This window comes from Juglans regia, chromosome 12 (genome assembly GCF_001411555.2).
Source record: "Juglans regia cultivar Chandler chromosome 12, Walnut 2.0, whole genome shotgun sequence".
Classification (NCBI taxonomy): Eukaryota; Viridiplantae; Streptophyta; class Magnoliopsida; order Fagales; family Juglandaceae; genus Juglans; species Juglans regia.
The window spans coordinates 1136571-1252919 of record NC_049912.1 but is presented as its reverse complement, the minus strand read 5'-3'; the positions used below and the strand labels follow the sequence as shown (position 1 = coordinate 1252919).

The 116349-nt window shown below is 35.3% G+C and overlaps 7 protein-coding genes and 1 pseudogene across 9 annotated transcripts; 4 read left to right on the top strand and 4 right to left on the bottom strand.

The window, feature by feature from the left end:
- Positions 1-15456: 15456 nt before the first annotated feature.
- LOC108985743 lies at positions 15457-17409 on the bottom strand. Of its 2 annotated transcripts, none has more exons than XM_018958165.2 (2): positions 16847-17409; positions 15457-15922 (listed from the first exon to the last, which is right to left on the bottom strand). In XM_018958165.2, exons 1-2 carry the CDS (start codon positions 17304-17306, stop codon positions 15840-15842), a joined length of 543 nt encoding a protein of 180 aa, XP_018813710.1. In that variant the 5' UTR covers positions 17307-17409; the 3' UTR covers positions 15457-15839. The 2 variants fall into 2 exon arrangements, with proteins under 2 accessions (XP_018813710.1, XP_018813711.1); XM_018958166.2 differs by lacking the exon at positions 15457-15922 and adding an exon at positions 16166-16243 and having other exon boundaries at positions 16847-17374.
- Positions 17410-24333: 6924 nt separating this feature from the next.
- Positions 24334-25963, top strand: LOC108985740. Its single transcript, XM_018958161.2, has one exon. It carries the CDS (start codon positions 24596-24598, stop codon positions 25796-25798), a length of 1203 nt encoding a protein of 400 aa, XP_018813706.2. The 5' UTR covers positions 24334-24595; the 3' UTR covers positions 25799-25963.
- A 13371-nt stretch (positions 25964-39334) lies between these two features.
- Positions 39335-41924, top strand: LOC108985748. The gene is made up of 4 exons (XM_018958171.2): positions 39335-39911; positions 40727-41072; positions 41412-41493; positions 41715-41924. The coding sequence occupies exons 1-4, from the start codon at positions 39335-39337 to the stop codon at positions 41922-41924; spliced, it is 1215 nt and encodes a 404-aa protein (XP_018813716.1).
- A 12088-nt stretch (positions 41925-54012) lies between these two features.
- Positions 54013-55131, bottom strand: LOC108985771 (transcription factor HEC2-like). The gene has a single exon (XM_018958193.2). The coding sequence runs from the start codon at positions 54931-54933 to the stop codon at positions 54133-54135; it is 801 nt and encodes a 266-aa protein (XP_018813738.1). The 5' UTR covers positions 54934-55131; the 3' UTR covers positions 54013-54132.
- Positions 55132-74771: 19640 nt separating this feature from the next.
- On the top strand, positions 74772-76198 carry LOC108985758 (mitogen-activated protein kinase kinase kinase 18-like). Its single transcript, XM_018958179.2, has one exon. The coding sequence runs from the start codon at positions 74803-74805 to the stop codon at positions 75970-75972; it is 1170 nt and encodes a 389-aa protein (XP_018813724.1). The 5' UTR covers positions 74772-74802; the 3' UTR covers positions 75973-76198.
- Positions 76199-78059: 1861 nt separating this feature from the next.
- On the bottom strand, positions 78060-99131 carry LOC108985757 (annotated as a pseudogene).
- A 2226-nt stretch (positions 99132-101357) lies between these two features.
- Positions 101358-110775, bottom strand: LOC108985741 (E3 ubiquitin-protein ligase MBR2-like). Its single transcript, XM_035683328.1, has 7 exons — positions 110350-110775; positions 104551-106240; positions 102765-102815; positions 102385-102486; positions 102049-102192; positions 101641-101779; positions 101358-101515 (listed from the first exon to the last, which is right to left on the bottom strand). Exons 2-7 carry the CDS (start codon positions 106210-106212, stop codon positions 101448-101450), a joined length of 2166 nt encoding a protein of 721 aa, XP_035539221.1. The 5' UTR covers positions 106213-106240; positions 110350-110775; the 3' UTR covers positions 101358-101447.
- A 2287-nt stretch (positions 110776-113062) lies between these two features.
- LOC108985742 (F-box protein At5g67140-like) lies at positions 113063-115043 on the top strand. Of its 2 annotated transcripts, none has more exons than XM_018958163.2 (5): positions 113063-113245; positions 113342-113488; positions 113681-113816; positions 114316-114414; positions 114638-115043. In XM_018958163.2, the coding sequence occupies exons 1-5, from the start codon at positions 113154-113156 to the stop codon at positions 114800-114802; spliced, it is 639 nt and encodes a 212-aa protein (XP_018813708.1). In that variant the 5' UTR covers positions 113063-113153; the 3' UTR covers positions 114803-115043. The 2 variants fall into 2 exon arrangements, with proteins under 2 accessions (XP_018813708.1, XP_018813709.1); XM_018958164.2 differs by having other exon boundaries at positions 113109-113245; positions 114610-114723.
- Positions 115044-116349: the final 1306 nt, after the last annotated feature.

Sequence of the window (116349 nt, the reverse complement as noted above, 5' to 3'; positions counted from 1 at the left end):
CCTATTTTCATTGACCATATGCATATAATTACGGATCGAGAGATCTAGTTATTTAATGTTGAGTTGTTCGATTAATTGCTATATACGCCGAGATATTTGTACTGTAATACTTTTTTTAGCTTTTCTTTGTGTTTTTTTTTTTTTTCAAGATATCCATCTAGTTTTAACAAATCTAAAGGAATTCTCCTTAATCGGTTAGTAACATATCAACTAATTTAAAATAAAAAGAGGGGATGAGATATTGTGAGATATATGCTTCTTAAGAGATCGGATGAAAATTAAAAGTTGAATAAAATAATATTATAATATAATTTTTATTTTAAAATTTAAAAAATTGAATTTTTTATTTTATTTTATAATAAATTAAAAAAAATTATAATAATTAAATTAAATTAAATTAAATGAGATAATTTATGAAAATAAAAGACGCCATAATCACCCCATGCGTGAGGCATATGTCATATCATAAACTAAAAAAATAAAAATAAAAATCCCAACTAGGTTTAATAAATCTAAAAGAATCCTCCTTGACTTGAAAACACTTTTAACAGGATTAAAATAAAAGAGAGAACGAGATCATGAGACATTATAATTGCCACGTAGATGAAGCATATGTCCCATCATAAGTTTGAAAAACATGCAACTAGGTTTAACCATGCTTGATTGGTTGGTAACTCAACAATTTGTGGGATATGATAAGTAGATAGGCTAAGGGGGAGATTAGAATGAAATGATATAAAATAATTTTAGATGAATTTAATAAAATATTATTATATTATTATTATTATTTATTATATTTTGTGTGAAGATTTGAGAAAGTTATAATGATCCAAACAAACCTTAATTTAAATGTGATTTCCCACTTTGTGTTAGGCAAATGTTTCCATCAACTATATTAATATACACGTAAAACTATATACAAGTTCCCAAATATTTATTGTTTTGAACGATATTTGTTCTTGGACAATTTTCCAAAATCGATAAGCAGAAAATAAATAATTAGGGGAAAAAAGATTATGGACATATTTAACATTTTAATTAATAACTCCCTCTAACATCCAATATTAAAATGGGAACTATGGAGTACTGTTGTATAAAAATAAAAAATAAAAAATAAAAAACATGGAATTAGTGTTTTTTTTTTAAAAATAAAAACTTGGTAATTATATATACGTGCATGACATAATGCACTTATATGCAATCGAGTCTTTATTTTTCTTTTTAAGTTAATCTAATAATTGGTAGACGAGTAGTGTTATTTGAAAGCTTTTACACTATTATGTACACATTATCTTAAAATTTATCTTAAAAATCAAATTATGTCACGTGAATAGTGTATAGTGTAAAGATTTTCAAATAAAATTATTCTTAATATACATAGTGCATGAGCATCAACATAGTGATATGGCCATTGAAACTTGGGTTGAGCTACAGTAACGTGAGATATATATTTTCGTGTTTGCCACATTTCTCGATTAAAGGTGATATGTAGGACTGTAAGTGCCAATGCCGATGAAAAGTCTTACTTAAATAGAGTTGTAGAACTTGGTAGCAGTTATTTTAGTGATACTAGAGTTCTCAAATCTGTTATAACAATGATGTTTATCTATTATTTAATTAGTAGCTCAGTTTGTACTTGATATGAGTATAATGCACCACCCCAATGTATAAATACATATGAATTTGGATGAATTGACGCTTGAAGAAATTATTGAATTGGTTTTAATGGTCTCAGCCATATTTGTTGATAGATTAGTTGATCATGTGAGTCAGTGTTCAATTTGAATAAATGAAGGAAAAGTTGTTAATATGTTGACTTTAGGAACAACAAAAAACGAGGTCTAGTAAGAACATTGGGTTAACAATCTTAATTAATTAGCTTTTTTCAGCAATTTAATTCACTACCGGTGAAAAATGAGTGACAGGAAAGCGCTTTAAAAATCTGAATTAGTAGTTGCAGCGATTTTTAAATCGCTAGTAATGGATCAAAAGCAGCGACTTTCAGGTTGCGTTTGGATGTTGAAATGAGTTGAGTTGAGTTGAGTTGAGATAATAAAATATTATTAGAATATTATTTATTATTATTATTATTATTTTGGAATTTGAAAAAGTTGAATTGTTTATTATATTTTATGTTGGAATTTAAAAAAATTGTAATGATGAGTTGAGATGAGTTGAGAGGAGTTTTAGTTCCAAACGCACCCTAATCGCCGCAATTGGATATTCAAAACCGAAAATTCAATTACGGAGATTATAAAATTGCTGGCAATGTATATTTCCCAGCGATTTAAGAATAACTGCAACTGAGTTCACAAAACTAAAAATAATTTTGCGGCGATTCTTAAATCACTGGGAATGGATCAAAAGTAGCGATTTTCCATTCGTTGCATCTGCATATTCAAAATCGAAAACCCAATTGCAGTGATTCTAGAATCGCTGGGAAATATACATTTACGGTGATTTTATAATCACCGCAATTGAGTTTTCAAGAAGATTAGTTAGTTGCACCGATGTTTTGAAAATGCTGGAAAGGTGGCTTTGAGGCAATTTTAGTCTTTTTGGTGACTGAAAAAAATTGCTGGAATTAGTATTTCTCAACGATTATGAACTGAATCATAGATCATAACTGCGACGATATTTTGTACTATTTACAACAAATAAAATTTCCGGTAAAGATACCTTTTTAGCAGCAATTTTTTATTTCTATTGGGATAGATCAAAAGTGGAGAAATAATATCGACAAACATGCAATGAGGTGTAAATCGTTGGAAAAATATATGAAGGATGATTTAGGCTTCGTTTGGAATTAAAATTACTCTCGACTCATCTCAACTCATCACTATAACTTTTTTAAATTTCAATACAAAATATAATAAATAATTCAACTTTTTCAAATCTCAAAATAATAATAATAATAATAATAAATAATATTCTAATAATATTTTATTATCTCAATTCAACTCAACTCAACTCAACTCAACTTAACTCACTTCAATATCCAAACGTACCCTTATAAGACATTTTCCAGCAAAAATAATCATCAGGAAAAGTCACTTCTATTGTAACGGGAGAAACAAAAAATAATTACAACTACGACCAATTTAGAAAGGAATGATATATATGGATTACCACATGATGATCTTATGCATGCACTGTTTGTTTCGTTGCCACATGAGCTAAATTATTGTGTTTGCTAAAAATATAGTCTGAATACGAATCGGATATTTGCAACATCACAATCAACCGCTTTTGTTTTCTTGGACTAGAAGAGAGAATATATATATAAATATATATATTTAGGTGGCGGCCTGAAATGAAGGAAACGTACTAGTCCCTGCTGCATGCATTTATCGTGCCATCACAAACGATGGAATTCCTTACTCTTTCTTTCTTTATCATCCATCTGTATCATATTGACTTTTGCATATCCATGCATCATCTCTATCTGCCTAAATTCGTTATCCTAATTTTTAAGAGCTTTGCTACACAATCTCCACCACACTCCACACTTTTTAAAATTTTTTAAATTTTTAATATTTTTTTAAAATTTTTTTTTGAGTTTATTCTTTTTAAATTATTTTAAATTTTTTATTCATTATTTATATAATAAATATTTAATAAAAGAAAAAAATAATAAAAATTAAAAATAATATAGAGTGTGGAGGTTGTATGAATAGTAAGAGGTTGAGTAAATTTTTTGAATTTTCAAACTCTGGCTAGCTGCGACCTCAAGCTATCGCCCTTCTGGTCTACATTGGTATATATGGGGGAACGAGGACCCAGCTATATATAGCCAGAAACTTCCAATATCACTGCAGGAAAATAAATTTTTACGACGAGTTATTTATAATAAAAATTATTATTTATAATAAAAATATATTTATTTTAATAAAAAATAATCATTTTAACAAAAAATAACTTGCCATAAATAATTAACAGTTTTTTTATAATATATAGATCAACATATATCTATCCCTTCTGTACTTGAGATCGGATCAAGTTCAATATCAATATCTAAATCCATATTCGCAAATTTAAGATTTTTATTAATATAGACAGATAAATAAAATTAATTCAACAAAAAATTAAATATTTATTAAATATTTAATGCTATTTAAAAAACTCACACAAACGTACAATTAGATAAATATTGTACGAGTTATCTCATCTTAGCCTTAGGTGTCATTTCTCTCACTTAAATCCGTCAAATTGTAAGTAAAAACATAAAAGATAATCTTTTTAATTCGTGCATGGTCGCATGAAGAACCTTCCAAAGGCTTAAAAGGCATTTTAATGGCGCCGGCCGAAGCCGCATGGCTAGCTAGCTAGCTAGTACCATTATATTACGTAATTACGTTGTTGTTCTTATTTGACCATTCCAAAAAGTTGAAAATTCAAGTGTATGCATGCATGCGTGCGTGCTATAATATTAATATATATTAAGGTAAAAAACTTAAGAGCGAACAAAAACAAGTGCGAATTCTGGTTGATTTTATGTATAGCTAGCAAGGACCTCTATTTAACATTTATAAGCTAGACAGAACGATGCAAGCACTCGTGTACGAATAAAATACAATATTACCACGTATAGACAGATTTAGGATTCTTTTGAATTTAAAGAGTGTTTTATCTTATCTTATTATTATATTTTTTTAAAATTCTTATATAAAATATAATAAATAATTCTATTTTTCAAATCTCAATTCAAAATTTTTAAATCTCAAAACAATAATAATATTAAAAAATAACATTATAACAATATTTTATTCAACTTTCAACTTTTATCGGACCTCGTCTGTTTTCTCAGATGAGATGAAAGTTAAAATTAGAATAAAATATTATTAAAATATATATTTTTAATATTATTTTTATTTTAAAATTTGAAAAAGTTGAATTGTTTATTTTATTTTGTATGAAAATTTGAGAAAACTGTAATGATTAGATGAGATGAGTTGAGTTGAGAATGATTATGAAAACAAACGAGACCTAAAATCATTTCATCTCATCTCATCTCATCTCACTATCCAAACCAGTTAAATATCTAATTCTGATTAGAACAATTTTGTATTAATTCTTTAATTGTGAATGCAACAAGTAGTGTACATATTATATATTATTGCTATAGCCCTTTCTTTTTTTCGGTGCATGGGTTAATCCTAACAAGCTTTCAACTTATGAATACGTACATCTTTAACGTGTTAATGAGGATAGTTGGGCGCTAAGAACTTACCATATATCTTCAAAAATTAGGTTCCGGTTGGTTTTGATTGAAAGTTGATCTCAACTCATATCTTCTCATCTAATCTAATTATTATAATTTTTTTAAATTTCTATATAATATATAATAAACAATTCAATTTTTTCAAATCTCAAAATAATAATAATATTAAAAAATAATATTATAATAATATTTTATTCAACTTTCAACTTTCATTTCAACTTTCTATCCAAATTTCACCTAAAATTAAAATGGTTATTCCCAACATAATCTATACAAGTATTGCTGATATTCATTGCCCGATCGAGAACTTAGGCCAAGAGATCATATATATGGTCGCATCATTGTAGTTGGATCATATATAAATATATATATATATATATATATTTATATTATAATTTTGTAAAACCACGAGTATCGATCCCTCGAAGTGCTCAAACACACATGGGTACGTTATACAAATACGTTCGAATTCAAAATTAAGACTACGAAATTACTATTTAATTTCAACTATGCGGTCATTGAAAGTGTATGATAGGGTTATCGGTGGTTGGCCGTAAAACACATGGGACTTGCACGCGAAACACAGCACATGACAATATCACAGGACATTCTCTTCATTTTTATTTTTTATTTTTCTCTAAGCACGGCAGATAATATTAGAGTATCACATGGTTATATTACTAACTAGTGGAACCATGCCAAAATGTAAAAGTTACATATAGATATAGTTAGAGGATGTACAAGTTTTGTGTATTTTTTTTTTTTAAATAGTGGAGTAGATCATGGAAAATATATTTTTTTATATGAGTCTCATATTTTTCTTATTTTTTTCAAAAAGAGTGCGTGAGATTTACATATTCTAAAACTGTATAAATTATTTTTCCTTACCAAATATTGAGAAGAAAAGACTGAACTTAACAAGGGTTTGTTATTAACTTAGAGAAAAAAATGTATTGATTTCGTATAGCTGCTGATTGCATAACATAGTGCACCAATTGATTTTAAAATTTGCTAGGAACTAAATTGACTGGGTCAAACCCTTTAGAAACCTATCACTCAGCCAAGAGATAAGACAGGAAATAGATAAAACGAAAAAGTTGATTCAAACTCCTAAAAGGAAAATGTTTCACAAGATTTAGACTCCTAAAAGAAAAAGGCTTCACAAGGTAAATCGAGTACTATCACTCTAAGGAAATAACCTTTATATAAGGAGCAACTCCTCCACAAATCTAACAGGCTCACTCCATGCACTCTCCATCAATTTTCTAGAGGGACTCTCCTGAGACTAAATTCTCATTGTATTGAATAATATGTGAGGTTACGCGACATTGTAAAATCATAACCTGATATAGTGGATTTTGCCCCCAACAACTCGTGGACGTAGGCTTTTATGCTGAACGATATAAATTTATGTGTCTCCCTTTATTTATTTATATTTGTTTATTTATTATTTATTTGATAGATGAACACAAAGAACATCGTATCAAAACCGGAATCACCAACGTGGGTAGGGGATGATACTTTCTTCCTTTTCGGTCTGTTGGGCAATTTTTGACATTAACAGTTGGCACCATCTGTGGGATCAACTTTTTCTCTATACCGAAATTGGGAGAAGGATATTCTCCGACTCACAGGATCATCTACAAAAGTTTAGATTCCTTGGTTAGTGAGATCATCTCCAAAAAATAAACAAATATATATTTATTATATGCTGCCCGCCACACCCTTTCATGATGTGAATTCTACACTCACAAGATCGTCATCGAAACATCAGATAAGATTTCTTCAATTTTGTTATTTTTCTTGTTGTTTACATCCTAACACTGCAAAATATATATATATCAGATATATAATATATATCTATATATCTATATCTCTGTGGGATTCTTTGCAGACTTCAACATGATTTTCATACATCAACTATTACACAAATACATGCAAATCACAATATTTACAAAAGTCCAGGTTCTTTAACTCATGAGATCATCTCCATAAAATAATAATAATAACATATAAGAATTTTATGTACTAATCTATTATTTTTCTTTTATTTTGTTAATTTTGGTGTATGTATATATTCTGAAGGATGCTTTTCATGTGGACGTAACACGATTTTCTCAACTTTTAAAACTCTCCTTTGTAAATTAATTAATCATCTCGTTCCTGTTCTATAGAAAAGGAAAACTTTCTCTCTCTCTCTCTCTCTCTCTCTCTCTTAACATAGAGAGAAAGAGAGAGGAGAGAACTAGTAGTTTGGAGGCTCTCTTATCAATTATGTTTACTGTTTGGTCTGGTCTGATATTTCCTTCTAATTTGTGTGAAATTATAGACGAGAATACTGGAGCCAGTACCTCTCTGGGTTGCTGGATTTTTTGTTTGTTCCAGGTACACAATGCTGGGTTCTCGGCCCCAACTCTGATTCAGGCACAATCATGGCCGATTAGCCTCATATTTAGAAGGTAAAACGGTCGAGGTAATATCCCGTTAACTCCTTCTTGCCAAATGTGACGTGGTCGAGGTGATCTCCAACTAATCTCATACTTTCAAGGGAAAACGGTCAAGATGATCTCCCGTTAACTCCTTTTCACCAAAGGTGACATGGTCGAGATAATCTCCCACTAGCCTCATACTTATAAGGTAAAACGATCGAGATGATCTCCCGTTAACTCCTTCTCGCCAAATGTTACGTGGTCGAGGTGATCTCCCACTAACCTCATATTTACAAGGTAAAACGGTCGAGATAATCTTCCATTAACTCCTTCTCGCCAAAGGTGACATAGTCAAGGTGATCTCCCACTAGCCTCATACTTATAAGGTAAAACAGTCGATGTAATCTTTCGTTAACTCCTTCTCTCCAAAGGCGACGTGGTCGGGAGATTTCCCACTAACCTCAAATTTAAAAGTAAAATGGTCGAGGTGATCTCCCGTTAACACCTACATCCGAGTGTTTCCACTTGCCACAACCGTCGCCAGCGGGTTACCTTCGGGAACGAGCGGCTCAACAGCCGCATAAGATGGATCTAAGGGGATCGACGAGCGCCCAAACAACTTAAGCGCATGTTACTACAAACAAACTCTTACATCCACATCAAAACGGAAAAATACCAACAAAAAATATAACACGGGGCAAAATCCACTGAGGCCACCAAAAACGATCATCGAGCACGGAAATATACGCACTTTACTAATGATAAACATTCACATACAATTACTACGCAAACATTTTTACAAACAAACTTCACAAATGTCCATCCTCAAAGGCCTTTACTACAAAATTTACAATTTTTTCTTAAGGACCACTCATGGAGATCTCCATTGTATAACATTGAAAAACTATGAACCATCTATCAAAATTTCTTTTTCTGCAGGTTACATTCATCACGACTGACTTGATGATTCTCAAGGCCTTTTTGATAAACAAGTTGATCTTAAGAATCAAGGGCATCTATTAGGGACTAAATTGACTGGGTCAAACCCTTTGGAAACCTATCACTAAGCCAAGAGATAAAACCAATAGATAAGACAGGAAAAAGATAAGGCAGGAAAGAGAAAAGACAAAAAAGTTAGCTCAGACTCCTAAGAGGAAAATGTTTCACAAGATTTAGACTCCTAAAAGAAAAAAGTTTCACAAGGTAAATTGAGCTCTATCACTCCAAAGAAATAACTTCTATATAAGGAGTAGCTCCTCCACAAATCTAATAGGCTCACTCTATGCACTCTCCACCAATTCTCTAGAGAGACTCTCCTGAGACTAAATTCTCTTATTGTATTGAACGATATGTGATGCTACGAGACATTGTAAAATCATCACCTGATATAGCGGATTTTGCACCCAACAATCCGTGGACGTAGGCTTTTATGTTGAACCACGTAAATTTCTGTATCTCCCTTTATTTATTTTTATTTGCTTATTTATTATTTATTTCATGGATGAACGTGAAGAGTATCGTATCGAAACCCGAATCACCAATATGGGTCGGGGATGACTCTTTCTTCCTTTCTGGTTTGTTGTGTAATTTTTGGCATTAACAAAATTGATTAATATTTTGGACTTGCTAAGTACCATTAATAGTCTCTATGAAGGTAGATGTGTCGTTGATGATTGTCCAGTCCTCTGATATTTTTGGACTTTGGATAGAAACAGTAGCCCGGGCGACCGTTGAGTCGCCAGCTTGTATGACAATTTTGGCCAAATTTACGATCGTCGCTTCTTGAATGGCTAGAAACGCTGCATATATATATATATATATATTTATATATACACACACATATACATATAGGCTTCTCCTGGATTTTGATTTTACTAAAAAATTCTAATAAAATCCAAGCCTGAGGTACGATAACAAAATATTAATAATTAATTCTAAATATAATATTGATTAATGTTTATAAAAAAATATATAAAAAGAAGAACTTTTCTCTCTTCGATAATATAAGATTCCATTCACCATTTTATTATATGTATAAAGTATTTTCAATGAATTTTATAACTTGTTCATGAGTGGCATTGACACTGTTATTAGGTCTCTCCTCCACATGAGTAATTATACATACAACCCTCCACATTGATGTAAGAATCTGAAAGAAAAAAAAAATGTAGTCAACGGCCAAGAAGGAAATAAAAAATAATGGCCGAAGTCATGTAATTAGTCTTATTTTTAAGATTATTAAAGAACATTGTTCAAAGAAGAGGTATTCTAGAAGTTTAAAATATAAACAGGTGTAATTATATTTCATGCAGAAAATAAAGAATTATAAGAGAGACCGAGTCTTTCACATTAGTTATGATATGCATACACTTGACGTTTCTTAAACCCCAAATATTTTTCTTTTCATTTGGTGCTTTTTAAATGAAGGAAAAATATTTGGCCTAAAAAAGCCTTATTTCTTGTAGTGAGTACTTGCTGACGTTGAAAATTATAAAGCAATATATAAGTTGGTTGAGGAGGGTAAATTCAGTAAGTCTGTTTACATCATATGAAATCTCTATAATGGAGTATCTCATGCCAATCTAATATTAATATTGAGTAATGCTACAAACTATACTCATAATTTACTTGTTAATATCGTATTTCACACATCTTTGGATTAAGTTCCGACAATTCAGGTCTTCGAAAACGAGCCCTGCACAAGGTAGAAAATACTGTGACTTTGCGAGGGCAGTCTCGGAGCCGAGTAACCTCCGATGCCTAAGTTAGTGCATATTCTTGGAGTGTTATAAATAAGTAAGAGAGTTTAGGAATAAGAGAGAGTATCCCTGTACCTAGGATCAGTTATTTATACTAAAGGTCTGAAGTGTAGATCACGCCTACTTTCATGAAGTCCGGGTTCCCTGTATTGATCCTCTTGTCAGAGGCTTTAAATGAGGCGTGGCTCTGCGACGACATTATTAATGTAGCGTGGCTCTATGACTGCGTCATTAATGTGGCGTGTTTGTCCGGGTGGAGGAGCCATTAATACGGTGTGGTTTTCCAATCTTCTCCTCTTAGTCTGCCTTCCCTTTAGTCCGTTCATGTCTTCTTTGTCAGAAGATCAATGGTTCTCCGTATATCACGCCTGCTGTGCGGGCAGACACTCGAGAACTAGACACTACTCGAGAGGTTCCAAATTGACGAGTCTCATCCCCTATAACACCATCCCTCCTACAAGTCATGCACAGAGAATTCTTCTAGTGGGCCGGGTTCGTGGCTTAAGGGGAAAATCCCCTCACACTACTTTTATTTTATTTTTTGAAACAAACCAAACTAAGCATTTTATTATTAGAATCAATCGTTATAGAGTTTCTCTAGTGCCACTATATTACAAATTTCTCTTGGATTGTCTTCCATCCATATATGTTCCTCATTGTAATCAATGGCTAATTTTGGTAATTGATGTGCTGCACAATTTTCATCTCCATATATGTGTTGAATCGTCCATGCAGGTTTTTCTTTTAAAAATAGTCTTGGCATCTTCTACTAGCTGTCCAAAACGCCAACTCTCTTCTTTACTTCTGATGGCTTGTATAACATTCTTTGCATCTCCTTCTAAAATCACCCTAGAAAAGTTCAAAATTATGCTATAACTGCGTGATTTACAAAGTGTATGCGCTTCCACAATGAAACCAAAACCTCCCATTCCCAAGCTCGAATGATTATACCTTCCCCATCCTTTTGTTCTTAGAGTCAAAGCTAGCATCCTAATTTACTTCACCACATTCCATTACGGAGTTATCTGTCGAACTTTCTGCTCTCATATTACTTTCATCCCTATACTGTAAAGTAACAAATCTTTCTAAACTTGCTTATAGAATTCTAGATTCTTTACTGCTTGTTGCATAACTGTATTGGTGCTTGTAAATTTTTATTCTAAAAAATATAACTGTTTCTTTTCAACCATATTTTTCTCATAGTCAATGCCACCAACTCTAAATCACTCAGTTGTAGCTTTGTAAACATACTTCCCCATAGTACACCATTAATTAGGATTGAGTAATTGGCGACTTTAATGAGTATAATGGATCAAGAGTAATGCTAGATATAATCATAAAGTATGAGAGCGCTGCGCACTACATTTTAAAAAAAAAGTGGAGTCCAACTGAGTCTCATATTTATCCATTTTTTTTCAATAAGAGTCCGCAACGATTGCACATTTTATGATCGTATCTAATATTTATCTTTCAACCTATATACTAGATAGTTATTGGATATTATATATATATATGTAGAAAAATGTTATTTGCAAATCAGGGTATAGAGCATGTATAATAAAATACTTACATGACATAATTTGATTTAAAAGATAGATTTTACAAATCAAATTTTATCATTTAAGTAATATGGATGATATATTCTACACACCGACTTAATAATAGAATAACTCGTATTACTATGACGATATTCAGATATATTTGAAATTACAATGATATATTTTGCACTCCAACTGTCCGAGCTTTTTATTGTTTTTTTTCAAAGTATACCCTCAGTATAAAAAGTTACCTCCGATGCATCCTAAATTATCAATTCTTTTAGAATTACGAAATTAGAGAATTCTGTACTAAATTATCATAAATAGCTAATTTTTTTTTTTCTGTTCTTGCCAGTAAATTTGTATAAAGAAAACAGAGATTTTCTCATAGATTTTTTACATTTCAGTAGTAGTAGGGCCCTGCAAAAGAGAAAAAAAAAAGGGAGTAAAATATTGTTTGCCTAATCTTTAATCGGTGCAAAAAAATTGGACCACACGGTTCGTTTATTTATCGGGCTATATGATTACGGGCTGTGGCTTTTAATGGACTAAGACCAGATGCAAATCTTTCTTGTAAAATGATACTATATACCTTATGGAAAATGCTAGAGCCATCGTTTGGAGTTTTAGTTGGTTTTAACATGTGTTTTTTTTTTATATATTTTTTAAGTTATTTTTTATATAAATTTTTTTAATACGTTTAAATATTTTAAAAAAATAAAATAAAAGTAAAAAAAATATTAAAAAATATTTCATTAATCACAAAATAAAATAACTTTTTTAATATTTTTTATTTTACTTTATGATTAAGAAAGTATTTTTAATGATGTTGTGATTTTTTTATTTAAAAATATTTAAAATTGTTAAAAGAATTTATATAAAAAAGAATTAAAAAAACACATGCTAGAGCCCAGCAGGAGCCCCCAATGGTGGCTCTAGCATTATTCATCCCTTATTTTGTGTTTTTATTTTGACAACTCATATATTAAGGAAGTAACTATTAGTATATTGATATTTTTTTATTTTTTAAAAATTCCTAAAGATGTTTAAAAATGTGAAAAAAATAATAAAATAAAAAAGTGAGATTTAGCCTAGGGATACACTTAGCACTCACTACTGGGCAGCACTTTAGCAGTAACCTTCTAAGATTTACAGTAGAAACAAATATAAAATAGGTTCTATTTGGACATTTAATACTATCTTAAAAACTCATTTGGATAATTATAAATGTTGTAAAACTTATTTCATGTGTATATTCTTTCTCCCTCTTAATTTTAAAATTTGAATAGAAGCAAAATATGCTTAATAGAAAAGAGCGGTGCTACTTTGTCGCTTAGAGTAGCCTGCTGCAACTTACCGCTAGGCCAAAATCCATTTTTAATTTTTTTTTAAAAATTTCTTTCACATTTTTTTATCATTTTAAAACATCTTCAAAAAATTTTAAAAAAATATTAATAACTTAATAATCACTTTTTTAACTATTAAGTAAAGGAAGTGACTATTAAGTAAAGCCATGCAAAAAAAAAATATTAAGTAAAGAAAAAAATTAATATATATAAAATGTCAAAATGAGAAGACAAGTTGAATGAGCAAAATAATACTTTTCTAAGAGAAAAAAAGAAGAAGTGCTATATCTATGTAGATCCTACAAAAACAAACTTAGAGTACTCACAATTGATTTTTGTAAAACTTATTTTTATGTAAAATTTAAAGAAAAGTAGCTTAAAATTATCTCCAACAGATCCTTTATTTTCAAATGTATTTTACATTTTATTATAGTGTTCAGTTAAATATAGAGTGAATTGTTCACAAATATAAAAATATTTTATTTATTTATTATCTTTTCATATACTTTATCTCTCATAATAGTTTCTCTCTCTTTATATTTTTTTTCAACAAACTATTAAATAATATAATATAAAGAAAAAATAGATAAATTGATGTATGATATATTGTAAAAATTAATATGTAAAATAAAAAAAATGAATTTTAATGATATTTTTTAAAAAATAAGATACATAAACTATTAAGAATGCTCTTACATAATTATATGATTTAAAGTGAGACGTTAGATCTGATTTAACATAAAATGTATTTTAAAATCAAGAGAGGTTAGTTGGTAAGTTTATATTTTAAAAATTGGAATAAATAATAATAATAACAATAATAAATAATAATAATAATAATATCCTGTCACCGGCCAAGATAAAGTAAAAGTCTCTCCGAGTCCGACCCAAGGTATTAGGCAGACACTTGGCAGCAACTCTTTGGTTTTGGGCTGTTATGATTACACTCATTCATTATATTATGAACAGCAAGTGATATATTTAATGAGTGGATTTATCTTTCCGACCCATTAAAATAAAAGTAGCAGGTCTTGTCATGATCAAGCTCCAGTACTGCTGTAACAGTAGCATCTGTCATGGCACTTGTTTGTAGTGCTCTGAGCAATCATATTAATCACTTAAACCTATATGTTTTGGTGTAAACATGTGCATTAAAGTAGGCACCAATGGTAATATCAAGAGCATTTGGTTTTAAAACTCAATCCAGCATTAACCATACCATTTTTCAATCCCTTCAACCATAAACTATTAAAATTAATTTCTAAGTTTATCTCTTAGCTTTAACTATGAATTATTGTTATATTTAAATCTTAATATAAACTTTTAAGACAACAGATGAAGAGATATTAAAAATATTTTGCTTGACTTCCACCATAAAGGACAAAAGGATGAAAATATACATTAGCCGTCCTTGAAGTAATTGTTTATAAACCTCAAATTCATTAGCATATATATATATATATATATATATATATATTCTTATATATATTCTAATTCGTAATTTCCAACTTCCAATTATTAATTGAACTTGGAGTTTTACGTTGATGGAAAATCGCACCACTCTGTTTTTTTTTTTTGGTGTAAAATCTGGTACACCAAACATTTTCCTTATTCATATAAAGTAAATTCTATAATATTTATTAAGAAGTTAATACTGAAAAAAATAACACATGGCAAACCCACTTAACATGATACCCATTTCTCTCTCACTTAAAAGTTGAAACTATTAAGTTAGAAAAAAAGTTTGAAAGAAAACTTTGTACACTTTTAAGTTAGTTTTAGATAGTGAATTGAGATGAAAATTAAAAATTGAATAAAATATTATTTTTTAATATTATATATTATTTTATAATTTAAAAAAATTAAATTATTTATTATATTTTATTTAAAAATTTGTAAAAATTATAATAATGTGATCAAATAGATTGAAAATATTTCTCAATCCAATCCTAACCTGCTCTTTTGAGTGAACTTTTCCTTTCCATGAAAGAAAACAAATAATCGAGGCCATCAAAGAAAACAAGTTGGAGGGTAATAATATTAGATATAAGTCTCGAATAAATAAAAAATGCATAAATTTTTTATAAAATAGTAAATTCTACTTATATTTTTTAATATAAAATCTCTTCTTTTATAAAAATTTATGCAAAACTTATCTTCAGATTCGTACAAATCATTTATATTTTTTATATATCTTAAGACTTGGTTTTCAATCTAACAATCGACCTAACCAAAGTGAGAAGACAGGCCGCTAACAACACCACCAAATATAACCAAATCGAAGTACGTAAACATATTAAAAAGGGAAAAACAAAAAGTCAATCCCAGAACAAGTTGGTCTGCTTTTGTTTAATTAATGGGCTTTGTTTTTACTTAATTTCATTTCACCAAATTAAAAAATAATCAAAGCCAATCAAGAGCTGGTGGGGGGAAATCATATCGAGCAAGCTGACGTTGATGTTTGGTTACTTTGGCAACTCTGGTTTGGTTTCTCTTAACCCTGAATCCTGATAAACAAATTAACAAAACCATATCTGAATAATTAATTAGGTTGAACATTGCCGCACCGAACAACCAACCACCTGAGCCCACTGCTTCAACCTTGTCTTCACATTCTGCGGATCATCACCTTCACCAGTTTCCGATCGATTTTCCCAAGGAAACGAAAATAGAAAAAAGACAGAAGATTCAGCTTCGTAAAAATATATGTTTATGAGGATATCCAATATATATATATATATATATATGCAAGCTGCAAATATATAGCTAAATGTCTGAGCCTTCATGCACACGGGTCAGACCGGCCAGAATGATGTTGGACTTTAACGTACGTGTAATAACTAATAAACAACTTTGATGAGAAGATAGACGATAAGAAAAACCTAACTTTCAGGTTTAAAATATTATGCTGATAGGCATTTAGAGCACTGGCATATATCTTCTTATCAACCTAATAAACAACGTTGATGAGAAAAGATACACAATAAGAAAACAATAAACAACGTTGATCATGAGAAGATACACAATAAGAAAAATCTAACTTTAAAATTTGAAAGAAATATATATCGAATAATCTGTATTAGAGTAATCAAATAATAAAGACTGAACTATGAACTACAGTATTTATAAGTGTTTCTTTATATTTAAAGATATAAAGAAATATTTTATTCTAAAAAATAAGACTCAATTATTTTGATATTTTATTTTAAAAATAAGCCCAACTAATAGTTGAGAAATAGATTAAAAAAAATTAAAGAAAAATTAAATTATTAATTAACGTATAATTAATATAGTTACAAAATATAAAAAGATAAATAAAAAGTTTTAATAATAAAATAATATTATATTATTATTTTTACTAATACGATTTTGATTTTATGAAAGATATATATTTTAAATTTTTAATTAAATTTTAAAGATGACTTTGAATCGATGAAGCCAATGTTCTTGCCTCTTGTGTGCAGAAATAGAAGCTGAAAATATGGATATATATATATATATATATATATATATATATATATATATATATATATATATATATATACACACTTACCAGCGGCGCCAAAGAGGGTGTTGCTACCGAGGGGAGACGGAGTAGATTCGCGCTCGGACGCCGTGGAAGAAGACGGCACTGTGGTGGTTGACTTAGAGACGGTGTCGTTGTAGTGCTTGTTGACGGCGTGGTAAAGGCCAAGAGCAGGCAAAGTGTCGGATAAGCGTTGATCCATCTCGGGCGAAGACGAGTCGTCGAAGCCGAAACCCAATTCGATGCAGGCCTTGAGTTCGTCGAGATCCTCATCGGTCACGCTCTTGCTCCGGCGATTCTTGCTGCTTCCTTTGCGCCGAAGCCACGCCTGTTCGCGGAAGGCGTCCGGGGACCATGAATGCTGCTTGTACAGCGGAGATATCATCGTCCGAGGCTGCGGTGGTTGCGATTGTTCAAGTGGTGGCGGTGGCGCGGGGGGCAGAGACATGGGGGCGCAGACCTCGAGCACAGCCCCGGGGGTGGGCATGCGCGGAGGTCGGAGGACGTACCACACGGAGAGAGCTAAGACTATTTCCTTATAATTAAGGTGAAATTCGGCATTGGGGATATTATCATTTATGGTGGAGTGGTAGTGTGGTTGGTCCCAGTCGTCATGACTTTTTCTTTAGCCTTTTTTTTTTTTTTTTTCAAGTTTTCTTGTCTTACCTTCTTTTTATTTTCTTCATGTCTTTAACTTGTGTTTGGCAAGAAAATTTGGGAAACATTTAAATTCATTTATCTGTCGGGAAAATTGGTTGTACATATATCTACAATGAGTCACAACAATGCGTAGCTAAAATTCAGAAAATGATAAACACCAAGAAAAAATAAAGAGTGACTTGCATCATAACGATTGTAGAAATTCTTAATTAATTTAATATTGCTAGAAGGTTCCAAGTTGTTAGTTTCTCAAGTTGATTTAGATATCTTTTTTTTTTTATATAGTAACGGATCTCATTCTATTCATCGAAGGAGGACACACAAAATTGACTTAAAATAATAAGTCAATTACAAACGTTAGTAATTTTTCAGTACACTTTCTTGATTGACATAGTCTAATCCAGACAGCTAATCACTAAAGATCGAAGTCTAAGAGATTGCACATCTCTGTCCATGACAAAGTTTACAATAACTAAATAACAAAACTCCATATCCGACTAGACGGAATATGGAAAAACCAACCCCAACATCACCGCCTAAGTGGAGGGGGGACAACACTTTTCGGACCTAAGTCCGACGGGACAATTTCAAACCCAAAAGCCAAAACCAGTTCAGAAAATTTACTTTAAAAAAAATCTAATTTAGAATTATGGCGTGCAAATTTTCTCTTAAATAAAAATTAGCAGAGAAAACTATAAAATTCAAACCCAAAGGCCAAAACCAGTTCAGAGTATGGGCCATGAAATTAAGTCCATCACATTCAGGCTGCCAACCAAAATTCAAAGATGGATGATCCATATATCCCAAAGTAGACCCACCCACCCAAGAATGAGGCGAGGGTGTCCATCTTTATCCAACCCAATTACATTGAAATTGGAGGGCAGAAAAGCGCAAAGAAATGTTATGGTACTAATGATCATGCATCCATATTCTATTGGGATGAGCTTTTGTCCCTTTAATTTGCTTAGATTAGATGCTCTGTCTATAATTGATAATGACTCACCTATTCATCAAAGAAATATAGCATCCATTGCAAGGTATTTTCCGCAGAAAAGAGAATGATAAGCGAAAAATACAAGGAAACGTACAAGCAAAACAAAAAAAGAAGGTAGAAAAGTGACGTTGCAAACCACCTGAACAGTGCTTGATACCTGTAGGTGGGTGCACTTGAGAGGAGGGGACCTAAGAGCAACTGTTTCATGATGTGATGAAAGCAAGGCCATGGGGCTTTTCCATTTTGTCCTACACTATATTATCATTTGATCCATCTCAACCCACATAACCTCCAAAAACTCGTGATATATAAGAAAGAGGAATGATATCTATGGTAATAGAGTGAACAAGCATTAATTGTGCACTCTTTAAAAAAAAAAGGAGTAAATATAGAATATACATAAAAAAATTAATTTTTTTAATAATAGATTTTTTTTTTTTTAAAAGAATGCACAGAAATTACATAATCCATAACTGTATTTAGTATTACTTAAATTGAAACTTTGAGCTACAATTTACAATATATACGAATATTTGGCAGCCACTGACCATGGAGGGTAGGGGGCCTCTGAAGCGAACTATAATGGTTTAACGAGACAGAGCACCATAACTAGAGACTGAAAGAGATGGAAATCCTAACAAAATCTGCAAACCTAGCTAGCTGCGGGGTACGTACTCCTAATCTTGTGTGAGAATTTGAGAAAATTATAATAATTAGATGAGAGGAATTGATATAAGTTGTGAAAACAAACTATGCCTAATCTTTTGCCGCTCTTTGGCATTGCTTGAAGCGCAAGGGATCGGATCTATGTAGGCTTCTAGCTTCTTTTAAAGCTAAAGTGCAAAACCCATCATCAAACTCAGCATCTAAAACCTGATCACTTTATTCCCAATCCTTATTGCACGCACGCAGTACCTTATGTCTCCACGAAAAGCGATGCGATACTCCCCCCCACTCGAACCTTTACTTATACCTGCGGCCTACCTATTTCATATTGGGAGATGAAGTATCCTATAAATTATTGTGTACACCACACGAGGGGCCGCTCATCGACTTTATAGCTCACTTTAAGTACTGCTCAACAAGTGGGACGTTAAATTTTAATAGAATCCATTTTTAATCGGGAAAATGTTGGGGGAGATCGATGAAGTACACCACCTTTTTAATTATCTCACTGAATTGAATTGACTAATTTAAAAAAAAATGACATAAACCTTATAGTATTTAATGTTTTCTGTCCAAGATTGTCAGATGGTGTGGACTTTACATGAGTATTTAATGTCCCATATATAATCTTTATAATAATCTGTATTTGACCATCCAATTCAATAAGGTAATTGGAGAGGATTGCAATCGACTAAGTTCGATATGATCAAGATTTGTTCAAGTTCTTGCCCACCGGTATTTACGTGGGTCATGACTTGCTAGCTTCATAATGGCTGTGGCTAGGCATGATATAAGGCAGTACTGTACCTTCTCTCTAATTTAAATCACTTAGCCGAGAGATTCCACCATCTTTTGCCCTATTAATTTGATTATTAGTCTAAAGCTAGCACATTTTTTTTTTATAGTACAAGTCTTTTAGCAAAAGAACCTGCAACAACGATTGCTTGGCTAGCTCTTCTAGCCCTTTTGATTTTTCAAGGAGTAAATGATGAGGCCTAATTTATCTCTAATTTGAGAATATTATACAATGAATACATCAATATATATATATATATATATGTTCTTTATGTACAATTATATATGCAGATCATGTTAAGCTTTACCAACCCAATATTCCTAGAAACCTAGCTAGCTAAAAAACCCACATATATATTTTTAAGAAAGCATTAAATATGATAGAAGGTAAGTGATCAATCACATGGGTGGTCATGTATCCTTCATGATTAATGATATTCAATCCAAGAGTCACGATGTTATATATATATATATATATATATATATATATATATATATATATATAAGATTATAAGTAGGTTAGATCCTTACCCTACAAAATGATTTTATTCTTCTAAGCATGCATGCATGCGTTTTATCTTTATAATCGCTTCTATATATATATGTTATATATATTATATGATCATTATAATCATCCCGCCCGGCCGATCAATACAAAATTCTCTTCACTTCTTTCTTTGTTTTGATCTCTCGGCCTTCTGAACTAGTGCAGCCGTAAAAACGTAAGTTTTATTTGTCTTTGATCTTTTGAGTTTCCTATATATATGAGACCAAATCATGATAAATTCTACAAAGAACGTCTAGCTAGGATGAACTTTATAGCCCACAACATGATCAATTCCCTTTTTCTTTCATCGAAATAAGATCATATCTAGGCATGATCTATATAGAGAATACTGCGCGCATGGTAAAGTTGTTTCTTTGGACAGGTCATATTCATTATTCGTTCATTTAATTTTAAGCAATAATATTTCCAAACTCCCTCCTCCCATTATTAATAAAGCTGGGTAGGTATAACGTACTTGTGTGTGTGTGTTTGTGTGCTTCTTTTAATAGGGCACCTAACCCAATTTATGATGAAAGCATACATATCGATCACATCCTGCCATTTTCCTAGATGTCCCTAGCTAGCTAGTCTGCCAAGGGAAAGAGGACTCATGAAAGTTGGACTAATCAGAGTTTAAGGGAACATAAGTGTTGGATTGGGGAAGACAAGATCGAAAGCATTAATGTTGCGCGCCCACTACGTACGTCCACTGAGAGATTATAAATACATTCATGATGATCGGCTGGCAATTTTTGATGTTATAAAATATTGGACCCCCACTTTGCCTACCAGTTCCAAACACAAGACAATGGCATATCTACGAATAGGTATATGGAGTGTGCCCAACTGGTTCCTCGTTGACACAACCGTATGTGACTTTTCCTAGAATTTTGTTGCTTCTGATTTGGATTGCTGAGACCATGCTGTTTCGTTCATGCATTCACCCAACAAATCCCAATCCCATTTTCTTTGCTCGTGTTTTGAGTTAATGCATCATGCTACTTGTTCCATCCAAGATCCCACCAATCTAACCCATGCAACCCCCCCACCCACACACACACGCATCACATATAGATCATGGGCAGCTATGATTAGATTACTAGGATAAGAGTCATGCTTGAGACTTAGATATGTAGAGCTTAGTAATGCTACTTTTCATTCTAAATTTTATTATTGCCAAACAGATCGATTGATTTGATATTTTAAATCGATTCGTAATTTAAATTGAAAACTATTTAAAATCTGGAGTATCTTTCGATATCATGTCAATTGGCATATCAATACCTAAAACTAAATGCAATTTAAAATTTTGGTTTGTATGTCATGTGTGGCCATGTGTAAGCCTCATCAGAAGTTCTAACAAGTCATTCGTTTGCAATAGGATTGGTGTCCAAGTTCCTTCCAAACTAATCAGACATTGCAAGTAGACAATTTGTTTAATGAGATCAATTGCGTTACTCAACCAACTATTACTAATTTGCTATTACATAAGTTTCATTGTCATTCTTATCAAAATATGCATGACAACGAAATCGATGATGAGGGGTATCTTACACCCCGACCTAATTATTATAATCATTAAATAAATAAAAAAAATTATATTTTAATGTATCATATGAAATTATATTAATTTATAAATTTATTTTTATAAAATACTTTTATAGTTAGAACACTTTCTCACTCAAAAATCACACTTTCTCCAACCAAAGATATAATATCTAAGATATATTTCAAGGCGACTGATTTCACATGCATGTTACCTTCTTTTTATAGTACTTTCTAAGTCAATAACTCAAATGGGAGGGGAAAAAAAAGAAAAAACCAGGTCAACCCGACATCTAAAAGCATTAAAAATTGTAAACTTATTTTAATAATTTTGGTGAATATCAAATTCAAAATCACGTGGTCAGCTCAGAAGTGGCCCTTAATTACTTTCGATTGATGTTTGATTACAATTATTAATCAGTGTACGAAACTATATAACAACTTCGATCTTTTTTCAGTGCATATATGGATTATCATCAGTAAATTCTAAGCTCTCTATAAGAAGTTCTAATCCCTCTTTTATATATATATATATATTTGTAAACAGAAATGTATAAATTTTCAAAATTATTATTGATCTATCTATTTTTTTATATATATATTTTTTAATTAGATCACATTATTTTGGTGATGATGATAAATACAAGTATTGTGATATGTGATTGATGTGACATGTGTCAACATCTCTACCGTATATTTTTTTTTGAAAGACATGATATGTCCACCATATTAACAATGTTACGCAAATATTAATTTCGAAATGATATTGAATACGATAACCTTGATGATTAACCTTGAAGAGAAATCATCTAACTTATTCGATTGATGTTTGAAGCCAAAACAAAACAAATTCCTCGAGATTCAAACAATAGCCAACAAATAGGGTGTCAACATGCATATACAAATGATCTTAACATCTTATATTTAAATCTGTTTACTACATTGTTAATTGAAATTATAACTGTGATATTCCATTTTGATAACTGATAATAAAAGCTAGTATATATATATATGAGATCTCGCTTTATTGAAAAATGAAAAAGTTTTACCATTATAAGACTTTAATTATATCATTGATTAGTTATTTTAAAATACAGATTATTTGACTTATTTAAAATCAAAATAAGATATATTTTGATACTTGAGTGCCCCTTGTTATGCTTTCAATTCTTGAAAAACATTAATAAGAAGGTGATGTGTGTAGATTGTAGTTCCAACCTCTCAACCATCAAATATGAGAGCAAGCAATACGCATGGACGCTCGGGCAGCCCGTGATTGTCATTTTATTTAATTATTTATTTTGCATCACAAAGTAGAAAATGGGTTTTCCTTTCCTAAATGAAATGTAAAAAATAAAGATAAAGAAAAAGAAAAGTAGAAGTAGAAGTAGAAGAAAAGTAGTAATTAATTAACGTTAAGAGTACAACAATGGGGGCATGATGATTGCTGGCACTTTGCCTTTTATCTCTGCTGTCTACCAAATACATTATAATTACTTATGGGGCCATATATTTACCCCCATACCAGACAGACACTTACTTAACCTCATTAAGTTCTGATTGATTGGATTAAGGAGCTCAAGACAAAAATGTTAGTCTGGCCACCTTAATTTTCGCAACACGTTTAGAAAGTAAAACAAATTACCAACATTTTAAACCATATTTACCTTGTCACTCAGTTGCTGTCATGATGTAAATAATGTTGTAATATATATATATCAAGAGCGCTGTTAATATATTTTATTTTTATTCTTTACTTTTAAAAAATATTTTAATAATATTTAAATAAAGATTTTAAAAAAATGAAAATAAATTAACGGTTACGTCCAACCAAAAGACTCGGACGACCATCTAATAGAGCTGGACAACGAACTAGCAGGATCTGTATTAATAATACTTACATCTTCACGAATATTGCAAAAAGTTTTATTATATATTATTTTTTCATATAATTTTTATTATACTCTATTTATGTATAATTTTTTTTATTAATAATTAATTAATCTTTATTTTTTAAATGATATGATTTTTTATAAGTAAATTAAATAATAAAGTATAATGTATATAGGAGGCTGACATACGGACAATAAAATCAGATCTAAATCACAAAAACCTTTTTGTCACCGTAAAAGAGCCGTTGTTCAACGACTGAATTGTGAGCATTTACTTTACTAGTACTTTACTTCAGGGTTCTATTAGTCATTATGTTAAAACTCCAAGGGTAATTTAGAGAGTCTACTTGAACGTTTCTTTCCGAAGCTCAAGATAATTCTTGAAGTGTATGTGGGCTCCACTCTTACCACAACAGCTATAAATATCGCAAAGCTTCCTTTCTTCATTCACGCCGAATTTTCTCAGAAAATCAGTCCTCAGTTCCCACACTTTTTCCTCGTTTCAACTTCAACCCGCACCACACGTTACAATTCATTCACATACATTACCATCCTGTCAAGAAGACTGACCCCCTTCCCCATTAAGCTCTGAGTTTCCCGGTACCGAATCTTTGGGCATTAACGGAAGCTGGTACGGTAGAAGAGCAAACTCTTTCTATCTTCTCTTTTCAACGACAATGGTCGACGTTGACCGGAGAATGACCGGTCTGAATCCGGCCCATTTAGCCGGTCTCCGCCGTCTCTCTGCTCGAGCCGCTGCGCCTTCTCCAGCCACGTCCCTTCCTGTTCGCAACGGTCTCATTTCGTTCTCTTCTCTAGCCGACAAGGTCATAACCCATCTTCAGAATTCGGGGATCCAGGTACAGCACGGGCTCTCCGACGCTGAGTTTGCCCGTGCAGAAGCAGAGTTCGGCTTCGCATTCCCCCCTGACCTCCGAGCCGTACTCTCTGCCGGTTTCCCCGTAGGCCCCGGATTTCCTGACTGGCGCGCCGCGGGAGCTCGGTTCCATCTTCGCTTTTCGCTCGACCTTCCCATCGCCGCTATTTCCTTCCAGATTGCTAGGAACACTCTTTGGTCCAAGTCCTGGGGCCTCAGACCGTCCGACCCGGAAAAGGCTTTACGGGTTGCCCGGAATGCCCTCAAGAGAGCTCCCCTCTTGATTCCGATCTTCAACCATTGCTACATTCCTTGCAACCCGTGTTTAGCTGGAAACCCGATTTTCTTCGTGGACGAGAACCGTATCTTCTGTTGCGGTTTGGATCTTTCGGATTTCTTCGAGCGTGAATCTCTCTTCCGCAGCTCCCAGTCGGATCCTCAGATTCTCAAAAGGCAAAGATCCGTGAGCGAGAAATCGGCCGGGTCGTCCTCGTATTTCCCACGCAGAAGCCTGGACACGGGTCTGGGGTCCACAGGAGCGAGGACGCCAAGATGGGTAGAATTCTGGAGCGACGCCGCGTTCGATCGTCGCAGGAGAAACTCATCTTCGTCGTCGAGTTCATCCCCGGAGCGGTTCTTCGACATGCCCAGGTCCGAAATTCCGGAATGGGTGGAGGGGTATATGGAGCAAATAGGATCCGTTTTGAGAGCCGGGGGATGGAGCGAGACGGATATATCGGAAATCGTCCAAGTCTCGTCTTCCGGATTCTTCGAGGGAGGAGAAATGGTTTTACTAGATAACCAAGCGGTTCTCGATGCCCTGCTTTTGAAAGCGGATCGGTTCTCCGATTCCCTCCGAAAAGCCGGATGGAGCGCAGAAGAGGTCTCGGATGCGTTGGGTTTCGATTTTCGACCGGAGAAGGAGAGGAAACCGGTTAAGAAGCTGTCTCCGGAGCTCGCGGAAAGAATAGGGAAACTGGCTGAATCGGTTTACCGGTCATGAGGCATCGAGAATGGAGAATTTTATTTTTTGAGAGAAAAAAAATCAAAACCTCGGGGAAAGGCAATGTTGTACTATGAAACATAGCGTCTAAAACTATCAAACTGTTCAAATTGCATCGTTAGTCATATATAAATAAAATAAAATAAAAAATAAAATATTTTTAAATTTTATATTCCTTTTGAGTTGGTGTCTACAGCTCATTCTTTACAAAAAAAATTTATAGTTAATTTGTTGTTTGGTATGGAATATTGTGGAGCTGAATTGGGGGGGCTCTTGTTTCTATAATTGCACGTGTGTATTTGTAGAATAAACCGAAGCTTTATCAGGTCCTCCCCCATTGTCGGAATTTGAACTCAGATTAAAAGAAAAGAAAAATACTTGGCGATGGTGGTGCTTTCTTCTCGGCTATAGTGGTGAGTTTGTGTTGTAGATAGAGAGAGCACAAGGGTTGGGGTGAGAAACTGGGTTTTTCTCCCCCCTTTGCTTTTTAATTTGGATTCTCGTGTTGGCAATGGCAAATTAAAAGGAAATAATAATAATAATAGTTCTAAGAAAGTAATTGAAGGCACGGATATATAATTAGTTTTAGGTAGTGTTTGGATGTTGAAGTGAATTGAGTTGAGTTGAGTTGAGATGATAAAATATTGTTAGAATATTATTTTTTAATATTATTATTATTTTGAGATTTGAAAAAGTTGAATTATTTATTATATTTTGTATTAAAATTTGAAAAAGTTGTAATGATGAGTTGAGATGAGTTGAGATGATTTTGAAAACCAAACAAAGCCTTAAAGGCTTGTTTGGAGATTAAGATAGTTTGTGAATAGTAATGTAGTTTGAGTTTAGAGTCGGTTTAGATTGAGAGATGATAATTTTTACTATTATTCATAAACTATTTCAATTCATCTCATTTTTAAATTTAAACAGAATAAAATATTATAAAATTTAAATATTTTTGTTTGGAGATTTGAAAAAATTAAATTATTTTTTATTTTAAAATTTAAAAAAATTGTAATAATATTTAAAAAAATTGTAATAATTAATTTTAAAATATTTATATTTAAATTATATTTAGAAATTAAATAAGATGAAAATTTTGAAAGGAGTGCTTATTCATTGGAAGTGGAGAAAAGAAGATATGGGAGGGAGGCTATGCAGGAGAGAGAGAGAGATGACACAGAAACTTCTCCCCGGTTTAGCTTTAGAGAGACAGAACAACGAGGTGGTGTTTGCTTTATTTTCGGTTGTTTGGGGGGTGAGAAAGTGGATTTGGATGGATGTCTAGGGTGTAGTTTAAGCCTAAGGTGGTGGTTGTGGATTGGAATCATGTCAGGTGGGGTCCAAAGATGAGAGATCCGTACCTGAGTGAGTTTTGGGAGAGAGGCTACAAAAGTGTTGGGGCCTTTCACAGCTTTTGGAACACTAGTTTTTTCATTTGTAACCTGATTCGTTGTTTTGGAGTGGATTTGAGTTTGGAGTGGTACTTTGGTGACTTTCTAGTTGTTTTGATTTGGTTTGTTTTTATTTTTGAACACGTTTGGGGAGACATCTTGTGCAGGACCACATGTGATGGAGCGTGGGGGAGCTGTACACATAGAGAGAGCGAGAGAGAGAGTTGCTATTAATATAAACTTTAATTATAATATATAAAGAGAAAAGCTAATCCTACGATTCATCCCGATAATTTTTTTTTTAAACTTTTTTATTTGGTGAATAAAAAAATATTTTTTAATGATATTTTAATTTTTTATTCAAAAATATTTAAAAATATAAAAAGATAAAGTGTGTGCAACTATCGCCTATTTTGTATTCTTTTTTAAATAATAGTTATTATTATTAATATTATTTTAGATAGATTTTAAATTTATTTGCTTTTTAATTTTTATAAAATATATACGCTTGGTATAATAAGACATCCTGGTGCAAAATAATTGAGCCTGACAAAACGACCTTACAAAAGAAGCCCAAAATAAATAAACGAATAAAAGTCTACATTAAGAGCATTTTTATTGGATTAGCTAAAAGTTAAATTCAATGAGAATTTAGTTATTAGGTCAGTAAATTACTCACATTGAATTAGCTATATTCCAAATATTTAGAATATAGCTACAGTAATATCCAAACTAATTTCTAAATTTAGAACACACTATTCATTCATCAAATCCCTTTTATATTATTTCTTTCTCTCTCATTTTAATATCAATTATTTCTCTCTCCATTTTAAATGACAATTGAAAAAATATAATTAGAATATAATTACTAATTAATATATAATATTATGAATAGTAAAATATGATAAAATAAAATAAATTTATAATTAAAAAATTTTCAAAATTATTAATTACTCATTACTATATAATGAATAAATGGATAATCCAATTTAGAGATTTGATGTGAATAGTCAAAATTAAATTCATCTTATATTATTTTATTGTCATATAATGAAAAAATAGCTATTCCAATATAAAAATTTATGTGAATGTAATAGTTAAATGCTAAATTCATCTTGTATTCATAAAAAATATAATTTAACTTTAACTAATCTAATAAAAGTGCTCTAACAATAAATATACCTCAACGGTCCAGACTCCAGAGCCACCACCAGAACCTGAACTCACCGTTACTCATGTCACGTGCGTATCCACCGCCTGCATTCATCTCCTCTCCTTCAAGTGTGTATACACTATACACCCGTCACCTCTGGCACATGCAAGGCGGCATATGATATCTCGTCTCGTTTCATTTCTGACAGATTTAAATATGGGTATGGGCTTAGTTCTGAGAAATGTTTTGGATTTTGAATTTAGAATTTAAAAAATATGTCGAATAAAATTTGTTTTTACTGAATGATTAAAAATAATATTAAATTTTTTTTATTTTTTTAAAAAAATATTTATAATAATTAAAAAAATACATAAAAAACAAAATAAAAAAATAAAAAAAACATATACTGTTTAAAATATTTTTTAAATCTCAAATTCGAAACGTAGCAGTACTCTTAGCTTTTATAAAGCCTGCAATCCTCTTTGACTTTAACCAAATATCACCCCGTAAGCAGTTTGAGTAGTAATAATGTTACTTATATTACGCATGCACGGCGCAATTTTTTTTTTTAAATATATATATATATTATAACTTTTCTATTTCTAGTCCCATATTGTAATTTGTAACAGCTTTTTACAACATCAACCTCTTCGGTCCCTCAAATCGACCATGAAAAGGAACAAATACATACATAATATTACATATACAACTCCAGAAGCTCAAACATCTCAGTCACATGGCTGAGACTGAGCGAGGATGTACGTAGAACAACTGCAGAACACCGAAACGCATAGTGAAGCACCGGATAAGATGCCTCGCGGTGGGGACTGGTGAGGATTAATCAAGGGTTTGTCTTTTGTGTGGGGAGGTTACCAATGAGGAGCAAGGGTGGTGGTGGGGAAGTTTGTCTGAGAAAGAGTCAGCGTTCTGATATCACCCCCATGAATGCATGAAATCTAATCGGCAAGAGGGGCCGGGTGTCTAGTGGGGGGATGCTACTTTTGTCATGCAAAGGAAGACAGGAGCAGCTGGTTTGGAAGTTAATGTGATAGATACGGGTGGAAATTCAAAGCTTTTAACGACATTTTAAGATCAGGACTTGGGATCGATGGCGACCATTCACGTCACGTACGTTGATATTAGGGGGAGGAGGAGTACTCATGTCTTGGACTCTTGTGCCGTTGCTGCTGCAATCTCTGCTTTGTTTTTTTTTTTTTACATTCTAATTGGGCTAAGTGCTGCATTGTCAATGGAGTCATATGGTTTGGTATCAAGTCTTTATCACTTGGTGATAATCCAAAATATTCACGCATGTTGAAAGAAAGAAAGAAAGAGAAACAATAAACCAAATTAATATTCGTACCTCAATAGGTGATGCCTCGTTTGTGAAATGACGAACATTAATGCTTATAATTGTGTTGTATGCACAATAATGTATACAAATCTGGGTAGGTGATGAGGTGGGAGTCCACATGATGAGTGCATTTTGGAAATTTAATATTTTCCCATAAAATTAGAAGATGATCGTCTTAATTATAAGCTTGTTACTTCTTAGATAAAAAAGAAAATTCAGTAGATGTTGATCTTTATCAGAAATAGAACTAAAAAGTTTCAGTAGTACTAATTATTAATATATATAGAAACTATAAGACCTTTAATTAATAGCTAGATTTTTCAACATGAGCTACCAAAAACTTTATGCGAAATCACTACTTGTCCAAAAATTCTGTAAAATTACTAATTATCCCAAAAACTTAACTGATAGAAAGAGATATATTTAATTATTTGTATTATATTATTTACACTTTCATCTCATTATTACCATGAAGCTGCAAGGTGCTTTAAATAGCAGAATCGTGTTTAATTAACACTGCATTGGAAAGTTTTATTATGATCCCCCACAATTTGGGTCGGGGACAAAGCTAGTCCCAAGTCCTGTACAATTTTTGTTTTTGGTTTCTGAGGTTCGTCCATTGATCAAGCCTATGAGATAGACACAACTGGGGCTGCATGCCTTGATCTCCATTTCCCTCAAGTGGACTTTAGTTCTTGTCTCAATAAATTTAGCTGTCCACATCTGGCTCCACTCCTAGATATCTAATGGCACTGAGCCAGATCTCAATGTCATAGAGGTTGAGATAAATCTTTTGAAGGCTAAAAACAAAAACATTAATAAGAACTGTGAGACCAGTGAACCTTTTTTTGGCTATATGTAACTGATCCTCTTGCACTTTCTTTAAGGGAAATGAAGTTGACATAACATGTCTCTATCATAAGAAAAAAAGGGGATGCATATATATGTGTATATATATATATATATATATATATATATATATATTTCATGTACAATTCTCCAAAATGCAGCAGATCATTGAAATTCCAGTTCCACTCTGAATAAACGCTGCACAATTTCTTGTGCAAACTAAAAAAGGAACTAGATTTTTCTTATTGTGTGGAGTATTACACTCTCCGCAATCTTTGGAGAAGATCTCATCACCTTAACCCGAAATGTTGCCTGCATATTTTAGACAATGCCAAGAACCGGAGCATATCATTCCAATAAAAATAAAAAAAACATGGTCACATTGGTGGAATCTAAACATCAGAATTATGTAATTAAAATGTCACACAGATTTGTTGAAGGGTTGTGTATTGGGCCGGAGTGGGCCAAGGCAGCAGTATGGGTTTCAAAGAGTAGGGGAACTGGACACCAAAAGGAGTAAAAGGGCTGGACTCTCTCATTTATGTTTTCGGCTTTAGTTGTTTTGTTATTTGCTTTATTTTAGCTATAGTGTATCTGTATGAACTGAAGGCCTATAATGGCCCACGAGGTAGTTTATGTTTCTGTTAGTTGCTTATTTTCTGATTGATTGGCACACTCGGAGGTCCGTAGCATGTGACCCTTGATGGTTATTAGTGGGAACGCTATGCTATTGTCAATTGCTGAATGATATTACAGAAATCTTTCACTCTCTTTTCTCTCTCTAATTCCACTCACCCTCAAAGTAAGAACTTTATTTTCTTCCTATTTCCATATACAATTATGTGTGTTACAATTCTGGTATCAGAGATTTAGATCTAAAAGTAGCTACTTTTTCAGAATGGCAGAAGGGACGAGGATGAACCAACTCCAGGAAGGCTTGGGGGCGTTAAAAGAATCCACTGAGGTGCAATTCAAGAGTGTAGAAACTGAGATCCTTGGGTTGTAGAGTCAAGTACAGGATGGTTTGGCTACCCTTACAAGGGCTATAGAATCTCAATTCAAGACTGTGGAAACTGAGATCCTTGGGATGAAGAGACAGTTTGACTCAGTAGTTCATCAGCTTGTTGCATTGACAATGGAGATGCAGAGAAGGAACTAGGATGCTTCCTGTGGGGAGACTTCTTTGATTTCTCACCACCTGCAGAAAGAACAGCACCAAGAGTCAGGAAATGAGTCTTTCCCAGGTCATTACGTATAGACTTTCCTAATTTTTGTGGGGAGGACCCAGGTGGATGGCTATATAAGGCTAACCACTTCTTAATTACTTACTACAACACACTGTCTTAGCAGAAATTGAGGCTAGCCTCATTTTATATGGAAGACCAAGCCCTGATAGGTTTCAGGACTTGGAGGAAACAGGAAATCTGGGCAAGTGGGAAGAATTTTCAAAGGCAATCCTGACTAGGTTTGGCCCCAACTCCTATAATGACCTTATGGAGGCCCTCACTAGACTCAAACGGAATGGTACAATAGAAGAATACAAATCTAAGTTTGAGGCACTGTCTAATAAGCTTCGAGGTTTGTCTGAATCCTATAAACTCAATTGCGTCTTGAGTGGGTTGAAAGATGACATTTGACTCCCAATAAGAATGTTCACCCAAATAATTTACTCTACTTATAACCACTGGGATTTAAGGTGCAAGACACTCATTTTTCTATTGATGTGCATGTTCTAGTACTTGCACGTTGTGACGTGGTGCTAGGGGTGCAGTGGTTGAGAGGCTTAGGCTCTATTCTCTAAAATTCCAGCATGAAAGGAAAATTGTACAACTAAGGGGGTTGAGCCCTTCTCAGGGAATTGAAGAAGGGGGCATTAACAAGCACAACAAGTTCGAAAAGGGAAGGTTATAGTTGCAATTGGTTGAAGAGGAATCGAGTGAACAGAATGGATCAATACCTAAACCTGTCCGGCCAAGAGTTGCTCAGCCAATATTCAGATGTGTTTGGAGTGCCAAAAGGGTTGCCACCCCACATAACACATGACCACCCTATTAACCTCTAAAGTTACAAGTGTATGTTACATAATTTTCAAATCATGGAAGTTTTTTCTTATAAAGCCACATCGTCCACTCTCCAATTGTATTATCATTAAATTAATGGTTAATTGCAAAATCAAAACTTGGATTGCTCACGTTTTTACAAATCAAAGCCATAGTTTTCAACTTTCATAACAATACAAAATATGTAAAAAATAAATTTTAAAGTAAAAAATATTTGAAAAAAATCTAAATAAAATCATAAAAGTATATGATAAAATCTAAATAAAATCATAAAAGTATATGATAAAATCTAAAAATTCTAAAATGAATTCTAAAAAAAAATCTAAACTTTAATATAAACACACACACATATCTAAAAGGTTAAGAATATCTGAAGAATATATGCCACGAGGACTATCAACACCACCAGGTGGCTCTTTGTGAAACCCATACCACTCCATCTTTCCTGCACCCACATCCGTGGAAACGAAGTATATGTTTGTCCCAGAAATACTCTGTACCTGCAGCAAGAAAATGAAGAGCAAACATGTGACTCAAATAAAAGAAACATACCCTAGGCAAGGGATCATTCATGAGGAAGTCATACAATTGACAATATTGTACATTCTAGATTTTATCTAAACATGATGATGAGTGTACGTACGTGCTTCATTCACTACAAGAAAATTGCTTATTTGTAACTATTTAATTCTAGCGAAATGACTATTTACAGTCAAAATAAGACTGTTTTGATCACAAATAACGTTTTCGCTGCAATTAAATGGCCATAAAAGCCCATTTTTCTTGTAGTGATTGTCGGCTAAGAGCCATGCAGTAGTAGTCATGCTATTGCTAGCTAATTAATTATATTTTATAAATTCAAAATTATGGAATTTCCATGACAATTGATCATGTTCTATACAAACATCATCTCCTTTTCTTGTGAAGGTCGACAATCTTTTGCAAGCAACAATGTACGTAGAAAAAGCTGGCAAGAGAAAAAATAGCATCATCGATCATGTATTAATCATGTTGGGTTGGCACTTTATTCTTCTAATATCGACGTTGTATTCCAGTTTTATTAAAAAAACAACAATTTGTCCGTTTCCAGTGAGGATTTATATGATATAGCAATCATATAATTGGTTTTTTTTTTAATCATATAATTGGTTTGAAATGCGATTGAATGGACTTTTGTTGCTTTTTACTCATTATTTACAATCCGTCTTATCTCATATCTACTTAAAAAATAATTACATTCTACTAAATTTAAAATTATTCTTAATTTTAAAAGTGATTAAAAATATATTTTTAGATTTAAATTATAAATTTAAATTTAATAAATATGATTATAATTTACTAATGGTGTATACTATATAAATAAGTTTAACAAATTATAATATATATTTATATATATAATTTATAAAATATAAATTATCTAATATATATATAAACATGAAAGCGGGGCAGGGCGGGACGGGATGGGACGGAGTGGGGCACTCCCGTCCCCGCTAGGGGCGCTCGGGGGCGGGGTGCCGTTTCTCCGTCCCTCTCCTATTGTCGGGCATGTTGATGACGTTAGTACGTAGGGACCAGGTGTTCCTTATGAGGCTCTCTTCCTGTTAAATCCCACGTGGCTTTTTCGTTTTGTTTTTTCCTCCGGGCATCAGAAACATTGCATGTTGTTGTTCAGACGAGCTGGTACTTATATGAGCGGTACTGAACTTGTCTGGATTACAGTTTCATGATGGGAAAAAATTGTAAAAGAGTAATGATATTTTATTATTATTTTACTATTTATTTAAAAAAAATCAATGTGATCGCATCCCTTTATTTAAAATTCAAATTTTATGTAATTATCCTTCATTTAAATTAGAATTATAAAAAGAATTGAAAGTGAGTAAGAACAACCATGTTAGAGAAAAACGTGATTAAACTCACGGGAGTGAATGAGACTTGTATTTCTAAATGAATGGTTATTATGTACAATAAGAGGACCTATTAATAAGGAAAAATTAGGCCAAGTATACAAGATCTTCTAATTAAAGAAGTATTCTAATCAAATATACATCATAATTCCCCTCAAACTCTAGATGATGGAGCCGACTAATTGAGTTTGAAAACAAGATTATTAAGGCGATCAGGTAGATGAGATTTCGTGAAAATGCCAACAAGCTGGTCTTTAGAGGAGATGGAGCAAAGAAGCAAGGTGCCTTGATGAAAATGACACATAATGAAGTGACAATTAATCTCGATATGTTACGCACATGGAAAACATCATTATGAACAATCTGTATGGCACTTTGATTATCACAATAAATGGGAGAACAAGTTGTTTGAAGGGCACCCATATTTATCAAAAGCCAACGTAACCATAAAAGCTCAGATGTAGTGTCAGCAAAAGCAATATACTCTGGTTCTGTACTAAGTTGAACAACAAAAGGTTACTTCTTACTACGTCAAGAAATTAGAGAAGTCTCTAGTAAGAAGCTATAGCTGATAGTAGATCGACGATCAGTGGAATCTCCAGCCCAGTCAGCATTAGAATAAGCTGAAACTCAAGAGACAAGTGTGAGGAAAAATGAAGTCCATGGAACAAACTTCCCTTGATACAATTCAAGATATGAAGAACGGTAGCATAATAGGTAGATTGGAGAGCACTTAGAAGTTGGCCAACCAAATGTACTGCATAGGAAATATCTGGTCGAGTAATAATAAGATAAATAAAAGTACCGATTAGCTCCCTATAGAGAGTAGCATCGAAAATAGGCTTACCATATGTGGCAAAGAGGTTAACATTGATCTCAAGAGGGTTGTTGACAATTTTGTTGTCAATCAAACCAGTCTGAGAAAGCAAATTAGAAGTATATTTAGATTGAGTAAGGTAATGAACATCTTTACCAAAAGTAACCTTAAGTCCAAGAAAGTAGTTGAGTCTACCCAAATCCTTCATCTCAAACTTCTGACTCAAAAAGGTTTGAAAACTTTGTATTCTAGAAATATCATTCCCATGATAATCATGTCATCAACACATAAAATGATGATGATAATACCCACATCAGTGGCCATAGAAACAATGCAGAGTCATAGGTGCCAAGCAACCACATAATCAAATTTGGCAAACCAGGCACGAGGGGTGCTTGCTTGAGATCATAAAGAGCATAACGAAGACAGTAAACTTTGCGAGGAGGATGCCCAAAGCTAGGTGGAGGTTGCGTATATATTTCTTTAAAACAAATCACCATTCAAAAATGTATTCTTGACATTTATCTGAAATAATTACCATCTACGAACTATAGTAACTGTAAGCAAAGATTTAATAAGTAAATAGTGTAACAGATGCATAAATTTCCTCATAGTCAATACTGTATTCTTGGGCAAAACCCTTGGCAATAAGGTGAGGCTTGTATCGCTCCACTAATTCATTTGCACGAATTTTAATTTTGTATACCCAATTGCATCCAACTGCAAATTTTTCTTGAGGCAAATCCACTAGGTCCCAAGTATGAGTTCTGGTGAATACATTTAATTCATCAAACATAATTTTTTACCTAAAAAGGTCAAAACTAGCTTCGCGATAAGTTCAAGGTTCATGGAAAGCAACAAGGGTATAAAAACAATGATAATCTTGGAGGTGTATGGGAGGTGCTCTTACCCAACTACACTGATAAGGTTCAAATACCTAGAGAACTCTGGGACATATGATGCAATTGGAGGATCAACAGACTCATCAGGCGTATCGGGAATGGTCGTAGAAAGAAGTCATATGAGGAGATGGATGGCTTTACAATGAAGATAGAGACTGAATCGATGGAGATATAAGTGAAAATAGGGGAATATTGCAAAGGTGAAGAAGAGAAACGGGAAAGACTAGTAAACATTCTTTGTTCCAAGAATGTCATATGAAGAGAAACACAAATACGTATAGTGATGGGATCATAACAATGATAGTCTTTTACTAAAATGTTATAACCAAGAAAACAATATAACTGAGAATGTGATTCAAATTTGGTGCATTCATGTGGAGAAGTAACAAAACAAATGCACCCAAGAACATGAAGTAATGAGTAATTAGGGATTTTCCTATAGAGAAGCTCAAAAGGAGTTTTGTTGTGAATCGTTTGTAAGGAAATCCGATTGGTAGTGCATAAAGAAGTGACAACAACTTCACCCAAAAATATTTCAAGAACAGAGGCAAAGACAAGAAGAGTGCTTTCAGTATCTAAGATATGAATGTATTTTCTTTTAGCCCGTCCATTCTACTGAAAAATATAGAAACAAGAGTGTTCGAAAATTATACCATGTTGGGATAAATGGTCTAGAAAAGATTTTTCATTATACTTTAAGGCATTATCTGAACAGAATATTTTGATGAAAGAATAAAATTGAGTTTGAATCATTTTGTGATGGTCTTTTTTATAAATATTTGCAAATTTAGATCGATGTTGTAAAAAATATATCAAAGTATAACGAGAAGAATTATCTACAAAAATAATTTGGCGAGGGCTGAATCTTGTGGTGGGCCGTGGTGGCATGTGTGAAGGCGGATGGATTGAGTCTTTCATAGATCAAACGATCTGTACGTGCAAATTTGATTTTGAAATTTGATTTCAAAACAAGTAGCGATGAAGGTTGGAAAGCATCAAGTAGCAAGAGGCTCATAAAAAAAATGTTGAAAGAATTGTGCAAACGAGAAATTCTATTTATCATCCATACTAAATGAGCAAATAGTTTTCATTTCGTTTCGTTATGGTAGTGTCGTTGGAAGTCTTCAGTACCTTGCTTTTACTCATCCTGATATTTCTTTTGCTGTCAACAAAGTTTGCCAGTTTATGCATTGTCCACGCACGTCTCATTGGCAAGCAATTAAAAGAATACTTCGGTATCTTCGTTCAACTACTACCTTCGCCCTTTGTTTTTCTCTTGTTTCCTCTCCTAAGCTATTAGCCTTCTCTGATGCTGATTGGGCTGGTTGGCTTGATGACCGGAAGTCTACCGGTAGTTTTTGTATCTTTTTTGGTTCACATTTAATTGCATGGGATTTTAAAAAGCAACCCACGATTGCTCGTTCTTCAACTGAAGCTGAATACAAGTCTGTCACCAACACTGTTTGTGAATTATTATGGTTACAATCTCTTTTTCGAGAATTAGAAATTTGTCTTGCTGATCCTCCTACTCTACTATGTGATAATATAGGTGCTACTTATCTTTCTGTAAATCCTAATTTGTAGATAAAACACTAATTTTAATTGAATGGACTGAAATAGTTGCGTTCTAGTCCAATTTGTTGGGAGTTTCCTGTCAACCTCATCGGCATTACATCAAGCACCAAACGTTTTTACGGTCGTCACTACAACGCTTCCATGACGCCAAAAGAACGTCTGGAAGGACTGTACTACATCGATGTCGGTCGGGTTGTATATTCACTTCATATTAATCTCTCTAACTTCTACGACATCTACCATGAATCAGAGTCTGCTATATCATTTATTATTGCCTAGCTTGTCCTTCCTTGGGAAAATATGGAACTTTTAATTTCACACGTTATGATAACCAAAGCAACCACAACAGATTCCCAGAAAGAGGGTGAAAATTTATTTGTGCATGGATTTACAAACATATAATCAACAGTACTATTATATATGGGTTAATTGTAAAATCAAAACTAAATTATGTTTTTTTTTATTAGGGGTAAGTCTTTTACAAACGTTTAAAAAAATAAAATTTATTATGAAAAATTAATTTTTTTCATATAAATTATATATATATATTTTAACTTTTTAAATAAAATTACGCGAAAATTGAAGGTGTATAAATCAGGCAGCCGCACAACTACTACCCATGTGTCTTTAATCTTTATCCTTCTGACTGAAGTGCTTACACGCGCTTTTCCAAACAAACCAAGCGGTTCATTAATCAGGTGCAGGAGTGCTCTAGCAATAAGAATCTACAAAAATATTTTATATTCTATTTTATAATAAAAATAATTTTATAAATTAATAAATCATATTAAAATATATTAATATATGAAATTACTTTTATATATTTGATCCAATGCATTGTAATCCTCGAAAATATGTATCACTTGTATTAGCAGTTTTTTGGGTTACTGTAAGCGATTTTGTATATTAATACGTGTATTCATTCAACGTGATTGGTTAAAAAATAAATTTTATTAAAAATAGTACTAATTTGAATTTAAAATATAAAGACAACGATATTAATATGCAGATTGATACGTAAATTTGTAAACTTGTTTGTACATAATAAAACTCTAATACAAATAACATAGTACAAGCAAACAATAACTTTGTCCATCTGTTGGAAAAGGATTGAAAACCATAATTAGCAGTAGATTAGCTATTAAAGCTTATGACTATGCTGTCCAAACCCGTTCGTTTTTTATTTTATATTTATATGAACTTCGTCGACTTCGGTTTCTGAGATGATTCTTTGGTTTGATCCAAAATCTGGCGTTATACGGCCAAGGCCTCTTCAAACGGATTGGAGTGGTCCAAATTCAATCAAGGCTAAGAACAGTAATAGGATTGCTACCCCAACACAACTATGTGAAAAACTACAGCTGTTTTTTAGAAGTCGCATATGAAATCATGCCCAACTTAAATTTGTTCTCTTTTCAACAACATTTGTTTTTTAAATGTTCTTTTGTTTTTTTACAGTGAGCTGAGCTTACAGGACAGGACCTGCTTCACTGTTAAGCCTAGAAACCAGAGCTGAAATCAGAAAACCATGAAGAAAGCCTCTGTTTCTTCCCACAATTTGGGTGTATTGCAAACCCCGAGAGCTCCTAGTAGGCGTGATGAAAATGCTGGGGGCCATAAGGGTTGGAGCTCTGAACGACTATTATTGCCAGGTAAAAGCAGCCAGAGGCATCTAAGTGCTGCATCTCTGATGCCATTCAATACCCGAAGGGCATTGCCTTCAAAGTGGGAGGATGCCGAGAGGTGGATTTATAGCCCAGTTTCAGGACAGGGAATCGGTCAAATTTCACATTCCCAGACTCAAAAGCGGCCTAAATCCAAGAGTGATCCAATAATGCCTGCGGGGGTTGTGTGCTATGCGAATTATTCGCCTGCAATGGAGGGGCTTGAAGATGCCAGTACTATGAGGAGTTTCCTGGTGGGCTCTCCTTTGTCAGCTGGAGTATTGGATGCAGATGATGGTCTCTTTGTTCGATATGGTAAAGGTGATATAGGACAGTCTCATCTTGCGGATGCTAAGAACAGTGGGGTACAAATACAATCAGCTTCTTTACCCGAATGGTCGGAGTTGTTGTTGAGTGAGCCATCCTTGTCTGGCTCTCAAGGTATGTTCTTCCTTGTTGTTTTTGTTTTTATAGGGAAATTATAGAGAATGAATCCAGCCTGATTATGGTATTAGACTGTGGAGGAAGCCTTTGTGAATGCATAACCTGAAAGAAATCAACTTGAAGGAGAAATGTTCCACACCTTTTCCATTGATTAGTATACCTGTAAATCAGCTCTGTATGATATTCGAGGAAATAAATTAAAGACAAATAGCTGTTACAAGCAATAGAGCAAAGATCTTGGATTGAGTGATTGATATTAGCCATGACCAGATTCTTCTAAATTCTTTGAGCTGGCAGCACTCTTGGCTTGAGTCACAGATGATGCAGCAGTTGATGTAGGGCAATATAGGTGATCTAGTGCATTGATGTTTCATGGACATTCAACATCTAATCTACAATCAACTTTCTAAAATCACGTCGATCTAGGACAAGTTCATAGATTCAGGGCTGTAATAAAATTAAAGGGGATCCGGATAAAATTGAAGGGCGTCACCTACTACAGGTTTGGGATAAAACTGATCTCTGCTTGGAACCTGCCTAGAAGAAACAATAGAACTCACTCGAAAGGCTGTAACAGAGTTGGAATCTACTCCAATATTTTTGGCCATTTGAAGTTGAGATAATGACATCCTACAATGCTTGAACATAAAATAAATGAACTCATCGAAATACTAACTCAAACAAATTTGAGTATCAATTTTGTTGCCACAATAAATGTAACTCCTTATAACTGATATAATTTGATGAATGATTAACCTACTTAGAATTATTTATTTACATGTAAGCTTGTCTCTGTTGGGTCATATATACAGATGAGAAACTGGATGGAGCTGAGCAGACCATGGATTCTTGTGCGGTTTTGCGACAAGATATGGCTACCCAAGTGAGCCATAAGGGTGGCATCAACTCATCTCCAAGAGGTGTTTCTTCAACTCCATCGTTTCCATCTATATTGGAAACACATGGTGACAGTTCTGCAAAAGTAGAAGTCAGGAATGTGCAGGTTGACAAACCAGCCAAATTTATTAGTTGGTCTAAAAGAAAAATACCCAATACAACTCAGCAAAGGTCTCCATGTTTTAAAGATTTCAATAATGCTATGGAAGCTCAAGCTTCATCTTGGAATATCTCGGAGGCAGAAATTATGAGCACTTCAATGTACTTTTCCTATACATTATCTCTTGCAACTCTTCTGCAATCATCCTTAAGAAGTAATATTTCGTGTGGAGCCCAGCAACTTGAACGTTATCCTTCTGTTTCTAGGTTATTTATTGAGAAACATGCTCCCTTCATCGCAATGTTTGAAAGTTATAACTAGTCAAATTGAATTTTTGCCTTTTCTGTTTGGTAACAAACGGCAAAAAGTCTTCGTACCGAGAAATTTCCAATGGAGTGCCTGGACTTGTCCAAGAATTTCCCTGTATAATTGAAGTATTCAGTTGGTAACTATATGTTCCTATGCAAGAATTTCCCATTTCATTCTATTACCATGTGCAGGTTGCAAAGAGAGGAAGCCAAGATCGCTGCATGGGAAAAATCGCAGAAAGAAAAAGCTGAAGCAGCAATACGAAAACTTGAGGTGAATCATTTACAGCATTATAATTCTTATACTTGCTGAGCTACATGATTTTGCTCTTTCAACAGCGCCAAAAATGATTAGACGCTTTGGAGAAACCATTTCTAAGCATTATCTCTTCCTGTACCAAACTTCTTCGAGAATTGTTTAAAAACTCCAGTTCTTATTTGAAAATTTTCTGGTTCTTTTAGTCTTGATTTTACTGACTACAAAGCCCGGTTTAGGTGAAATTAAAAAAGAAGAGATCATCATCAATGGATAACATCTTAAACAAGCTGAGCATGGCAGAGATGAAGGCCCAGAAGATGAGAAGCGCAGTGTCAAACCACGAAGGATATCAGATTCCCAAGACTTCCCGCAAGGGTGTTTCCTTGAGAAAGCTTGTGCGAATGGGTTCCTTCCGGCGCTGCTTTACCTCCGGCCACGCCTTCTAAATCCTCATGACTCAGTGTTACAGTGTTGGTCTAATTTAGCCTTCGACCAGGTAATGCATGGAAATTTAGAGTCCGTTTCAGTCCTTAAGCAATTCAAAGAACTTTCTGGTATTGGTTTACTCGGGTAAACCGTCCATAAACTCAGAAAAGAAGGGTTGGAAACACAAACATGAAAATTTGGACTTCTTTTATGTGTCCCTCGTTGTCTATAGAACCCACAAAATAAGATATAAAGAACACTATCTTGTGATGCCTCTGACGTCCAGAATATTGACAGAACTCAAATGGTGGTGTTTTGCTGCAAGATCAACAATACAGTAGACGAGGCCACAATCTGAACGTACAGATAAGAGAAAACGATAGAAGAATATCGAGAGTTTGGTGATTCTAAATAACTAGTTCTCACCCATTTTAGTTCTTTATATTCTATAGACAAACCAAGAGAGAGAACAGTTTTAATGGAAGTATTACTCCAATAATTAAGCTGTTATGTTGCTTGCTTGCTAGACCAGAGGATGTAATGACTGGACCAGCCCAATTATGTGGATATACATATGGTCAAATTTCTAGCTAATTCACTTGATGAGTTAATCATTTGGTCATGCCACATCAGGGCCAGGGTGCGCGCATGCTATGCCCTCGAAGCCTGCTGCATGCAGTAGTAATTATGATGAGAAGAGATCAGTTTTACTGTGTTGCATGGAAACTACAATTCGTTGCAGCATTTCTCTTTTATATATGCCGTTCGTGTCATGTGGTATATATAAAAGCTGATCTTGATCAATGATCACATCATCGTACCTTTCAATATGTTTTATTTAATTTGTGAAGTCCGATCCATTTTATACGCCAGAACAACGAATTTGTTGTTCGATATTTAGCAACTAGCTAGGCAGGCATGCATACTAGCTATTGCGTACATATATATACATATATATATATATGTTATGTATATATGTATGTATGTATGTATATTCTTCTACATGCATTGATCGATCGTCATGATCCTTCGTGTGGTAAATATTTGGCGTTATATATACATTAATTGTAACGATGAAACCCTAGAGGGAGAGGAAGGGTCAAAGCCCTAGCAGTGGAAGAGTTTGGAAGGTCCAAAGGAAAAGTTCCGAAATATACAATTTTCACTTGGTCAATAATAATCCACTCATTACAAGTAAAATGGAAAAGTAAAGTATTAATACTATGTACAAATAAACACTAGTTTACATGACACGTGTATTAAGATATAAAGTGTATATATATATATATGTATATATGAGACTTCCTTCAAGATGGAGAGTAGATGGAATGTACTTCCCATTTTGGTGATTAAATTTTGAAACTGTTGATGACCTAGAGGTTTGATAAGTTGATGATGAAAAGCCAAATGAAAAGTCTTGATCACACCAGCTTGAATTTTGTCATGGATGAAGTGGTAGTCCAATTCAATGTACTTTATCCTTTCATGGAAGAATAGATTGGCAGCAATGTGCAAAACAGCCTACCTATCACAGAATAATTGAGCACGGTTAGGATGTGACATACCAAAGTCAGAAAGTAATGTAAGAAACTAGATAATTTCACAAGTAGTGGATGCTATCGAACGATATTCAACTTTTGTTGAAGAACGAGAAACAGTGGATTGTTTCTTGGTCTTTCAAAAAACCACACAATAACCACTTGTAGAACAACAGTTGTCAGGGCAAGAAGCCCAATCTCAATCAGCAAAAGTTTTAAAGGACAATGAGTTAGTAGCTGGAAAGAAGAGACCATGACGAGGAGTACTCTTAATGTATTGCAAAATTCTATAAGCTGTTGTGAGATGAGGCTGCCTAGGTTGAGCCATATACTAACTAAGGCGATCCAGAGAATATGACAGATCTGGTCGTGTCAATGTAAGGTAAAGAAGTCTGCCAACTGGTCTACGATAGAAAGTAGGATTAGGGAGTAAAACTCCTTCATTACCTAATTTGGTATTTTGCTCCATTGGAAAAGAAGCTGGTTTAGAAAGAAGGAAACCAACATCTTGAAGAATTTCTAAAAAATATTTACGCTGACATACAGAGATGCTTGCAGGAGATCTAGCCACTTCTAAACTAAGAAAATATTTGAGCTGACCAAGATCCTTAAGCTTGAACTTATCATCAAGCAATGACTTCAAGTGCTCTACAGAATTCACATCATTACTAGTTATAAGAATATCATCAACATAAACAAGAAGTGCAATGAAAGAGGAACTCGTAGTTTTGGTGAAAATAGAATAATTAGGTTTGGATTGCGCAAAGCCCAAGTCAAGAATCGAAGTTGAGAACTTAGAAAACCACTGTCTAGAAATTTGTTTCAGACCATAGAGAGATTTGTTGAGTTTACAAACTGTGGACACCCATTTAACATTAAAGCATTACTAACATCAAGTTGGATAAGATGCCAACCCTTGACAGCAGCAATAGCTAGTATTGTTCTAACAGTAGCCATGTTAGCTACTAGAGAAAAAGTCTCAGAATAGTCCAGACCTTCTTTTTGGGTATAACCCTTACCAACCAGCCTTACCTTGTAATGTTTTATGGAACCATTAGCACGATACTTAATTTTGTAGACTCATTTGCAGCCTATGAATTTTTTATCAGGAGATAGAGAAGTAACAGTCCATCTATTATTATTTTTCAAGGCTTTAATCTCAGTAGTCATAGCATTTTTCCAATGAGAATGCTTAATTGCTTGATGATAGAACTCAGGTTCAGTATCAATAGTGATTGACAAGGTAAAAGATTTATGAGCAGAAGAAAGACAAGCACAAGCAAGGAAGTGTGAAATATCATATTTGATGTGTGTTAAAGGAGAGGAAGAAGAACAACCTGGTAGAGGATTTGATGAAGAGTGAGTAGATGAAGAAGAATTACAACGAGAATTCTACAAGTAACTATGGACTCTTCTGATTCTGGTGGATCTTCGAGGAGTGTGAGGAATTATTGGAGAGGTGGCAGGTTGAGGATCAATATGAGAAAAAGGAAGAGAAATTGAATGTTCTAATGATGGTGGATCATTAGAAGAGTTACTAGAATGATTCACTATTGAAGGCATAGGAAATGAATCTAATGTTGAAGATGTACAAGGAAAATGAAGACTTGTAGAAGGGAAAGAAGAAAAATTTTTGGAAACAAAAGGGAAAACATGTTCATGAAAAAGAACATGTCTAGAAACATAACATTGACTTGTGTTGAGATCAAGAAGTTTATATCCTTTGATTCCACAAGGATAACCAAGAAAGAGACAAGTAGAAGCTTTATGATCAAATTTGGTTCTAGATCTTTGTAGAGTTGAGATAAAATATAAGCAATCAAATGTCCTTAAATGATCATATGAAGGGGAAGATTTAAACAGAATTTCAAAATGAGATTTATGGTTTAAGATTGGAGTAGGTAACCTATTAATAATGTAGGTGGCTGTTAAAATGGCATCACCCAAAAAATGAATAGGTAAGTGAGATTGAAACATTAAGGTTCGGTTTACATTATGTGTTGATGATTTCTCTCCACAACATAATTTTGTGGTGGATTTTGAACACAGCTGTGTTGTTGTAAAATGCCTTTGGAATTAAAAAATGGAGAAAGAGAAAATTATGTACCATGATCAGTGCGGAATGTCTTTATCTTAAGACTAAATTGAGTTTTGATCATTTTAAAGAAAATTTTAATGATTAGTGACACTTCAGACTTATGTTTAAGAAGATAGACCTATGGGGCAAGAGATTAATCATCAACAACAGTAAAAAAAAAAATATATGTAACCTTCAACAGTAAGGACATAATATAGTCTCCAAACATCACAATGTACAAAATCAAATGGAGCATCAGATAGATGAGTAGTACGAGGGAAGGACAATTTTTTTGTTTAGTTAATGGACAAATCATACATGGATCATTTGAAACATGTAGATTGGGAACAAATTTATTCACAAACAACATCATTGAATTAGAAGGATGACCAAGTCTATTATGCCAAAGTTCAAACAATGAGTACTTGGATGATGTAGAACAAGTATGTATAGGCATGATATTAAGAGAGCTGGCACTGTATGAGACAAGTAAAAAAGTAGGTTTAGAAAAGGAAAAAAAAGCATGGTTGCTACAATATATAAAGGCCTCATTGCTGTCTACCCACTCCAACCAGCTTCCAATGAGTCAGGTCCTAAATGAAACAAAAGTAAGAAAGCAAAAATAGCAAGTGAGTGACTAAGTAAGTTTGCTAATAGAGATTATTTTGAATATGAAGGAAGGAACACAAAGAACATCATTTAAAATAGAGAATACCCTCAAGCATGTCCCTCCCCACATAACAGCCCCCCAATAATAGCCCTCCACGTAAGACATCCACTTTACCTATCCTACACCCACCCAACAGAAGATCAAAAGCTCAAAAAGCAAATCCATTCGTCTTCACGGGTCTTCCACCTCTCAGTCCCGTCTACCCAGTGATTTCCTTTATAGCAGACCCATTCGTCTTCCTTCATCTTCTTTCGATTTCCTTCGTCTTCCACACTTTGTTCCATCCCTCTTCGTCTTCCACCCTGAGCTTACCCAGCGAATGTCATGCCGCGACAGATTGGTTTAAAGAGACCCATCGACGGATTGGTTTGAGGAGCCCCATCGACAGACTGGTTTGAGGAGCCCTCATCGACGTATTGATTCGGCGTATTGATTTCGCGACCCTCATTGACGGACTGATTTCGCGACCCCCATATTTTGCAAGTATGATTTTCTCATCAGATCTATGATTTTTGGGGTTTTTTGCCATTAACTTCATCCCGATTAGTTCCGAAATTATTAACTTTATTCTATATGGGTGATGAATTTTAAGTTTAGCAATGCTTGTTTTGATTATGGCACCATGTTAAACCAGTGATGGCTCTAAGCTTGGCGGTGACTGAGCTTGCCACGACGACAACTCTGGAACGAACTGCAATGGAGGAAAGTGATGGCTCATGGCGATGGAGGAGAAGTTCGTTGCACGGGTCTTAGATGCAAAGGTGCACGACGAGTGAAAAGTGAAAGTGAAATTAGAGGGAAAGTGAAAGGCAAGGAGTGTAATCAGATGGAACAGGGTGTATTTTGCTTTTAATGAAATAGCCTACGTGTCTTGCTGTGATTAGAGGTTGTTTATCCCCTAAGACCAGCCCATCTATTCCAAAGAGGAACTACTTCAAATAAGATGTTCAGAGACTCGAATAGGGCCAATATGTGTGACAAATACAGACTGGCCATTGGGAAGCTTAACAGAGGAATTTATAGTATTGGTACTAGAGGTAAAACAATCAATGGAAGGAACCATATGATCTGTGACTCCCGTGTCAGAATCCAACAGTTTGAATCAAATGAATTAGATGTTGTGGAAGAAAAAACATAATGATTAACTTTGTGAGAGAGCATACTAAAAAAAGAGTTTGAAGTTACTGTGCATTAACAACATGAGAAGACTCATCAGAATTGTTTGGAAGATGAAGCAGGGATAATAACTATTGATACAGAGCCTCAGTCAAAGAGAAATGAGAAACAACCGAGGAATGGTTGTCATTTAGAGCAACCTGATTGACCACAAATTGTTACTTAGGCTTTAGTTTGTAGCTAGATGAAAATCCATGCAGCTTATAACATTTTTCAATCACATGACTACTGATTCCACAATATTTACACATTGGTCTTTCCTTCTTGGAGAATGATTAAACAGATCTAGCAACATCACTCTTAGATACTAAAACATGTGAATCAACATTTTGAAGAGGAACAACAGAGATTTCTCGTTGTTGTTCTTCTTGTAAAACAAGTGAAAACACTTTATTGAGAGGAGACAAAGGCTCCATAAGCAAGATCTGAGCATGAGCAGAAGCAAAAGATTCATTCAATCCCATTAAAAACTGTAAAACATGCTCCTGTTGTACATAATAGGTCAACGTACGTACTGCTCTACAAGAACAAGCAGGAATAGGTTTGTAATTTGCTAGCTCATCCCAAAGAGCTTTTAGGTGAGTCAAATAAGTGCTCACAGAAAGCTGCTCTTGAGATAGAGCAGAGATGGATTTCTATAACTGGAAAATACAATGACCCCTTTTTTTTGGCAAAAATGTTTATTAAGATTCAACCAAGTCTCATGCGCAGTAGTTATGTACAAAATACTAACAAATATATAAGGAGAAGTAGAGTTTAAAAGCCAAGATATCACTATATTATTGCATCAAAGCCACGGGGAGAGAAGTGGATCGGCCGAATCTAAGGGTTTAAGGATGTATGGCCATCAAATATATGTCTATAGAGTAATTACAATTCAGACTTGCTCATTAAAAAATTAAATACAAATGTTGATTAAGAAAATCATGTAAATGATGAATTTGAACGGGGTGAATTTTTTTAGAGAGAGAGAACCACGTACAAATTAAGCCGTATGGAGAAGTACTGGGTCCTACAATAATAATAATAAAAAAAAGTTATTAGTATTTTAATTTTTTTATAATTATAATGTGTCCGGCAACAATTATATATTACCAATTTGTAGGTAGCAAAATTCAAACAGAAATGCGGCATAAACATCCTAATTCTACATGAATCCAGCGATGAGAAGAACGGTTCGAGTCCAATTCAAAGGAGATTCTTCAATCTGTATTGACATTTCATGCACAACAAGGATTAAAGAATTACAAAAGATGCAAGCCAAGATTCTTCAATGTATATATACTCGATTGCATGCAGTAACCATAGAGTCCTATCAATTAAGGTTTTATGTACTATACATGAATGTTACCACATATCACATGCAGGAAGAGGTTGTCAAAATTAATGCCTAGCAGCTATATGATTTTGTCTTCTTTTTCCATTTTGTATTATTTTTAGTTTTTTAATATAGCTCAATATATAAAAATCCTTAATTTACAACGCAAACTTCCACAATATTCCAAAAACTTGCATCCCACATCTAGGTTATAAGATTTCGATGACTTGTACGTTACTTGTTACTAGGAGTGAAAATCGATAGTTATGGACTGAAAATCGAAATCAAACCAACAACTTTAAACATGTTTAAAATCGGCCAAAACCGACCGGTTAAGAGAGAGAAAATTGGCGACGTCGGTCTCGGTGTGAATCCTATCAGTTCGTCAGTATCCTGTCGGTGGCGCGATGAGAGAGAGAATGGAGAGAATGTTGTGATTAGAGAGAAAATGATGCCGCACTGTCGCGTTCACATCGCTATGAGATAGAAATATGGGAGGTGCAATGTGTGTGTGTGTGTGAGAGAGAGAGAGACGCATTGCTGCTGTTTGAGACTCAAAGAGGAGTGAGAAAGTGAAGAGAGAAATGATATTATGAGAAGAAGAGGGAGGGGAGGGGCTAGGGGTATTTAAACCCTAATATCAAATAATGGCGTCGTTTCATTTTATTTTTTTTTTAAACGGTACGTATAAAACGAAGTCGTTTTACTTAAAATAAATATATAAAATATATATTATATCGACTGGTTCCAGGATCGAACAGGCGAATTCCTACCGCCTGTTGACCTGTTCTCCAACAATTTCGGCCGATTCCTGACTCCAGTGGCCAGTTCCCGACAATGACGGTAAGTTCCCCTTAGTGACGGCCAGTTCGATTGGTTCCTGTACCCCCCTACTTGTTACTTATTTTTTTACTGTTTGGCAACTTGTCTTCTAATATTTGTCGGATCAAATTTTCTTCTGGTTGATTGATCCACCAGTTCTTGTGATAAATTACATGCATGGATATTCATGAAAACTCTTGACATTTATGGAAATCAAGAAATATTTTTGCTATCTTGCCAGTACTATTGAGAGGTTTACTTTCACAAAATAAAAATACACGACCATAAAGGTTAATTGGGTTCCTGATCCAACATATATAACGAATTAGGACGCCACGCAATGCTAATTAACTTTGATATCTTTTTATTCTTAAAAGTTTGTATTTATATCATTTTTAAAACTAATCTATAATATTTTTGTATGAGATCGAAATTCTATTGGAAAGCTTTACACAATACAAATTCATTTACTCAATATGTAATTTGTCATTTTTATCCTTCTATTTTAATGCTTAAATATGTATGTATTTAAATATAAGAAAAAAAATTACAAATAATTTATTTATTAGGTAAATGTGTGTGAATGTGTGTGGTATAAGACTTTCACATAGTATTTCCATTTTCGTATATATGTTTCAAAAACTCATTTTTATGACCAATTATTATTGATCTAATGGGCTATTCTTGGCCCATCGGGCCGATGAGTCCAATGGAGCATGAACGGCAAAGGTGTTTCGGCGTGAGTTAAGTTTAGGTCCAAACTCTTCTCTCTCTGTATTTTTTTTTTTTTTCCTAAGCCCAAACGCTTCTCTTTATTTTGCATTTACAATACCTTTCCAAATTTCAAATTATTGCCACTAGGACCCATTAAACTATAATCAAGATACAATCGTACGTTAACGTTGTGCCATATGTACGTCTTGTTTTTCATGAACCATAACGATAATATTAATATCTCAACCTGCATGTGCAAATTGTCAAGATCTGATGGTTTATGATGCTAATTATCATTGTCAATTTGGATAATTTAGGTTGCAAATTAAAAAAAAGAATATCGATAATTCGCAGGTTGCCTTTCTTGAAAAACATATATTATAACAAGTTTAATCTCAACAACTCTCTCTCTCTCTCTCTCTCTCTCTCTCTCTCTCTCTCTATATATATATATATATATACTCTTCATCTTAATTAATTTTGTTATTACGTACGTGTTAAATGATTCTATATGTCAATTATATAAAATAATAATCACTTAAAATATAAAATTAATGGAGATGATAATATATATATATTTATTTTGTTTTTTTTGCAAAGTTCAATATATAAATAATGGAGATGCATGGTAATTTGTCGGAGGTGGTGTAACATTCTAATACGTCTCACTTAGCATAAGGGACACGTACGTACGCGCGGTGAAGAATTTTGGTCCAAGATCTGGGTCCTGATCTACCTGCCCCCTTAAATTGGGCACTTCTGCCAAAACCCAATCCAACCAACCATTTCACTATTGTCTGTATTCATACCTATAATTTCTACAAATGAATCTGACAAAAAAGAAAAATATAAATAAATTATAAAATAAACAAACAAATTAAATAATTAATAAACTTCCTGCATGCAGTAGTACTGCTTTATATCCTGTGACCTTATCTTGATCATTTATTGTTCTTTATGGTGTTTTCCACCCAACAGCCAACGTCTATCATGCATCTCCACTACGTTCCAAGTCTAATGCATCCATGCATACCGTTTCTCTAGCTAGCTCTTGTGAAGCTTCTTGAACACGGACATGGACATGTTATAATAATGCCTTCGAATACCGACATCAAAACCCTTCCCTCTCTCTCTTATTAGTTTATCTGATGATTAATATCGAATATTAAAGCTTTAAATGCAGTACTATGAATTTTAATTCTCTAATATATATATAATTTAAACTTTTGAGATAGATGATATTATATATATATATATATAATTAGATTCGTCATTTTCGTGATCAGTTGAAATTAGTGAGATAATTAATTAAAGTAATTAATTAGTTGACCTAGACCATGAATAATAACATGAATTCCGCCTTAATTTTATGATCATTCACAATAATGAGGATTATATGATCCAATGATGAAAGAAGATCAGAGGGAGATCATGATGCATGCGGATAGGAAATGATTGAATGAATGTGTCAGAGAAGAAATATATATACAATGAACTTGGAGCTTATTGGGAGTGCCAAATAGGCAAATACATACATGTTTTAAAATATTTTAGGAAAAGGGTGTCTCCACCTTCTAAAATTAATCATAGCTAGCTAGCCTGTTTGGGTATGTTGGGACCTTAGTGGGAAATCCCACATGGTCCTTTTGCTAGCTAGATAGATGCGGTTTGACCAAGTATATATATATACTTATATATTTTATTCTTCTCTTATAATATAATATATATAATATGCAGCTTGAGAAAAATATTGGCTAAGAAAATTAATGGCTGTGTTGAGAGGCATGCATGCATGATCCTTGAGACATGAACACTTATGTTAGCCGATCCTGCCTTGGAGGCAACCTAGCTACCTCACCCACCTTCTCATCATTTCAGCAACGAAAAAAAAATATTAATTATATATGTTATTAATATTCACCTTAAATTTTGTTATATTAGTTTCTATCATGCATATAATTTAAATTGCTTTATATCATGTCAACTACTCAGAGGGGATATATATATATATATATATATTTATATAGATAGATCGTCACAATTTTAGGGTACGCACGTATATACTGACTAATTTCGAAGTATCACGTACGTATAACGGAGTATGATCTGGCTTAATTTGAAGCCCCCGCGAGTCTATTGTCTTCGTCAATTTTCAACAATTGTGTGTGTGTATTGTGAGTGGATTTCAGCAAGTATATGTTCGGGTGTGTGTTATATGCATGTATGTATGTCTTCAATTCAAAAATTGTAAAACTGGCCTGTAGAAATAATATGCATAGTAATGGACAGGAATCATCATCAGCTAGAGCTATTTGCCGCGCGCCTGCTGAGCTAATTGATAACATACATATATATATATATATATATATATATATATATATATATATATGCAGCATGGTGGGTCGATTACTAATACTATATAATTTTTATTCACATGTTTGGATCATCAGCTGTATATATATAATAAGCTAATTAGGCGCTAAATTTGAACACCCAAAATGAAAGAGGCCAGGTATACCTGCCTATATAAAATTATTCCTCGTTATATATATATATATAGAAATACAGATCAGAGAGCGAGAGTATATAAATTAAGCTCTCGTTTGTTTTCACAAAATTTTTCAATTCATTTCATCTCATCTCATCTAATTATTACAATTTTCACAAATCCCCACATGATAAAATAAAATAAACAATTCAACCTTTACAAATCAAAAAATAAAAATAATATTAAAAAAATATATTCTAACAATATTTTATTCAACTTTTAATTTTAATCTTAACTCATCTCATCACATCTACGAAAACAATAATTAACGAGGCCTAATACATAGATGTTTGTTTCTCTTTATTAGAAAAGAAGTTGTTACCATACGATAAAGTACTTAACACAATAACAAGATATTAATGATGGAGTAATTCACAGCATGCACTGCGCATATTATTATATAGAGATGCATGCATGCATCAGATCATAAGTCAGAGTAATTTACATGCATTAATTTATATCAAACACTACTCTGTGTTGTAGAGATCTATATAAATACGTTATCTAGTGGTTGGGTTATTGATCACAAACTATATATATATATATATATATATATATATGGGTGATCTTAAGGTCATCTTCAGTCTTAGTTTTAGCATCATGATCAGAATTACCCTTAATTTACACCATATGAAAAGCAAATATTTGATTAATTATTAAGTTGCATTAAAAGGTCTATCTTTCTTTTTTCTATTCTCCCACCCTCTCCTTCACCGGCCCAATACTACACTTTCATGAAGAAGAAAAAAACACATTTCCCATATCATGGGAAAAGAGTTGCTCATTGAAATAGGCTAGAAGATCGATTAATTCTCATGGCCGATGACTAAATTATCGAAATCTATAAATCCATTATCATATGTTTTCTTAATTAGGCATATCTTATACTCTAAGATCGATATATATACACTACCCTTTAAGATCTTAAATATAGTCATTAATTCCTATTCATAGTACAGCGTGTAATTGCATGATGTGGAATAATATATATTAATGTATATGCAGGTTCATGATATGTCAGTCACCCACTTAAATGGTAATCACTTGGATATGTCACATAACAGATTTGACATAGGAAACTGATCAAATATAGAATAAAGAACATGAACAAGCTGCTACGGATTATAATATTTTAATCCTAGCTAGCTTGTCATTAATTTGGCCAAGTATGATCCTGCATGCGTGCAGTACTTTACTGTCCTCAAGAAATTGCGCGCCTAGGAAACAAAAGTGTCCTCAAGAAATTAAAGGCTGCGAGATTGATTGATCAACAACTTACCATACATTAATGAAAAGAGAACTTGCTCTTTGATACACTAATACGTACGAATAATAGTAGCTAGGAAGAACTGAACAGTATTTCCTTTACAAGCCCATGGGACCCAGCACCATTTGAGCAGGCTGGCAAGCTTTCACCAAACTAGAGTAATTCGCATTGCTCACACTACTCGTGATCATTCCTGGGAAACCACCACCCTGCAGTGTCCTGTTCGCCCCGGCTTGTTCCAAAGTTTGCACTTGTTTCTTCAAGAACTTCACGTAATGTATAGCTTCATCTAACATGGAAGCCGTATCCATTTTCGTCCCTCCTGGAACTAGTCTCTGCAGAATCCTTATCCTCTCGCTTATCCGTTCCCTCCTGTGCCTCGCTGCCACGCTCTGTGGATCTTTAGAGATCTTCACGTTCCTGCGCTTAGGCGGCTTCACCGATTCTGGGTCTATATGAATCGGTTGCATCGCTGCTATCCGAAAAATCATCTCTCTCATTGCTGCCATGGACGAGTTCTTCTTCTCACTTGAATTCCTGAGCGATAATGCATCAACGGAAGCATTCCTGAATCTCTCTGACACAACATGGGCTTGAAGAGGTGGTGTATTCAAGGGCTCTTGATCGATATTGGGATTCCCAATGAATGGTAGGGAGGAAGGTTGAATATTTATCAGCGTGGGTGGAGCTAAATTATTAATTGGGGCGCTGTGGAATACGGGTGGTATGGTGGCAATGCTGCAGCTGGTGCTTCCACTGGAGAATTCGATTCCAGATGGGTACGTGGAAGCATTATAGAAAGAGTCACAGAACTCGGGAAGCCTTTCTTCCATTTGCATCATCATTGTCATCACCTCCATGTGATCCCCTGTGGATGACTTTAGCATGTCAACATCCATGGTTTCTCCCACTCCCTTTTGTGCACCCCAAGAGAAGAGAGAGAGGAAATAGAGGTATGGGGGAAGACAGAGATAGAGAGAGAGGAAGTGCAGGAGACGTAGGGTTTTATCAGTTATATACAGAGATAAGGAGCTGCAGGGAAACAATAAAATAGTGATAGAAAGTAGTGTAAGATTATCTCTGGAACCGACCACCAATTTAGCAGGCTCCCCTGTAAGTGGAAGGGCTTTATATAGCAAGTTGTGATCAAATATCAATATTATATCTTTGGAAACATTTGGAAAAATCTAAAACTCATTGATGAATGAATTTATGATCTCTGATAAGGACCGCCCATCAATGTGGGGCTACCTCTTATTGTTGTCTCAACCATCTAATCCAAAGGTCAAAGCTGCATGCATTGGATAGGATATCAACGGCCGATCGATTTTGAATTGGGCCCACAAATATATATATATATATATATATAAATATAATATATTGGAGTTTCAGATCGAAGGATTGATTGAATAAAGATGCATGAACCACTTCGATCCCTTCAAAGCGATTATATCTTTTGACTGAAAGTTAATTCATATTCGCTAGCTTTTGCCTTAAAAATTTTACTTTCTGATAAAAAGATCGACCCTGTAACCCCACAGTCACATGACATTTGTCAGACCCACCGCCGACGCTACCTACTATGTGAGGAAACCGGTGCTCCTGCCGGCCGGTGAGATATTCTGGTGTGTCAGTGCATGTATGGCAATATGTTTATATAGATCATGTGTGTGTGTGAATAATGAAATGTGTTGTTAAATAATCTCAAGGGATGAATAATTATGGTCTTAAAGCGAGTATTATAAACAAGACGTTCTGATTCAAGACTTTGCACTCATTTCTTGAGATCATAATGATCTCGAAATTAGAAGGGATTTTATTTTTTTACATATGCCAAAATTAAAGAAAAAAAAAAAGATATTTACAGTGTAAAATACATAAATATCACGTAATTTTAAAAAAATGAATAAATTCAAAATTTACGTAATAAAAGATTAATCTTTTAATATTGGATTCCACTTTTTCTTCTTTCAAAAGGGTTACTTCACACGACTGTATATTGGTAGCGTTGCTCAAAATAAAAAGAAGTGGGTTGTCCGGGGACGACGTACGTACTATACAGCAAATATTATTCCGGCATTGGTTACGTCCTGACGATGATGATCGATGCACGACTATTTGATGACACTGCTCCATTGGCACGCTTCTCGAGGTGGATCACGAAGAGCTGGCGGTGATGCCGATTGCCGACCCCTCTCCAAATATAAAAGTACTACTGTTGACTTCAGCCACTCATTTTGCACTGCAAAGATTTCTTGCATACTAAGGGTTAAACAACGTTTGCAATATTTGTGAACCAGCTTTTGAGTCTTCGTGAAAGCGTACCAGTGCTATCACTTTGAAGTGATTAAGGCTAATCAATGTGAAGCAAATAAAACAGTAGTCACGTGAACGGATAAGTGTCTATTTAGAGTCCTTTTGCCCATTTCAAGTCAAACACTACTAATTCTTTATTTGTAAATTAGAATCAACATAGTAGCCAATCCTTTCACAATATAATATCAGTTTTCCCTGAACTTAAGCTTACTGCAACTCATGCTCTGCTGTAACAGCTAGCTGCTAAGTTTTTTTTTTTTTTTTTCAAAAAATAAATACTATGCTAGGTTTTGTATCATGGCCAACTGCGACAAGTACATTTTGAAGTCCACATGGATGGACTGAACATTTAAGTTTCAAAAACTTGCAAGTGTTTTAATAAAATAATATATATCTTCTGAACATGAACATAATTAATTTTACCCTCTGCTCAGTGACCCCATATGAAAATGAAAAATATTACTTAATGTATAGAATCATATGTATAATAAACCAGGAAGCACAGGTCAGAGCTAGATAGGGTTGAGATAATTGCAAAGCTGATCAGAGAGTACTGGTCCCATGATCAGTTCTTTTATATTATATATATATATATATATATATGACTCTCTCATACTTTACATACATCATGACATTCATCAACGATCTTCACTACTCCAATGGTGAGTTTTTCTAATTTTTACCTAAATTGCAGAAACCAACAGCGACATCAGAAATCCAACCCTTTTGGATTGTCTGGCAGTTTTCATTTTGCCATTAATTCCTTATCTATATCGAAAAACTTGCTTTGGTTTGCATGATGCATGTATCATCAGATCAGCCAAAGGACCTTTACGCAATGCATGCAAAAAAGAGGGAAGATTGATGGTTACTCAAGCGGAGTCTAAAAAACTTAACTCTAGGCCGGAACACTAACATATAATATAGCAGCTGGTGCTCATTAAATTTAACTCTTCAAGTGCATGTAAGGGTTGGACGTGGGCGAGCTTTCAACAAAACCAAAGCTCCAGATCAAATTAATTCTCGCAGCAACACGGGATAGATATTTAAAGTTTTACACGTCCATGCACCCTGCATCTTCTTTTTTTAATCGTCAGGAGAAGAGAAAGCAAGCATTTATACAGAAACGCGCGTTGTTCTTGTCTAGGTTCATACAAGTCACTGTAGTGAATACATGTCGAGGTATATATAAATATTATCATGATCCATATTCGCAATTCTCGATGCATCTAATTGTCATGTCGACTAAGGGATTGAACAAAGTTAATTGAGATAAGGTCAGTTGGCGTTTTGTTTTTGAGATTTGCAGTAATGATAAAGGCAGAGCTAAAACTTTGATGTTGTGGCCAGTCGGCCAACTAAATAGCTATGGAAGGAATCTATGACATGAATAAGAACAACCAAATTAAAGACGGGACCACAACAGTATGAAGTTTAATGCGCCAATCGATCTGAAGCCATGATTGAGACGTCGTCTATCGCGGCCCCTGTAAGACTATCTAGTTGTCATCGTCCATCTTTAATAAAAGTCGTTATCAGCATGAAAACGCACGCATTACTACTACTATTTGACATTGACCTTGTCCCATGCAGATTCGTTAGAGAATCCGAGGCCCAATTTAATTATTCGGGGGCCAGGCTGATCTAGCTACTAGCTAGGGCCTTGAATGCATCAGGCAGCCTTATGATCATCATTCCAAGATTTCCAAAACCTTCTTCCAGCTCAAATTAGTATCTGTCTACTTTTATCCATTTCTAGCTCTCAGGATTAGTACGAGATGGGATTAGATGATATATAAAATATGATAAGAGATAAAAGTTAAATAAAATATTAATAAAATATAATATTTTTATTTTTATTTTTATTTTAAAATTTAAAAAAATTAAATTATTTATTATATTTTATATAAAAATTTAAAAAAATTATAATTATTAAATGCGAGATCATCTCATCTACCAAATCAAACCAAACCATGCCTTAGAGCTTCCTTTCAAATCCGACCAAAACACTTTCTACATTTCCTTTGAATAGATTGACATGGCCATACAAGAAGGAAACTACAAGCCTATAAAGAGATAAGAGAAGAAAAAATTTATTCATCATTTCAACTCTCATCATTCCATGTTATGGCATTAGAGGATAGGTTTACAAATTAAATGTAATAAATAATTTCCAATCATCTAATGCCACATCATAGGATGATGGAAAGATGATGAAAGTTAGGATAATAAGTAGTATTACTCTTGTGTCTCTTTCCTTTCGCTCTTGTTGCAGTTTCTTTCTTCATTTTTCTTTACCCTTTTATACTCACAAATTAGCATAGAGAAATCATGCATTTTCTATATACGTACCTCGTTAACGTAACAGTATTTGATTGGCAAGAAAAGTATATGTAGAAATCAAATTTCTTATAAATCAAATAATGTTGGCTTGCAAATATAATTTTTTTCGGAGTGACGTAACAAGAGAATTAATGAGACCGTCTGTCAAATAATATCTGGCTTGCAAATAACGGCAAATGTTAAAACTTTCTAAAAAAGTCTTAAAAATTTATGTGATTGGTGACACATTAACAATATATATTGGTTTGACTTTTTTCCTTAAATTTTAAACTCTTGATACATAAATTTGTAAAACTATTATGCGGGTTCCTTCTTCGAACCTTTGTTTGATTTTTGGCCTTTTCTCACACGCCTCTCTACTTGTTCAGATAAAGATGCTGCTCATTGACCAGCCTTTGATCCTAGAAAACCCGAGCAGAAGGTGTTTGCGCGCGAGTATGGAGATAGGTCGAAACTAGAGGCCGATGACCATGTCCTCTTCCTCGGTTTGCCTCTCGACTTTCTGCCGAGAATACAGTTGAGTTTGGAAGAAAATGACACGTGCGACAATCTCATATACAGCTAATGAAAATACTGGTCCAGCCATACATAGAAGTAGTGGACAGGGAATTACTCGTATGCATGGAATAATTTTTTATTACAATCACACTCGAAAGTGGTATGAACGAATGGGGGCGTACAGAGAGTCAAGCTGATGTCGGCCCAATTTCATTTCCATTTGGGCTCAGATCCTTAACCCAAGCGTTGAAAAAGCAAATTCAATGCGGCTAAAAATGTTTCCCACCAAGTGTGGGCCCTCTGTGGTCTACATAATAAGGTCTCAAAGAGGAAGTAGTGGCTAAGATCTTTTTGGGCTGTCAAACACCTACTTGTATAAACAGCCCGGGCCCATATCCGATGCAATTTGAGAGGTTTCTTCACGACGAACGAGGAAACGCGTCATGTCTTAAAAGCCATTGATGAGGCAACAGCTGTATGTAACCTAATCAGTTTCCTCCTACTTTTCTCTCTCTGTCTCTCTTGCCCTCACTGCTGCATGTGACATTGCGACTGACCCGTCTCTCCTCTCCTCCACACACAGCTCACTGCCTCTTAAACCCCTAGTACTTCTCTCTTTTATCTCTCCCCATCCCTCTGGCTATCCATGGCGTATCCAGCTTTTCCCAAGTTTCTCCTCCTTTGCCTGCTCTTTGCTATAGTCATGAGTGTGGGTCCGTGTGCTCGGGCTCAGCTTGAGGAGACGAGCCTGAAGCTGATGTCGGAGGCGTTTGAATGGCCTACAACTATGTCATCACCGTACGACGAGTTTGACAACTTGGGCGAGGAGGGGGGAGAGGTGGATATAGACGGTGGGTCGCTCGGGATGCGTAGGTCTCTGTTCTGGCGGAGAGTAATGAGGTACTACATCTCGTACGGTGCGCTCACTGCCAACAGAATCCCGTGCCCACCTCGCTCAGGACGGTCCTACTACACCCACAACTGCTTCAAGGCAAGTGGCCCGGTCCACCCTTATACCAGAAGCTGCTCGAGTATCACTCGCTGTAGGAGATGAGAAAACAAGTATATTTGTCTATTTTCGAAGTGTTTATTTGTTTGATTTGTGTTAATGGGTATGTGTGAGAACCGCTAGGGTGATAACGTGTTGTTACCCATATTGGCAGTGTGATTTTTTGGGTATTTAAATTTAATTTGGTGAGAAATTTGTTGATGGGCATTGGTTTGATGCTGCATGTATGTATTGGTATTGTTCTCCGTGTGTGTAGAGAATTGCTTTGCTCATGATTGAATGTTAAGAAATAGCCTCATTTTGTTGCTCTAATCACCATTTTTATAAAGGTTGAAGCGTTGAGTACTGAATCTGTACATAGGCTTGAAGAATTCGAGTGCTATGACGGGCTTTTATATAGGTTGATTTGATGGAAAGTATTGTCCATGAACTTTAGAAAAAGAAGATTACATGGGAATTCCACAGTTTTTGTTTTGGGTTGTGTTTGAATTTTCTCTATTCTTGTTCTGTAGTTTATAACTTTATATTAGGGTGGGCATTGTCTGATATCGCAATCCTTGTTAAATCCACGTACAAGCCAAGCAGGGGGGCCTTGATGAGGCTTTCCCGGTCCATGCTTTCTACTTTGATTCCTGCCTTTAGGATTACATGTTCTGTGCTCTTTAGTTTTTGGTCCCGCAACTGTTCTTATACCAATCTTGTTAGCATCAGATCTTTGAAACATGAGAAACCCAATTTGATAATTGACAATAAAAAACAAAAAAAAATGATGCTTTTGATGTTTATGAGATGTTTCAAATATCTACATCTTGCTGGAGTGAAATTTTGAAACTGTGAACTATTTCTTGTTATGGTTAGTTCGGATGGATAGATTTGAGAATAGGATTTGGATTTTGGACATCAAAATTCAAAGTTCTTGTCTGGATCGTGTATCAAAATTTGGATTTGGATTTGCACCAAAACCAAACAAGCTTTTAAATTTTTCAAAATCTTGGATTGAAATCATGGTTGATTTGAATTTCAAATCCAAATTCAACTGGCAATGTTATATGCTACATTCTCTTCTCACTCTTATTATAGTTTACCGATATAACTTTATTTATGAACCATTAGATGAGTTCTAGTAGGGAGATAAAGAGTTCTGCTAAGGAAAGGGTCACATGAACAGTATAATCACCGTTCATGTCTTAAGCACTTTTGATGAAGACAAATGCAGGAGGTAAATTATCCAAAGAAGTTCAGAGTATCCTGATTCATTGTTTTTGTGTGAATGTTTATTTAGTCGTAGTTACAAAGTCATGACTACTAGGGCTGTTCAAAAAAGCCGCATGCCCGGCCCGACCGAATTACCGACCCGACCCACACCGGAAACCCGATCCGTTTGAGGTGTAAAAAGGGAACCGGTTATAACCGATACCCATTTGCTTTTTAATCGGGTAATACTTGATACCCGTTTTTAGCCGAAAACGGCATCCAAAGGGCACACTCTCTCAATCCTTCATAGATTTCACTCTCTCCCAATCCCTCAAAGCCAATGCTGACTTCAGATCAATTCACGTAATGGTCTTCCCATTTACCCTTGCATGGAGGTAGCTGCTCTCTCTCCCAAATAGCGGCCTCCTCTTCCTCTTTCACAACAGCTGAACCTCGCGGGATTGGCTTAGAAAGGCTGATATTGCCCTACCAACCAGCTTAATTGCAGGTAAATCCTTGTTTCCTTCACTAGCTCCAATCCTTTTCACCAATCGGACTCTAGTCTATAATTCACAAGTGAGGTCCTTGCTCAATGAGCATTTCTTGTTTGGCTCAACCCATTTTATGTATCTGGGCCTTTTTGTTTTTAATTGGTATCCCGAAATTTGATTGTACAAACCTTTTGGATCTGTATATACTAAGATTTATCTATCTTTTGGTGAGCTTCTTCAATTTGTTGGGTACTGTAGAGTTTCAGAAATAATGGGTATTTATCTATTTGGTCATTTCTTGAGAGTTCTGCGATAGCAGCTTTGATGGTGGTAAGGTTAATAATGGGTTTTGATTAATTAAGGAACCCTTGAAAAGAGCATGGAGATATTCAGATTTTGATCCTATTTTGAAAGAAAAACCGAGAACTAATGTGGATGAAACCGAGCACCAATGGGTTTTCTTTGATAATGTCAAGATTGATGTCAGGAGGGTTCTTGATGTTCTCGAGCAAGATGGCCCATGGTTTGATACGAAATTGGCTCTAGACGAATTGTATGTAAGGCTTTCGGGGCTTCTCATCAAGGGAAGTTCTATTGGGGATTTTGCAGAATGTACATCATATTTGTTCCTGCTTTGATTGCTGTAAACTAAAAAATAAATATATTAAAAAATAATTATCATAATAATAATAAAACAGGTCGGGTCGGAATACCCATTTCCCGAAAGTATTTTCGGGTCGGGGTATTTGGTTAGTCGTTTAAACGGAATAGATCACTGTCGGGTCGGGTCTGGGAACAGCCCTAATGACTATAGTCTCCATTTGGTTGCCATTTTGAATCTTTGATAGCTTGTAGGAGGTAATTCATGCCTACGAAAACGCTGGAAAATGGAGTACTGGGTCTCAGTCAGATCTCACCCCTAGTTTGTCTTAGCTTCTTACATAATTGTGCTGGGCTGGGCTTTTAGTTTGGACTCGTTAATATCTCCGTCTGTTTACAAGATTGTTTATCAACATAAACAACATTCTCAATGAAAACAGGAGAACTATGCCACCTAAGTTGCATATCTTGAATCGATATCGATCATGCATGTCTTGCAAGTCGCTGTGCAGCTACATTTGCTAACCGATTTCCATGCTGTAATCTGCAATGAGGGAAGCTTTGCATCAATCTTCAAGTTTCAGAGACAACAGTTCTTATAAAAGTAAATGACTCATCACCCTTGTTAACCTCCTCCACCAACAAAAGCCTGACGATCACTTTCAATAATAATGTTTTGGATGCCAATGTTCATACTAAACTGGAGACCTCTCAAAAAAGCCATTGACTCAACATTTTCTGGTTCAAGAAACCTATTTTCAATTCTGCTGAGGGCCATAACTACATCACCCAATGAATTCCTTAGGATTGCACCAACACCTGTCTTGTTATAATCAAAGAATAATGCCCCATCGATGTTTAACTCGAATCAATTTTCTGGTACTGGAGGTGACCACCTATACTCAAGATTTCTGGGTGACTCCCTGCTGTTGCAAACCAGTGACAGACTTGCGTTTCTGAGAAAGAGTAAAAGAATAAGGAATATACAAATTATTTGATCATCGGAGGACACCTTCAAAATCTCCCCGAGATTAACATGATCTCTATTATTTTGCAAGATACGCTCCACCAATAATATCCCCCAAAAGTTCGTGGGCCTACTACTTTAGATTAGAAAATCAACTGTCTTCATGAATTATCTGATAAAAGACCGATTCTTTTTTTATTTTTAGGATATTTTTTTGCTCATGTTGGGGGCGAAGAAATTAAACAAAAAAAAAAAAAAAAAAAGAATAGCAAGTTGAGCTTTGTGAGATGAATCGGGACAGAAAACTTGGTATTAATGGATCCTAAGACTTCCAAAACTCCCTAAAACTCCCTAAGACAATTTGGTATTAATGGACCATTACGTTATTGGCGGTTCTAACTCTATAATTTCATAATGGTCTTTGACTAAACCTGCCAACTTTTTACGACCTAAATATTAGGCACCTTGAGATCAGCTTCCCGGAAAGTACGTACGTACGTACATGCATGCTTAATTTGAGCAATGAATTACTCGGACTAGTAATTTGAATGCTCTCTGATCTATCTCCCCCAGATATGGATACTCTGAATTTGGACCCGTGCCTAAAAATCCAACAGACTTGCGGCTGCGCGCAACAATTTCATCATCACACGATTACCGGGCTTTTCAGCTTCTATATATTCAATACGAGTAATCAGTAACGTCACAGTTATGAATTACATAAGTACTGTATAATTATTTTAAAAATTTATTATAAAAAATTAATTTTTTTATATAAATTTTATATATATATACTTTTAAAAATGTACAATATTTACACTCGATCTTGTAAATATCATTTCTCACAAGATCCATCAAGCATAAAAAATCCGAAAGGGATGGAACACTGCATGATTGCATCAAGGATCGATGGAGGAAATCTACTTTTAGTGTGGGGTTCAGGTGAAATATTAGTGAAATGTTAAATTATTAAACTGGGACCCATTTTAACATTTTGCTGATGATCAGAACTGTAGCTGAAAGTAGAACACAGACATGCAAAGTGAATAGGACAAAGCTATTTTGCCTTTCAAGTTATATCGCAATGTACTGCTTGATATACTGCAAAGTGAAATATTAAATCACTATTTTGGTATTTTTTTTTTAAATATATTAAAAAAATATGAAAAAAAAAAATAAATAATAATAATTAGCGGTAGTTAAGAGGCTAGGAGCCCGCTCGAGTGAAGATATAGCGTCTGTAATAGGAGGGGGGGTCAAATCAAACACGGTTGGCCATGCCGTGGGCCACGACGTCGACCCAAGCAAAACATCAGTAGAAATTAGAATAGAGCTGCTGAGCAATTTGAATGGGACCCGCGCACGCAAAGTTACAGAGGAGATGGACCCTGAGACGAGCGGTGACCAACTCTTGTTGCACCCACCACCGGTAAGAACAACATGCAGTTTGGTGTGGGGCTCGTCTTCTTTATTTGTAAACCGTAGGTTCATGCATTCGCTTTGGTGGCATGCATCATCTGTCGCTCGCTCACGTCGGCTTCGACGTGAACCGACAAATCCCATGAGCACTATTTTTTCTCGTGTATGGACATTAACTTGACGGCGATCGAGCCTGATTTTTTGGGCTTTAAGTAATTCAACTTGTACAAATATCATCTTATGGACGCTAATAATTTATAGCATTAATTATATATCTCCACATATATATATATATAGGTACGTTATGGTACCGGGGCGTGATGTTGTTGCAGACAGCATTGGTGAAAAGTAGGTCGACAAGGATAGATATACTTTTCTTGACGTCGAAATAGGGTATTTTTTCCTGTGAACAATTTTTTTTTTTTCTTGTCAACATTAGTTATTACGGTTTCTATTATACAAAGCTGTTTAGTTCATCTTGATGTGTTGATGTGCTACTATTACTCATATTATATATATATATTAATAATTAAATGATTTTATCTTCTTTTTTTAATAATAAGTTTAAAAATTGATGGATAAGAATATATATACGATGGTATATATATAGCATTTTCCTAAAAGACATGCACCGTAAAGATGACATGATCATGTGATGCTATCTTCACTACAATAAATATGGTTTTTTGGGACAAAAAGTTTCGTTCCAAAAGACTGGATTATATTTTAGGATGAAAAAAAAAACGTCTCAAGGTTGTTCCAATAAAACTGTCCAAAAAAATATCTTTTGGGATAAAAATCATAAATTCATCTAAAGAAATATCTTTTGGGACAAAATTTAGCTGGACCGTTCAATCACAGCTGAATGAAATTTTTTTTTTGGGCGATTGAAATTCGTCTCAGGAAGTCGTTCGAACAATATGTCTATTCAAACGGACACTTCATGATCGGTTGATCAATACCAGTCCGTTTGACCAAATACACATGAAAAAACGTTCGAACAAACAAATTAATGATCAAACGTAAATTAAGTTGTTCGAACGTGTTTGGGACGGAAAGAGTAAATTGCATGTTCAAAAGGCGCACAACTTTTTTTACCGTTCGAACTCTAACTTGTGAGATTCAAACTGTTGTGTTCAATATATATATGTTCGAACGTTTGATGATCGTTCGACGGGTTAGTATTTTCATAGAGAATAATAATTTAAAACCAAATAGATGTTTATATTTCAAAAATATATTACAAATTGTTCAATATAAATAAAACTAATCTAATAAGTCAAAACTAAATAAATAAAATAGTAATAATACTAATAATGTTATCAGGACATAATTGTTCAATATGCAAAACACGAAAATCAATTATTTGGAAGCCTGAATTGTTGCATAAGCGTCTGCATTTGGAGTTGCATCTCTCTTTGTTGATCTTATTTTTTTATGCACATTTCCATGTCTGCTTGTTTCATCAATTGAGCATCTAACTCATGCTGTTTTGCAATCAATTCTTCAATCCTAGAATTCACATTCTCTAATGCAATGACAGTAGTACTTGATGTTGATGAAAAGCCTGAAGGATTTACACAGCGACCCAAATCCTTCAAATATCCTAAACGTTGATCTAGAACTTGTGTAAAAATTTCAATATTCATTGTTGATGAATTCTGATCTGATGCAGTTTCAGTACGAAAGGGTAACTATTTTATCTTACACATAACATATAAAATTAATATTGACACAATAATTTAAATATATTTAATTAAAAAAAATTCTTACATAATTCTCACGAGTATCGGAATGAGTACACTCTCTATTATTATTAGTATGCAATGCAATATATAATTTTATCAGATCATAATTGGTGTCTGACTCTTTCTACAAGAGACATTGTTAAGATATAAATTTAATATTAAAAACAAACTATATAGAATAAAAAAAGAGTACACTACCAATTTCAGAGATATGCGATAAAAAGATCTTGAGCCTGCATGATAATAAATCTTCAACTTCGATTTATTTGTTTTCTTTATAGAATTTCGCTCCTACATAGAAGTTGTAAAAATTAGTAAGTAAAAATTGCAAATAGAACACATAAAAAATTCATTTAATTTACCTTATATGATGGATCATCAAACATATCGTAAAATTTTTCTCAATCTTCAGGTCGAACATCCTGAAAAGGATTCTGTCATGTATCTTCCTTGTTCTCGTACTTCTTATAATGCTCGTGACACATCGCCTTATACTTGTGGAATGCATTACATATCTGCTCATCGACAATCTTATGCTTATCTCTCCGACCAAAATTTAATTCGAAATCATCTTTAAAAAAGTATATACACAAAGATATTATCATTTAGAATATCAAATAATATCAATATAAATTTATTATTTAAATATGACTTACCAAACAACATTTCTTTATAAGCTCTTTTACATTTTGCGGGACTTTATGTCATGAACTCGTAGCTATAGGTGCATAAGTCCGTGTAAGAGCACCCACATGCAATGCAAGCCAAGCTGCTTGTTGTCTCTCGCCTCCAATATGTTCATCAGGAATGTTAACCTTAATCTTACCCATTTTACGATATTTCTCCAACGTTACGCCTTTAGTAGTACTACCTCGTCTGTGACGAGATTGCATTGTTATCTCTATGAAATAATATTTAGTTATTTATCTTGTATCAATTATCAATTATCTTAATTGAAAAAATGAGTATTAACTATTTACCTTGTTCTATAGAGTCAGTCTCTAATGGAAAGTCAGACGAAGAGTTAGGAACAAGTGAAAATGGGATGCAAACTTTCTTCCTCTTTGATGGCATAATTGCGAAATACTGAATAACGTGAACACAAAACCGGTCAATCATCTGTATCAGTTTCATCTATAGATTCACTCTCATCATGATTTGTAAATACTTCAGATGACTTAACACTTTGGTCAACTGTCGCCTCAACTATTTCAACCTCAATATCTTCCATATGTAATGTGATCATCTCAAATTGGCTCAAATTCACAAATAAGTTAAAGATATGTTGATTCTCTTAGTATGTTTCTTGAGTAGATCAGGGATAATATTCTTCATCTTGTCCCTCCACCTCAAGGATAACATAAAAAATATTTCTAGGAAAAAACTTTTGTACTACTTGCTATTGATTTCCTAACTTTTGTACTACTCGTTTGGATAGTAAGATGAGATGAGATGAGATGAGATGAGATGAGATGAAGTTGAAAATTGAATAAAATATTGTTAGAATATTATTTTTTAATATTATTATTGTTTTGAAATTTGAAAAAGTTAAATTGTTTATTATATTTTGTATGAAAATTTAAAAAAATTATAATAATAAGATGAAATAAAACCATTTCTGAAACCAAACAAAACCTAACACTTCTCGTTAAATTAAGTTAGTGTCCTATGTAAACAATGAAAAACATATATATATATATATATATATATATAATGAGTTAGGATTTGAGAAAAGCTGTAGCATTACTCTACACGATCTTTAATTAGTCATATCTAATTTCCAATTCATTCTGAATTAATTTAATAAATTTACCGTGCATGAACACATAAAATAACGGGGCAGGGTATTACTAATACCATAATTAAATATTTCGACGGAGACGTAAATTAAAGAACCTATTCAAAGCATTATATACATGCATCCTTTTTTCTTCTGATGAATTAATGATCATGAGCAAATCACGTTTTTTCCAATTACTTTTGTCTTTTATTTGGACGGAGGCAAATTAAGGAGCTGTATGTGTCGAACTCATGTAAATGTCATAAAGTGAACCTTCACATGCTGTGGACTAGTTAAAGCATGCATGCACCACATGAGGGCGCCGGCATTGCTTAAAGTACATCAATTAGATCTTTTATTTACAGCTTGATGCATGGCCATTGCCAAATTAGCATTCTAGTAGTACTACTACTTGATTGTCAAGAGAAGATTGATATAAACCAATGCCGTAACAACAAATTAGACCACCCCAGAAAATTATTTGAAGCGGCAAATTCGAGACACATTCAGAGTACTGATCAATGGGATGCCTTACCCAGCGACTTGCACCCGATAATATTGACTTTTCGCCATAACTTTCATGCAAAGAAATGCTTGAGAAATGATGAGCAAAAATAGGATATCCCATCACATGATTTTACGTAAGCTTTGTCCCATGTTTTAATGTTTAACGTATATATGCTTGAAAATAACACATGACTGGTAAAGGTTGGCCGGCACCCTTGTCTCCATCTTAAGTGATGCTAAATTGCAGACTGTCAGGTACAAGTGGGCTGCCTTTCAGCTAAAAATAAGCAGCAAGATGTATAGTTGAGCACGTGAGCCCGCCTTTGGTGCTCGAACCTTTTAACTAAAAACGGCTGCTATATATAGATATACATATATATTAATTCTGATTTTATGAACTCTGTGACTTAATGTAGGAAGCAAACACATGAGATCAGAAGTTGGGTCCCGAGGCCGAAAACAAGGTGCATGCAAACAGACATGATATTCTGCATGATTATCTATGAAGAACGTGGTCACATGTGGTTAGCTAGTGTTTGCAGACCAATAACGTGAACTCGATGCAGTCCCCTATAGCTAGCTACTTTACTCATCTAAAATTTAAGTTATGTTCATGATCGTGTGTATAGTACTGCTGCATTGACATGTATATGCTTCTTCACAATGGCAGCTTGCTGATGATATTGTGTGACCAGCTAGCTAGCTAGCAGCAGCTCACAGATTGGGAAATCCGGGGTACTGCATGGGTTTTCATTTTCCAGTGTGCGTACGTATAATATATATGAAGTAACTGCATGTTTAAATTAAAATTAGATATATCTCTTCTTCTTCTTCTCCCAAAACAATAAATATATATATATATATATATATATTTTTTTTTTCTTTCGTGTAGATTAAAATGTATCTTATTTAAAGGCCTAACATGATGACCTAGTTGCTCACATGACTATGAGATCAGGGGCGTGATGGTATGAACATTCTAATATATATGTATAAATTGCAACCATAATATTTCATGATGATCAGTACTAATGCGATCTTTTATGACGTTCAATTTTATCATACGTGATGATGTGATATATTTTTAATAGAATTATAATCGAAATAAATTTATATGGACAAGTACTCAACTAGAATATATGAAGGTATTGAATCATGAGATCTTATATATATTGTTTGGAAGATATAAGAAATTCGGTCACTTTCTAATAATTCAAAGAGAGTACTCCAGTTATAACATGATTTCTAAATCCTTTTAAAATATGGATTTGGATTTGGTTTACAACACGTGATCCATTTTGTTAAGAATAAATTAATTATAAACATTTTAGGTTGAAAGCGAGTTGGGTCCAAAGTTTCTGGTGCTGATCTATCACTCTATCAGCTTGTAGATCATCGAGAACAGTGATCGTGTGATACCCCATATGATATGGATAATAGTAGGTGGTATATGAGATCCCATATTGTTTAAGAATGAGAAGTTTTTGCTTTTTATAAGGTTTCAATAGGTATCCAACTGTATCATTGACCTGTCCTTTTAGAGTATAGACCATGTGGTTTGAGTCTTCCATTTGAGCATTACAAATACTATCAAAGCTGCCTATCGCAATCAGAAATGTGATACTTGAACCGTGCCACCTATAATGGACAGGCCCGATGAGGACGTCGGAAATTTAAGGAGAGTAGATTGTAATACCTCATATGATACAGATAAGAGTAGGTGGCGTATAAGATCTCACATTGCTTGAGAATGAGAAATTCTTACTCTTTATAAGGTTCCAATAGGGCTCCTGACTAGTCTTTTTAGAATATAAGTCATGTGATTTGGACCTTTCATTGGGGCGTTACATATCGCCACCCATGCCAACCGTAAGAAGCTGGTTTAGCTAGGCTTGTGTGGGTGTACACTATTTTATTTTCATTTATTTATATATACACATAAATAATGATCTACTCGTGCACATTAATTATAATATGGATAAACCCCATAAGGGAATTAGGTTAATTTGAATTCAAAATCGTGTGGGTCGTCAATGCCAATATTCTACACATCATGATACAAGTATATATGTACGCCTTAATTCGAAGATCTTTGACCCACCCTGGAAGCAAAGTTATTTAGTACTTATCCTAGTCGCGTATTCATTAATTAATTAGCAGGTCCCCTATAAATATATAAATATACATTAATAGTAACATGAGATCGAAATCAATAATATCGCTAGCTATGTAGCTTATTGTGGATCCAGTTAATTAGAATATATAGAGGAATTAATAATTACAATATCGTTTCTATTTCTTCAAGCAACAAACAAGACTAGGCCAGTACAGTATCAATGCATACATTCATGACAGTGTATAGAAAACAATGCTACGAACGTGGGAGATTGAGGCACATAAATTTACGTAGTTCGACATAATGCTTACATCTGCGGGTATTTGGAGAGGAGAAATCTACTATAATAAGCTTGTTTACCGTCTCTCATAGCCTTTCATTTCTCATTATACAATGAAGATCTTAAATATATTTGTTGGAGAAGACCCCCTCGCTGGAGCTTCCATTTGAAAGGTTGAAGAAAAAATCGAAGTCTCCAAGTCGTCTGGCCGCTTGATTTTTATCTGATCTTTTTCTCATGTGCACTTTCATAATGGTGAGGGAAGTCCACGTGTCTGACCACCTCTCTCTTTTCTATTTTCTTGTGGGTATTTTGACCTTTCTTATTATAATTAACCACCCTGCATTAATCTCCTTATTTGATTAAATTCATCATGGTAACTTGCTTGATAATTGGAGCAACATTATATAATTAAGAGCTTTGCTATGTGGTAGGTATATCCAACTAGGTACACTGCATATTATCTTTGTTTTAATTTTTTTTATTCATGCTAAACTAATTAGATTTTTCTATTCATCATTCCTACACCACATACTTGTTAAAGGGGAAAAAATAAAAAAATAAAAGCAGGTATGTGGTGTAAGAATGACGAGTACAATTTTTCATTCTACAAATTAGAGCATTGCTATTCATAAGCCTACACACACATCATATTTTTTTTTTAAGTTTTTTTTTAAATTTTTTTGGTTTTATTCTTTTTAAAACAATTTAATTCTTCTACTCATCATTTATATACTACACATTTGGTAAGAGAAAAAAATTAAAAAAATACAAAAAAGATGGTGTGTAATGTATGAAGCTTATAAATAGAATTTTTCTGTATTGGTGTAATTTTTATATATAAAATCTACATTAATTAGTATTTTTTTTTCAAATTAGAAAAAATATTTTAGACATAAAATTGTAAGAAACTCTCGTGTGTTGCCACTTAAATGAGTCCGCACGTGCAATCAGCTGAATCGTCATTAATAGCGATCACTATTAATTACTTTATATTTCTTTCTTCTGATTTCTCAAGCTATTAGTTATTTTATTAAATGATAGACTAACGAGTTTCACTTTGAAGTTTACATACCCTTCGTTTTCACTGGGAGGAGGTGTTTGGAGGTTAGTGACCTTTAATAGGCTCTGACCACCTCCTCCCCTAGCCAGCCCTAAAGGCTTTTCAATTTATATGATTTGATGTTTGTCTTTTTTTCCTAACTTTTTCTCTAGTTTTTTCTCCTTAACGCCGATCCTCCCTAAGCTACTGCCTTCCAGCAACCTCTGACCAACACGCGACGCCGGTTCAGCCTCTCTGGTCGCCAATCTTCATGCTCGCGGAAGAAAAATGCACTTATTCTCGTTGCATTTGTCGCACGCGCTACCACAGCTGTGCAGGTTTTTCAGTTGCAACCGCGTACCAGAGCGGCTTCGGTGGCCACGTGTGACCCCACGGGATTTAGAGGCCTCAGGTCCTTTAGATATGCTCGTCCATTCACCTCCTCAGGTGGCGCGTGTCCTACACACGCTACCATTGCCTGTGTTGGTCTGTTGCCGCTGACTTGGCTTGGATTACGGTTGCTATCATATGTTACCACTTTCCCTAACCAGTGATCTTGTAAGAGAGATCATGAACCTCTCCAAAAATCAACTCCAGACAATATGTGATAGTGCACCCGCCACCTTTACCGCTTCCAGGAGAGGAACTACCGTCACCATTGTTCCATTGTAGTTCCATTGTTCCTACTAGTGGTAATTCTATTGTTCACTTTTTTGCAAACACATTTCTGTCTTTTTATAAGACGATGTCCTATTGTAGAACATGGATAGGGACCAAGAAATTGATCCCAAATAAACTTCATCCCCTCCTCATGTATCACCACTTTGTACTATTTCTTATTACTTTGGGGTGATTGTTAGGGAACTCCACTCCCTTTTTATGTATCACTTTTTCTATTTAATGAAATTAATTTGTTTAAAAAAAAAAAAAAGACTAGCGAGTTTCACGTGGTTAAGACTATTATTAGTTGTTTTTTGTTCCACTTTTATACGATGGATAGGATCTTCTCATGATCACCATCACGTACGGCTAAAATAATTTAGAGGACCAATGTGTTTCATTAATATTAATACCTTGATTTGATAACATTAGTGGAGGTAAATAACTTGTGATCAAAATTGCTCGAGTCTAGTTCATGCTCGTGACAATTTAGTTAGATCTACTCATTGAGTGTAAGAAAACATAATCGACCCGATGATTCATATCACCAACTAATTGAGTCTGGTGTCGAAAAAAATAAATTGGATTAACTTCAAGAAAAATGATATTTACAATTTTAAAATATGTAAGTCCAGCACAATTCCTTTCAAAAATATGGGTAAATTTATGATCAACATAAAATAAAATAAAAAATCAGTTTGTTAACGATGGACCTCAATTTTTTTTTAAAAAAAAAATGCATAGTGCACACCCTAAAACTAGAAGTGGAAAATCGTGTTTTCAGGTTGTGTTCATATCGTGTCAAGTCATGAACATTTGACTATATAGATCAATCCGAATCTAACCCGTTAAGTTAAACATGACAAACTTTCAAATCTTAACTCAACCCATTTAGATAACGGGTCGTGTCGTATCACTCGTTTTAACTCGTTTAATAATTAATTAGAAATATATTAACACGACACAAATCATTTAAACCCTTTTGTTTTATGTGAATGTGTTAAACTAAAATGCATAATTCATTTGACCTAATTAATATAATTTCACATAAAAGTTAAAATTTATATTTATTAATAACCACAATATTTTAAAATATATATTAATATTTTTCAAAGTTTAACATATAATAAAATCAATATTACAAATCATACAATAACAAATATGATCATAGGTATAAAATTACAATATTAACAATAAAAACAATAAAAAAATTCAAAATAAAATAGGTTGATTTCATGTTAAGTAAGTTTATCTGTTTATAAATCGTGTTTTAACGGGTCAATTTGTTTAAATCCGAACATATTAACATTAAACTCAAAATTGTTAATTTAGTATCGTATTCGTATTAAATTCACAGATCGTGTCACATATTATCGTTCTTACCGAAAACTATATCTAACATTACTCCGAATAGTATCAAATAGTGAGATATGCAGTAGTTAAAACTTAAGGCAATTTTAAGTCCCTCTGTGATACAAGACCGCTCACCATACAAGACCGCGCAAGTTTGAGTAAAGAAAAGATATCTCGAAAGGATCCTTCCCTAGTATAATTTTATCAACCACGTTTAGAAACTAGTCCGTCCGCGTGGAGCCAAGAATATCTTGCTCGCCTATCACGTGCTTCTATTATATTTATGTGCTTTAATATTAATATTATATTTTCGTACCCCTTTGATTTTATATATTTTTTAAAAAACATAAAAAATAAAATTCTTATTCCCATGTATATATATACAAGAAACTTTCTTGCTTGTATTCCAAGTTGGAGCAGAGTTCTGTTGGTGACTTAATACTGCATGTTCATGTTTCTTCCTTCCTCACAAAGAAAACCACACCAAGAAATCGCTTTGAGAGCGCCGTCCATGGAGTGGGTTCGGGGTGAACCAGTGGGTCATGGAAGCTTTGCAACCGTGAATTTAGCCATACCCAGAAACGGTTCCGCTCTTGCTTCTCCGTTAATGGTCGTGAAATCTTCCGAATCTTCCTGCTCTGTGTCGCTGAAGAACGAGAAACAAGTGCTCGATCAGCTATCCACTTGCCCCCAAGTAATTCGGTGTCTTGGAGATGATCACAGCGTCGAGAACGGCGAGGAGTTGTACAACCTGTTCTTGGAGTACGCATCTCATGGTAGTTTGGCCGACCAGCTCCAGAACCGCGGCGGCTCGTTACCCGAGTCCGATGTTAGGCGATGCGTGAAGTCGGTACTCAAAGGGCTTCGTGATGTTCACGCGAAAGGGTTCGTTCACTGCGACATAAAGCTTCAGAATATCCTTGTGTTCGGCAATGGAGCCATCAAAATCGCGGACTTTGGACTGGCGAAAAAAGCAGAGCAAGAACAGAGTGGAGAAGGAAACAGAGCCGAGTTCAGAGGAACTCCCCTTTACATGTCGCCGGAATCAGTTAACGACAGCGAGTATGAATCGCCTGCGGATATTTGGGCTCTTGGGTGCGCGGTGGTGGAGATGCTCACTGGGAAGCCGGCGTGGAATTGTGGGGCCGAGTACAATATCTGCAAGCTTCTGATTCGAATAGGGGTTGGTGACGAACTGCCGCAAGTCCCGAAGGAATTGTCCTTCGAGGGAAAAGATTTTCTCGGGAAGTGTTTCGTTAAAGATCCGAGAAAGCGATGGACGGCTGAGATGCTCCTGGACCATCCCTTCGTTGCTGCTGGTGATAATAACGATCATGACGCTATTCCATTGGAGGGCAGAGATGAATCGAAGACGTCTTCGTCACCCAGAAGTCCTTTCGATTTTCCCGAATGGGTGTCGGTGCAGTCTTCGGCTGTGGTTTCGCCGGAGTCGTCACCGAATTCTGGTAAAGTGTTTGAGTGGGAGGTGATGAATTCAGGGGCCGGTTCGTTGGCTTTGTCGCGTTTTTGTTCTCCGATGGATCGGCTTCGGCAGATGGCGGCTGATGAGTTACCCAATTGGAATTTCTCGGAGAGTTGGTTGACGGTGAGGTGACCGGAATTGGACAATTTTGAGCAGAGTAGAGGGATGGTGGTGTGGGAAGTCAATTTTGGGCAATTTCTTCATCACATCTGACGGTTCTGATTAGATGCTGATATTTTTTTATTGTAAATCCTTTGAACAGAGAGAGAATCCATTTGAACAGTCTGACTTGACTTGATTGAATGATTCTGATTGGTTACTCAGATTGCCGAGTGTATATAGCAAACAAATTAACAGTGATGCTAGTCTGCCATTCTTTAATCAGTATAAAAAAAAATTAAATATATGAACGATTAAAATAAAATAAGTTAACATACTAATATTATTCGATAAATTATTCCTCAAAATAGAGCTCAAATTTTGAAAACATTTGTGATTATTTTTTATTTGTTGGTTAAAAAGAGAATTATATTGGGATTAGTAAAGATGGGCAAGTGGTGGCTCAAGTGGTTCTTTGAATGTTAGGCAAAAGACATTAGGCTTCCTAAAACCCCAAGCAATTTGTGGGCGCAATTGGTAGATGAAATTGATGTTATTTTGGGAATATTCTTCTTTGGAAGATTTAAATATCCTTTGTGATATAGTTTGGCTTTAAATAAGGTAGCAAATCAAAGCAATTCACTATCTTCAAACACGTGCAAATATATATATATTTATATAATATATGTATATGCAATTTGGGTGGAGGTTTCTGGTTGTTTTGGGTAGATTATCCTACACCCACCATGTTGGAGTCAGATATTTTCTTTTAGAGAAGTCTTATGCTTCAGTGCCGCCGCCTTCGTTTAATTTCTGCGGTTTGGAGTTTAAAGATCAATTTTGCAGTCTCAACAAGTTGTTTTGGATCCTTTAACTTTTCTGACTTTGGCATACCTTTACATTATTTTTTTCCAAGCAAATAATAGTCTTATATAAGTACATCGGTTTAACATTCTCCCTTTTCTAATATATATATATATATATATATATATATATATATATATAAATCGAACCTCCTAAAACCCCCCATGTCCCTCTCCTCAATCTCTTCCTTCTCCAAGCAGTGTGTAGCAGGGGAGTGGTTGTTTTATTCCAAGGGGGAGTAGAGCAGAGCAGACCGTAGCTTTTGACTTGTGTTATTCTTGTATAACGTGTAAACGCAGGTGAATTAAATTATTCCCAGAATATTTTACTTGAATTCTGACAACGCAAGTGACCAAATACCTGAGGATTCTATACTTTATTATGGTGATTAAGATTACCATTGAGGCATTGAGATGAGCTTCCCATTTGGTATTTTGTTAGGTAGGATCAAGTTTGTCTTACTTATACCAAATCATTGGAGTAAAGTTTCAGAAAGTAGAAACAAGACACAATTCGGTGAACCGAAACAACTAAAGCAGATCCTGGTAAAGAAAACGAAAATGATTTTTTTAGACCCCTGTGAGAAAAAGCTGCTAGAAGTATTACAATAGGAGCATATGAAACCCAATTATGAATTGTAGAAAAACAAATTATTTAACATACATAATGTCACTCAATAAAATGGTGCTCTTGCATTTTAGATGTCATGTTTTTTTTTTTAATCAATCTGCCTCTTTACGTCCTTTTCCCGCTTTTATGGACAGGAAACTAGTTCGGATGGTTCAACAGAGATTGCTCAGCGTTCTAGACATCCTGATGAACCGAAAAGAAAAGATGGGTTGGAAATGGAAATGTTTGACATTGATTAGTACTTTTGTCACATCAGGTTAACATATTCCTAATCAGATTGTTAAACAATTATGGTCACGAGAGTAGTGATAGGGTAACAGACCGTTCACAACTGCAGGTATTCACGTTAACTGCAGAATCTCGTTACTGTATCAGTGTTCTGTCTGAATATATTCTTGCCTAACTTTACACAGCGCGGGAATCCATGTTCTGGGCTGAAATACAAAGTTGTCGTGGAATATTTGCTGAAAATGTGTGCTTGTTTCAAGCTTCTGTTGCTCCTTGGCGTTGCAGATGGAGGCTAGCAATAGATTAACGCTTGAAAAAGAGTTGGCCAAGATTCAGCCAATGTGATTTAAAAGAACAAGCAAACAAATTTTATATTAAGTAACAAAAGAACAGATCGCTGTTCCTCAATACAATGAACATGTGATTTAAACATGAATATGTGCTGTCTACTTGAAGCTTCTGCCACTTTATTGGAATAATTTTTTTTTTATGGCAAACGTTATTGGAATAATTAATCCATCTTACCATCCTAACTGCAATTCTAACCTGCTTCATGCAATCCATCGTATCATCTTTACTGCAACTCCCCAACAGGTGCCTCGTTGAGCCATAGAAAATGAATTAAGTCATACAATTTTGCACTTACACTCACCTGCTTACCATTTATAATGTTGAAGTTGCAGTCATTTCTCATGGAAGCAATTATAATTTCACTAGTTGAATATAAATATATACGCACATACATATATATATATAGTACCTTGTATGGTGTCGGGTTCAATCTCCTCATGTGGTCGGGACGCATTTGCTCAAGTTGTTTGATGCATCGTTCCCTGATTTTCTTCAGTGGTGGTAAATCTTCTCTTGGTTTATCTGCAAGAAATAAAACTTGAGGTTAGACATTGTTCACACACTAAGCAAACTGAATAATCAGTCACAAGCTGCATCTAAGGTTGACGTAGCTGGTAGCTGATAATGCTGACCACCCAGTCCTTGTCCTCCAGAAACAATGCCGTGACCACAAACTTTACTCTCAGTAAGGTTTCAGAGATTTCAAAAATAAAGTGACAAACATAGTTTTTAGCCGGATGGAAAGTGCGTTAACAGTGTCCCCGATAAAATTAGAAAATTGTACAGTAGATAGACGCGCACACGCACAAGAGATTATGGGTAAAAAAAAAATTGAGAAAAGGATAAGTGCTCAAAAACTATTCCCAAGCATCCACCTAAGCTTCCAGGCCAGTAACATTTTAGAAGCACATCAACATGCTGTGGCACCACATATGCTCTCTTAGATTCTTTGAAAGGGTGACAACATATGATTCTTTCTCTTACCTGCGTATTAAAAGTAGACAAAACAAGAAACCTGTCTGCTTACACAATTCAATATAGAGTGAGTGAACTCTAAAATCAAAAGGGAAAGCAATTAATGGATACATTTGTAGAAAAAAAAAGTTACAAATAGTATGTAGAATAATCAATGGCTTGGAGAATCTGACCATCTTACTGGACACTCAAATAAGCCTTAATCCATATTACATGGAAATGGCTACATGTAGCTTCTATATAAGGTCAACTAAAATGATTGATCATCAAATACAACTTTACAGTGGGCATTAAATCCTACCGCAATCCTCTTCCATCCAAGATTGGCTGGCTGTCGAAAACTAAAGGTGTTAATCATGACACCAGAGTCCTTGGGATTAAATTTTGCTTTGACTGGCCAATTCCAAAAGGGAAAAATCAGAGGAACTCTATGTCCTTCAATCCCAGTTTGCAGATAGCGCAGCCACAGAACATGGTCATTACCTGTCCCCTGATATACCAGATCCTTCATTTGGCAGCCCATTTGTTTTGGTTATCCAGGATACACGTAGATCTCCTGAACCACTTCCCGTGCAGTTCTATCACGATTTTCCCTCGCCCAAGTACTTAGGAGACAATACCAGTCATGTTATTGAGGGAAAATGGAACTCACAATCTACTACATACATCTGAAGAAGAGCTTGCTGGTTGAGACTTTTCTTGTCTTTGGTTCCCCTATATATTTTCCAACTTGTATGGAATTAGAGAATATTGTAGAATACTAGAAATTCTAATTAGAACTAAAAAATAAATTAAAAAAAAAAACAGACAAAAAAGAAGTAATGAATGATGCATCTATATGTAAAGGCTTCATAAAGGAAAATGCAGCCTTATGTGGTAAAAAGATAAAATATAGAATCAGGTGCCTTCAGAACAACTAAGCTACATGTGGTTTAGATCTTTCAGTTTATTTTTCACACCATATAAAAATATCATATTGAAAAGAAAGATGAAAAAGATGCCCTCTTCTTCATGTACCCCATTCTCCTACTCCTATGCATTAAGCGCAAGCCAAAATCCACAAGTTGATAAGAAAATATTGTCTGCTTGTGTAATCCTAATTTCTTTTCTTTTTTTTTCTTTTTTTTTCTTTTTTTTATGGGTTGTGTAATCCTAATTTTAGATCATATGAATCATGATAGGACATACATACAAACATACATAAATATACATATGTTGATGAGAACCTTTGGCGGCGGTTCATTTTCCCCTGTCATTATGTCTACTAGAGGATAACCTTCTTTCCCATACAACCTGTAGCACTGCTTTTTACATGGAATAGAGACCTAAAAATAAATGAAAAACGTCAGCTGAAGAAAATAAAATGAAATCTTGAGATTTCTTGACAGCATGATCAAACCTTTGAAACATCTTCAGAAAGTTTGATGCGTGGCTGATTATGTATCTCAACGAGCTTGAAAACACAACCTAAAGCAGCTTGAGCATAGCTTGTAAACAGATTGGTTCCAATTCCAAATGCATCAACCTCATGACCCTGCATGGGTCAAGCAAATTTAATTAGAAATTTGATAAAACTTAAAACTCGGTATCATATCACAATTTATTTTTTGTTAAGTGTCATGAAATTTCTTTATCATATCGCCTTTATGAGAAAGAAAATGTAAATCAGATGTGGATAAATGAAACATTAATGGGAGAAACTATCACAAGAGAGAGATTTGAGAAAAAAATGTTACAACATACTATTTTCAGTATGTGACATTAACTTGAGTAAGTTACGGCTAGTCAAGAATGTATATGTCATATGTGGGATTACTGTTGTGTTATGGAGCCTGATTGGTTTTGTGCACTGGAAAAGGCGTAGAAAGATTGTTTGCTCAACTATCGCTCGACCTGGCGCTCGAGCGAACTCACTGGTTGCGAAGCTCAAGAAGTGAGTTCACTCGAGGCGTGCTCAACAGTTGGCTCAAGCAAAACTTGAACAGAAAATTCGCTTGAGGCTCACTCGACAGTCCGCTCTAGCCAATGTTAGATTGCATGTTCGCTCGGGGCACGCTGGACACCCACTTGAGCGAAGAACCTTGTTTTGTCAAATTGGGGTTCCAGCGCCGTTTTCTATATATATGTAATGTTTTGTTTAGAAATGTATCATATTGAGAGAACAGTGACAGGCAAATGGTGTAGAGCACTCTTGAGAGAGAAAAAGCCCTCGAGAGGAAGAGTTGACATTGGGTGATTAGAGGAAAGCACTTGTAACTCACTGAATAATGTAATCTCCTATAGAATAAAATCCCTTGCAGCTATGTGGGCGTAAGCACATTGCCGAACCACGTTAATTATGTGTTGTGTGAGTGTGCGCGCTTGATTCCTGTGTTTTCGCATTTATTTCATTGTCTGTCTCGTTATCGTTGTGTGTAGGTGTGGTGTTTTTCACAACAACTACCAGGTCACTAACTGCTCAGACGAAATTCATATAGATGTTTTGAAATGCCTAGAAAAGACAAATTTGCTGGGTAACTAGAGTCTTGGTTTTATAGGAGATTGAAACCATAATAGTTCACTAAAACAAGATAATGGGAAAATGAGAGCATCCCTGAAAACCAGGGCAATGTACAACTATACTAAAATGAGATCACCACAGGAAGCGTGCCAGCTGAATGAAATAACTGCAATGCGACCATCCGTCAAAAGAGGTTCCTGTTGCTTAGTACCAGTAATATTATTATATGGTCATCCTACTTGAAGCAAATACTTGTTGAATACTTAGCTTAGACAAAATATCTTAAGGTTTTAATTGCATCTACATAGATTTGAGACAACTACCAATATAATTTACAGTAAATTTGGTTTGGAATCATTACCTGCTTGTTTAAAGACTCTAAAGTTTCCTCATTGAGGTCATTGCTAGCTGTGATACTCATCTTTCCAAAACCTGGCACTTCAAATTCCTTCTCAATAGCCAAAAAAACCTTCCGGGCCCCACAAGACAAATATGCTAGGTCACCAGAATCCAACCTAATCCCTACTGCTTTGTACCTGTGCATCACATCTTCTAAACTCAGCACTTGAGATATAAATATTGTCCTATATGCATGGATCAAATGATGGAAGAACAAGTCTTGAAGATCTTGCGCACATAAGTAAATCAAAAACCTTTCAGACGTACCCCAAATCAAAAAGTTATAAAGCAACTGCACAAAAGTTTGGGATGCCAATCCTGATGACCTGTACAATGAATGTAATGACATGCTATCAAACAATTATGTATATATACCAAAATTAAGTTTGACTATAAAAGAGTGAGAATTGTAATATGGTTACAGTCTCTTGACATAGGAAAAAGAGAAAGAAGAGAAAGAAAATATAGGATATACCGATATAAAATATAGGACACACCAATAGTCATCTAGAAGGAAAGGTACAAACTTGAACTTCATGAACATAGCACTTGCGTCGACACCATTGTGACATTCAGAAGTTCAATGCTAGGATTTATTATGTTTCTTGCAAGGGAAAACGTTCAAAACCAGAAAGAAACCTAAATATAAATGATGAAATGGTCGTGGATGCATGACTTGGTCAAGCATTAAGCTTTCACACATCACAGTCATCAGACTCTGTGTAGGACAGAATCATTTCAAGATCACCTTCAAAAACCAACCTAGCTGGATACGAAACACAAACACTTTAATTAATTACCAAGTTTTAGAGCTGACTTTTTCTTCTCTTTTAAAACCAAATGCATAGTCCAAATCTTGGAACAGAAACTGACCAGCTTGAGGACCCAAATTCAATCCAGCCAAAGTATAATGAGATGAGAGAGAGAGAGAGAGAGGTTATAGTTTGTAGATTGAGTATCATCTACACCACATAAACTTTTAAAAGCAAATGCTAAAACAAGATGAGGAAACAAACTAGGTCTTGATGATATAGAAACCAACACTGGTTAATAAACAAAGAAAGATAAGTAGGTCTCATTATTTAAACGTTCTCAGGTAATTTGCAAAATTTTCACTTACATCATATGTGTCCACAAGAGCTAAAAAGTTATTAGGGAATGCCAAGGCATATGACGTGAACGCTGCTAGCTCACTTTGATTGGTCTCACTAAAAACGCCACGTAATGAATTTGACCACTGCAAAGAATGCATGGATGTTAGTATTATCATGATTTTTATTAATTCCAAGGCAAAAAACCCAAATACATGCATTTAAAACTATACATCTCAAGAAACATATATTTTAACTGACGAGAGACAGAATTTTTTAGAAAAAAAATTATAATCCAAAATAAAACGTTACATTACAACTCATTGTTGGGTTTGGTCTCATATATCCAATTTTTGCCACACAACTCTATCAAGGGTCACATGCACACTATTCAATCATTTCTCACTACCTCATGTTCAAAACAACAAAAACGCTTTGCACCGGTCCGGCTGTTCCCAAGGGATTACCAGGCTCCAATAATAATCCGCCACGTCAGTGATTCCACACAATTCACATGAGGATCATCACAGTCGAACGCCCCCCTGCGAAGTAGATCTCTTCTTCAGAAACTCAACCTAGTCGAACACCCCTCACAAATTTCAGATCCGTCGCCCATCAGCCACCAGTTTCTGTGCCAACAGTTCCGTCGGCCACCATCTCCAATTATACATATCCCCCCACACCACAAAAGCACGTCCACAATTACGTGAAGAGCAGCCTTTTGATTCTGAAGCTGTCGGCGCCAACAGTTCAGGGTTTGTATTTCTTGTATTTTTATTTTTGAGTTTTATTTTTGATTGAGAAGAGTTGTGGTTGTGAATCACATGGTGCAGGGCGAGTCAATTTTTGCAGCAGAACGGACATATATAAGCCCTTCGAAAGAGAGTATGACTATTACAGGAATGATTCTTGCGGTGTAGAATACAATAGGGCCTGTGATCGTGCTGCCAGACGTAAGAATGGGTACCATTATTCATCAAGAACTCGTGATTCGGGGTCTAGAAGAGACAGGTTTGGCGCTAGGACTGAAGACTGAAAATTGGATGAGTTTTCTATGGGTAATGAGCTCATGGCTCACAAAGATGGGATGCGGATGCCTCCATTCGTTGGCTGACAAAGATGGGGGGTTTGCGTAGGAAGGAGATGACTCAGATGAAGGTCTGTGACGCAAACTGGAAGGGGCTGCAAGGCTATCTCCTACAATGCAGTCACATTGGTGTTCCAATGGACTGCCTACGTGGCTCTCACTTATTGGGGAGCTGTTTTTTAGTAGAGGACAGACGGACCGGTTTAAAAATTATCTCTAAAAACAATGTTCATCTCCATCTTCAACTGGTCCATATACTGCCTCTGAATCCTATTTGACCCAGTCTGGTACATTTTAAGAAGTAAATGAATATGCTTAAATTTAATGTACTTACAAGTGATAGCTTAGGTGGTGGTTCAGAATGGTATTATTTAACTTAGTTCTCTTGTAAAATACATGAAGAACACATGAATACATATTCCAAAGCCCAATAATAAACCAGAAAAGGCTTGAAAACAATACCTGAATTTTTCTTAACCATGTCTGAACTAGACTAACAAAATCCTCAGAGACACTAGAGCCGTCACTGCTTTGAAGTGATTTATCTATGATCTCATCAGGGCTCTGCAAATCACTGAATAAATCAGATAAAGAATCGCTTCGTGCACAAAGTAAGAGATAGTCAAGAGCAAAGCAGATGTAATTCACAGAGCATAAACATTTTATAATCGACTTCATGTGCAGTAAATTTGCTCTTTGCAAATGCCATACAAAGATGAAATGAAATCCCCTACAAGAAACACAAACCTTAAATGAGCTAATGAAGGAATGGGAATGCGTTCCCTGAAGCGGTATTCCAAATAACCTCCCAGCTGCAATATTGCTGTCAACACAACGTGGTAACAGAGAGAAGCCATGTCAAACCATAAACATCAAGGAAAATGCAAACTCTATGCTGGGATAAACTCTGAAAGTATGATGCTTGATACCTGCATTAATAATCAAAACTATTTTCCAAGATTTTAGACTAGATTTGGCATGGGGAGACGCTATGTCAAATGAAACTTAACATAGACAATCAATGAGACATAAGCTTATCATCAACAGATACTTTAGAAGGTATTTAAAAAGAGCAGAATGCTGCTAAATTTTAGATATAGGAAACATGTTGGAGGGACAAATATTTTCCCAGTCAGATTGGGCCCGATCTTCCTTGCAAGGGCCCACGAACTGAACACTGTAAGCCCAACGAACGGGAAGTAAGGGAGGCCCCAGCATGTAGCCTCGAGAGAATATCGCCAGTACATTCAAGCCTTGTTAATGATATAGCCATCGAGGAAATCTCGAGCCTTCCTAATAAGGATAGGTATCCAAGATTCTCGCCCATAACAATGTTTCCTTCTTTGGTTATCGCCTACCCAAAGTCCGATATTCATCATATCCGATATCATCGGAGCGTATCATGCAGTTATACAATCCTTATTGGTCGAGTGAGCATCTATATAATTTAGACCAATTGGTGATTTGAGGTAACTCTTGATGACTCCATTGATTTCATACTCCATCACTATAAACACTTAATTAGACATTGGAGGTGTCCCCGACCCACCAAGACCTTACGCTTCTTTCAGTGCAGGTTGATTGAGCTCGTTGGCAGAGGTGCGAAAAAATGTTCTTAACAGTTGGCACCATTTGTGGGACCTAGTCGGTAACCTCAGCGTGCTTTTCGTATGCCTACTACGATGCATTCTGAAGCGACCCGTGATCAATAAGCTACCTTGACGAACATGAAGGAGAGATTTATATAGATGGAGGAGCGGATGAAGAACGTGTTGGAGATGGAGAATCTCCAGTGAGAAAACAAAATCCTAAGGAAAAGGAACGCCGGATCTGGGGAAGATGCGAGACCAAGCCAGAACAATCGAACTGAAGCAGAGTCACAACGTGCTGGTGGGGTGGCTGCTGAAGGAAAAGAAGCGGATGCACAACGAGTTGATCAACCTCATGGATAACTACAAGCAAATGGCCAGGAAGATAGGAGCGTCATTCTCGGTCAACCAGTTGCTCAATAGCACAAATCTCCCTTACAGTGCTAAGGTGATGGCACACCGCTCCCACCTAAATTCAAAGTCCCACAAATGGAGATGTACGACGGATCTAAGAACCTGGTTAAGCATCTAGAAATGTTTAATGCTCACATGACGCTCCAAGGCTTTCCTAGAGAGATTGCCTGTCAAGCTTTCTCCTTGACAATTAAGGGGCTCGCCAGGGGATGGTTCGGAGCCCTCCAATCAGGCACCATTGATAGTTTTGAGGAATTGGGCAGGAAATTATTGACACAATTCATGGCCAACAAGAGAAGAAGGCAATTGACACAAATTATATCCCAAGAATGCACATCGAATAGCTTGAGTAGATAATTTATGTCACTCATGAGGAGGTAAATGAACAAAGCATACACAACCAAAGGTACGGAGATTATCGTAACTAGGTTGCTTAGCAAACAAACGAAAATAGGGAGACTCCATGGATGGAACAGAGGATTCTAACAAGAGAGTACGTACCACATCCAGAAGATGGCCATTTTTGCGTTCAGCTACTCCATTTTGTTGTGGAGTAGCTGGACATGAACGGTGATGAATAAAACCTTTAGAAGCCAAGAAGTCCTGAAACTCAGTGGACAAATATTCACCACTAGAATTTGTGCGTAATGTTTTGATAGAAGCAGAAAATTGATTTTCAACATGCGCTAAAAACAAAGTAAGAGTACAAAAAACCTCAAATTTAGAGCGAAGAAAATATACCCAAGTAAATCTGCTATGATCATCAATGAAAATATACCCAAACATCACTATGGATAAGATCAAAACAGTGAGAAGCTCGACTAGCATGCAAAGGAAATGGGAGAATTTTGCTTTGACCAAGCTTGCAAGAAGCACACTCAAGAGAGGAAGAACAACGTTCTTTATTACCAAGTAAACCAGAGTTCAATACATGAGATAAGATCTGAGTATTGGGATGGCCTAAGCGACGATGCCACACCATACTAAGATCTGGAACATTATTACAAGCATATGACAAACTAGGAGAAACTGAAGAAAATGCAGGAACAGGCAAAAATAGTGGAAACAAGCGCCCCACTTTAGGTCCCTTCGCGATCGGTTTCCCCATTACCTGGTCCTACACAACACAACCATCACCAGAAAAATTAACAGTACAATTGTTATCAACTAACTTACCAATAGAAATAAAATTCGTGGAAAGTTGAGGAGCAAGAAACACATCAGTAAACTTAGAAGAGACATCTCCGACAACAGCGATCGACAAGGAACTGCCATTGGCAGTTTGAATAGCAGATTTTCCAGCGTAGGGCCGAACATGACACAGAGCTATGGGATAATTTATCATATGATTAGAGGCCCCCGAGTCCACATACCAGAGTTTAGTAGAATTGTTACCTTGGAACCCCATTGCTAATAATGCTGAAATTAACATCTATTGCACCATTTCGGGTATGCAGTAATTCGCTGCAGGAGATACAGGAACATAGGAATCACCTGGAGAAAAGCCATTGGTCCAGAGTATCTTGAGTACTAAAACGTTGTTCTTCGCAAAGTAACTCACCAAAACAAACATCAAGAAAAGGAATAGGAGATCGTTCAGCAGAGAGGAGCAAACAGATTCATATACTGGGCGTAGTTTCATAAGAAACTGATCACGCCAACTAGTCTCATGAAGCTTCTTGCAAGCTACTCTGATACCACAACCATCATCTGCTAAGTTCTTTGTTTCCTTCAAATTTTTTTTCTCCTTCTCGGTTTCGGAGGTGTCTCTCTTGTTTTTTCGGTGAGGTCTGTGTTGTTCTTGGTGAACCTGACGTGACAATTTCTCATTTTTCAGCACCTTCTACTTCTGGCTTGGTGTTTTTTGGCACCTTCTTAGCCTTTCGGCACATTTGTTTTTTTCTGGTCTAGGTGTCTTTGTTGCGTAGCAACCATCTAGTAGGAATTTTGACTTGGTCTAGGTGTTTTGCTGTCGCAGCAACCATCTAGTGAGATTTCAGCTTGGTCTGGGTGTTTTCGGCAATTTTTTGACTCTTCGTGGCTCTCGGCTTCTTTGCTGAACAGTGTTATTTGCAATGGACTCCGCACCTGTGTCAAGTTTCAGGCAAAAATTACTCTACCTGAGCATTTCAGTTTGAACTTTTCCTCAAGGGAAAAGACCTTTGGGGTCATATTGATGGCACGGATGTCACACAAACATCCAACACTGACAAATCCAAGGATTTCTGGTCTTCTCCTTCATGGGCTATGCTTGATGCTCGGATCATGTCTTGGCTTCTTGGTTCGGTCGAGCCACATATTGTCACCAACTTGCGTCCTCATCACTCCGCTCAATCTATGTGGAATTACCTGAAAAAAGTTTATCATCAAGATAATGATACTCGCCGCTTTCAGTTAAAGCATGCGATTGCCATTTTTCAACATGGCAGTCTTTCCATCCAAGACTATTACTCAGCATTTCTGACTCTTTGGAATGAATATACTGATCTTGATACAGTGGATGTTCCTGTTGCAGCTCTTTCGACTATTCAGAATCTTCACGAGACTAGTCAGCGTGATCAGTTTCTTATGAAATTACACCCGGAATATGAATCTGTTCCCTCCTCTCTGCTGAACAGATCTCATGTTCCTTTTCTTGTTGTTTGTTTTGGTGAGTTACTTCGCGAAGAACAACGTTTTACTACTCAAGCTACTCTGGACCAATCTCATGGCAGTTCAGGAACTGTGGCTTATGTTGCCCAAGGACGAGGACCACCTATGCATTCTAAAAACTTGTAGTGTTTTTGTTGCAAGGAATATGGGCATATCTGTAACACCCCCTTCCCGTAGGATAGAGATATTACCAACATTTAAAACATAATGCCCGGTAAAGAGATTCATAACCTGAATTACCTCATTTATTGAAATTCATCAAAACGCGAAACTGAATTGAACATGATTGTTTTTGGAAACTGAACGAAATATAAAGAAACATAAACTAATCCTATGCATGACATAAAAGAAATCTAACTCTGGTGATAAAATCACTTATTCATTCCTAAGTCTTGGTACTAGATCTATTCCTGGCCATCCAGCTCTTCATCATCATAGACATGATCTGCGAGAATCAGACATGAAAGAAAACAAGAAACACACAAACATAATGAGTTGAATACTCAGTAAGTAGTACATCGTATCGTAAAATATAGTCCTTGCCTAACATACAATTCATTTCTAGGATACCCTTCAGAACGCACATACAACTTCATGAATTACAATCAAATAAGTAACATGATCTTCTGAAAGACTTTACATACATATATCATCACAGATTTACATGGCACACATTTTCATTATTAACATAAGCGGAAGCATATATGAACAAAATCATGTCATTGTGAATGCATAACATCTTGGTTATCTTGTATTAATATGAAGTGAAACACGCTTGTGTCCGTGTTTCCCCTTATCTGGCATGACATGGAGTGAAACACGCTTGAGTCCGTGTTCCACTTAACTTGCATAACATGGAGTGAAACACGCTTGTGTCCGTGTTTCCCCTTATCTGGCATGACATGGAGTGAAACACGCTTGAGTCCGTGTTCCACTTAACTTGCATAACATGGAGTGAAACACGCTTGAGTCCGTGTTCCACTTAACTTGCATAATATGGAGTGAAACACGCTTGAGTCCGTGTTTCACTAAACTTGCATATCATAAAATGAAACACGCTTGAGTCCGCGTTTCATTTAACTTGTGGTTAACCACGCTTGAGTCCGTGGTACCGTTACATTTCTTATCTTTCTTAATGCATGAGATTTGATTAGGCTTCATGAACATCCCTAACATGGCATAATCTTGTACATGGTAATATGACATGGCATGGCATATTCTCGTACATGACATATTCTTGTATGATTTAACATGGCATATCTTTGTACATGGCATATTCTTGTATGATTTAGCATGGCATAGTATATCGTGATATTACATAACATGCTATGAATGTTTTATGACGTTCCAAGGCATACATGATCCCGGTACTACTTGAACATGGCATACATGGTTTAAGTATTACACAAACATGGCATATATAACCTAAGCATTTCATGAACATGGCTTGCGTAATCTGACTATTACATGGCATACTTGACTTTGAACTACTACTTTAACATTTCATGACTTTCATGTGAATTTAGTAACATTAAATCAATCAACAATAAATTCATTCACTCAAGCATAATCTCATATTTCATCAAGATCGAAAAGTAAACTAACCTTGACTTGCCTTTTAGTGTAGCGTAGTTAACAATCATAAGCACTTCACCGTTTTATACATAATAATAATATTCACCATACGCATTTATTAATATGATCATACTATTTACCTCTTAGCGCTGCTTCCTGATTTCCAATTTGTAGCGCGTTACCTATACAAGGTACTAATCGTCACTAACTTTTAAAAAAAAAGAACGTGTCATAGCATTCTAAATACTTAAAATCATATATCATAATATTATTCAAAACTCATAACATGTTCCTTAACTTCTATTTAAATTATAACTTAATAATTTTATAAAATCTTAATTAAAAGTCAATTGGAATATTAACTAAATAATAGACTCAAAAGATACTTACAAAATATACTTTAAAATTTATGCTTTAAAATCCTTTAAATACTTATCTATAAAAATAAGCATATGACTAATATATTTATTCAATTAAAAGCTCCGGCCTACAAAATAATCAGCCCAATTTAAACCTTAGGCTCGCATGAAAACAACCCACTTAACTCAAAACTATAGTTTCTGAAATAACTCAAGTCCAACCAGATTTATAAATCAGTCAAGATACAACTAAGTCCAGTCCCAATAAACTCAGCCTAGTAGAAAGGGTATTTTGGGAAAAACTAAAACAAAAGGATTAAAAAGGAAACAGGCTTACGGGAGAGAGAACTGCGCGATGCTCACCGAGGAAGAGCAGTGCGCGACGGCGGCTCAGGGGCTGGGAGTGACCGGCAACGTGACTGGGGGGATCCCTATGGTGGTGCGACACCGAGAGAGGGAGAGAGAGAGAACAAGTGAGAGTTTAGAGAGAGATGGGTTTGAAACTCAAATAACCGAAATGGAGGAAGGTGGCGCGCGGCAGCAGGGGCTTACCTGAGGGGGTGGTTCAACGGGGTTGAGATGGCCGGCGTTTTCTGGCGCCGAGGGTAGGGCTCCGACGTCCGAGGGTGGTCGGTGATGACTGGGCAGCAAAGGCTCAAGCGGAAAAAAAAAAAGTAAGTTGTTTCTCTGGTATTTTGAGGTGAGCAACACAGAGGTTTAATGAGTTTCTTATAGGCGACGGGAGTAGACGACGTGAACTCTTAGGAGATTGGCTGAAATTTGAAATTGCCTAAACTTTAGGAACCGACTCTTTCGTGGATACAGTTTCTGAGAGGGTTTGAATTGGAGTTGATCACATACTCTGGAAACCGAAACTAGCACGGGGACAAGTGGATAGAATATTTGAAGTTTTAAAAGGAAATGAATCACTAAAACGATCTGTTTGTTATCACAAAAATATAAAATAAAAAAATAAATATAAAGAAAATAAAATACCAATAAATACATAAATATAATACTAGTTTTAAATCCTAAATTTAGACTCGTATGTTACAATATCGCTGCCAATTGTCTCAATAAATACTGCTCTTATTGCAAGAAGAAGGATCACATTATCAAAAAATGTTGTATCCGCCCCCAGAATTGTTAGGCTCAAGCATTTCAGAATTCTATTATTGTACCTCCAGCAGCGACTTCTGCGGCAAATGGCTCTTCTCCAGGTGACTCCTATGTTCCTGCACCTCCTGCAGGAAATTACTGCACACCCGAAATGGTGCAACATATGCTAATTTCGGCATTATCAGCAATGAGGTTCCAAGGTAACAATTCTAGTAAACTCTGGTATGTGGACTTGGGGGCCTCTAATCACATGACAAATAATCTCATAGCTCTGTGTCATGTTCGGCTCTACGCTGGAAAATCTGCTATTCAAACTGCCAATGGCAGTTCCTTTCTGATCATTGCTGTCGGAGATGTCTCTTCTAAGTTTACTGATGTGTTTCTTGCTCCTCAGCTTTCCACGAATCTTATTTCTGTTGGTCAGTTAGTTGATAACAATTGTGCTGTTAATTTTTCTGGTTATGGTTGTGTTGTGCAGGATCAGGTAACGGAGAAGCCGATCGCGAAGGGACCTAAAGTGGGGCGCTTGTTTCCATTATTTTTGCCTGTTCTAGAATTTTCTTCAAATTCTCCTAGTTTGTCCTTTGCTTGTAATAATGTTCCAGATCTTAGTATAGTGTGACATCATCGTTAAGGCCATCCAAATACTCAAATCTTATCTCACTCTAGTTTATTTGATAATAAAGAACGTTGTTCTTTCTCTGTTGAGTGTGCTTCTTGCAAGCTTGGTAAAAGCAAAACTCTCACATTTCCTTTGCATGCTAGTCGAGCTTCTTATTGTTTTGATCTTATCCATAGTGATATTTGGGGACCTTCCCTAGTTAGTTCACATGAAAAATTTAAATATTATGTGACTTTCATTGATGATCATAGCAGATTTACTTGGGTATATTTTCATTGATGATAATAGGTGTGAGGACATTGCTTAGCAGTCGCCATCGTTGACACCGCCTAGCTCTCAAAGCCGAGCTCCGCGCTCACACGCCAACCAAAGGAGGAAACAGCTTCCTTAAGCATTCCCTCCTCACCCTCTAGCATAGTAGAGCTCATCTTCTGCCTAGCTCTCAAAGTCGAGCTCTGCGCTCGCACAGCGACCAAAGGAGGATCAGCTTCCTTAAGCGTTTCCCTCCTCACCCTCTAGGAGTGGTCAAGCTCATCTCCTACCTAGCTCTCGAAGCCGAGCACCATGAGCACACAGTGACCAAAAGGGGAAACAACTTCCTTAAGCGTTTCCCTCCTCGCCATCTAACGCAGTTAAGCCCATCTCCTCCGAGCTCTCAAAGCCGAGCTCCGCACTCGTCCAATGACCAAAAGAGGAAACAGCTTCTTTAAGCGTTTCCCTCCTCATCATCTAGGATAGTAGAGCCCATCTCCTGCCTAGCTCTCAAAGTCGAGCTCCGTGCTCGCATGTCAACCAAAGGAGGAAACCGCTTCCTTGAGTGTTTCCCTACTCGTCACTTAGTGCGGCCGAACCCATCTCCCACCTAGCCCTCAAAGACGAGTGGCCCTACACTCGCATGGCGATCCCAAAAGGGGACAACCCTCCTAAGCATACGCCTTCAAAGTCGAGCATCGTTGAACCCCCACTGTGGCCATAAGAAAGAGCGCTTCCCAAGGTGCCCCCTTCTTCGCAGAATCAAATAGTCAACAAGGAGGCCGGGACAACTCTATCGAGTGATCCAACAAGCGGATGAGCCCAAATGCCTCGACAATTGAAGAGGAGCACTAGTATCTACATAGACAACTTGCTTGTCAACAGAAGGGCGAGACTCGTCATGGTGGGATCTTGAAGGCCCAAACCCGTACAGGGTACTCAAACTCAACGAAACCTAAGTAAAAGAAAAAAACAAAACAAAAGGCACACACAGGAAATCAAAAAAGTAATAAAGTGAGAAAGTCACATCCATTGCTCAAGATCAACTATAAAAGTTATTTTCAATACAACTAAAAAGGAAAAACACAAATCAAGGATTCAGGGCCAGAGGGGGAAAGGCATCGGGCATCATATCCCTGCCTATAGAATCGAGAAATTGAAGGGACTAGCAGTCGGGCTTAAGGGTCATCTAGGCAAGGGTATTCAAGTCGGTTTGAGGGTTCTCCATCAAATGGTCCCTCAACCTCTCCAATGCTTATACCCATAGCCCCAAGCCCTTTTGGGAACCACATTGGCCATCAATAGTTGAGGAGAAAGTCGGACCAGGTCTTCTTTGGAAGAAGCCAACCTTGGTTCCAAAGGAGCTATCTGTAAATCCTAGGAAACCTGTTCTTCCCTAGTAGAAGCCAACTTGGATTCCAAAGTCGTAGTCTCTTGGTCTCAGGAAGAGACTTTCCTCCTAGTACGTAATAGGGAGTCGCTAAGCTTGACGTACTTGTCCTCCATCCTCTTCAACCCCCTTTGAGCAACCTCGTGTCAAGGCTTGAGACTATCCATTTTGCCTTGAAGATGGTTGAGGTCCATGCATAGGTCCCGACAAGATCCCTTTGCTCGGTCCGCCGTAGCCGCATACTAGCAGCACTACTCCTTGTTCTCCTCCAACTCCACCTCTAGGTGGGTCAATCGGTCCAGGCTAGTGTTTCTTTCCTCCTCCAACAGCTTGGCCTCGTGGTAGCAACGAGCTATTTACTCCTTCGCTTTCGCCAAGTCAGTTCAGAGGTAGGTCGTATCCTCACAAAGAGCATAAACACTCCTCTCTAATGAACAGGAGTAGGCGTCCACGTGAGCAAATGCGGCATTTGCCTCATTCCTCTCAATTTGCACCTTGATGACCTCTTGGTGGGCTTGTACCACGAAAGACCACAGCGTGCAAACCTCTTCTTCTAGCTCAACCCTCCCATTGACAATCCAAGCGGCCAATAAGTCAACTCCCTAACATACCAACACAAGTCGGTTAATGGAAGAATGATAAAGAAAATAGACCGAAGGCAAGCGAACTTGTCAGCTGTGTCTCAAACAGACTTAGCCCTGGTGTTATTAACACCGAAAAGGACGGGATCCAGAGGACCTGGGCAATCCCGAAAAGCCATGTCTTCCTCCCAGAAAGGCTAGCCTCAAGCTTCCTAGCTGCCCAAGCTGGTAGGAAAGAGGGGGGAGAAGGAGCCCGGGGAGATCCACTGGCCCCCGATGATGACTGAGCATACAAGGAGTGACTAGAAGCGCCTAGCGTAAGAGGTGCCTCCAGCTTAGGCCCTGGGCAGTCGCAAACTCCCATCGATACGTAAACCACCTCGTCTTTCGTGTTGGGTTTCTTGCCCTTCCCCTCCGACAGAGCACTAGAAGGCCTCTTTTGGCCACAGAAAGCGAACGGCTCTCTCAGGAAGTGGTGGCCGCTAATGCGCAACCGGTCAGGCATCACTAAGAACAGATTGATGTTAGCCCTAGTCAAGAGAGCGTCAGTCCAAACCTCTTCCTAATGCCCCTCAACCTAGAAGTAGACCTTCTTTAAGTGAGCCTACTCTCGATCGAACAGATTCACAGAAAACTCTTTGTCGTCCGAAACGACCCCTCACATGACTCGAATGGGAAATTCTTCACGAGTGGTCTCACCGGCATGGAATTCCCAACCACGACCCCTCACAAAAAAAAAAAAAAAAACCCTTTTAAACCAGTCCTAAACATGGGAGAATCGGGGTTCCAAGCGAGCTACCCAGTATTTGGTACAGGATCGAAAACAACACAAGTTGATGTCATGGCACCGTATCCCTTGGGTATAAAAAAATACCTTGGCAGTCAGGTCGAGGTACTCCTCATCCTCGATTCCCAGGACCAAGAGCCATACGACACAGCACATCAGGACAATCCTCCATGCATTAGGATGGAGCTGCAATGGGCCAACACGAGATAACATAGAAGGATACAATGTGACCTTCTCTGCATATCCCTCCAAGTCGACGGCACCACAGCGAGCTCCCGACAATTCCAAGACGACAGATTCAGGCACTCTGTAGGAACTCCTCACCGCGTCCAAGTATGACGAGGTGGTGGCCATAGACCAATAGTACCCCTTGAAATACTGAGGGTTGTCCTAGCTAGAAGCCCCAGGGTTTCTAGAAGATCCCTCGGGACGTGACAAAAGCGAACCTAGAGATGAAATATGGGAGGTCTTCTTGGGTGCCACTAGCAACAGAGGGAAAAATCGAAGAAAGAAAAATTAGGGTTTTTCAAAGAGAAGACAAAGGCAGGTAGAAAGCAAAAGGAAAGAATTGATAAAAGTTGGACTTGGGGTTTAAATAGGAGGATAGTGCCGATTGGATAACTCCTAATAGGAAAGTGACAAGTGTCATCATAGAGGAAACGTCGGGGGCAAATCGCATGATCCCTGCTACACGAAGAGACGTGAGAGCCAAGCTGTCACACGTTACCCCAGGCATGGGAATTGGGAATGTGTACCGCCGCAGACAACGAGTACGGGTCACTGAAGCGTTGCATGGTAAAAAAAATAATTTCTCACCGTACTCGTACGGTTAGAATTTGCGGGGTAACTAGATGTACAAATATTTTCCCAATCAGATTGGGCCCAATCCACCTTGAAAGGGCCCACGACACAACACTGTAAGCCCAGCAAACGGGAAGTAAGGCAGGCCGCAAAATGTAGCCCCAAGAGAATATCGCCAGTATATTCGAGCCCTATTAATGATATAGCCATCGAGGAAATCTCGGGCCTTCCTAATAAGGATGGTTATCTGAGATTCTTGCCCATAACAATGTTTCCTTCTTTGGTTATCGCCTATCCAAAGTCTGACACTCATCATATCCAAGATCATCGAAGCGTACCATGCAGTTATACGATTGTTATCGATCGAGTAAGCATCTATATAACTGAGACCAATTGGTGATTTGAGGTCTTGACAACTCCATTGATTTCATACTCCATCACTATAAACATTGACTTAGACATCGAAGGTGTCCCCGACCCACCGAGACCCAACGCTTCTTTCAATGCAGGTTGATTGAGCCCGTCGGCAGAAGTGCGAAACACATTCTTAACACATGTATTGATGCAAAACATTGTAGTTGAAAAGCATCAAGTGATGCTTCCAATTGATACTACCTTGTTCCATCAAAGCCCCCAATGTAACAGTACTTTGATGCCCCTATTCCGCCATCAGGTCCCTACATATAAATGAAAGATATCTTTATGATGAAGATAAACACGGATGAACACTTCAAAATATAGAAAAACAATCAGCAACCTGAGCTCGGCGAAGCCCAAAGTCAAGAAGCATTTTAGATTTTCCAGCCACAAATCGATGCCTTGCAGCATTGGTAGCAACTAATGTTGGAAAATTAACAAGATTCACAATTGCAGTTTCCAGCAATTGAACCACCTGAAACAGAAATATTTGCAAGATAATTGATGGTTAGTCTTGAGAACAATCAACACTACAACATTACATTTATTTTATGAAGAAATAAAAAACGTGGAGTAAAACCAGTTTGATGGTACTCACAACAATGGGCCCTTCAACTCTTAGCAATGGCACCTTTGGGAAAACAACTGATCCCTCTGAAACAGAATACACTTCAACATCAGAACAGTTGATTCCTCTAAGATAGTTGTAGAATGCATCCTATGGTTGATCAATAAAAATGGATCAGTCAACCACATTTTGCAGGTAGGGTTCGCAGATTAAATGAACAGCGCGCACCAGTCTCAAAAGTGCACTTTGAAACTGCTGCCCGAATGAATATTTTGAGTTCTTTTCTAATCACACTACCAGTTCATCTGATTCCATTATTCCCGAGGAAAAAAAGTAAGAAAATGAAGTAAAATACAGCATGGTAAATCTTATCCTAGTCATCATTTACTTTCCCTCGACCAACTAGTCAACTTCAAAACACTGTCAAAGCATTGCATCCACAAATAGCAGCACCTATTTAGGTCTTGTGCAATTAACATCACAACCTGCCCTGGAAACTTTAAGAATTACGAGCACAATGTTCTTCTTTCTCCTTCGATTTTTGGGTGATGTGGAACCTCATCAAGACAAGGCCCTCCAAACCCACCACCCCTGGGGAGAAGACCCCGGATACATGGCCCCACTCAACAGAATTGTGTATTAGGTAATCCAAGGGAACTCATAGAGTTGAATCAAAACCATGAGGTCCAAGTTTACACCTCATCTCCACCCGCATGTTGTATTTTTCTTTCTTTTCTTTTTTGAAAAAATAAAAAGGCGAAACAACTTTCAGCACACTGCTCATTAAATATTAATAAAATGTACAAGATATAAGATTGGCAAAGCTGACTTATATGTATTATGACGGTTAATATGTGTCAATAATAACAGTCGTTCTGAATTTTGAGAGAGCCATATAGGAACCGCTCTTGAACTAGACTAAGAATTTCATTACAAACAGTGAACTCAATAATTTGATTTACCTCACATGAAGAAGGTAAGGATTTACGGACAAAAGAGATCTCCTCCTCTGCAAGCTTGAAAGTAGCAATGAACCTTATGCATTCTTCTAAACCAGCAAAGATTGTATATTCACCACCAAACGGGTTCTTTTGAAAATATAAATCAAACCAAAAAAAATATATAGGAATTAGACAAACGGAAACTTCTTAAACAAATAGACAACATGTTTAACCTCTTAAAATATAGCTACACCAGAAGGAAGCAACAGAGTTTGCGGCTTAGGGACAAAGTATATGAGATGCTATTAGGAATGTAACCGCCTTTGACACTGACAATTACCGATCAAACACCATGGTTCACTTTTGAGCATGATATTAGACTAAGACACATCACGTTATTAGTAGGAAACGCGAAATTCTTTATTGCATGGTTCATAATGATCAATTCCCCGCTCATTAATGCGAAATAAACTTGGATTATGCGCATATCAGCCAATCAATACAAGCTTCATTAACGCGTAATTGAAAAATAATGGGTTTGGTATTAATGGAACAGAGGTCAAGAAATTGTTCATCATTGTCTGCAATTAGCATAGCTCAAATAAACAAATTAACGACGCTCTGAGAACCAACGAATTTCACTTCAAGATAATGAAATATGTTACTTTCCAATTTTCATGGGAACCAAACAGAGAAAAGTTTGGAAAAAAAAAAATGGACGAAGAGAAATAAACTAACGAAGATAAGGTAAAACGTGAAACTCACACTGCTCGTTCGTGGTGCTCGCCAGCTTTCCAGTAAGAGTAAGCCATGGTGAACTGGTAGAGGTCCGTGAGGAGAGGCGTAACCATGGGGTTGGTGGGCCCATCCAGTAGCGGGACCCGACCCGAGTGTTCCACATTCGAACCGTTTTCCACCTCCATGCTTTGTGAATGCGAACGTAAGCGACACGAAGAGAAGAGCCACAGGGGAGAGAGAGAGAGAGAGAGAGAGAGGGGGGGGGGGGGGGGGGGGGGGGGGGGGGGGGGGGGGGGGGGGGGGGGGGGTATTGTGTGTTGGAGTCGACGAAGAGACAAACAGGGAGAGGAAACAGAGAGACTGGAGAGGGCGGAGACCGTTCAACAGTAACGTGTTTTCTTGCCACCGAGGGACGAGAATCCTTAGAATTCCCGAGCTACTCCGATGAGGTCTTTCTTTCCTTTTTGTATCATGCACGTGGCCGCATCTAGCACTCCATACAGTCTATTTTATATTTCTTCTCCCTTTTTTGTGTTATTTTAGAAAAATTGTATAAATAAGCCTTATATTATTACACACTATTTAAAAATATATAATTTTATTATTTTACATGTATATTTTATGAAATATAAAATATAAATATAAAATAATAAAATTAAATAGTATACAGAATATAAAATTTTTGTATATTACGACTCAGAAAATTTTATTGGTCTTTATTTTTATGAATGAAACTATAGTTGGCAATCGTTTAAGTACAAATGATAGTTGGAATAGGCTGGCAATTTTTCAAATACAATTACACTATTTCAAATACAATTATTTAACAAAAAAAGGAAAAAAATATATATATTTAATTTCAAACTTCTCTCATGACAGAGAATCACAAATGACATCGCATTGTTCTTTAGTTTATTTGATATATTTAATTTATATATTTATTTATATATATACAAATAAATATATATATTTTTTTTTATATATTTTTTTTTGTACTTAGAAGATAAACGCGTCATTCAATCACTGTTTATTCTCATATTTATAAAGATTAACGAGAATGTGAAGAATAATTTTTCATAAAAAAACACCAAACTCTGTCTGATCGGGAGCGCTTTATATATTTGGTTTGTCAGAGGGTAGGAGTTGTTGTAGTGATTGTATTTCTTTATGGGAAAAAAGCACGTCCCCACAGTTTGAGTACGTGTCCCCAACAGTCTTAACTCATTGGTCTAACCTTTGAAAGGGACCACCGTAGGATCCATGTCAACATCATCATACGTCATTTACACATCATGTATCAATATCTTAAGTTATAGAATGGTTTTGTTCTTGATGTTTTAACATAATAGCTAGTAATATATATTTGATAGGGACATAAGCAACAACATATTTAAATTTATGGGACTTCAACTTATAAAATGTCTATTAAGAGGAGATGTGGTCTTTGTAACTATTTATCAAACCAAATACCTAAGGACCCATAACTAAGAATCATTATGGTTCTTTATTCAAAAATTCCAGTATAATTTCATAAAACCCAATAGAAAACACATGGCAAATTGCAAAACTTCTATTAACCAAGCACGTTTATTTTATTTTTTTTAAGAAAAATGATTCTTTTAGTAATCAAGTTTTCATGTCTAAGAGATAGTGAAGGAATAATGAATAACATTTTTTATGGTAATGTTAGTAATGGTCAATTAATTGCGAATCTCCTTAGGCCTCTAAAATTGGTAACATGTTTTTTAATATTTTATATCATTGTGCCACAACAAATTTGTTGACAGTCATTACTTTGTTCTCTATGACCCAATGAGTAGTGCTATATATATTTACAGTTTTACTTACAAGATTCATTTTATTAGTTTTCTTTTAAAATTCAAATTTCATGATTTTCAACATATGAATAATTAACATGTGGAGAAATAAATTTTTTATAAATTTTTCTTTAGTACATTTAGCATTTTTCATTAAAAATTAAGCAATGCCTTAACAAAGAGGAAAGGAACACAAACTTAAGGTGACGTATAGAAGTTGCAAACCGTCCGAGATGTTTGAACTTTCCTAGTTTTGTGCAGGGTGGGATTCGAGAAAGGTAGGCATGAGACAAGTAAATGTGGCTATACTTATGGAATGAAGTAAACGTGCACGAGAGTAGAACGTCTGAAGGACGAGGTTGTGAGTTCTAATCTCACTTGATTATGTTCTTTCTCCCATGGGATTCTGTCAAGGCCATGAAACATAGAACTGAACGAGGAAGTCCAGTTCTGGTCTGATTCGGTTTTGAATACAGGAGAGCATTGTTAATATTAATGTGTAAGGAGAATACCAGAAACAGTAATCAACCAAGGCAAATGGTCAATTATGTCAGTAGTGACACCAACATTAATAACATTCAATATACCAACCCACCAAATATTAATTAACCTCATCACAACATTGAAACAGCAAAAGTAAATAATTTTGCCAAAAAGCAAGCTTAGCAAGATCAAAACTTTAAAACTGGCTTTCATTCCAGCGGAGATAACATAATAACCAACAAAGCATCCTTAACATTAAATGTTTCCATTTTCTAAAGTCAAAATTTCCTAATTTTCCATGGCTGAGGTTCATCCATGAAGCTGCTTATTGAGAAACTGCAAAAAACTGTCGAGTAAAAAGACAGAAAAGGATCATTTCTATGGAAATACTCAAGAATGTGATCCCAAGGGCAGGAAAGCACTTTTATTGCTTCATCGAAAGTCTGGAAAAGGAGCCCTGAAACTAATTACCTCCGTCCCTAACAGCCAGGGCCCTCATCTTGCATATGGGACAGGAGTTCTTCTGCACTAGCCACTGTTTTATACAGTCGAAGTGAAAGCCATGCCCACAATCCAGCTTCCCGAGATCATCTCCATTAACATATTCCTCCTGCACAATGTTTCCAAAAGTGGATGGATGAAAAGAACAGCTAAAACAAACAAACTATAACTAAGGTAGAGTGAACAGCTGCATGGAAGAATCTTGATTCACTAAAATCTAACAAAGCCACTGTCGGGCTACTTTAATAACAGACAAGGAAAACTCTGATAATTAAATTTACAAATCAAGTTTTGATACCTACTTCATGGACAGCACTGTCTAATGGTTTTCTACATTGTAGCAGACCTTGGAAGGAAGAGAAATAGGATGGCTTTTACCTGACAAATGCAGCATGATTCATTCTCCGCTGGAGATCCTAACGTGAGTGAGTCATATGTCTGCCGCCTCAAATTTGCCACAATAGCTTCTTCACTCAATCCAGTGGACACACTCCCAATGTGATCTTCCAGATCAAGTAATTCCTAGAGCACAATATTGTAATTCTCAAACAGTTTTTTCAAAATGAATGACCAGAATTAAATGGTGGGCAAAATACTTTACATTAACATACATTTAGGCTAGTAAGTAGGAAGTACTATTCTCGTAAAGAACGCGAAAGAAAGCACTTAAAAAATGTTAAGCATGCAACATCCTGATGTTTTTTGTAGTGTTACCTCATAAGACATGTTATCGACATCAAGGCGCATGTCTTCATTCATGTCATCCTCCTCCTCAGGTACACCATATAAAATTGACCGATCAATAACCATAACATCCTGGAACACCAAATCAGTGCAAATCATCTAAAAGATTTTGATGGGATTTGAAGCAAAATGGGGATCGTTTTGTACAGTTGAGCCCCTTTTCACAATACCTTAAGCTAATAATTATTAAAGGACATGTTCAAGTATGACAACTTTCCCATCAAGTTCTTCTATATTTTACGACTGCTAAAGATTTCAGGATTACTAAAATGAAATATACAAAGACGTTTAGCCTATAACAGCAGAGATGGAACTCCAAAGCAACATGCAAAGATCAAGCTAAAACGTACCTCAAACCATAAGCTACCACCCATACGGAAAAGTGCCATGACATTTCGGACCTATTATGTAAAAGATAAGGAACTTAAAACATCTGAATAAGTGATAGTATGCTAAAATGCGATTGCACAGTACATGATCTATTCACAAGCATATATGTTATCTTATTACTGACCAGATACTTAAAAATATTTCCAAAGTCACATGCAAGTGTAAGCACAAATTAGATTATCAAAACAGTGAGAAAAATGCTGGTGGAAAGTATGGTATTTGTCAGATGAAATTTCTTTAACAATCGAAAAGAAGATAAAACTAGCTACCCAATCCTGAATTAAAATATCAATTTGCTATGAAAATAAACTGCAAAGACAGTCTTCCCTGCACAAAATTCTGCAGAGTTGGTAACTTTTTTTAATTAGTAGAGTTTAAAAAGAGAAAATGGTAATGTATTTAGCCTATTAAATCAATTTATTGAAGTACTATGCAATAAAAAAATAAAGCAATAAACTAATTGCATAAAACTTAAACGTAAGTTTCATATAATTATCTTGTGCATTACTAGATATACACATCTATTTTGATAGCCATAATCAAAGTTTAAGCAGACGACTCAATCAATTATGCCAAAAGTGTTCGAGAGTTGTAGCTATTGACTTCTATGCGAATATAAGCAATCAAATATTCACATTTGGTGAGTGAAATGCTTCAGCCTTGGCACTTTGCACTTAAGCATGCTTTTACCGACACCATAGCAAGTACCTTATTTCTTAGCTATGTCAGAGACAACATATAATCAGCACATACTGAAAACAGAAGCAAATATGTCTATAGACAGTCATACAGTCACTATGAAGTAGAATGTAACACAAGCTATCTCATTGCTTGGACAATGGCTTTACCTTCTGTGTGAGATTTATAATTATACCAAATAAGGCCTTTTTTCAAAAAGAAAATTCATTTAAAGATTTCCCCCTAAAAGGATGCCCCAACGAAGAAAATCTTCTCCATAGATGCTCAGAATATTCCATAGCTACTATGTAAGGAATGTTGGTTGGCAAGCTAGGTTTGCCTGCCTCCTATAAAAGGCCACTCTCCCTATTGCTTGAAGTTGTGGTGGAATGTGAAGTTTTCATTAAAGTTCTTTTTGTAGACTCTTATAGAAGTGAGCCTCTTCTCTTTTGGCAGCAGGCATCCACGGAGCCTTTGGCTTCAGAATCAGATGGAGAGACTCTTTTCTAAACTTGAGATGATCGCGGTAGGACTCCACCCTTGTTATGATCAGTTTTCCATTTTTTCTTTCCCTTGATTTGACTTCCTAGTACTTTATAATTTATCACTTTCGGATCCTCCAATAAACCATATTGGAGATCCTTCTCGATGGCCTATAAATTTATCACTTTGGGATCCTCCAATAAACCATATTGGAGATCCTTCTCAATGGCCTATAAAGCAAAATAGTATTTGTCCCCCCCTTTCAGATTTAGAGGCAGTGGGTTTAACAACGGTCGTGGCTGGTGAAATTAGTGGGTTTCTTTATCCTATACGGGTGCAAAAGCTTCTTCCCCCTTTTCCCATTTGCATTATATTTTCAGTTCCTTAAAATTTTTAAAAACTTTACTCATTGTGGCAAAGTTTGTGCTTTCCAAACAATCAAGCACTAGAAAGAAATTATGATTGGGTTGTGCTCACTGAATCATAATTTGAACACATTGCCTAAACTGATAAATTCATGCACACAAGTGGGCAGAAAGTGTTGAAAAAAAATGTGGACAAAAAGATAAAATATTTTGGGCATACCTCAGATACCAATCTGCTTGTCCTTTGAGCAGCACCAACAAACTCTAATGCGAAGGGATTTTCAGGATAACCACCAGCTTGTCTCTCAGGTCCTGTCGTCCATCCATATGTCTGATGGATCTGAACAGGTATTACATCATCACTTCTAACTGAAAGATCCATTTCTCGAGCTGCTGCAGAAGTCCTTGAATGTAGTGGGCAGTAAATACCCAGCTCTCTACACTCAAAACCAGTAGATTCAGCTGTAAAACGGTTGACACTATCTGAAAACCTCTGCCCGTACTGTTCGGTCATGTTGTGTTCAGGAACTCGAGTAGGAGCATATGGAAAATGAACACCTGGAAGAGTGCCATTTTGTGAGCTAGAAGCAATGTTTCCTGGAGAGTTAGAATGCCCATTGAACAAGTGATAGGCTGTTGGATACCCTGCCACATAGCCCCTTTCAGTTTCAGGAGCCAGCAGGGTGTTCCTTGGCGTGCTCATTGAATTACCTTGTTGCTGAAAAGAACTGCCACCATTGGCAGCATACACAGGCGGACTAGTCAAATCATAGCAGGTTGAAGACTGAAGATTTTGCAAAGAGTTGGGAGCATGTGCAAAAGACTGCACCGGATAAGTTCCATCAATTGGTAATGGTGCTGCTGAGCTTGAGCTTGGAAAGCTGTCAAATGGGGAAAACACGGCTGGTAGACTGTGTGGCTGTGGATAAGAATCTCTGCTGGTCCCACTCGACCATATACTAGGTTGTACAAAATCCTGTGGATCTGCAGATCTTCTCACCCGAATATTTCTTTGGGATCCTTCTTCTTGTCCTGCCCCACTTGAAGTTTGGAGCATGCCAGAAAGAGCTCCTGTCATAGGAAGAAGGCCAATTCCACCCTCCAACCGTTCAGGATGACCAGCATTTGGAGGAATACTTGAAGGACTTGATACGTTCAAGTTGGCATTGGCATTGGCATTTTCCTGAGCAGAAAGAGCATGCCATTCAAGATTTCCAGATTCCTGGGCAGATCTTGAGCTTTCACCCAAATACAGTAGCCCGGGAGCATCTTCAGGTGCTCTTCTTTTGCAGGATACCCGCCTACCATCCGATGAAAGATCCTCCCTGCTGTCGTTTTCCTCCAACACATATCCTGCAACTCCAGAAGATATCACAACTGGTACAGAAGAAGTGCTGGACTGTTGATTTTGATTTGCTTCTAGTCCACCAGGATTAAATAGAGATAAGCTTAAACCTGCCCCCATATCCTGATTGGCTTCACCATCACTGTTCTCAAGCAACAAATTGAGGTCAATGTTCTGATGGTGAGCATGAGAATTGGTCCCTTGCAAGAAGGATGCGCCACCCTCCTGAAAGGTAGCAACATTTGGCCTAGAACGGTTCACTTGAAATCCTTGACAACTTCCATCAGGAGCACCAATGGAAGAAAGCCATCCGTGCCCACCAAATAACTCCCGAGGATTAACTTGGTTATGGTTAATCATGCTGGAACTATATGGGCCCATCCAGTTTATAACTGTAGGGCAATCACGAACAGCAGACTCCATTGGATTAACATTACTCTGAACAAACCCAAGATTGTTGACATCATTCCCATGGTTCCCATGGTCAGCCATAAAGATCTCGGGAAATGAGTTGGAGGAGCTGCCTTGACTGTTCATTTTGGCCAAGAAGGTTGTCTTCACAGACCTGAAATCGCATCACTTGTTATAAAATAAGATCTGGAATAATTTGATTCAACAATTTCATATCTGCCAAGCTATCTACAAATGAAAAGATTACAATGAAAAATGTGATCAGCCGAAACTTTGCCATTGGACTTGGTATGGGAAAAAAAAAAAGTTGAAGAGAAACACTCAGAAAATAACATCTATCCAGTTTAATCGAATTTCTACTGCTTACCACAACACTTTTGAATATTTCCATATTCATTAATTTAAATGATATCTTATTTCATCTTTTGTCATTTGAGAAAATGTTCTGTAATCCATAGCTGAACTAATTTTAGATGCACATCATTTCTCAATTTCAACCTTTTCCTACAATTTACTCTCGAATCATAGCAGGAGTTGCTGACAATAATACACAACCTTTCTCTAAGAAATATGCAACAGTTAAGTAAACCTTCAAAGTGCATCTCTGCTTGCCCTACCCCTCCCCTCATTCTTTATCTGTAACAGTGATCTGACAAACATTTTTTTAAATAATTGATTTACAACTAAATCTTTAAGTTCTCATGCAAAAACATATTTTGTGTGCTACTATGGATGTCCAACAGTGATTTTATAGCTCAAAGGACATATAAAAATATCTTGTTAATGTTGAGTTCAGGTATACAAGAAGGAAAGACAAGGAACAATCAAACAAATTTAGCTAAATGCACTCGCAAAAAAAAAAAAATGCTAAATGTACTCAATGCTCCTTCAGTGCATAAAAGTCATAGTTACCAATAAAGAAAAAATAATAAAAACCATCAGCTACTAGTAAAAAAGAAGATACATCAAAGAGTCAAATTGAATTAACAAGGTAAATATAGAATAGCAAATCTTATGCGGCATACATCTATAACATTAAAAGAGAGTTTTGGGAATGGAAAGTACAACATGAATATGAAATTTTACGGAAATAATAAGAATATCATGAGTTTGAAACAAGAAAATGATGGTTCAGAAAAAGAAGGGAAATATTAAGAATATCCTAAGCATGTGGGTATAACACACCATTTGTTACCCTTATAAGCATGTAGCTCTGTTTTTATTTTAAAATGAAATAATTTTGTTAGAATCTTATTTTTTTTAAAATAACAAAATTTCAAATAATTTTCTCAATCAACCAAAACAAATAAGTTTCTTGCAGACATTCACCCTATAAAATTGGAACTATTAATAGTCACTAACTTCAGTGCTCTGTTCATAACTTAAATTTTATCAAAATGTGTTGAACTGTCAGGTGCCCCCACTGGCTATCCTCTGCTACCATTTCACCAAAATTGGAAACAAGGGGAAAAAATTAAGTACCCTCCGTCCAGTACTAAGACTATTACCTAAATGTGCCAATTAAAGTCTAGGACATTAGACTTCAAGTAAAAGTATAATATAAAATGAAAGGAACGATGAGTTGAAGAAAGGTGACATGCTATTTAGTGACTAAAGTACTTTGAACTGATTTTATTCAGTTCCATCAATAACAACCATAATATGCCATTTGACCTACAATTTCTTCCAAACTTCAGCTGTGTCCTAACTCAGTGAATTAAATTTATAAGGAAAGACACTGGAATTATTTCATTGCTAGATAAATGGAAAAAACGAGTCAGTAAGATCCAAAGAATCAATGAAAGTGCTTTAAACTTTCAGAAATGATTTATAAAGAAAAATCTTGAAAAAGGTTTTATAAATTCAAAGCAAACACAAGGGTAATTGAACAGAAAAACTTGGCACACCAGCCGTGGCAATTGTAACTTAAGTGTAATAATTATTTTCATGCAATATGCCGTGTCACTACAAAAAACTGCTAACCCCAAAACCGCAGTAGCAGTAGTCAGGTCAACTTGTTTTATTAGTTATTGTTTGTGACCAGAAGTGAATGAATAGCAAATATATAATCAGGTGCAACTGGATGAAGATGACTGAATAGACTAAAGAACTCTAGAAGCAGAAAGCAAAAGGATCTCAAATAAAAAGCTACACTAGTTTGTCCTAATTACTTGAATAAGTATAATTTTTTTATGAGTAAAAATAACGTTATTAATACGAATGAAATAGGAATTGCCCAAGTACACAGAACTTGAAAATAAGTATAAATGACAAAGCATTCAAGACATAAAATAATAACTGGGTTACTCATAGAACAATAAAATAACTTTCTTTCTTTTTTATCTGTCAATAATATTAATTACTTTGAAAGAGTTAATTTATCAGTGCTAACTCACTTTTCCACAAGACAAGCAACTCTAACGAATTTCCCAAGTCATCACAAATACAGACTCATGCTTGTGCACAAACAACAACTTGATGTACTTAGTTCTACCATTCAAAAGAATATATATACTCTCAGTCTTCTGGTTCAGTCCACAAATAAACTCAATTGCTTTTGTCACTTCTGAATAGAGTAAAAAGAGACATAAATTTAGACAATAAACATCTAGAATGTCATGACCATTAGGCTCAAGAAGAGGTTGTTAAGTACTAACAAATTAAGTTTTCTTCAAAAGATTATGACAACTTAGGCAGTATCAATTTGAACTCATGGTCCTCAGTCCAAACGTGATCACACACCCACATTCTTATAATGATTGAAAAAGATAGAAAAAAAATAACAAAGACAGAGACGGTCAAGAACTCAAAGGAATTTAGTTAAAACAATCCACCCCAATTAGTGTCAGTAATCTTTTTTCCGTAAGGAAAAATAACTGTTACCAAATGATATCAGATAAAAAGTTCAAAAAGATCAAACAATGGCAGTCAACTAAACATTAAGCATTCTAAATAATTCACATAGGCACAAAAGTGCAGTTATTGGCATTCATGGAACCAAATAATCATAGAGTCAGTCTAGATGAAACAAGTAAAGGTAATTTGTATAAAAAGAATCACAAACAGAACAAAAGGCTTTCTTGCAATCATTTAAACATGTTGGACATAGATACTTGAGACAATAAATAGGAAACTTCACAATAAAAGATAAGGTATGAAGGTCAACACGGCAATTTCAAGGATGCAACCCTAAATGGTGGATAGGATGAAAAAATGCTTGATCAAAGACTGATGCATGCATAAGCAAACATGAATACAAAACTTAAGGAAACTCATGAAATTAGTTAATAGCAAATAAAACATCTTCAAAGAAAGTTCTTTAAACCAAATGAAAGGAGCAACATCCCAGGTATGGGTTTCAATCCTAACCCAAAACAATAAAAAAAGATGAAAATATGGACACTGGGATCTTGTTCATGAAGGCGATATAAATCATGTAGAATATGAATGGATACACAGATCTAGTTATAAACCACTGACATATGCAGGGCAGATATCAACAAGACGCAAGCTTGATAGTTGATATTATATGAGACTTTTTTAAGAAGAAACAAAAAATGCTAGAAGAAAGAAACATGCATACACACACACACACACACACAGAAGATTGAAGAGGGAACCCCTCTATCAATGTTTTCAACAATAAACCCTAAATTCCAAAAAAAAGAATAATTGGTATTGTGAATAGGCCATAAGAGATAAAAGAAAATCACAAACTCGAGGCCACATCGAAATGAAAAAAAAAAAAAATCATTTAGTTTTAAAGATTTAACTCACAAATATTGATGCATGCTTGCCAAGAAATTTATCCAAATGCATGGACCTAGATCTTTTGATGCATGTATGAAGAAAGTTTTTCAAGAAATTTTTCAAAACCTTCCAGCTTCTATAATGATCAAAAGAACCATGGAAAAAATCTCTTTTTGCATTAGAAGAATCTGCAAAAAACCATGCTACATCAAAAATCAACATACATAAATAAAAATCTTCATTACACATACTCAACCCCATATATGTATATATATATACATATATATATGCTGATATGCACATAAGTATAGACAAATTATAGGTTTGTGTGTCAATAGACTTTAAACAGACCATAAGAAATAGTTGGAGATTAGATTGACTGAACATAATAAACAGTTCCAAATCATGAAATCAAAACCTCTTAATCAAAACACAAATAGTGATCAAAATGAGATAGACATGGGTACCGAAATATCATCTACACATCAAACACTATATAGGAAAGGCTTATACCCAAATGAGAATTGCGGACACAAGAATTGTAGCTGATGCTGCAACAAGAACACTATCTTGCTCTATTCTCTCTGCTCTGTAAGAACAAACTGAGATCAAAGAAAGCAATTTGCTGAGTAAAAGGTGAGAAGGCAGTGTGACAGGAGTTGGAAATATATAGGGGATGAAGAGTGGAGAAATGCTGAAACTGCAAGGAGAGACTGGAATCATTATTTCACTCAGGGGCAGACAAATTTGGTAGTAAGGTGCCCTTGGTGGCTGCAAACCAATTCGTAGTAGATTCAATTCCAGACCCTCATTCAGGGAGCCTCGTGTCACTTCACCTTGCATGACCCTCTCTCTCCCTCTCCAAGATCATATATGGAAAGAACTTGACCTCCAGCGCCGTTATTTTTCTAGAACCAGTGTTGGCTCGCCTGCCAGATATATTTCCCTCCCTCCGCATGTCTATCCGAGTGTGGTTCAAACTTTATTTGCCTGAAAAGTGAAAAGTGAAAACCTTCCCGCACGCTGTACACGCTTATGCGATTATTATTCTGCTTAATTAATCTTGTTTTATTTTATTTTTCTCTCGACCACCCTCTTATTTTTTTAGTCCATTTGAAAAAAATAATAAAAATGTATACCCGTTAGCTTTGCCTTGTGGGTTGATGAATATACTCGAAATTGTGATGTTTTTAGTCAACAAAACACTGAGATTTTATTTGAATTGAAAATAGTAACTTTTAATACTCAATTAGAATATAACTTTTATATAATCATGTAATGTATCGAAAAGTTTCTAATCATATCAACCGTTTGAATTATTATAAACTAATCATCCCAATAATTAAATGGCCATTATTGATCTTATAATTGACAGTTATTTCATTATCATGACATGCTGTTGTTCAATTCGTTGTAACGATATCTTAAATTAGTAATCACATTCTGTTAATATCGTTGACCGTTATATTAGTTTAAAGATAATGTGATCGCTATCCAATTAAGTTGAATTTATGTAGTTTTATGTATACTTATATCATCAAATCATCACTTGTTAATACAACACGAATAATATTAAATTTTATAATTCTCTTAGTAAATCAATATTTCTTCTAATAAAACATGATCCATTTGTTTTTTTTTTTTTCTTTCTTGTATGAATAGTCTTACTACAAAACTCAAATATATAATGGCGCCAATATTGTAAGGAGTATCAAATATAAAAATAATGCTACCCAAAATCAATTACATGATTAATTCCACGTTATTAGCCTCATTTCTAATTAGTACCAATTTTTGAAATATATTTTAACTAATTAATTGGTAAACATATTTATTTTCAATAGTAACATGAACAAGTCCAAAAGCATAATTGAAAGATGTTAAAAGATATTATAATCCTCGTACGAGAAAAAAGTAAAATAAAAACTATTACAAAATCTAAGGAAAACCCATAATTAATAAGTTCAACAAAAATTTAGTAACAAATGTATCTTCAAATCTATGGTGTTGAGGCTGATTTCTTTATTAAGTAACTAAAATCAACTAAAATCTGTTAATATTTACATTTAATTAGCTTTAATGGTGGGAAAAAAAACAAGATTAATATGAATTAATAGACAGCATTAGAATAAAAAAGACATACCATATAAAAGAGAGCGCCAGTATTTAGAGCAGATACAGTTCCAAGGGATTAATGTTTAGCAAGCAAGTGCAGCTCATAATGATTGGTATTGGTATCCAATTTTTAAAAATTCCCAATTATGCTGCTACGCTAATAAAATCAATCCTTAAATAGCAACAATTTAAGTGTCCACTTTACTCATTAATTTTAAGACTCCATTCTAACCTGTTTCAGCGTTGAATTGGAAACACCAGGTGAATGATAACAACAATTTCCATTAAAAAATATAATAATTAATAATACTCATTAAATACTTCTTACATTTATTTTTCCAATGAATGGGCGCTAATGAATATATATATTTGAAATTCAAATATTTATTTATTTATTTATAATTAGAATAAGTATAGATAGAAATTACTATTAGAAGTATCTATTTTATACATATGATGCAGCATTATCTAGACCACACATCTCCTCAAATGAGTGTTGAGAATAATCAACTAAAAACAGTCATGAGTGCAAAGTGTATACTACTATAGTGACTTCTCTCTAATATTACTCAGTTTAAGAAATTAAGATTAATATAATTTCAATGTTCCAAATTAGGATATTATGTGTGTAATTGTATTGGGGTCCAAGTTGATGGCTGCTCGTGGTTGTTGATATACTAAATACAGCTTTGATTTGCTTGGGAAAAATAAAAATGAAGACATTATTTATTCATCTGTGAGAAGAGACGAACCTGATCTTATTTATATTATAATTAAAATAGTGCCAAATTAAGTTCAACATTAATTTTAAATTCCCTATATTTTGCTATTTTTTAAAACTCCTAATAAGTAGTACTAATGCCGCCGCCATAGTGATGAAACAATTAAAAATATGAAAACAAAGAACAAAAAACTTTTAAAAAAATTTAATTTTATTACTGTGATTTTACCAAATTGATAAAAAAGAAAAGAAAATAAAAGACAACGTTGACTCTGACAAACAGTGTTTTTTTGTTTTGAAATAGACACAGTAGATTCTTGTAATGGCATCGATGTCGATGATATGAGCACATCCTTCATATTTTTCTTGTTTGTAAAGAAAGCTTTTTCTATAGAATCTTGTCACCACGTATAAGCTAGAGAGATTCCAGGTGAAACCTCTCTCTCTGTCTCTCTATCTCTATCTCTCTGTGTGAGCGGGAATGATGGAAGACGAGGGAGAAATTGATCGGCTACCCATAGACCTGCTGTCTTATATATTCGTTTTTATCAATTCCTTCACTGATTTGGCTCAGTATGTTGCTATTACAGCAAATATGTCATATCTCTTCTACCCTGAAATTGAATTTCCCATCGTTTTTATCATGTACTGACATCTCTCTTGTTTCAGGGCGAGCAGCGTGTGCAAGAAATGGAAGCGTGGGGTGAAGCAATCTCTGGCTCGGAGGGAGACTCTGAGCTTTGCTGGGTGGAAGATGGATGATGACTCCACCGCCCGCCTCGTTCGCCATGCCTACAGCCTCAAAGACCTTGACATGTACACTCTCGATCTCTCGGATTCCCTTTATAATATTCAAGTTTTCCCCCCCTTTTTTTCGGTTATTTAAAGCATGGCTGTTACGTCTTAAGGCTAAATCTTTGATATGTTTCTGCAATAAGTTGAGTGGAATTGTCATGTATATACCTGCATCAAGGGGAACAATTTGATCTATCTTATGTTGTTTTCCAGTTCAAGGAGTCGTTGGGGTTGCCAAATAACTGACAAGGGACTATACAGAATATCTATGGCGAAGTGTGTCGGCAACCTGACATCCCTGTCTTTATGGGGTATGACAGGGATCACGGACATAGGTGTCCTTCAATTGGTATGTGATACTGTCAGCATTGAGCAATATATAGATCAGTAGTTCCACACTTTTTCTCAATCTTAATGTGGCTTTGAATTGTTTGTTTCGTTTGGAATCACAACTTCTCTCAACTCATCTCAACTCATTATTACAACTTTTTCAAATCCCAACACAAAATATAATAAACAATTCAACTTTTTCAAATCTCAAAATAATAATAATAATATTAAATAATATTCTAACAATATTTTATTATCTCAACTCAACTCAACTCAACTCACTTCAACATCCAAACGCAACCTAAATCATCCCAGAATTGATCCTTCCAGAGATTTGTTGAGCAGCCGGTTTGGATTGAGAGTTGACATGAGATCGATTTCATCTTATTACTGTTTATAAATTTTAACTCAAATCCCACTATTATTCATAAATAATCTCAACTCATCTCTCGGGAATATGTAGTAGTCAGATTGCATTTTTTCTCTCTACTTTTGCTCAGAAGTTAATTTTCCGACAGATATCCAAAACCAATTCATTGCAACGCCTCAATATTGGTGGCACATTCATAACAGACGTCTCTTTGTTTGCAATTGCAGAAAGATGTCCACATTTAAAGGTTAGTTCTCTGATCATTCCACGAAGGGGTTTTGATTATTCAGTACTGCTCTTAATTAAGCTTCATTCTCTTTCAAATCACAAACCAGATATTGCTTGTCAACATTCAGCACGCATTGCATATATACCTTTCCTTTTCTTTTCTTTTTACTTTGAATTATTTATCGATAATCTAAAGCATAAGTAGATGTTACAGATGATGCATGTCTCATGTTCCTTTGTAGAATGTAGTTCTGTGGAGCTGCCGCCACGTAACCGAAAGCGGGCTTCTTCTTCTTGTAAGTAAATGTCGGAAACTTGAATCTATCAATGTTTGGGGAACAGGGGTTCCGGTCGGCTGCTTCATTGGTTTGCTAACCATTAGTCCCTCCCTTAGGATAAAAATGTAGAGGACTGTCAAGACAGTCTGCGTATTTTACCCTTTTTGTGATGGATACGTGCTCTAAATATTCATGCAGTAAAATCATTACAGAATGACTTGAATCTGTTGGTTTTATATTTAGAATGATTAAAATCATGTGAACAATTGTTATTGTTAAATGTGTTGATTCAATTGTCAAGATTTAAATAAAAATGTATTACCGTGACTTGAACCAATTCATGTATCTTGGGAATATGAGTCTTAATTGCTTGGCCACTAAACAAGAGGTTATGCACTTTGATGGGTTAGAAACATTTTTAATGTATTCTCTATAGTTGAAAAGTTGTAACTTCTCATAAGTGCTATTTCATTTTAATTGTGACTTTTCACAAATGAAATTTCATTTTAGTTGAGACTTTTCACTAGTGTTATTTTATTCTCTATAATTAAGGAACTCCATCTACAAATTTACTCATTCTAAATTATCTAAAAAATTAGAAAAATTAACACTTCTCCCTTCATTTTGCTTTTCTTTTTTTGAGATTTGGCTATTTTATTTTGGATTCGAGTATCTTTTATTGTGTGCACCGAATATAAGATTAACGGAAATCGACGTTGTTTCTTAAGTGTAGACTATCAAGAAGCCTAATACATGTTAAGAGTTCGAGGCGGCGTATGTAATCTACTTTAATGAAAATATCAATTCCAATGTGTCTTAATACTGAGTTCTATGTTTTTAATTTATTATTGTTATTTTACTTATTCTCTAATTTATAAAGTGTTTGCATTTATATATATATATATATATATATATTATCATTCATATTTTCCCGACAGAATATAAGTTGGACAAGCAAAAGAGAAAATGTAGAATATTAGAAAGATGTCGGATAACATAATGGAATTATTTCTCCACAAGCGATACCATACCCTATTTCAAATACGTGCCGACCTAAGACCTGGTAAGAACAAAATAAAAATAAAAGACAGAAAGAAATCGTTAATAGCGTACAAGGAAAAATGAAAAGAGTAATAACGTATGAAAATAAACTTTGACCCGAAATGGGCTGCGTTTACGTTAAATTGAATTGTGTTGAATTAAGTTGAGATAATAAAATATTATTATAATATTATTTTTTAATATTATTATTATTTTAAGATTTAAAAAAATTGAATTGTTTATTATATTTTACGTTAAAATTTAAAAAAATTATAATAATGAGTTGAGATGAGTTTACTTATCAAACGAAGTCTTTTTGCAATGCAGTATCCAAACTAGCGCTTGTTTATGTGTTTGTTGAACTAAATTAAACTTATCTCAAATTAATTATTAATGAGACTCATTACTTTTTTAATTTTCTATAAAAAATAAATTTATTTTAACCTATTTTATATATTTCAATTTAAAAAATTAAATACATTTCAACATTAATTAACAAATTAAACTCATCTCAATAAAATTCATAAAACATTACTATTCATAACTCACGTTTCAACTCATCTTAATATACAAACGGAGTCTAAACATTGCAATCTCAAACCATCAAAATGTTTTCGTGTACGATCTACTGTCAA

Bases quoted from the DNA above. Each gene is read 5' to 3' on its own strand.
- LOC108985743 (XM_018958165.2), bottom strand. From the start codon at position 17,306: ATGCCCACCCCCGGGGCTGTGCTCGAGGTCTGCGCCCCCATGTCTCTG. The intron at 15,923-16,846 runs GTAAGTGTGTAT...AAACTGGTGAAG, and splicing joins CACCCTCTTTGGCGCCGCTG to GTGATGATCCGCAGAATGTG.
- LOC108985740 (XM_018958161.2), top strand. From the start codon at position 24,596: ATGGTCGACGTTGACCGGAGAATGACCGGTCTGAATCCGGCCCATTTA.
- LOC108985748 (XM_018958171.2), top strand. From the start codon at position 39,335: ATGAAGAAAGCCTCTGTTTCTTCCCACAATTTGGGTGTATTGCAAACC. The intron at 41,073-41,411 runs GTACTTTTCCTA...TACCATGTGCAG, and splicing joins GAAATTATGAGCACTTCAAT to GTTGCAAAGAGAGGAAGCCA. The intron at 41,494-41,714 runs GTGAATCATTTA...AGCCCGGTTTAG, and splicing joins CAGCAATACGAAAACTTGAG to GTGAAATTAAAAAAGAAGAG.
- LOC108985771 (XM_018958193.2), bottom strand. From the start codon at position 54,933: ATGGATGTTGACATGCTAAAGTCATCCACAGGGGATCACATGGAGGTG.
- LOC108985758 (XM_018958179.2), top strand. From the start codon at position 74,803: ATGTTCATGTTTCTTCCTTCCTCACAAAGAAAACCACACCAAGAAATC.
- LOC108985741 (XM_035683328.1), bottom strand. From the start codon at position 106,212: ATGAACAGTCAAGGCAGCTCCTCCAACTCATTTCCCGAGATCTTTATG. The intron at 102,487-102,764 runs GTACGTTTTAGC...TTGGTGTTCCAG, and splicing joins GTGGTAGCTTATGGTTTGAG to GATGTTATGGTTATTGATCG. The intron at 101,516-101,640 runs GTAATTAGTTTC...TTTACTCGACAG, and splicing joins CCTGGCTGTTAGGGACGGAG to TTTTTTGCAGTTTCTCAATA.
- LOC108985742 (XM_018958163.2), top strand. From the start codon at position 113,154: ATGATGGAAGACGAGGGAGAAATTGATCGGCTACCCATAGACCTGCTG. The intron at 113,817-114,315 runs GTATGTGATACT...ATTTTCCGACAG, and splicing joins ACATAGGTGTCCTTCAATTG to ATATCCAAAACCAATTCATT. The intron at 114,415-114,637 runs GTTAGTTCTCTG...GTTCCTTTGTAG, and splicing joins AAAGATGTCCACATTTAAAG to AATGTAGTTCTGTGGAGCTG.